At 42.6% G+C, this 144,179-nt stretch overlaps 1 long non-coding RNA gene across 1 annotated transcript; it reads right to left on the bottom strand.

Moving 5' to 3' along the window:
* Window positions 1-48,910: 48,910 nt before the first annotated feature.
* Gm31870 lies at window positions 48,911-142,703 on the bottom strand. The gene is made up of 4 exons (XR_001779912.1): window positions 142,432-142,703; window positions 110,107-110,159; window positions 95,217-95,262; window positions 48,911-48,965 (listed from the first exon to the last, which is right to left on the bottom strand). It is a non-coding gene; the product is annotated as a predicted gene, 31870 (long non-coding RNA).
* Between the last annotated feature and the right edge of the window lie 1,476 nt (window positions 142,704-144,179).

The following is a 144,179-nucleotide window of genomic DNA, read 5'->3' as shown; positions in this document are numbered from 1 at the left end:
TGAAGCACCCGGAGAGCGCTGTGATACAGCCTTGCCAAAAATAGAAGAAATGTGAAGGAGAGAGAAAGCAAGTCCTACTTACCTGTGTAAGGCCAGCACTGGTGAGCTCTGGGATATGCACTGGGAGGGGGCAGAGTAAAGGAAGGTAGACAGTGGTGCAAGAAGAAAAGCCCTGTCATTAACCCCTTGCTTTTGCACTTAATGATCTGATCACCAGGTTGACCAGCTGCAGTCAGCTGCTGTCTTCACCCAGCTTCCTCCATAGGAAGGAAGACTCTCAGAAGATCCCCCAGCTTCTCCTAGACTTGAGGTTTTATCTGTTCATCTTCAAAATCTATGAGGTCAAGAATAGACTTAGAAAAGTCCTACAACAGCTGAGAAAAGTCATAATTAACTTTGAAGTTGACAAGAGTCAAGATATCCAATGATCTTGACATTCTGATGTCTAAATAGACATGTGGGTTTAAAAGATATGGCCTTGTAAGTGTCTGCTTATTTCACACAAGGAGGTGATTATACCACCTGTACTCAGTTTTGAAATCCTTGAGTCATGAGACAGAGACATATTCAGCCTGGAAAACCAGTTGGAAGCTGGAGCAGGTAGAGGGCTTGGGATAGTTCATAGAGAGCTGTCAAAAGTTTCATGAGCTAAAACCATTCCTGTTCATTGGGTTCGCAGAACACTGAAAAGTCATGACAGGTCTCACAGAAATCAACTTTAATTTGATGACTATATGGTTCTGCAAATGACACTACCCTCATCACCATGGATGTTGTAGAGAGGGAAAGTACCAGGCTGAGACCATGAAGCTCTGCCATCCATCTGAGCAAGCCATGCCTCTTCCCACTCTATCACTCACCTAGAGCTACATTAGAAAATACTGAGGTACACCTCAGGAACTAAAAAGAAATGGGAGAAATGGGGGTAACTGTAGGTAATCCTAAATTCTACCCATATTGTATCAGAGTAGAAACTTTAGAGAAGGTGGTAATGGAATCTGACCTCAAGAAGAAGTCAGAATAACAGATGAACAAGGAGAATAGTAGATACAGAAAAACAGAACTTCTTGCCTTGGTACCTTCTGGGGAATTGAGCTCTGCAATTGTAATAACTTAATTACCTACTAGGCAATCTCTGTTGTGGATATACACAGTGGCACCATGTGGGTTAAAAGGTGTGGTCCCACATCTGCTCTGGGCTTGGACTGCTGAACAAGGCAGGACTTAGGAAGTTTGTGCCTTAGGCTGTGAGAAGCTGTGAGACCCAGCTCCTGGGTCTGGGGAACTGCAGGAGTCAGGTTTGGGGCAGGGGTGGGGAGTGGGCATGTCCAGAGGTCAGAGACAGCAGGTTGAAAGACTTTTGGGCACCACAGACACTGCTGGATGCCTCAGAATAGTACTTATCTAGCCCGGGCTAAAGGGAAATGGAGAGGAGAGCTCCAGCTGGGCCTACAGTAAGGAAAGAGTCCTTAGCTTGCTCTGTGGATGGGCTTGTCTTAGTGAAGACCCTGGCTGGGAAAGCTGAGAGGCCTTCTGCAAGAAACTAGGTGGCTGGCTCTTTAGACTTGCTCCGCACTGTGGACCACAATGAAAAGAGACATTTATTGTCATGGTGGGAAGTTGATGAGTAAAAACCATACCCCACTTTCTCAGGGCAGGTCTGAGGTTAAATACCCTTTGCAGGGAGGAGTGTCTGGGAAGGAGAGCTTAACTGGCTAAGCCTTCAGGTACCTCATTAAAATGGAGATCTGTCTTGAGACTACATGATCTGTGGTCATGTCCTCTACCTGTGGAGGGGCTTGGGATGTTCCTTACATGACTGATGACCACAGAATTATGAATAACTGAGGCCTCATGTCAGGAGCCTGGTGTCTAGGAGTGTGACAAAATGCCTACCATCCCTTGCAGGCACCTGCTGGGTCACTGGGGTTTTAAACCTAGCTCAACCAGAAACCAGGCAGCCTCTCACAGTCCCACAGCACCACAAAATGCAAAAGCTTCCAGCCCTAGAAACACTTCATTCTGAGATCACAAATTACTTTTGATTACAAAGTGGCTTCTGTGTGACTAGTGAGAATACTTGTCACCATAAAATCTAGCTGTGGTGTCTGCCTTCTTGGATGATCTAGCACACTTGGCTCTGAGAGTAAAGGTCATTGTTGGCAAGGCTGACAACCCGAGTTTCCTTGCCTTGGACCTACATGATGGAATAAGAGAAGTGACAACAAATTGCCTCTTGACCTCTATACACGTGCTTTAGTGCTCACATGTCCACACAGAAACACACACTCTGAAAATTAATAAGTAAGTAAATAAATAAAATCCTAAATTAAAAGTTCTACCCTTGTACCTTGAGTCCAGCTAAATAATTCTAATATTTGATACTTGTTGGATACTTGATTGACCAGTGTCCTTGGGCAACTTACCTTCTTTTAAATCTATTTCTTTGTAATGTTTGGAGGCACAACCTTTCCATTCTCTTGGTTTCTTTTGAAGGGTTACCAACTAAAATATGTAAAAACAAATATGTAAAAAAAAAAAAAAAACCCAAACACCTCATCAGTTGGATACACGGTGCTAATCAATAGACATCAGGGAATATGGATGCTATAACCCTGTCCATGACTCCTTGTCCCTTCTGATGCTTCTTGCTGCCTCCATACATCCACACTACCCTCCACTCCAGCCAGTTGGTCAGCCACAAAGTCAGCATTTATTTACCATCAGCAAGCTGTGCTGTCAGGAAGTAGTCATGGCCCTGGACCATGTCAATCTGACCAGTCCCTGGGTTCCTCAAGGCCCCAGAAATTCAGTGCTAGGAAGGACAGAAACAGACATACTTAAATTAAGCACTGTGGTGTTAGTAGTGATGGGTTCCTTCTGTGAACTTGAGGACACTGGTAACATTGAGTTTCTGAATCTGTAGAGCTAAGGGCCCCAAACCCTACTGAGTCTGTTATGCCTGATCAAAAAACTCAGTGCCTCCTGCAGGCCAAGTGTCCCTTTGAATCTGATTTCTCTATAAAAGCATCACCATCACCGTGCAATTGGATTCAAGGTATTTGTATATGATGGACACATGTTATTATAATAATGCTGGTGCCCCACAGGCCAGGCTGGTCAAGTCCTGCATGTTACATAATACATACCCATCATTCCCCCTATGTAGATTTAGCCTGAGCTACTGCTCCCCACCAGGGCTGGATACCACTCACAGCATCCATCATGGAAAGACAGTGCAGGGATGGATGCAGCGTTGCCTCCTTTTGTATATTAGCATATTCAAAAGTCCTTGAAGAAATCTCTCCCTATTTCACCACATGTGCTTTGATTCCTAGAATCTCTGAAAGATGGGGTGGGAAAGGCCTCCATGACTGTAAATGGATTTTTAAAAACTCAAAGAAGGAAACATCTGTCTCTCTGGAGAGCAAGGTGACATGACAGATAATTAGAGCAGCTGCCTCTCTGAGATGGAAGCTTAGCTACATCACACACTTGGAGCCCTGGTCCTTCCTTATCCCCTAGTGAATTCTGTCTGCAAACAGCCCGCTCTGCCAGCTGACAGCAGCTTTCACCTTGAATCCTTCAGTCACCTTTTTCTAAAAATCCCTTTGCAGCAACGCTAATAGCAATAGCTTGGCCATCTTGCCTGTAGTTGGAGTATGTGCAAGTAGAGGTGACTTGAACTACAGAATAAATGACCTATCCATAGGACCACACTTTAAAAACAGATGTAGTTTTCCATTTCCCACTTCACAGTATAGATTTGGGATATGGGCTGATTTCTAGGATGAGTGTTTGACAGGAAGGGGAGAAAAAAGTCCAGGAGGAGATGATAACAATGCTTCTTTCCTGTGTGTCAGGTTGAAGAATTTCTGTACTGATAGGTACTGACGCTCTGTGTAAGGGAAAACAGAGAACGAGCTGCCGAACAAACCATGAGGAATGGTCTAGCAAAGAGGCCAGTTACTGAGGCTGCTTCCAGAGGCTCGTGATGATCGCTACTGAAGTTTGAGCATGTTGTATTTCTTATGCTCCTGTTTTAGAATCTGTCTTCAAAGCATATTTCCCTGAGCTGGGAACTCCCCTTCGTTTAACAGTATTTTAAACAACTTTCCTACAATAGTTGTCTTAGTTAGGGTTTTACTGCTGTGAACAGACACCATGACCAAGTCAGTCTTGTAAATGACAACATTTAATTGGGGCTGGCTTACAGGTTCAGAGGTTCAGTCCATTTTCATCTAGGTGTGAGTATGGCAGCATCCAGGCAGGCACAGTGCAGGCAGAGCTGAGAGTTCTACATCTTCATATTAAGAGTGCTAGTGAAAGACTGACTTCTAGGAAGATAGGAGGAGGGTCTCAAAGCCTATGCCCACAATGACATACCTACTCTAGAAAGGCCACAACTCCAAACAGTGGCACTCCCTGGGCCAAGCATATTCAAACCTCGACAGAGGTTTCCTCCGAGAAGTTGAAGGGATATGAGTATGAAATGTTTCCTAGAAATTTTCCAGAAAGAGCCCAAACTACCTTTTGAAAGGTGGAGCAGGAGAACCAAAAGGACTGCACAATGAGAGAGCCCCATGTGTGCATCTGAGATGTCTGTTCCTAACAGGGATGGAAGTCCCTGATTTGCTTCCTCCTATAAACAGCAAAGAGATCACCAGTGAGTCACTTCCTATCTTGGAATATGTGAGACTATCTCTACTGAGCCAGCAAGGGAGTCCTGTCACTTCAGTGACAAAAATCCACATCCATCAAATTAAGCAAATATCAGCTACTGCCTGAGCTTCATGGTGAGCACAGAGGCCTGGATCCAGTCAGGCTCTGGTTCATGCTACACAAATAGGGCAGCCATTCGCTTCTTCCATTCTCTTCTACCTACTTCTCACCATGTTCCCCCATTCCTATTCCAATACAAAATAAAAATAGTAGCCAGTATTTACTGAACACACTTTGGGATTTGAACTCATGTCACCAATGAAAAACGTACACTATGGAAACATTACTGAGCCCTTCTACTCATTTGTATCTTCTCTATGTGTCTTCGATGTGCTTGATTATAAACAAACCTGGGCATTTGAAAGGCTGTAGAAGATACAGGGTAATCAAAAATGCCAGGCCTCACTGCACAAACTGTAAGCTGAGCTGAAGCCTGAACAGTGTGAGCTGATGATAAAGAAGGGCATCCTAAGACACAACTTGTTCTAAATCACTGTTCCGATTCACCACTTCAGATCAGAATAAATTATGAGAACAGAACATGTATACCAATGGTTTCAGAGTTATTTGGGCCATCATTTCCAAAGCAGAAAATGAATTACTGGAGCTTTCCAGATGCAGTTAACTAATAGTGAATGGATTCATGGCACTATCTTCCAGGACACACTCGGAGAAGGTCTGCCCTAACACATTAGTCCCTGTTTTCTTTACTCATCTTCCTGGGTTTTGTTGACTGGGAGTTCTTGAGGGAAAGAATGGCTTCCCCTGAGTTGCTCCGAGACCAGTAAGTAAGAGCCACATCTCAAGACCTGTTTTTATTGCTAAAGTAATCCTTTCCCTGGGTTTTAGCCAGGATCAGAGATCAACATCTCTTTGCGTTTGTAATCTTCCCCTCTGCCGAAGCAAAGCTCGACTACCCACATGCTTGACAGTAGTTTTTCCTTTTTTGTATTACTAAATTTTAATCTAGAATATTTTTCTCGCCACACAAAAACCCTACCTACCATCATGTGCACCCCAAGACGTGAACCAAAATGTCCCTCAGATTTTAAGCCCTCCTCTCACACTTTTAAACTTTTTTGAAAAATTATCTTTAGTCTTTTTTTTTTACAGTCCAGTCATTATCCCCCTCCTGCTCTGCCCTCCGACAGTTCCTCATCCCATTCCTCCTCTCCTGTCTCCAAGAGGATGCCCCTACCTCCCACCCCACCCGACCCCACCAGGCCTCCTCACTCCCTGGGGCCTCAAGTCTCTCAAGGGTTAGGTGCCTCTTCTCTCACTAAGGCCAGACCAGGCAATTCTCTGCTGTAAAAGTGTCAGAAGCCTCGTATCAGCTGGTATATGCTGCCTGGTTGGTGGCTCAGTGTTTGAGAGCTATCAGGAGTCCAGGTTAGTTGAGACTGCTGGTCTTCCTATGGGAATGTTTTCCAAACTTCCACAACCTTAACTTCAGCCACACATCTCTAATCTTAAGCATCAAACATTTTCAGCTGCTTACATTCCCAGAAGTCACCATTTTGCTATATGTGGTAGTTTTTGGAACTTGTCTTCTCTGGCTAAAATGCCATCCACTGGGAAAGTCCCACACCTTCCACCATCTCTGGCTTTCCTGATCTCACTTGCTCTCTGTAGTTTTTCCTCTTTATGGAAGGAGTTCACAATCCTCTGTAGCCTGCCCATATTTGAGTGCCCCATTCTTGCACGGTTCTTGGCATGTATCAAGGCTTTAAAACATTGCAGTCTTGAAGTAAACACCACATTATCTGAAATGCTATTTTGCATGGGACCATATTATCTTAGTCTGTTATTCCTCTCTGTCTAGGCTTCTTGCGCGCGCTCGACTGGCCAGGAAGAACGACGCTGCAACAGGATCCTTCTGCACACGTTTATTGGGAGAGCTTGATTGTAGAGGCGAAAAGACCCCGAGCCCAGAACTGGTGCTGCTTATATAGGCCTAGGAGAGGCGTGTCTCACATCTGATTGGTTAACTTGTCTCTCTTCTTGGCAAAAGAACCTTCACTGCCTATGTATGTGTGATGGCCAGCAGTAGCCAACTGCCACTCTGCAACGGCTTCCCACATAGGCTTCTCAACAAATTGCCCATACTTTGGAGACAGAAGGGACCTGGGTTTCCTTTTGTGTCTCTTCTAGCACTGCATCTTTGCTGGATAGTTAGGTATCTGCTGTAGTTTTCGATGTACAAGAAGGTAGAGACAGGTTTGCTTCCAGAAGAGAGTAGATCCCTAGTTTCCTGTCCTGAAAGAGGACAGTGGCCCTTCTAAACTCGGGAGAATTATACAAGGGTGACCATATCCCCGTCCTTGCCAGAGGACCTGAAAAACATTGGAATCCATGCGCATCAGGAAGAAAGACCAAGTTCTACATTCAGTTCAGTAGCTGTGCGGTTTTCCTAGCTGCTTCATCGAGGCCATTGTGCTGGCCCCTGTGGAAAGGTCATCAGCTTTCAGCAATTGCATATATTTTGCAAGTGCTAATAGTGGTGGAAAAAAGAAAGCAAAAATGGGAAAAGAAAAACAAAGAAAAGTGTGGGGGTGCTGGTTTGAGGGGATTTTATCTAATTTCATTTTAATTAGATCCTTTTTCTAACTGAGTTTCTAATTTTTCAATTAGCAATTAGCAGCTGCAGCTCATTCTGAGAGGCACGAGGTGCCAGAGACACTAATTACACCACAGGAGGAGGAGGAGGCTGGAAATGAGAAATAAAATTATCCATGAATGTTATTAGAAGAAAGGAATGATTACTCTCTGTAATAATATACTGATGTGAGCCTAATTAGATTGAAGGGTTCAGAGGGAAAAGATGAGATTTAAAAGTGGATCACATTTAGATGCCTTGAGCTCATAAATTTGCGATGAATATTGCCTTTGGGTGTCTCACTTGAAAACAGGTTTGTGAGCCCGGTGATGTTTATGTCAGGTTGTTCAGCTTGACCCCTGTCCCTAGCAGCTGATAGCAAAAACATCAGTGACTTCTGAAATACCAATACACTTTCTGTAAGGCATGTGTCTGATATTTAAAAACAAACATTCACATGCACAGACATAAACAAACAGTAAAAATAATACTTAGGCACCCAGAGGTACAGAGCAAAAAATGGCACCATTGATATTGGAAGCCAGGGTGGAATTTTAGCAATGAAACCAAATGTTGCATAGCTTTGCAATCCGTCTGTTCCATTCGTCCCCTCCCTTCTGTGAGTCTTGAGCCTGTGGTCAGGTTTTCTAGGAAGAGAGGACCTGTGCTGATGACTCTTCCACACTGGAGGCTACTCCAGTGAAGAGTGTAGCTATTAATACAGCTGCCCTGGAGACAATATGTGTTCTCAAAGAAGGGGGACTCAGGACATCCAAATATGGAATCCATCCTCAAGAGCCATTCTTTATCAGTTGGTAGACTGGTCTCTTAGATTTCTAGAGACTAGGATTGTGGTTGACTAGGATTATAGTGGCCCCTGGCAATGTTAAGGCCTCTAGGATATTCTCAGGACCTTGGTAGGACAGTAATAATGGTCCTCACTCCTTCCTGGCACTGGAATAATTAGAAGCCTTTGAAGAGAGGCAGAAAATGCCTCTCAAGATCCCCTCCAAGAAGCCTTACTCTCTGGACTCCAGAATGCCCTGATCTGTCAGCTCTGCCTTTTTCCTTCTTTTAGCCATTTTAAGTGATGCATTATGTATCAGACTCTGATCTGTGATGAGTCTCTAATTCTACCTGACCCCCTCCCCACTGCCCCTACTCTCATTCTCATCCTATGTGCTTCTGGGCACTCAAATTCAATCAGAACCTCTGCCTAAGACTCCTCTCAGCACTTCCCCGCTCGGACCGTTCCCTGTGCATATACTCCTTCTTGTTTGCCTTGGCTTCCTATCTAGTCCTCCCCCAAACCCCAACAAAGGTCTTTGCACAGGTACTTCAACCTCTGTCTTTCTGCAGAGTTAACTGGACTATCATTCCTGCTAGAACTAGTTCTCACTTGTGCTTGATTTGGAAGAAAGGCCAAGCTTCTTTGCTCCCAAGTTCTGCCCCGGTACGTATTTTAGATATAATGTTTCCAGCTTCTGGTTAAATATCACATGCTACAGCCAAGTTAATGATTTAGCTCTATGCCTGGCTTATACCTTTCCCTTGTATTGATAACCTCTCATACCCATTTCCAGAAAGTCAACTCCTACCTGTTCTCAAAGACTCAGATTGACTGCAGTAATATCTTAAATCTCCCTGTGAATGATGAAAAGGCTGCTAATTTTCAAAGCAAGTCCACCTCCAGATGTTTGCCATAGCCTTAGCATTGCTTCTCAGTAGGCAGGAGGGATCACTGTGATAGGCACTCTTGCTACTCCTACTTCTTGTCACTATGGCAAAGTACCTGACACAAATGATATAGGAGGAAGGGTTTATTTTGGCCTATGGTTTCAAAGGTCTTAGTCATGTTCTTTGGCTCCTAGTTAGGCAAATCATAGTGGCAGTAGCATGTGGAAGAAGCTATACACCTAGTGATGGACCAGCTAAGATGTGGAGAGAGAGAGACAGAGACAGAGACAACCAGGACCCTGAAAACAGTTTAACCTAACCTCTAATGAAATTCCCCAGAGATCTGCTACCTCCTAAAAATTTCAAAACCTTCAAATTTCCCAAAATAGTACCACAAGTGGAAACTTCCAGTGGGATACTGGTGGGATACACTTTCCGTCTAAAACACATTGGCCCTCTTGTATGGAGAAGGAAATGACCTGGTGAACAGCCTGGTTATGGAAGTAGACCAGATGGTTGCTGGCTTGCTGGTTCCCTGTAGGAGTTCTTTTCTCTCAGCACAGGCAGCATTCGGAGACAGCTTGCTTCTATCTATTCTCAGGCACTTAGATGGAGTCTTGGGGCTTACATCTTCCTTCCTGGTGGAACATGGAGAAATGGACAGAGGCTCCTACTCCTTGGGTCTATTTATCTTTAAATACCTGGGCACACTTGCTATTAATTCTATCCCTTTTTATAATCTAAGCCCTTGAGTTAAGTCATGCAACTGATCACTCTTGAAAAAGATCACTGATTCCAACATGGTACAGAAGTGTTTTATTATGCTATTTCCTTTCCATTTCTCCACTCCAATGTTGGGATTATCAAGATGTTACATGCATCAGAGGAGGGAAATACAGAAGGCCTAGAAATGCAGGGGCTGTATCAGAGTAGAGGAGTTAAGAACAAAATTGAGCATGTTATTCTATTTTTAGGACAGGAAGGCAAAAGAATAATTTGAGGTATAAAATAACAAAAAGAAACAGAAATCATTCTCGGTCTCACAGCCTTGCAAAACACCTGCAAAGAGAATGTGAAATGCAGTGTTCCTCTTAAAGCTAGGTATTGTCTCTGTGGTCTCTGTCTTTGCTGAAAGATTGTTGACAGCACCACTATGACAAAGAGCCACATGATATCCAGGCTATGGTGAAAAGAGGGTGAATAGAGCCGATACAATGTACATATACATTTAAGTCTATATAGTACTAACTGACTTAAACCATAGGAGCTACATAGGATAGCAGTATGGCTCATAAGAGAATTCAAGCTGGCTCTGGAAGCCTGATATCTGTAGAGTTATGTGGAACCCACACTGAAAGACCAAGAAGCTAGTTTAGCATCAGTGGATATGGAGGCATATAGGAAAAAGCAGAGAGACCCCTTTATTTTGGGTTCTCTGTTCTTATGACAGGCCTTTCCTTCTTAGCAAATTCTCAACAGAAAAGGCCAGAGGCTGTTTCCTAGTTGATTCAAAACCCAGTCAAATTTGCAGTCAGGATCAACCACCACAGGATGCCGGGAGGATTTCTTCCAGTCCAGTAGCTACAGCAGCAGCAACTCTTTCCTTTTGTTCCATTGGAGAAGGAAAAGCCAAAGAAAATCCCCTACTCAAGCTGACAGAATGGGGCAAGTGGGGGAGACATGACTCACACTCTCCTGAGAGCAGGACAGGAAGCAGCATAAGAGGCTATATGCCCTGGTCTTCTGTGCAGCAATAACATGGCAAAAGTCAGGTATGGTTTAGACAGAAGAATCAAGAATGAGAATTGTAGAAACTGTTTGCCCTCGGGGAATCTCACTTATCCCTTTGGGTATTAGTTTTTTCCTCGAAATTGCTCTTTTGGGTGTCAACTGTTTTTACAGACAGTAACTTGATCTAAATGGGCCATTAGGTCTAAGTGAAACTTGGCAAATCATACCCACCTTAGCAATGTAAAGAGAGGACAGCCAAAATGTAAACAGAAAAATCTATAGATTTTCTGCAGATGTTACTTAGTGACCACTGTGTCTGAATCTGTGCTGGAGACCCACCTTTAACCCTTCCTTCACCTTTACAAACATAAACAAGATGGTTCTTGTTGGGTCACTGTGACAGCTGAGAAACTGAGGTTCCTGGGACCTTGTGCCAGTTAGCAGAGCTGACACTAGATCTAGAGTTCAAAGCCAGGTCTCCTTGTTGGCAAAGCATATGAATTCCCAGGGACTCCTCTCCCAGAGTCATGAACAGATTATATCCAGGAAGTCCTGAAGATCTTGGTTAAAATCCTGGTTCTACAATGTAAACACTGAGGACGTATAATCTCTAATTAGAGTGACTGATCTAAGAAACAAGCCAGATAAAGTAGCCTATAATGCATTATAGGAAAGAAGAGAGAAGCTTTAATTAGCAGCCTACCTGCTCCCATTTTTCCATCTTGTTTAACTTAGAGTCAGAACCAAATAATAGAAAGAATATGAAATATTGTATTAGATGAGAAAACTAGATGTTGATCTTACTTGTGTCATTCAAGATTTGTGTGAACTTACACAAGTCACAATTTCATGTTTCTTAACCTCTATGAAACTAGGATGCCAGTATTAATAACTTACGATATTATATATCATAAGCCACAACAATGTAATAACATGCCTGAAAAATATACAAATATCTGAAATTCTGTAGAATTATTTCACATGTACACACATGTGTGTGCAGATATATGTGTGAGTGCATACACAAGTATATTACACAATATTCTTCAGACATAGGTTAATTCTTCCTTTACTGGAAAGAGATCTTTGTTCAAGCTCTACACACCTTTATCCAGGTTTGAAAATGTCCTGAAAGGCTCGAGTCAGATAGATGATAATCAGTTAGTACAAAGCAATAGCCAAATGGCAGGTCAAACTTTTCTGGTTTCTAGGGGGCTAAGGTTAGAGGGTTCTTCCTATGCCGAGCAGTGATGTAGCAGACCTGAAAGTGCTCCTAACTGCAGACATGTCCTTCAATCTGCAGGATTAGCAGTCCTCTCTGAGTGTGTCCATAATGAATTGCTCAAGAATGGACCTAGAGAATGGCATATGCCCAACAGGGTCAGGCTGGGACTTCTCAAGCTACTGTTCTATTTGTATCCTCTGGATTGAAATTTGCAAAGCCCTTTGCAAAGACTGTCTCAGCTGCTATCACAGGGATGATGGTGGATAAGGAGCCACTGTATTCTGAAACTTATGTGGTTTCTATACCTCAAGACTGGCACTCCCTCCTCTTTTATCTCTGTGTCATTCTTCCCTCTCCCCTCCCCTCCCCTTCCTTCTCTTCCTCACCTCTTACCCCTCTTCCTTCTCCACATATTTTTCTCCTATATCCTTCTTCTCAGAAGACTATAGATCCTTCTTATCTCCATCATTCCCTTTCCCTCTTCTTCCTTCTTTTCTCTCATCCTTAGAAGCCTGTCTCTCCTTCATCTTCTCTCCATCTCATCTTCTTCCTCCCCACTTATATATTTTCCCCTTCAAGACCTACTTCTTTCTTCATCTCCTCCTTCACCTGTTTCCTTTCCTCATCAGCAGCTCAACCCTTCCTCTCCTCACATTCTTCTCATCTCTTTCCCCTTTCTTCCCCTACTGCTGCTCTCAGCTGCCTAGTGGACAAGAAGTTGGACCTTGACCCTACTGACTAAGTAACCTGGGGAGACAGAGAAGGCTGAGATTGGAAGGCAGGAGAGAGCCTCAAGCTATCCTTTCTCATCAGCCTTTCTTCATCTCAGATATGGTAGACAACACAGTTTTCTGGGCTTGTGACAACATTCCAGGCCCAAAGCTTGGATGGCAGCTGTCCGAGGCAGGTCAGACTTTTGAGCATGTCATCAGAGCCTTTCTGGTCTCGAAGCCTCCACTAGAAGCTAACACTCCTTTGTCTCCAGCTGGTTCTTGGCCTCCTGCTATTCTCATTTGTGATTTTATTTTCCCCAAATCAGGAGAGTTGTTCCAGGCTGGGCTCCTGTCCAGAAAGCCCTGCACATGCTCCCTCTTCTTGGGCCTTTGCTTCTCCTCCTGGGTACCCTCACTGGGTCTGCCTTCCCTCTCTCCATCTGGTGCTGCAAGCCTGCATCCTGGGCCCTGCAGGGCTGGAGCTAGCCAGGCAGGGCTGCCAGCAAGCCAGCAAAGCCTCCTGCAAAAGCAAACTGGGAATCCACACTGACTAAGTTTCTCTGCCAGTCCATGTCCAAGAGACAAAATGCCTAGAGAGGTTCACAGATATTCAGAAAAGAAAAGGCAGCATGCACAGCAGGAGTGAGCTTTGTCCAGCCAGCACTTTTACTAGCAATACATATGCTTTAAAAATGTATAAGGAAATAAAGAAAAAAGCTGGGCAAATTGCTCTGATGGAATCCCATTCCTCCTATGTTCAGCCTTTCCCTGTGTCAGTTGTGCATTGCCCCATCCCCCAGTCACCAGTCCTGTAAGAAAATTTGCCCCATCCCAGCCCCAGCCTCCTGCATGGCAGGCTGCGGATGGGTATGGCCAGGAGAAACCATGGGGTGTCCAGCTTTGAGTTGACCCTCCAGGGTGCTTCGGCTGGAAAAGCCACACACTTCCTCCATCTCCATGTTGATGCCCAAAGGGGAAATGGTAGCATATAAGCTCCAGAGACTTTCTATCCTCATTCCAATGCAGAACAGGATTCTTAAGGGGTCTAAAAAAAAAAGAAAAGAAGAAAAAAAAAAGACAGTTAACTCTCCTAGAGAACCTGGAATCTTCTTTCTCGGCAGGATGTAGAAAGCTCAGTCTGATATATATATATATATATATATATATATATATATATATATATATATATATCCACTGTATACACCTATGCTTGCTGCTAGCTGTGCAGTGGGAAAGCTCACTAACCCTCAGAACCATAATATTAATTACCCTGGACAAGGTCCTTACTCTTCTATGTAGACAGACATTTCCTCATACACTTCACCTATGGGCCTACCAATTCCAGGATAGCCACCAGGGCAGAATAAGAAACTCAGCCCTCTTGTCATCATTGTTATTGTTGTTGTTGTAGTGGTCATCAGTTCTTCTCATCTTCCTTTTTCTCCTTCTCCTTTTCCTTCTCCTCCTCCTCCTCTTCCTCCTCTTCCTCTTCCTCTTCCTCTTCCTCCCCCTCTTCTTTCTTCTCCTTCTCCTCCTTCTCCTCTATTCTCCTTATCTTCCTCTTCTAGCCCTGAGGTAGCCGAGTCTTTTGCCATCTGGGAAATCCTCACTGAGTGGGGATTTAGGTTTCATCCTCTCTGTCTCTCCCCCAAGGTCAGAAGCACATAGTAAATTCCAGTAGACACTGAGTCCAAAGAGAGCAATTATTTCCTGGCAAATAAACAACAGGGAACAATTAGCAACCCCATTCTTGGAGATCACACCTCACCTCAGGACAGTCTTGCTTCCTTACCTTGTCAATATATTGACAGGTTATAGATCAGTTGTTTTACTAGGGGTGAGATGCAAGTAATTTTGAAGCTAACTAAGCATGACTAGAATATCTTACCTCCCCACACCCCTTCCTAGGAAGTCATTTGCGTTCAGTTGTAAAATAAAATTTGAGTTCCCAGCTTTTCCAGTGTCTCAGCAGTAATAGCAACCACTAACCACTGAGACAGTAGAAAATGTATAGTTGGTCTCCTGGAACCTTCCATTTCCTGGCCCAAAGCTAGAGCCATTGAACACTCCAGAGTGAAGTTCACATCTTATAAATACCAGCCATTTGCTTATGAGATGGACAGCAGTCATAGGAGCTTAGGATGGGGCTGGTCACCAGAAAGGTCTAAGGTTGATTATAGGGACTTGATATTGAGCTTCATCTCCCTTCCTGGAGAGAGCACAGATGGGTTGAAGGTTAGATGGTTCACCACGTTCATTCTCCAGCTCCACAGATACCCAGAAGGATTGGGTTTAGCAAGTTTCTGGATAGTCATATGTACCTGGATGGAGGCTCACCTGGGGAGAGCTCAGAAGTATGCTAGAGTCTATCTGCCTAGGCTTTTCATCTCTTCCCTTTGGCTGGTCACTTTTAGCCTTTGCTTTTGATGTTTTATTTTTATATTTGTCAGATTATGCCTCATGTAGCTCAGGGACTTGCTGTGTATCAGAGAATGATCTTCTATTCCTCTTGCCTCTCCTTCCTGGTGCTAAATCAGAGGTATATACTACTATGCTAAGTTTACATGGTACTAGAGATGGAATCCAGGGTTTTATGCATACTAGGCAAGCATTCTACCAACCAAAGTATATCCAAAGAGTCTTGTTTATATCCTTGGCAACAAACTAGTAAACAGAGATAGCATGCTTTCCTGAACTCTAAGAAACACTGGAACAAAGTAGTGTAACCATGGAGAAAGTCCTGAGAACCCAATCTGTAGTTAGAAGTCCAGGATGTCTAGAGGAAGGTAAGTGTGGATATCTCCTGTACGCCTTGCTTCTCAGAGTGGGCTCTCTGCATGGTCTAGGAATTAGTACAATGAGAACCTAGAATAGAAAAGCACAGAAGTAAACAGAGCTCCTCACAAAAGAGTAGACTTTAAAGAAATGGCTGATTGTAAGGTGTCTCTGCTTTGTACATTGGCAAAGGTCACGTGAAGCTTTAGAGAAGGACGTTCTATGGACTTTGCTAGGAGAGCTAGAGAAAGCTAAGGGTCACATCAGAGTGTGTTTATTCAGTTCATCATGCCACAGAGACCAGTCTCAGGTGACTGAGAGCTCCCAGCCTTCATACATGAAGAACATCTCTCAAAGAATCTTTATGGTTTGTTGCACATAGGGAAAGGGCAAAGATACTGCCTGAGGTTTCATTCATCATGGTTTCAGTAAGCCAGTTCATCTTTTCTTGAGATGACTTATCTTTCAGTTCTCTCTCAACCTGTGGGATCTGATGTGACCCTGGGAAGTATCAGAACTGAGCTGAACCACAGCACAGCAGCTGGTGCCTGCTACAGAATTGCTTAGCTCATATATGAGGGAAACCACATATTTTTGATAAGCAGAGGTTAAGTAATCCATGTTATATAAATATGAGCAAGAGAAAATAAATAATTTTCTTATTCTTCATAGACCCACTGTATCCCAAGTAATGTTCTTATTGGTAACTCCAAACAAGGAAAAGTAACAAAAAGATGGAGAAGACAACTGGAGAAGAAAGAAGTGAACGTTATCTAGAAACTTGTGACTTTTCTGGGGCTAGCTGGGAAGGAAAAGGGAAAAAAGGTAAAAGTTGGAAACCAGAAACTTTGTCAGAATGGGTGAACCCCTCCATAGTGCATTTTGACCATGAGTCATATCAAGCAAATAGATTAGGTTTCAAGTACAGGTGAGACTTCCTAGAAACCTTCAGTTGTAAGACAGAGATAAACAAAATACATGGTTTATATCACTTAGCAGTAATCAGTTCAGTTAAAGCTAACTTACAACCAATGGACCGAGTAGGGGTGATTGTCATAATTTCAGAGATGCACACTAGAGTTTTTGCAGGATGGAAAAGCTTCATGGAGGAACTATGCTTTGAGCATCATCTGGGCTGAGTGCCCTCCTATGTAACAGGAAGGTATGTTTCTTCTCTGAGGTCCATGGGATAACGAGTTTCTTGATCTCAGAAGACATCAGAATACAAAATGACACATGACTTAACACTAAAATATAAAATATATCCAGAAACTTCTAAGTTCATATCTACCCCAGAAATAAGCACCAGCCCTGTTACAGAACAAATGAATAGATCATCTCCCAAGCTAACAGGATCTGAACTTCAAGATTGAAGCATCAATGTCTGTGTGTACAATGGGACCTCAGAATGAATCCTGCAGAGGACATCTGAAAGTCATAACTCCAGCATCCAAATGTTAAAGTCAATGTTGACATTGTGGTTAGATGTGAAAAGTTCCCCACAGAACCATATGTTTGAACACTTGATCCCCATCTGGTAGTGCTGTTTTGGGAAACTTTAAAACTTTCGATGTTATAATTGCTGGAGGAAGTAGGTCACTAGGGTGGGATTTGCGGGTCATAGGCTGATCCTGCTTGAGACACAGGTCTTTGCTCCCTAGTTTGTGAGATGTGACTAAGCCACCATGCAAGGTCCTTTTCCTTTTCTGCTATGATGGACTGTGATCCTCAAGCCATGAACCAAATTAAATACCCCCCCCCGCCCTTTGTTCTTTTTGGTATTTTATCATAGCAATAAGAAAACTAAACTATCTGAGAACACTAAAATTCCCTGTTGGTAACATGGGAATGTGGTGGCATCACACACAGAAATGACAGGTAAGATATCTTCCTTCTTTTCTTTTTTCTTTTTATTTACTTATCACCTTCTTGGGGAAAGAGTTTGCAGATGGGACAGGACCAGTGCAGCTGCCAAAGTATCTAAGACCTGGATTGAATATCATTGTAGTAGGCCTCCAATTAGTCTGCACAGATCCTGGAAACTGCCAGCAAGAAAAGGTGATAGGTTCTCAAGAATAAGAGAGAACAAAAACCTTGTTTGCCCTGCGAGGAATTCTCCCTCCCCAGGCTTCCATCCTTCCCAAGAAACAAATTAACCAGCTGCCCCTAATGACCTTCAGACCAACACCAGCCCATTTTCCCTTGAAATTAACCTTCTATTCTGAATCTAAACAGCATCTAATTAGCCCTGAACACTGGTGAGCTAACACAAGAGAAGTCTGTAGGAAATGAAAACGAGAGAGTTTTATCAAAGGAGGAAAAAAGAAGAAACAGCAAAAAGCCATCCTCCAATTATCGTCCTTCTAACCTCCACTTCCCATTCTTCATCCCAAATCTTCATCTGTCTTCCTTTCTAGAAACCTTGTAAAGGAGATCACTTTCAGACAAATATTTACCCCATCTCATTTGACACTGAGAAGGCAGGAAAAATATTGCCCATCACGATAAATATCAGTATAATATTCCAATTTTCCAGCATTTGACAGCAATCAGGGGAAGAGTAATGTGTTTCCCTCTGTGACTAAATCATTTAGAGACCAAGGTATTCTGTCTCATACTCATTAGAGAAAAAAAATATTCTAATAATCTCATTATCCCAGTGCGAATAACAGTAAAAGGCACCAAGACTAATGACTTCTTCTACCCATGCCTCCATGGATACCAGGCAGGCTGGGCATTTACAGGAGCTGCTTAGTGAAAAGGTCCCTTCGGCAGCCACCCCAAAGCATTTGCTGCTCTGAACACACCGATGAGCAAGTCTGGAGCCATTTGCAGCAAGGTTCACTCACACCCTTGGACTCTGAAGACGGTAGACGGTTTTTTAACAAACCTCAGTGGGAAAAGAATGTGTCATGGCATGTTAAACTTTATGAAAGTTCTTCCAGGGAATAACATAATTTCACGGTGCATTGCTCTGAAATGACCGAATAGTTGAACAATTAATTTTTAAGGTGTAGCATTGACTTCATCTTCCTGTATTTAACCCATGTCTGATATTGTCAACAATGCCAATGAGTTCGTAGAAGAGCTGAAGCCTGAAAATTATTCCCCTACTCTTGTGCTTCCTTTTTAGACATTAGTATTCCCTTCTTTGGGTCAAAATGAAAAGACAAAGACTCTATTATTCCTCTTAAAGACAGGACACATCATAGGCTGTACCATCAGGCAGGAAGCCAGCACACTCTGCCTCTGACCTTTGCCAGCCATGGCTGGGTCGCCTTGACCAAGTTTATATTCCTCTATGGGATGAAGGTGTAGAGATGGAATTTGGACTTTATGAACTGAAAAGGTATTTCTGCAATGATAAATAAATAGATTCGTAATACACCCTCTGACCTCTGTTTTTACCACACTTTATTTTCTTGCTGGCTACTTACTTTCCCTCCCCTGGTGTACTCTGGTAAGGGAAGAATTGGTATGCAAGTACCTCTTCTCAAAGCTCATATGAGACACTTTAAATTCACAGGAAACTGCAGTAGAAAGGTGGAGTTGGAAGGATACTTATAAAGCATCATATGAATTCCTTACGTTTGGGGAAAAATAAACGACTAAAAGAGGAAAGATTTTTCCCAATGTCACACACATGTTTATTGGCAGATCTACCAATTCCCAGACCAGCACTCTGTCCTCCACACCCTGTATCACCCCCGTCATTATTTTCTCCTTTCAAGCCAAGCTCATGAAAGCAGCACTGCCTTGCATTTATGAGCATCAGACTAAAGGGATTTGAGGACTGGATGGGCTTTACAAATCACTGGGGCAGGTCTGCTGGAAGAATGACCAACTCTCCAGCTTTGTCTGGGATGAAGGAGGCATTGAGGACATGGTACTTAAGCCAGGAATGTCCTGAGCAAACTGATGAGTTGGTTGCCCTAACCCTGGACCAAGTGACAAATGAATTTATTCTTCAGTCCTCAGATCTCAACGTGAATCTCTTCAGCACAAAGGTGTCTGTGACATTCTCATTTAGCAAATTGCATTGCTGGAGCCATCAGATCTGCGTATGGGTTTCTGTGCTTGTCATCGCACTGACAGTGTAGATAATAGGTATGCAGAGAACCCACCCGAGCACAGCAGCATAATGTGAGTCTCTTCCCTGGATCAGAGATGTTGATGGGGCTAAAAGACACACAGACAGATTGAAGCCTCCTACTATTATTTGCTCTCCATTCTTGCCTTTCTTAGGAAAAGCCTCCTCTTCTCTTCCTGGGCTTCAGGGTCATGACTCAGTGACTACAGAGCCTCATGTTGCTTTGTTTTGTTTTCCTGACTTTCTGATAACTCAATATTCCAGCTCCCATTCTATGACAGCTACTGTTTCAGACCCGGCCTTGGGATGATAGACAGATCAGTGAATCATGTTTCTGAAGCAACAGAGCAGCCAGCTTTACTATCTTTTACACAAGCTTTCTGGAACTCCATTCATCTCTAGGGCTTCAGCTCCACCCAGATGATTATGGTTTTAGTTAGCACTCTGGTGGAATGGATGACTGCACAAATTCCACCATTATTCCCTTGAAACCCTCCTGACTGCCCATTAGTTCTATTCTAGGGGTTGACAATTACCTTCCTCCCACAGGACAGTGGCCACTTGGGTGTATTTTCAGGATGTGAAGGCAAATAGCTGAGATAATGAGGCAGTGGGGAAAGGGGGCAGAAAAATTTTAGTTGAGTTTCTTTCCTTCAATCTTCAACTTCCACGCTGTTGCTTTCTTCTACAGGGATCCTTGACGATCAGGCGCCCTTGACCTTCCTTTGTGAATGGATCTGCCTTAGTGCTACATGCTCCATGTTCCCACCTGGTTTGGTTTCATTTATGTTGCTGTGCTGTGATAAAATACTCAACAAAAAATAATTTCTGGGAAGGGGATTTATTCAGCATATAACTCCCTTTTACAGTCCATAATTGGGAAGAGGTTGAGGCAGGAACACAAAGCATCTAATCACATCATATCCACAGTCAAGAGCAGAGAGAAATGAAGGCATTCTACTTTCCTGCTAGATGTATTCGTTAGGCATTCTATTGCTGTGGTAAAACATCATGACCAAAAGCAACTTGGAAATAAAAGTATTTATTTATCATATATATATATATATATATATATATATATATATATATATATATATATATATATATATATATCACATGACTATAACTCAAGGCAGGAAATGAAGCAGAGGTCATGGAAGAATGTTGCTTACTGGCTTGTTCCTCATGGTTTGCCCAACCTGCTTTCTTATAGGACCTAAGACTGCCAGTTCAGGACTAGTAATATCCACAGTGAGCTAGTACCTCCTATACTAATCACTAACAAGAAATTGTGCCACAGGGTTGCCCACAGGCCAATAAGACAGTGTGTCATATTCTCTATTGATGTTCCCACTTAACCAAATGACTCTAGCTTATGTTAAGTTGATATAAAACTAGAGCATGCTAGCTTTCTCCACTTATATGTTCTTTAGGGATCTCTTTCTAGAGAATGGTGCTGCCCACAGAAGGTTGGTTCTTTCTACATCAATTGACAACCAAGAAAACCCTCCACTTAAATGACCACAGACCAATGTGATCTAGATAATTCTACATTAATACTCTTCGCAGCTGATTCTAGGTTGTATCACATTGACAATTAAAACTAATTAGCACAACACTAATACTCAAAGATAATTTAATTAACAGGGCAAAAGAAAAAATCCAACTCATTCAAATTAAGATTCTGATGGTATTTAAAAGAAAACAGTTTATATAGCTACAAATGTTTGTACTAAGGTGATAATATGGGTTTTGACTTTTCTAAGTGTCTTTTGTCCTAAACGAGTTCAGTAGTCATTTAAAAAAAAAAAAGTCCTTAATTGGTGTTTAAAATGCCTGATGAACAAGGAGGACTTTTCAAAATCTCGCTTGCTCTGGACCCTAGCACCCTATTGCCCTGATCCTCCACAGCTTCCCATTACTGTATAGCACTAAACATATAAACATAAGGCCAAAAAATCCACTACTGTCACTGTAGCCAGTCACAAGGGGAGACCTTGAGAGGCGGATGAATATTCCCTCTCTCACTTGCATCCTGGTTGTATGTTTTCTGCAGTAATATTTTACAGTGATTCTACATTCTTCTCCATGAAACATGTCAGGACATGCGGGAAAACTGCTCAATCTCACACCGGCGTTATTAACTTTGGCCTTTTGATTAAAGTGAACTTTAGTAGGTATCTTGACTACAAGCTTACTTAGTATGCATTTGTACTTATTAATTAACAAGGTGTGGGAGATGTGTTCTTAATATATAAATACATTGCTCTTACTCTAATGGTAATCTGCTAATCTTAAAATTCATTGGTGATTCTTGCCTGTGTCAAAAGGCAAAATAGTGGGGGAGACATGGTAAGTTTTAAAAATGCCTACGTAACTACTTAAGTACTTAAATATTTGTTAGTTTTGTTTATTCCATCATTTGTACTAGTATGGAATTATAGATTCTTTATGGAATGACTCAGTAACTATTACTTATTTTGATGTCCAAATTATCTCTAATTTACTCAGTAGATATCCAAAATAGAAGTCTCTTACATAGTCTCTTATATCTCTGTGATGTGCTGGTCAATCTATGACCACTATCTTATGTTCCATCACATAATGATGTTATGGACCTGTGACCCAATTTCAAATATTTTTTTAAGAAGCTCTGATTTCCCTAAATTGAGAGTGACACTTAAAAAGCAAAACCTAGCTGTGTCCATTGTTCCTGAAGTGTCATTGATTTTTATGTCTTCTTGATGGGCAAAGCTATGAAGTGTGTACATATGCACATTTGTTTCTATTCCTGTATCATCCTAGATATGTTTAGATAAACACAGCCATGAGTTTACAACAGGCCCTCCACCTCCAACCAATACTGTAGAATTTTCTGTTGCCTCTCCTCTTCTATATTTGTAACTCCTAATTAGTAGTAAGAAATAAGAAAATGCCAACAAGCTAAAAATACTTATTTTCCCTATCTCTTTCTTTAACCACACTTCGTCTCTGTTGGTTGTGGATGTACTGGTCTGATTTTACAAACTGTATCTTGGCATCATCCCTGTTACAATCTGCATCCTAATGAAATTTTTGGCCCTGATCCTTCCTGCAGGACACACAAGACAGCAGTTAATTCTTCACACTAGCCTAAGTTGCTATCATTTTGTGTGTGTTAATAGTCAAAATCCTTTCAGGAGAATTTAAATATAAAAGGATTTTTGTGCTCACAGGTTAATTCTTTGTTGCCTTGTTCTTTCTTTTCTTGGGAAACAATGTTTCAACTTGGTAACAAATACAAGTGTTTTTAGAGAGGAATTATCTATTTGTAACTGACTGTAAAAAATAACGAAGATAATTTTATTAGATACAAACTAAAGGATAATATTTTGCTTTGTTTTCTTTGTCACTCTTTTGTGTGGTTTGCATTGTTGTTGTTGGTGGTGGTGGTGGTGGTGGTGGTGGTGTTAGTGTTGTTGTTATTTCCAAGACAGGTACTCTTCATTATTTCTGATAGGATGTGGGAAGGGACTCTAGATAGCCAGAGCATGGCAAATATGTCGTTGGAGGGCTGTCCTCCCCTATTCCCCCTACCTTGATAAAAACCATTAGAGTATATTCCTAAAGCTAGCCCCAAGGTCTACTCCCTTCTTTGGCCACATCCTCCTCCTGAGGCTGGCTACCAAGGTCCAGCTATCAACATATTTAAGTCCAGCAACCAAAAGCACGCTTTGACTCATCTAATTAAAATGCCCAATTAAAATTAAACACCTCATCATAACACAGGGATCCCCCCTTTACAATTATAAACAGCCACTTTCCTATGGGCCATGTCTGTCTCCTCTCTATCTAGAGGCAGTCTTTTGTTCCTCGAGGACAAATACTCCTACACTCTCTCCCTTATTCCCTCATCCTCTATCTCCTGCCTTCATCTCTTATTCCCTGCCCTTTGTACCTCTTGGGTAAATAAAACTCTTCCTTGCTTACAACTTGATCTTGGGGGGTCCTGAACCAATACTGATCTTTTTAATGCCAGCCATCATTCTTATGATCTCACCATGGTGTATAACACATCACTTTGATTTAACTGATTTAAGATTTTTTTTAAGTATTATTGTTTGGTGTGTGTACATGTATGCACCCATATGATGTGCCATGTGGGCACTGTACGTCACAGTTTGAGTGTGGAAATTAGAAGACAATTTTGCAGGCTCTTGCCTTCCATCTTCATGTGGGTGGGTTGCAGGGATCGAACTCGGATCATCAGCTTTACCAGGCAAGCCCTTTATCTGTCCAGCCATTTTGCTGGCCCAATTCTGTTTTATACACTGTGCTGTCAGTTTGATAATTACACATTTGTTTCATTTACTTTGTGTTTATTCTATTTTGGGAATTTGATGAATTTTTGGGTTCTTTGAGTTGATGTCTTTTGTTGATTTTGAAAAATTATAAAAATTAACGTTTTACTAGTGAGCACATCACTGAATAGATTATTTCTGATACTATATTTCTCATTTCTAATATTTCCACATGGTTTTCCTTTATACTTTAATTTATGCTGAATCTTTTATCTTTATAATGGTTCATTTAAAATCTTCATCTTCTAATTCCTATATCTTGGTCATTTATGGGTCTCCCACAGTTATCTCTTATAGTTCACATTATCAAGCTTCTTCCTATTTTTGCAAGTTCATATCATATTCAAGATTTCATGTGTAAAAAGACAGTAGAAACTAAAGTAAATTATATTTGTCCTCAGAAAATATCTCTTCCTATGTCAGGCTATTAAGATTTGAAACACAGACTGAATCTAGAATGCATGTCAGCTGATTCTGGTATTTGGGGCAACTTGAATTGCATCAAATTTCCCAACAATGTCAATTACTATGAGGATGAAGTAAGGTTTTTTCCTTGAGCAACAATCAGAGTCTGTGCATGCAACAATCTGTAGATTTCCTTGATGCTAACTTGTCACAGTGAAGAGCATCTCTCTCTTTCGAAGGCTGTTTGACAACTTTTAGGGTCACTTGAGAGTTTTTAGGCTCCTGGACTGGATTTGATCTCCATTCCTCATGCCTTGGAATATTTATTCAGTCTGCAGACCTGTCTCTACACTTTCACTATATTGCATTTGGCAAATGCCCAGTGCAATGATCATCCCTCTGTCCTATGCCCCATGAATCCTACTTTCCTTGTAGAACACTCCCCTCATACGAAAGTGGAAATCCCTCTCAAGAAAATTGCTCCAGTGCATTCATCAAAGACTGGGGAACTTTCCAGTGCTGCATGTGTAAAAACTCCATAAATTAAATTCTCAAGACTCTGACCCATCATGCCAGTCCATATGCAGCAGTTAAAGTTCATTAAGGGTCAAACAAACTTCACGTTACCTGCATTTTCACTCCTCTTTCCATAGTGCCCAATGCACTTACAGCAGCTTTGAGATTCTCTCCCAGTAGGGGCTCATTTTTCACACATTTTAGTATATTCCAAAGCCTCCAGTCTGATGGGTTGGGATTGGGAGATACTATGACTTCATAGGTAATTTAGCCTGGATTCACTGTTAGAGGGAATACCTGTCTCTTTTCCAGTTCTGTTTTTAAGCTCTTCTCTACTTCCCTTCTACAGCCTAATTGACCCTTGCCCCTCTGCGGCTTCTTAGCTTCTCCTTTAAAATAATTTTGAATCTTCCTATGTCAAACCTTGGAATTTTGAAACTTGTGCAATATAAGTCTACTTTTGGTATCTCTTTGTCTATTTATATTTTGACTTTGGAAAATGTCTTTTGCATATTCCTGGGTAAGACTCTGGACAGTTATTCCTGGGAACTAGGTAGAACCAACAAATTCTCTCAGCCAAAGAAAATTATGTGGAAATTAGAAATTCTTAAATATCAATTGGTCTTTCACTCTCAAGAGGAGTGATAACTCTTTAAAGGCACAGACCCCCTGATTTTGTCTGTGCACCCCAACAGAACATGAAGAAAAGAAGATGCCAGCAAAACAGAAGTGAAGTTGACTTCTGCTCTTTCCCTTACTGTTCCTAACTGCCATTTTGAATCCTGACATGCTTGAGTTATGGGAGGTAGAAGAAGAAAAGAGGGCAATACTTGCTTCCTGCCTGTTCCTGTCTTAAAGTAGTTTTGTTATCTCAAGACCTGGCAGAAATTTAAAGCTAATTCTTCTTTCATGAATAAACTTGCAGGCTTGGGGGAGGAGGCTAGATCTCTGACTGAAGCTACATAGGACATTCTCTAACATAAGGCTTTGCTATAACGTTTATCTATTCATAAAGGCTTGGTCCCCTATCTGGTAGCATTAGAAGTGGTAGGGTAAGGTGGGACCTCATTGTTGGAGGTCTTTAGGTTATTAGTGGTGCTGTGCAGTCAAGGGGGACTATGGAGTTCTGAGCCCTTTATTTCTCTTCTGCGATCCTGAGCAGCTTTGCTCTGGTCAGGGTGGATCCTACAGGTTCATAGCAATGGGGCCAACTGATCATGGACTAAAATCTCCAGACCATAGAGACAGTTTGACTCCTTGCAAAATGTTACTTTAGGGGTTTGTTTCAGGAATAGGAAACTGGTAAGTCAGATTTCTTGGTCAAGACAACTTTTCAGATAACACAATGTTCTCACATTGACCTCTATGTCCTGCAAGGATTTGTACACACCTGGAGGAAATGCAGTGGCACCTGGAGTGGCCATCTCAGCCAACCAATCGCTCAGTAATTCTGTAGGCACAAATTAGATGGAGTTGGAGTTCTCTTGAGGATGGAGTTTGTACATCAAGCTCTCCAGCAAATCCCCTTTGAACTCAAATGAGAGATAATGTAAATCATGGATCAAATTTTTCCCAAGAAGTTCTCATAAATACCTGCACATCTTTCCACATCTCTCATTGACATGGACCTCACCGTTCTCATACCCTTACTTTTAAATATATGCCTGGTTATCTATCCATAACTGACTTGTAATTTATTATACTTTTGTGTCTTGATTTCTCAATTCTAAGGTATAAATTTGCATGCAAGGTCATCTTCCTTTCCCTGGCCACTTACACATTGCTATTCTACAGGTTTTTGTCCTTGAGCCAATTATGTCTACCCTCAACACACCTGCCTCCTGAGTACTGTTTCCGCTCTCTTAGCAACAATTGCAGGCATGCAAATTAGTCCAAATCCTGTCTAGTTACATTCTCTCACCCAAGTCTCTGACTTCTAATTGCAGCCACTTATAGGATAATAACACACTGGTCTCATGGAACTCTGAGTCTAACAAGTCCCAAACAAGCCTCTGGCTTTCTTAGTTCTGTCTCTCACTTTTACACTGCATGCCTTCAGTTGTGTTCCCACATTCTCATGAAATGTCTCTTCTGCACCTTTCATTTTTACTTCTTCCTGTGCCTGAAGAACAGTACTAATCCTCTAAATTAAACTGCAGCCTGTCATTTCCCAAACAGGATTATTGATTTGTTCCTCCCTGAGTTCCTCAGATTATACTACTTGTGACTTTCCTTCTACATATTCACATACAAATGTGTGTTTTCATTACCCTGAATTCTTCAGTGTCAAGGGCATATAGCACTGCCTCTAATTGTCCAGAAAAGTCCTGTTCTCAGTGTATGTCTGTTAACTGGGGTGTATGTGCATCTTGTCATTTGATTCCTCTAACACCAAGAACAAAATGTTTACTATACCCAATGTCAGATAAGACAACTGCAGTTCAAGGGTGTTAAGGCTCCAGCTGAATGGTCCTTAGAATGGAAGCTGGGCTGTGTTTATACCAACCTTAGGTTGCCTGGCCTTTGTGGTACTCCTAAAGACCTCTCTTTCTCCAGACACTATCATACATTTTCCAATGTTTTGTGCATGCTAAGCAACTGTTATGCTTTATCTCCAGCCAAACTATATATTTTAGATGAGAGATATTGCTCTGCCTGCTTATTCCTAACTAAAAATAAAAGGGGAAGAGGAGATACAAAATACTACAATTAATTCATTTGAGTAATTGATACAATCACGAACTTTCTGCTTAGTTTCCTCGTGATGCCCATATAAGCTGTTTATTACACTAATATGATGCCAGTGTTATGCTTTTGTTAGTCTATAGTCTGGACCACCATTGTGGTGGTGTTATAGAGCCCTGTGGCTCTCCAGGAGCCAGGTGTCATGTTGAAAGATGCCTTAGGCTTTCTCCCAGGCCTGACTTCTAATTCGTGTCTGAGGTCAGTCTTTTTCTTATTAAAAACTTTTTGATCTTGACTCAGAATTTCTCCAGCTTCACCTGCTAAGATAAGAATGTGCCTCAGAAACCATTGAACCAGGGCTATATGCAAGTCATTTCCTCTAGAAAACAATTTCATGAAATGGGAATCAAGTAATGAGGATGGAGGGTTAAAACTGGAGAGGGAAAAGCCTGCACAAGAGAATATTGTCAAACTGACATTCCTTTACCAGAGTTCTCAACATGTGGATCACAACCTGTTTGGAATTGAATATCAGATATCCTATATATGAGATATTTACACAATGATTCATAACAGTAGCAAAATTACAGTTATGAAGTAGCAAAAAATAATTTAATGATTGGGGATCATCACAGCATGAGGATTGTTTTAAAGGGCCGAGGCATTAGGAAGGCTGAGAAGCCCTGCTTTAGATAGTTGAACTTCAGTCTCCTGTGTTCCTCTGAAGAGCTGGTATACAGCTGGAGTGAAAGTAGGCTGAGCAAGCGTGAGATGACAATCTTGGGGTCCATTATACTATACAGATCTAATTGCCAGGGACCAGCCTCCGCTTGAAGAGGGGTTCTGAGAGAAAGGGTATTTGAGAGTGGCAAAACAAGTGACTCAAAGTCATCATGTTCTGCAGCTGCCTCTCTGGAGGTAGAGATCCATACACTCTTCAGATAAGCTGAATGTTCCAGGTATCAATCCCACTCCCTGTTGTCAACACAGCCTAGCTACATGTAGGAGGATAGTGCTGTCTTCCATCCCTACTGCCTCCATCTGTCTTCTTTGGTTTAATCCTATCTCCTACCGACTCATGGGACCCACACATGCTGTACTCTGGATCGCATTCTGAGTGGTTTCCTCCTGCAGTTTTGTTGTGGGCAACGTTCCAGGACCTCTTCTACCCTTTCATCTCTTCCCTTTTCCTCTTCTGCTATTTGAGCTTATGAGAAATCAAATAATAGCCTTAAATTCTGGAGCCCATGAATAGTACTATATTATATCACAATGCAAAGGGGACTAAGCGGATTTAATTAATGCTACAGACATTAAAACAGGTACATTATTCTGGATTATCCTGCTGTATCCAACCTAATCACTTGATCCCTTAAATATGAGCAATATCTGTAGCTGGGGTCTGTGAAAAAGATATGACATAGGGAAGCAAGCAATTAAGATGGAAGATGAGGTTGGAGAGTGCAGACTGGACTGCTAGTGCCAGTTTTGATGATATAGGACAGAAGCCAAGGCATGCAGGGTGACTCTAAAGCTAAGAATTATCCTCTAATGACAAATTGAAAGAAAGTGTAGATACAAGAGGGAACTGCCAACAAACTACAAGAATCAGAAACAGATTCTTCTGAAGGAAGGAATACAAACACCTGAGATTTAGTTACAGGACAGCAGCTAAGATCATTATAGTGTGTTGAAACAGCAGCAGAAACCTACTACAGAGACCAAGGCTTCAAAAATACCTAGTCAGTGTTTCTTTTACAAAGGAATGTTGACTGGCTATATGATGCTTCTTAAGAGAAGTGACATTTTCACACATAAGATTATGAAGGGACAACGGGAGGTTCTGAGATAAGGTATCAGTCCTGAAGGTGCTCTGCTCTCCCACTGTCAAACATGTGGTGTTCACACTGTCAGCACAAAGGTACTGACAGAACTAAGCAACTGAGGGCCTCCCAGCAGTTGTTACCTGCTTTTGGATGGATGACTCTTCATTGTCACACAGAGTAAGCTGCAAGGAGCATTTAGCCAAGTCCCTACCCTTCTTTCTAAGCTCTCTGAAAGATGCCAGCTATAAAAATATGTTCCTCCTTGCTTAATGCATCACTCCCTCTTTTTCATCTTGTCCCTCCTCTATTATCCATCTCAGAGGAGGAAAAGAAAAATAGGGAATCTGTGAGAACACTGACTACCCTTTCACTTCTCACCGAAGGATTCCTGGCTAGGAGAAGGTGAAAGGGAGAATAACTCTGCCTTGTTCTTTTGAGTTATTCTGTACCTGCCCCTTATCAAAATCACCCTCTCAGAGTAGAAGGAACAAACAGTTGTCTTTGCTGGTGCTTGGCTTTGCTGTGTGTGTCTACACACCAAGAAAGAGGCAGAAGTTTTACCCTTGAATTTGTGACCATATAACAGGGGGGCTTGTGATCAATGGTCTCTATATCCCTCCATGACTGGATGCTTCAGAGACACATTCTATACCAGCTCTTCAGTGGACACACTCAGCAAAGCAAAGCACCAGCAAAGATAGCTGGGTCCAGATGGGAACCCCCACGGTGGATACAACCCAATGATTCACCTTAGATGATTATAGCATGTACATGAACTGACTGTTTATAATGTGAATTCTTACATGGATTGGCTAGAAGGAACTCTGAAAAGCCCCTGTATGACACTCTTCTTCCCAGCACTGTTAGCTCTAAGCATCTACACAGCCCTGACCAATGTTCCTGGCATTTCACTTTCTATGAGTTGAAGACAACAAGCTGTTTTATGAATTTATCTGCCTTTAGGCCATATATCTTGTCCAAGTTTCCTTTTTATTTGCTAATGAGCTGTTCTGGTCTTAACTAGCTGTGGCCACATCTGGGTTTCATTTATACCAATGATCCATAATTCCAGGTTGTACTCTACCTTGAGACAGAACTTTTCCACACCAGTTAACACCCATATATCAAATCTCTCTTCTGATTTCAACCTAAACCCCTTTAAATCATCACATGGATCCTTGGGGAGGAATTAAAATCAGACATGACTTTGTCTCCAGAGAGTCCACCTCATAAAAGGGAAACAACGCAGAAAGCAATTAATGAGTAGTGAGTACGTGGGCAAAAAGTTTGAAGGAAATAGTGTTCATGTCTACTGAAAACCAAGGGTTGATCAGGCCAGTTTATGCTTAAGCAATATGTCACTGATAAGAATCTCTAACATGGGCAAAATTGGCTACTGCTGGACATCTAGGAGGCTATGAGTCAGTATAAAATGGATGGCATAGAATTTCAGGGACCCCCAAAGTAAATAGTGATGGAATTTCTTATATAACAAGTTTTGGCAGAAAGCCACTTTTGTGTGGATTTATAGAAATATGTTCTTGAGGTTAGATGTATAAACTTTTGCTTTAGTCTTCACTAGCTTGTCCAGGTCTGTCTGTTTGTAGGCCTATGTGTTTACCTCTGTACAGCCTGTATGCCATTTTATTTGTGAGATTAGGCCGACATATGTATGGCCTGAGTGTACCAGCTTATATCTGGGTGACTAGTGGTAGCTTCCTGCGTAGTAACTGTATGTATGGTAGCATTCCCCCAAAGTGAGTAAAGTATGTCTTATGGCTCCTCTCCACCTCTTCTACCTTCTTAACCTCCTGAAACTCTCCTTGCTTCCTGGTATTAGAAGTTGGACCTCAAGTTTCATCTCTAGAAATCTTTGACCAAGTGTGTGTTAATTGTAAAGAAATTGACTCCGTTGCAGCACAGGAAGCTGATAGGTCTCCATCAACCAAGTTAACATCACCAGGTGCAAGTCACATCAGTATCATGAATGCTAACATGACCTACAGAGAGGGGTATATTGTGTCTGTGGTGCTTTGGTCCTAATATGAAGAGCCTCAACCTAATCATGAGAAAACATATGGCAAAAAAAAAAGAAGAGACATTATTTTATTTTTCTTTCTTCTTGAGACAGAGTCTCATTTAGCCTACATTAACTTTGAATTCATGACCCTCCTTTTTCCCCATATTGAAAACTAAGAGCAGAGGGGGGGTGCTACAACACTCCATCCAAAGAGTAAAAGGCAGTCTATAATGAAACTTGAGAGTTCTCCAGAGTGCCTCAGGGATGAATGACAAGAGAAAACTAAAGAGTTGTCCCTGGAAGAGACTAAGGATAGAGAAGTGAAACAGCTCAATGCAATGTAGAGCCTTGACTAGGTTCTGAAAGACAGGAAAGTGAAGAAAAAACTCAGGAAATCTGTAAAAAATTGAGAGATATCAGCATGACATAATTTTGATTTATTAGTTTTTAATCATTGTAGTGTGGACTTATGGTATGTTAACATTAAAGGAATCTGAGTTACAGAAACTCAAACGTAAAAATAGCTCTTTCAAAGTTAAGTACTCAACCTCAAAATTGTTTGTCTTTGGGTTTTAATTTTTTATCTGTGAAAATTTCTCACCCAAATTGCCCCCAAAGAGTCTAATTGGCTTAAAGACAGAAGTTGCAATTAGAGGGGAAATGATGACTTAGATGTACAGAATTTGTTAGCTAGAGATCTGCTGATTGAGATGATAACACAGTTGCACCCCACTCTACTACCAAGACCAGAACCAAAGCAAATGCAACAGAATTGACAGCTGAGAAGACCTAAGCTGTCTAAGACTTGGCTCTAGTTCTGTAAGTATGTGCTAGCTTTGAGGTGATCACAGATCTTTGAATGAAAATCTGAAAGGAAGCAGGGAACACTTTGAATACATGCAGGGGACATCTGCTTCTCACAGTGGTGGGTAAGGATATGTAGTCTGAGCAAGTAAGATGTTAGATAGAATATGTTTAAAGTATGAAGGAGTTAAAAAGATGTGCTGTTGCCAGGCTTAAAATAGAAAAAAAATTTAGGACTTAGGGGAACAAGCTACCATTTGGTCCCACTTTTACCCTTAAAGTACCAAGGTAAGATGGCTATAAAGCCATCTAGAGTTATGATAAGTTCTACAGATATAAAAAGACAAACTCAAAACTCAAGTACTAGTCAACTAGAATCCCATAAAGCAATCTTCTTTCATACAAACTATATAAACATGTGCACATACATACTGACACACATGTACACATATATACATATAACAAATACATGCATGCATATAAAACATAAGCATATACATGTATATGCATACATGTACATACATTAGGCAGAAAAGAGCTACCCCCACCACTTTTGGTGTTCAGGCTCTTTAGAAGTTAATATAACCCCCAACAGGGCAAGTAGGGAGGATGATGGGATATGTGGAGAGAGGGAAAAGTCTGCTTGGATGTGTAAAGAGAGAGACTCTGCTGTAAAAGCAGGTTCCACATTGAGTGGAAATTGCTCACATTTGTATGCAAAAATGTCAAGTCTGATTGCATCCTCCTGGGTACCTTAAAAGACAAAGTCTGGTTAGCTCTAAAGGATGATCTTCAGAGCCTTCGAAAATCGTGCCTTTGGGCACAGGTGGCCAAGTGTCTCAGCCAAGTGTCTCACTCACATAAAGAAACTGGCATAAAGGATGAGACCAACTTAAACTTCAAGAAGCAGAGACAGGGTCTAGATGACTTCAGAAATCAAAGTCCTTAGAAGTGAAACCTCATATGTTTATTTCTATTACTTAAAGGAATTAAATGCTTGAGGAGAGGGGTCTCAAGATTAGTATGAAGGAGACTGGAGTCACTAATTTTATCCTCAGAAGAAAACAGGTGGACAAAATGAAAATTAACACCTTATCTTAGATCCACAAGAGAATTAAAGGCACAGAGAAGATGGATGCTGCAGTGAAAGAAACATGGTGTGGATGTGAAGAACCAGACCTTCCTGGAGCAGAAGTCTGGGGGCTATTTACCTTCACAGAACCAGTGTTCCTGTAGCAAGATTCAACTGCAATGAACTGAGCACTGGAAGTTAAGGATGCATGAGGCTGAAGTAAAAACTCCAGCTTTAGAGATTCAGATAAACATGCCTGAGGCTTATGCTCAGGACTACCAGGATCTCACAGTGGAAATCAGAGACCAACCCCATGTGTCTTTATGGGACAGAGTGGCAGCAATTTTTTAATACCACCGAAGCATGCTGTTCTTCTATTCCTTTTATGTGCATAAATGTTTACCTACATGTATATATGTGTACCCAGTGTGTGTATGGTATCCTTGGAGGCTAGAAGAAAGCATTGGATCTCCCAGAACTGGAATTTCCAGCAGTTGTGAGCTGCTATGTAAGCGCTGGGAATGAAACCTGGTTCTCTGCAAGAGCAGGGGTGCTCTTAACTGCTGGGCCACCTCCTCAGACCCCCAACCCCTGCTGTTTTTCTTAACAGTTCCTGCCCTCAACAGCCTTCCATCTCAATTAACTCCATCAACATAGCCCTTCACATCCAAGCCCAGAAGCTGAGTAATTTCTCAGAGGTATTCCTGGAGGCTTATCTCCTAAGTGATTCTAGATCCTGCCAAGTTTGTGATTAACACTGTTACAATGCCAGAACAAATTCTTGCCTCTGACACCTACCAAAGATTATAAATATAATCTAACCTAGAGATGAAGAGGCACAAAAGCTCATATTAAAGGACTGTCTTATTTTCTTCTTTCCAGCATATCACACCTGGCCTTCATAAAAATATTACAACATGAATTAAAAGACAAAAGGTATAATTTGAAGAAACAAAAGAAAGCATAAAGAGAAGAGTTAGAGCAGAGATACCAGAACTATTAGGAAGGAATTTAAAACAACTAATATTCATATGCTGCTGAGAAATTGAAAGAGTAAACAGTGTGCAGAACAGGTGGTAGAGTGAGCAAGATGAAAATATAATCACAAGAAAGAAGAAAATGATAGAAATGAAAGAAGTTTAAGAAGAAATTGTTAGAAAGCCTTAAAGCTGAAATATGGGTGAAAAACAGAATGTTAAGTCCAGATGGGGCTCTAAGAACTGTTCATCAAAAGGAGCCCAGCTGAAGCACAGCAGATGAGGGAGAAACCCAGAGGAGAGTTTAATAGAACAATGGCTGAGAATTTCCTAAAACTACCTCAGATCCAAGACATCCAAGCATTACCACATTTAAACACCAGAAAATACAGGACAGAAAAGCTTGAAAAGTCAGTGGTGTAAAGAGAAAAGAAAACTTATGTATAAAGGTATCAGGGTAAGAATGACACCAGACATCCGGAATCTCATTGTCACTTTCCAGCAAGAAGAGAGTTGGAGAAGGTTTAAAATTATATGTTGAGGGGCTGAAAGAATTGCTCAGCAGCTGAGAGTGTAGGCTGCTTTTGCAGAGGACTGGAGTTGAGTTCCCAGGACCAGCATAGACTCTGGTTCCAGTGGATCTATGCCCTGCTTTGGCCTCTGAGCGCACTTCCTGTACACATAGAGGCATACATGCAAGCAAACACTCATATACATATAATAAAAATAAATCTTTACAAAGAAGGAAAACAGTACAGGTCAGAACTCTCCTTGGTATGAAGAAGAGTGTTGTTAGATAGTAGAGACAGGGGCCCTGCACTACCTGTCTTCCTAGGACAGAAACTGGAGCTGGAAGAGTAGCAGCACAGCCTGGGCAGAAGGATTGTTGCAAATTCAAGGTCAGCCTAGGCTATACCATGAGTTTCAGCATAGCCTGGGCTACGAGGAATCTCTTTCTCAAAAAACTAAAATGATGGTGATGATGGTGATGATGATGATGATAATAATAAATTTAAATTTTTTAAAGTTTCAATTTTTGAAAATGTATACACCAAACTAAAGGCTAGTAACTAAAACATCGTTTGAAAAATTCAGAAAGTTGAGAGTCAACTACTGTGGACAGAAGATACTAATTTCTTACACTTTAGATGACCTACAAATTTCAAACATGATAAACATTTTTTTAAAACTGGCATTATATATCATTGTGAAGTTGCACAAAACAAGAAGCAAGGAAGAAATATTTTTTAAAAACTCAGACCAATATTTAAGCAGTACAGGCATGCAGAACAGGCATGCAGAAATATATGAAATGCACATACAATAAGCCACAGAAGAATATGAAATGCTCAGAATGTTGGAAAGATTATAGGAAAAACAGTTTCTTCAATAACTATCTGTGAAGTAAGGAAGCAAAGGCCATTGTGGGTGGGCCAGGTGCAGAGCTGGGACTGGGATGCATGGAAATGGTCACAGCTGGAGGCTGGGACATGGTACAAATCACAGCATATTTTACTATGCATCCTTTCTACTTCCATATACATGGAATTTTCTACAATAACTTTCTTGTGTGTTCCTGTCTAGGTAATGCCCATGTATGTGCACATGTGTACATATGCATGTAGGCATGTATATACACATGTGCCCATTGTTGCTGCAAGAATTTCACTTTGCAGTCTGATCTTGCCGTATTTGAGATTAACTCGTCACTCCCTCTCTCCTTCCTTCTTTTCTTCCTTCCTTCCTTCCTTTGTTCTTGTTCTTCCTTTCTTTCTGAGTGTACTTATGCATATAGGTATGTATAGGGGTGGGCGTGAGGAAGGGAAAGAGAGAGAGAGAGAGACTGAAGGAAGGGTAGTGGCTAACATTGGTTGTCTTCTTTAAACACTCTCCACTGTATTTTTTGAGGCGAGGTCTCTCACTAAACCTGGAGCTCATCAGTTCAGGTAGACTGGCTGGCTAACAAATCTCAAGCATCCTCCTCTTCCCCTGTTCTGAGACAGTCACCCATATCTACAATCAGGTTTTTATCTGGGTCCCAGGGATCTAAACTCAGGTCCTCATTCTTATGCAGTAGTTACTTTACCAGCTGAGATATCTCCTCTGACAGAAAGTGACAAAAAATGGAAATAAACATGGCACACTTTTACAACATACCTTCAGGAAAGTGGCAGTAAGACTTGACTTCATCAGGACCTTGGGTTATGTAGTAACGCCAAGATCATCCTAGTCTACAGAGTAAATCTCTGTCTCAGGAATCATGAGGAAAAAAAAGAAACGAAGGTGAAATGGGAAAAGGAAGAACAAACACACAGAAAGAAAACACAGAGGAAGGGAGGGAAGAAAGGAGGGAAAGGGAGGGAGAAAGAAGAGTTAAACTTAAATACAGCAAAGTCAGACTGGGAAGTGAAATTCTTGTAGTAACAGTGGGCAACAAAACACAGGTACAGAGGAATTCTTCATTGGACCAATCTATGCAACTCCGAAAAAAAAAAAAAGCCTTTAAGAAAGGAAACAAAATCCATATATTTTTTAGGAATGTATAATGCATGATAAACACCAGATTTAAAAAAAAAAGAGTGCCCCTACATGGTATATAGGCTAGGATGAGAGGTTGCCATGAAGAAATCTGTGCTGTGTGCAGGAACTTCAACATAATTATGTAAGCAAACATACCAGCCAAAACCAGCTCAGAGCAGCAGTTCACTACTCAATGTGATACGCAGTATCAATATACTGTACAGCAACATGCAGCAAAGGCCATTGTAACCTGAAATGACTAAGTGGTATTATGGGCCCTAGGATTCTGATTAACTGCTCCTTTATTATGCATGCTGTAAACTTGAGGTCTATAATAAAAATAAAAACTTTGCTTTTGTCATGAAAATCTATAGAAGAGAATATATATAATAATAAAATGTATTGGTTAAGCCAGGCACAGTAGATGGTACAGATGTATAATGGGCCCTGGAGGCTGAGGCAGGAGGGTGTTAAGATAGCACAGAGTGAGTTCAAGTCTGGAACATTGAGATTAACTCTATCTCAAAAGATGAAACTGGATGGGAGAGTGGGTTAAGTCATTAAGAGAGTTCACTGTTTTTACATAAACCTGAGTTTAATTCCCAGAAGCCATATCAGGTGGCTCACAACCACTTATAACTTGAGCTCCAAGGGATCTAATGCCTCTGGCCTCCACTGAAACCTGCACTCACATGTACAAACGTACACACACCTCTACCCGTGTGCACAATTTAAAATTTAATAAAAATAAATAAATCTGGAGGAAGAGCAGAGGCAGGAGAAATAAAATTTTCTTTTGGACTGGGAAGAACATGGAGACACAATCTGAGCTCTGGGAGAGCTGAAATTGCAGGGGTATGTTACTGCTCAAGCCAGATGTGGCAACTTCAATGTAAGCCATGACAAACCTATCTGTATGGCACCTCAGGACCATCATGGTCCACAGGGGAGCCAATAATCTCTAGTGCAGAGATGAGTTTTTTTACTATTACAAATGAGGCTGCACCTGGTACAGGACCTTTCCAGTTTCCATCTGTGCCGGGAGCTGACCCTGTGCCACAGCGCTCCATACCAAAGTTCTATCAGGAGAGAGCTGGTCTCCCAGGAGTGCTGACATGCTTGGGAGTACAGGTAAGACCACCACCTCTGCTCAAATACCTGGCCCAAGAGGGACCCACCCAGAGCCTTCAGGACACAGGAACCAAGGAGCAGCCTTGGAGTTGAGCAGAACCATTCAGGATGTAAAAATGGAAATAGAAATAATAAATTACAAAGGGAAACAACCCTAGAGATAGAGAATCTAGGAAAGAGATCAGGAGTCATAGATTCAAGCATCACCAACAGAATACAAGAGATAGAAGAGAGAATCTCAGGTGTAGAAGATACCATAGAAAACATTGACACAATAGTCAAAGAAAATGCAAAATGCAAAAAACTCCTAATCCAAAACATCCAGGATATCCAGGACACAATGAGAAGACCAAACCAAAGGATAATAGGTATAGAAGAGAGTGAAGCTTCCCAACTTAAAGGGCCAGTAAATATCTTCAACAAAATTATAGAAGAAAACTTCCCTAACTTAAAGAAAGAGATGCTCATAAACATAGAAGAAGCCTACAGAACTTCAAATAGATTGGACCAGAAAGAAATTCCTCCAGTCATATAATAGTCAAAACACCCAAGAATATTAACAGCAGTAAGGGAAAAGGGTCAAATAACAAGTAAAGGCAGACCTATCAGAATTATACCAGACCTCTCACCAGAGACTAAGAAAGCTAAGATCCTGGGAAGATGTCATACAGACCATAAGAAAACACAATACTATACCCAGCAAAACTATCAATTACCATAGATGGAGAAACCAAGAAATTCCATGACAAAACTAATTTTACACAATATCTTTCCACAAATCCAGCACAACAAAGGATAAAATATGGAAAACTCCAACACAAGGAGGGAAACTATACCCTAGAAAAAGCAAGAAAGTAGTCTTTCTTCAAAAAACCCAAAAGAAGATAGCCACACAAACATAATTCCTCCCTCTAACAACAACAAAAAAATAATAATAGGAAGCAACAATCACTATTCCTTAACATCTCTTAACATCAATGGACTGACTCAATTACCCAATAAATAGACATAGACTAACAGACTTGATATGTAAACAGGACCCAGCATTTTGATGAAATGCACCTCAGTGACAAAGACAGACACTACCTCAGAGGAAAAAGTCTGGAAAAGAATTTTTCCAAGCAAATGGTCCCAAGAAACAAGCTGGAGTAGCCATTATAATATTGATTAAGATCAACTTTCAACCAAAAGTTATCAAAAAAAAATAATAAGGAAGGATACTTCATGCTCATCAAAGGAAATATCTACCAAGATGAACTCTCAATTCTGAACATCTATGCTCCAATGCAAGGGCACCCAAATTCATAACAGAAATTTTACTAAAACTCAAAGCACACATTGCACCTCACACCATACTAGTGATAGACTTTAACATACTATTCTCACCAATGGACATATCATGTAAACTGAAACTAGACAGAGACACAGTGAAACTAACAGAACTTATGAAACAAATGGATTTAACAGATATCTATAGGACATTTCATCCTAAAGCAAAAGAATATATCATTTTCTCAGCACCTCATAGTACCTTTTCCAAAATTGACCATATAATCAGTCACAATACAGACATCAACAGATACAAGAAGATTGAAATAATCCCATGCATCCTATCAGATCACTAAGATGGACTAAGGCTGGTCTTTAATAAAAGCAAAAACAACAGAAAGCCCACATACACATGGAAGCTAAACAATGCTCTACTCAAAGATAATATGGTCAAAGAAGAAATAAAGAAAGAAATTAAAGACTTTTTAGAGAGTTTAATGAAAATTAAGGCACAACATACCCAATCGGATGGGACACAATGAAAGCAGTGCTAAGAGGAAAACTCATAGCTCTGAGTGCCTCCAAAAAGAAACTGTAGAGAGCATACATTACCAGCTTACCAGCACACCTAAAAGCTCTAAAACAATAAGAAGCAAATACACCCAAGAGAAGTAGAACAGCAGGAAATAATCAAACTCAGGGCTGAAATCAACCAAATAGAAACAAAGAGAACTACACAAAGAATTAACAAAACCATAAGTTAGTTCTTTGAGAAAATCAACAAGGTGCATAAACCCTTAGTCAGACTAACCAGAGGGCACAGAGACAGTATCCAAATTAACAAAATCAGAAATCAAAAGGGAGATATAACAACAGAAACTGAGGAAATTCAAAAAATCATCAGATCCTACTACAAAAGCCTATACTCAACAAAACTGGAAAATCTGGATGAAATGGACAATTTTCTAGACAGATACCAGGTACCAAAGTTAAATCAGGATCAGATAAACCATCTAAACAGTCCCATAACCACTAAAAAAAAAATAGAAGCAGCCATTAAAAGTCTCCTAAGCAAAAAAAGCCCAGGACCACATAGGTTTAGTGCAGAATTCTATCAGACCTTCAAAGAAGACCTAATACCAATACTCTTCAAACTATTCCACAAAATAGTAACAGAAGGAACACTACCCAGTTCGTTCTATGAAGCCACAATTACACTGATACCAAAACCACACAAAGACCCAACAAAGAAAAACGAACTTTAGGCCAATTTCCCTTATGAATATCAATGCAAAAATATTAAATAAAATTCTCGCAAACAAAATCCAAGTATACATCAAAACGATCATTCACTACAATCAAGTAGGCTTCATTCCTGGGAGGCAGGGGTGGTTCAATATATAGAAATCCATCAACATAATACACTACATAAATAATAAATGACAAAATTCGACATCCCTTCATGTTAAAACTCTTGGGAAGATCAGGAATTCAAGGCCTATACATAAACATAGTAAAAAGCAATAGCCAACATCAAACTAAATGGAGAGAAACTAAATCTCACTAAAATCAGGGACTAGACAAGGCTGCTATCTATCTATCTATCTATCTATCTATCTATCTATCTATCTATCTATCTATTCAATATAGTACGTGAAGTTCTAGATAGAATAATTAGACAACAAAAGGAGATCAAAGGAATACAAATTGGAAAGGAAGAAGTCAAAATATCACTATTTGCAGGTGATATGATAATATAATGAAGTAACCCCAAAAATCCCACCAGAGAACTCCTAAATCTGATAAACAACTTCAGCAAAGTGGCTGGATATAAAAATTACCTTAAACAAATCAGTAGCCTTCCTATACTCAAAGAATAAAGGACCCGAGAAAGAAATTAGGGAATCAACACCCTTCACAATCGTCACAAACAATATAAGATATCTTGGTATGATTCTAGTCAAAGAAGTGAAAGATCTGTACAAGAACTTCAAGTCTCTGAAGAAAGAAATCAAAGAAGACCTCAGAAGAAAGAAAGATCTCCCATGCTCATGGATTGGCAGGATTAATATAGTAAAAATGGCCATCTTGTCGAAAGCAATCTACAGATTCAATGCAATCACCATCAAAATTCCAACTCAATTCTTCATAGAGTTAAAGCAATTTGCAAATCTATTTGGAATAAGAAAAAACAAACAAACCCAGGATAGCAAAAACTATTCTCAACAATAAAAGAACCTCTGGGGAATCAGCATCCCTGACTCAAGCTGTACTACAGAGCAATTGTGTTAAAAACTGCATGGTATTGGTAAAGTGACAGGCAGGTAGATCAATGGAATAGATAGAATTGAAGACCCAGAAATAAGCCCACACACCTACAGTCACTTGGTCTTTGACAACAGAGCTAAAACCATCCAGTGGGAAAAGAGAATTTTCAACAAATGGTGCTTGTTCAACTGGCGGTCAACATGTAGAAGAATGCAAATTGATCCATTCTAATCTCCTTGTACAAACCTCAAGTCCAAGTGGATCAAGGACCTCCACATAAAACCAGATACACTAAATCTAATAGAAAAGAAAGTGGGGAAAAGGCTCAAACACATGGGCACAGGGGGAAATTTCCTGAACAGAACACTTGCTCTAAGATCAAGAATCGACAAATGGGACCTCATAAAATTGCAAATCTTCTGTAAGGCAGAGGATACTGTCAATTAAACAAAATGGCAACCAACATATTGGGAAAGATCTTTACCAACCCTATATCCAATAGAGGGCTAATGTCCAATATATACAAAGAACTCAAAAAGTTAGACTCCAGAGAACCAGATAACACTATTAAAAAATGGGGAACAGCTAAACAGAGAATTCTCAACTGAGGAAACAGATGGACCATAACAAAAAACTCTGTGTACTGCATAACTCCTGTACCTAGGCTAAGAATCATCAGGGAAGAGAGAGTAAACTGATCCTCCGAGCCAGAAGTATATGTTTGCTATGAGAGTGCTTCTATATAGAAACAAAAAGGAAGCTATACACCCATGAAGTCTCATCAACATGGCTGCCTAAACAATGCACACCCATGAAGGCTCATCAACATGGCTGCCTAAACAATACACATCCAGGAAGTCTTATCAACATGGCTGCCTAAACAAGACCTGAATGACACCAATAGACATGTTAATGTGAGGGGGGGGGGTGGAGGGGGAATCTCACAGGGCCTTAACCTGAGATAAAGAACTAAAGGCAATTAAGGATGCTGAGAGTGGGAAAGAAAGCCTTCCTCAGACAAGAGTTCCCCTCCCTCATTGGTTATCTAATACCAAGTGATTGTCTCTGAGAACACATACATACAATTAATATCATATAGACTGACAACGTTGTATGTATATATTGAATAGTGTGTGCATGTTCGTGTGTGTATGGTATGTGTGCTGTATGTTGTGTGTAGTGTATGTGTGTACGTGTGTGTGTACGTGTGTGTGTGTGTGTGTGTGTGTGTGTGTATGTAAGTGTGTTCAACAATTTAAAAGGCTATAAATTTAAGGGAGTCAAGGAGGTCTGCGTAGCAGGGATTGGAGGGAGGAAAGAAAAATGGGGAAAGATATATCAGAAATTTAATTTTGAAAATTCTAAAAAGCAAAAAGAAATGTCTAAATGAGAATAGTTTTCTAAAATAGATTGAAGACTTTTTAAAACAAAGAGGGCTCCTATAGAGATACTAAATATTTTTGAAAATGGATGTTTAAATAGAAAGCAAAATTGAAAACAAGGAAGGTACACTATAATGATTTAAAAACCAGAATTTAAGCAGGAAAATGAAACAAATTGTATTTTGCTGCACCAAGTAACACAAGTTACAAATATATAAAAGCAAAAACCTATAACTATAAAGAGTTGATAGAATAAGAAATAGTCATTATCAAAATAAAGTAATTCACAAAAATTCTAGCAAAATCAATTTTACAAATACATAAAGAACTCTTTAACAAAATGGGCATGAGAGAGGTGAAAGATTATTTACTGAGATACAAAGTAAATACAGAGACATTTTTAAGAAATAAACTTCAGAGAACATGTTCTCTAACCCAGTGCAATTAAGCCAAAAATCAATACTGAAAAGACAACACAAAAACACCCTATTTTAGAAAATTAAGTAATAGACTTCCAAGTAAGTCAAAGAAAAAAGGAGAATAACATTTTCCAAGTATTTTAAGTGAAATATAAAAAAAATACATATTATTGTGGACTGGCATAAAAATAATATCATACATATGTCTATACACACACACACACATATATATATAAATATATGTATATGTACATATATATGTGTGTATGTGTATAAATGTATATAATTGCTTATATACAAGAAGTGGAAAAACTGAAAATCAATGATTGTTAAAGTACACATCCTTCAGAAGGTAGAATAAAAATGCCTAAACAACCTCAAATAACAGAGTGAGTCGATCAATATAAGTAAAGGCCAAAATTTAATTTGAAAACTATAATTGAAGGCTGTAGAATCTCCTTGTATACTCCTTTACAATGAGGTATAAGAGATGGTGTTAAGAAAGAATTAGAAATAATGCATGCTGTGTGGTCCCATTTGTATAAAAAGAGAATTTATACAGTGCCAGAGAGAGAGAAAAACTCTACTTGCTTAGACCTCACAGGTATAGCCCATCTGGAAGCAAGCTCACACATTCCACCCCCACTGATCAAGGAGCAGGAAAGAGCACGGAGTTGCTGTTGTTGCTGTTGTTGTTGTTGTTGTTGTTGTTGTTGTTGTTGTTTATAGTAGAGATGGTGGTGATGATGATGGTGATGGTGGTGATGGTAGTGATAATGATGGTGATGTTAATGATGGTGGAGGTATGATAATGGTGATGGTGGTAGTGATTTCATGACAATCATAGTGCTGCTGCTGATGGTGGTGATGATGGTAGTAATAACGGTGATTGGGATGGTAGTGAAGGGGGTAATAACAGTGATAGTGGTAAAGGCAAAGATAAAGATAGTAGTGACACTGGCAATTTAGGTTTGGTGATGATTTTGTTAGTAAAGCAATTGAAACTTGAGTTTCTAATGACCTTAATTCCTAGACAACAAACAAGTGCTAACACCAATCCATAGCCAATTAACAGCAACACACCTATGTTGTTTCAGCCAAGGTCATCATGTTTCCCGTCTTCCTGAGCTTTTAATTTTTATGCATTGTAGGTTTTCTTTTTTATAGATTTATTTATTTTATATATATGAGTACACAGTTGCAGTCTTCAGACACACCAGAATAAGGCATCAGATTACATTACAAATGGTTGTAAGCCACAATGTAGTTGCTAGAAACTGAACTTAGGACCTCTGGAAAAGCAGTCAGTGTTATTAACCACTGAGCCATCTCCCCAGACCCCTGCATTGTGTTTTAAAACTGTGAAATCTACGCTCTGAAAATTTTGAAAGGCTAGTTCAAAATTGTCTATCCCAAGCACACTGTCACAGAATTGATCTAGTAGTATGTCACCTTGCATACCTGAGTCTATGTGTACTGAGCAGAGAAGTTCTATGTCCCTTCACCCTAGGCCCTGTAAGCCAACCATCTAATTTCTGATTTTATGTGTCTAATGAGGTTGGATGTCTTACATAAGTAGAATTATTCAGTATACTCTTGTGACATGTGATCATCCATGTAGCTTCACATGACAAGATTTCCTGAATATGCCTATGCATATGTGTACATTTACATATGCATATTTATGTATGAATATGTATGTGTGTGATATAGATCATATATTATGTATCATAGATATCACATATATGTCATATTACATCATACATATACGGCATTTAAGTTGCTCCCATGGCGCATTACTTACTTTTCATGCTATGAGCAGAATGCCCAACAGAAATAGCATAAGAAAGGAGATGCTTGCTCTGACTTACCATGGCAGAGGCGCAGTCTGTCTAAGTCAATTCTATTGCTATGAAGAGATTCCATGACCACAGTGACTCTTACAAAAGAAAGCATTTAATCCGGCCTGGCTTACACTCAGAGGTTTAGTCCATTATTGTCATGATGAGAAGCATGGCAGTACACAGGCAAACCTGGTGCTGGAGAAACAGCAGAGATTTCTGCATCTCAGAAGGCAGTGTGGGGAGGGAGAGGCCCTGGGCTTGGCTTGAGTATTTGAAACCTCAAAGCCCAGGCCCCAGTAACACACTTCCTCCAAAAAGCCACACCTACTCCAGCAAGGCCATGCCTCCTCCAACAAGGCCACACCCATATCCGTGCCACTCCCTGGTGACCAAGAATTCAAATCTATGAGTCTATCGGGGTCATTCTTATACAAACCACCACACAGCCCATCATGGTGGAAAGACATGGGAGTTCATGTGGAGCTCATGGTTGAGGAGCAGCTCTGTGCAGCAGAGGTTTATTCACTTGACACCAAGCAGGAAAGAGAGACAGAAAGACAGAACCAGAGGTAGACAAAACCTCAAAGGCCTACCCCTAGTAACCTGTCTCCACAAGTTTCAAAGGTTCCTAATTCTTTAGAATAGTGCCACAAGTTGGGGACCAAGTACTCATACAATTAGCATGTGGGGAACATTTCACAATCAAACTATAATATTCTACCTAACTCCCAAAGGCGCATGGCCATCCTATAATACAAAACAAATTTAGTCTAAAACCAAAAGTCCTAAGTGTCTCAGCAGTGTTCAAAAACAGTGTCTCCACTGGGACTAAAAGCAATCTTTTCACTGTGAGCCTCTAGGAAGTCAGAAAGTTACATACTTCCAATATATAATGGCACAGAGTCGAGTCGTGTCGCAATTACCATCCCAAGAGGAAGGAGTAGGAGGGATAGCAAGGAAAGACTGAACTTATCAAGGCAAACAATTCTATAGCCCAGCCCCCGTGGACTTGCCATTTGCAGCACATGTGGCTTCTCCCTGGGTGCCTGCAGGATACCACAGAAGGTATCACATGCTGCTGGCATCTCCAACATCCAAGGGTACAATCATAACTTGGATTTCATCCCAGGCACTTCCTGCAGGGAATTCAACCCTACTGCACTTTCTTTAGAACCTTCCTGAGTCCTGCATTATGTATGCATGCCCTCACCAGCAGCACCGTGTGGACAAACCCCCCTTTCTGCTGTCAGCTTGAGCTGTCGCTAGGTTCCCTTGGACTACAGCTGCAGCTGAATCCAGAAAAATACTTCCTTATATGGCTCCGTGCCTCTCTGCCATCAAACAGCCCAGCTTCTCTCTCAGTATGCTCCTTGGTTGATTCATGTGGTCTGGGTTAGGGGTCGTGAGACTGAATATAAAGGGAAAATGAAGAGGACGTGGGCTAAGGAAAGAGTCCTACACCGTAGAGTCTGGCTGAAGTCTCTCAACAGCTGAAAGTTATGAATTCCAACACAATTGCTAAAATTTGCTTTGAGGCTGTCTGCATAGAGAAATGTCTTGAGAATGAGTGATAAACTAGCATGGAATTGAGTATGCTGAGGATATATATATATATTTATGTATATATATATATATATATATATATATATATATATATATATATATATATATGCCTTTCAAGCATGGCCTATCTTCTTTTCCAGCTCTAAACATGCAGTTTTCTGAGAATCTCACAAATAAGACTATGCTCTTCACTTACAGTTTTAAAGAAGCCTTAGCTTACTTGTGAGTCCTTGTATTCTATGGTTTTACCAAATAAAAATGGGGGTATAAGGAGATTCTTTAGAAACCCTTTGAGCAAAGTAACTTCAGAAGCCACAAAATCCAAACATGGTGTCCTGGTTTGCTTTCTGTTGCTGTGATAGAACCCTGATCAAAACCAACTGGGGCAGGCAAGCATGGGTTCATTTTCCACTTTGCAGACTACAGTCTGTAGTAAAGAGACGTCAGAGCAGGAAGCTGGAGGCAGGAACTGAAGCAGAAACCATAGAGAAATGCTACTTTCTGGCCTGCTTCCCAGGACATACTCAGCCTTTCTTACACAACTCATTGCTACCTCAGGAATGGCACCACCCACAGTGGGTTGGACTCTCTCCATATAGATCATTAGGAGGCCCCACTTTCAGGTGATTCTAGCTTCTGTCGAGTTAACAGAAGGATTAATCAGCACAGATGGCAATGGCTACGACTTTTCAGCGTGTCTCTCTTTTGAGAAGCCCACACCCACACTTGGGTAGGTACTGTCTTTTGCTAGGTACCTCCTGCTATTAATGCCGATGGATAAATCCATGTAAAAGTCTCTTCATCACAACCTTAAAACCTATTTTATACTGTCTCATCCTGGAATTGTCTTCTGCAGTGATTCAAGAATCCAGCTTTGCCTGAGAGAGCTAGAACTTCTCACACATTAGATATAGCAGCCAGCATGGAGCTAAGCCTCCATGACCACTCCTACTGCCACTGACAGCAGCTTAGAAGCTTCAAAAAAATGACAGATGAGGAACTGTGTCCTAAGAATGACATTTGATCCACAGTCAAATTGTCCCTCACCCCTTGCTACTCACTCCACCAGCTGCAAAGAGGCAGCAATAATAGGCTCTGTGATTATTCTAAATGGGCTCTATAGTGTGATCAAAAGTTTTTAAAATCAATAGGCCCTAACTCACTTTACTTAAAAAGGAATGCTGGGATTACATGACAGTTATGGTGCCCATGGGAGATTATAATCATCACTTGGAATAAACAACTGGAAGAAAAATAGGGGAAAAAGAAGGGACAGGTCAGAAATGGGGAGAGGGTTATGACAGGATATAGAAAGTTAATGTTCTGAAGGTCTGGGACTCACAGTCTCTGGAAGTCAGGGAAGACTATTCTGCCCATCACTCACTTGATGGCAAAAAGCAAAATCAACGCTGCAGAGGTGTCGTCTGCATAGGACTCAGTTCTCGCAAAAGAAAAGATAAATGCTCCTGGAGGTCTTTTTTATTTCTATTCTTAATAACATTAGTACTATTCCAGCTCATTCAATGTCTCTTCTTTAATATCACAAAACCTCTAAGAAGACTGACTTCTGTCTCCTTGGATCTTTTCTGTGCCCTTCCATTCCCTTTGCATTTTAATATGAAGGTTAACAATACTGTAATTTGCCCCATTGAAACGCACCATCTCCCCTCTCCAAAAAATAGGCTATTGTGATTATTGAGTAGGTCTGAGCACTTGGCATTCGTCTCCCTGACTGTAAGTAGACGGCCCTTTCTTCTTATGATAACTGAAACATCCATCACAACACTCACTGTCCTGCAGGAGCTGATCTAGGAGCAATCCTGCTTTGTGCCACTCCAGCCCCTTTGGGAGAAAGATCATTTTTAAAATAATGACTTGCCCAGCAGTTTATTACCAGCCTGGAGTCATTTTCACACCTCAGAAGTGAAGGCTTAATGAGCAGAAAAATTAAAGAGTAAAGCTCTGCTAGGGTCTTCTTAAATGGCAGCATTTTGTCAGCTGGGTGGAAGATGCACTTCCAAAGAGAAGCTGCCTCACACTCATCTTCTCCAGATGCCCTTTCAAGAATGAACTCCAACCTCCTCACCTCCAGGGCCAACCACTGCTTTCCACCCTGGAGGGAAGATGGGTGAAAGAGCCCATGGTAAATAATAGTTCTGTTGTTATGATGCACTGTCTACTCATGCTGAAAACAGCAACTGGTCAGCAGTGTCTTCCTAGACCTCTCCTGCTACCTCTATAGCAGCTCTCTACCCAACTCTGCAAATTCCCCCTACTTCAGGGGCTTACTCAAGTGTCACTTGCTCTTACAACTCTTTTCTTGTCTCTCAAGTAGCTTGCCTTTTCCTTGGTGCTCTTGGGTTTCTTGGTTCTGGATCTCCAGGTCTTGTGATCTCTGTGGAGAGAATGCAGATGAGATGCTCAGAGTACCACACAGAGGCCAGATTGTTTACTACAGGATAAAGTAGGTATCTTCAAGGGAAAGACAGGACAGTGGCCAGAGAGACCATTGCAGGGAAAAGCACCCATGGAAAATGGGAAGTTCCAAAGAGACTACTACGGAGGAAAACACATTCAAATGGCAAGAGAGTATTGGTAATGGTCTGAGAGAACAGTGCAGAGAGGAGTCATTGCCAGAGAGACTGCTGTGTAGTTCACTGCCAATTGGTGAGAGCAGGCCAAAGGGACTATTGTGTGGACATCCGTGTTTAGGTTGGATTTATATTGTATACTAAAGTATCTAGGAAAGATGGTTTTCTTCCTTCAAATGTCTTGCCTGGGTGCTTGGCAAACCCATTTGAACTAATTCTAAGGGAGGGGACACTGGTATGTATATCTTTGTTTTTTACCAGAGAGACTCTATAGCCTATGATTTAGGGGATAGTTCAAATTGTCATGTCTCCACCCAGAGCAGGAGATTCAACTCAGATCCCACTCTTTGAGCAGTAATCTTGTTGTTTGAATCCTTGAGCTTACAAGCTGCTGGTTGTAAAGCAGGGGTTCATCCCCGGTGACCTCCAAGCCTGCTTATATCTAACTAGCTATTATCACACCTATTATTCACACATATCATAGTGATCACTGCAATCCAGGTCTATGTGCATGCTTGTCTCTCCCACTAGGCTGTGAGTTCTTTGAGGACAGTGGCTAGGCTCTTTTTACGATTTCATCCCTGATGATTATCATGATGTTTAGTAAAAGTGAAAGCACAGTAATTGTTTCTTGAGTAAATAAATGATCAGGCGATTATAATAACTCATTTGAAATGAGTGACAATGTCAAAACTTGTATTCTTTGATTCAAAACACAGCAATGAAAACCAGTGGGAACATGTGAGGGCTGACTACAGTCTGAAAATGGCAAAGAAAAAAAAAAGATTTGCAGTGCATACCCACACATGGAGAGAGGCTCCCTGTGTGGCTGCTCCAATGGTGATGCCCCAGGAAGTATTTGCTCAAATCTATTCATTTTCCTATGTGCTCTGGAGTCATCAAACATCTGTTAGGATGTTCTTTTCTTCATACCTGCAATCTCTGGCTTTGTTTCTGGCTAGGACATGTGCTGTGAAGCATGGCAGCTTCCCCAGAGGACGAGACTCCATGGTGCATGCCTAGAATGCCAGCTCTGAGGAGCTTGTGGCAAGAGCAGGGGGCATTTCAGAGCAGTCTGGGCTATGTAAAGAGTTCAAGGCCCGCCTGAGCAATTAATGTATCCCTGTATTTAGAAGAAGATAGTGATGTAGCTTAACAGCAGAGCCTTTGCCTGGCTTGCATGAGGCCGGTGTTTCAATCCTGAGTATTTCAAAATAAACAAGCAAATGCCATATGCACAGAGAACTTGTCCATAGCTAATGAATCAGCTGAGTAAGGCAGCAAAAATCAGTCTCTCGGATGCTGCTGAGCTGGCGTCTGCTGACCTAATTGCATGTTCTGCTTGGATGCTCGGAGCCTCTTTACTGAAGTCTGCAGTGTTTTTCTCTTCCTATTAATATTGGTCATTAGTAGGCTGGTTTTGATTTCCAACTCATTCATCCTTTACTTCTCTGTAATAGGAAAACCATGGCAGAAGCATAGAAAGAGCAAATGGCTGTTACGAGAAAGAGAACTAGAGGACTGTGGGAGTCCTTCCAATGAGGCCACTTGAAAGGCCAGGACACCTCAAGGTGACCAGCTCCCCATGCCACTGACAGACATGAGAGATGACTTTAACCAAGTCTCTGTTTCCACAGCTTGCTAAGCAGGGCTGACTGCTATCAGAGGTGGAGAACTCACTCTTTTCCGGTAGTACATATGAGAGATGAGGCAATTTGCTCCAGAAAAACCAACGGAATTAAGCTGGTGTTTACTGCTTCATAAAAGCATAGTGGACAAATTACCTAGCTAGAGCATACTGGGTGGAATTGTTAGTCAAGAGTGACAACAGGCCCACAATTTACTGTGCACTTTGCCGATCTAAGCTGGGAGCTCAGCTCGCTAAGGAAGGAGTTGGAAGGCTTCTTTTGTACTTCTGGCTCATTTTGTGCTGGGAATCATTTAGCCATTGACTTTAACTGCTAATACAGTTCCATCAAATACCAAGTATAAATCAAAATTACTGGATCATTCAAAATCTGTCCACAGACTTGTTTATATGTATTTTTTCCACCATTACTTCAGTATAGTTACAACAGAGCCTGCTAAATTATGATATATTGTGTGTGCCTGGCTGCCATCTTACCAGAGCCTCTTGCAAATAAGATGTAATCTATGACAAATTATTTTTCTAGTTATACAAAACATAAATAATGATAATAAAAAGGGAATCAAACTGATGAAGGGTGGAGAAAAGAAAGACAGAGAAGAGATGTTTCAAATAAATAGCTAGGCTCTTGTTTCTGGCTGTCTGAAGCCACTCAGAAGATAAAGGAGGGAATTTAAAGCTATTTTTACTACACAGGAGCCTAAGTGCCTCCAAACCTCGTCTAGGACTCCTACAGAATAGAGGACACCTATTGGCCATGGCCTCTTATTTGGAGCTCAGTGTCTCACCAACAGCCTGTCCCTAGCTAGCATCTACATCATTATTAGTAAATATCACTCTACCCAAAGAAATAGTTGCTGTGTATGAGTCTCCTAGATCACAGATATCAGGTAGGAACATCCCAGCATTCTGGGTGCAGGTTTCCTGATATCCACACAGTGTCAATGGGTCTCAGGAGGTCACTGGAACCTTCGATTGGAGTGCATCTGTCATACATCTGAATCTTTGTCTTATGGCTTCTAAAATTATAGTTTGAAGGCTGGGAGGTAGCTTACTCAGTAAAGTGCTTACATAGAAGCATGAGGCCCTAAATTCAAGCCCCAGAACACATGTGAAAAGATGAATGTAGTATATAAATGTAATCCCAGTGCTTGGAAGATAGAATTAGTAGGAAAGAATCTGTTTCAAAACACAAGTTGAGCCTGGAGAGATGGCTCAATGGTTAAAAGCACTGACTACTCTTCTAGAAGTCTTGAGTTCAGTTCCCAGCAACTACATGGTGGCTCACAATCACCTGTAATGAGATCTGATGCCTTCCTCTGATATGTCTACTGAAGAGAGAAACAGTGTACTCACATACATTAAATAAATAAATAAGTAAGTAAATCTGTTTTAAAAAAGCAAGGTGAATGGCTCCTGATTGAAACCCAAGGTTACTCTCTGGCACACACATGCAGACAAATATATGCGCATGTGCACTACACACACACACACACACACACACACACACACACACACACATTAGTATTAGATATATTTACAGTATGTTTAAAAAATTGAGACAGAATGGGTTAATTTCCATGAATTATCTCTTGTCTATCCTCACTGTGGCTTCTAATAAGCCTGAAAAGGGAATCAGAAACTCCTTCTATAAATGTTAATGTCTGTTCACTGAGAGATCTGTCTTGACCCCTCTCTTAAGCCATTCTGTTCCCATACTGTGGCATTTTCCAAATCTGTGTGGTAGTGAGACATAAAAAAACCCAACTATCCCAAAATATCCCATCTTACACCCTCACACTCATTAAACGTATGCTAGCTCACCACTGGGATTTGAATGTGACATGTGTCCCATAGATTTATGTTTCTGAACACTTGACCTCCAGCTGGCAGCACTGCTTTAAAAGAGGAACTTTTAGGATACAGTGTCTTGATGGAGGAGGTAGGTCACTAGGGGTAGAGCATGAGGTATTATAGCCTGGCACCACTTCCTGCTTATTCTCTGCTTCTTGACTGTAGATGCAATGTGACCAGCTGCTTCATGCTTCTGTAGCCATCTCTGCTATGATAGACAGTTTCCCTTCGAATCATAAGTCAAAATCATTCCTTCCTCCTCATGCTGGTAAGCTTTTCTTGTCAACTTCACCTTAACCAGATATTTCTGGGAAGAGAGAACCTCAACTGAAGAATTGCCTCCTCCATCTGATTGTCCTGTGGTCATGTGTCTTTGTTGGGGTTTCATTGCTGTGAAGAGACACCATGACCACCATAACTCTTATAAAAGAAAACATTTAATTGGTGCTAACTTAAAAGTTTCAGAGGTTCAGTGCATTATATTCATGGTGGGAAGCATGGCACCATGCAGACAGACATGGTGCTGGAGGAGGAGCTGAGAGTTCTACAACTTGATCTAAAGGCAGCCAGAAGGAGTCTGTCTTCAGCAGGTAGCCAAGAGGAGGCTCAGGATCACACTGGCCAGACTTGAGCAAATATGAGACCTCAAAGCCCCAGCTCTACAATGACACACTTCTGCTAACAAGACTGTACCTCCTCCAGTAAGGCCCCATCTCCCAATAGAACCACTTCCCATGGGCTAAGTATGTTCAAACCAGCACATCGTGTCTGTCTATGAGAAATTGTATTTGTTGATGATTGGTATGGCAGACAGAGCTCATCCCACTGTGAGTAGCAGAATCCCTGGGCTGCATAAGAAAAATGAATGATGGAAGATAAAGAAAAATCTCAGTGTTTAAGAGCATTGGATCCTCTCCCAAAAGATCTGGATTCAATTCAGTACTCACTCCAGTCCCAAGGGATCTGATACCCTCTTTTGACTTCTGTGGGCACCAGACATGCATGTGTGTACAGAAATACACAGAGTAACAAAAGAGCCATAGCCATAAAATAAATATTAAAAACATTTTTAAAGAAAACTTGCTAGGTGTGAGGGAGATCAAGCCAGTAAGCAGCCTTCCTCCATGGTTCCTGACTTTAGCACCTCTCTTGAGTTTCCTCAATGGTGGATATTGACCTGCAAGTGTAAAAAAAAAAAAGAAGATATTTTCTCCTCGTGTTGTTTTTGGCCATGGTGTTTATCACAGTAACAGAAAAACAAACTATGACACTGTTGTAAGTTGCTTCCTGTCAGGCTTTTTTTTTTTTTTTTTAAATCACAGCAACAAGAAACGTAACGGATTAGAATAGGGGTTTATCATATCTTCCTGTGTGCCTACTGTGCTGTCACACAAATGTGAGGCTGGGTGGGCACAGCTCTAACTGGGCCGTCTGAGAATGGCATCGCCACAAGAACTGTATCATAAAGTGATACAGGCGTTTTTTCAGATACAAGAATTTAGGAATACTGGTTTCTGAAAGACAGTTCAGAGCACTTTGAGTGCTATAAATCTAGATGGTCACTGATATATCTGATCAGACACCAAAAATCAGCCACTACTGCAGATATTGACTCTCTAGGGCCCCATATTAAATCAGAAAAGCAGCTTAGAAATCCAGAGGAGGTGGAGAGAGAGAGAGAGAGAGAGAGAGAGAGAGAGAGAGAGAGAGAGAGAGAGAGAGAAGCCATGGCAATTAAGAGTCTTCTGCCCATTTATAGAATCAAATTTTCCAGAAACACAGCTCAGTATAAACCACATCTCGTGAACATTTCAACATAATATAATGAACACAAGTGTTTCAATGAAGCAGAGAGCAGAGCAATTTGTACCAGCAGATGGTTCACCCTGGGATTAGAGCAATTATCTTCTTACTCCAAACTCAGGGGTAGCCAAAGACTCAACAGTTGACTATTTAAAACAACTGAGCAACACAGTGAATTTCTGTAATATTGAAACTGGCAGGGTTTGCAAGGTTTCTGGATCATGTGGGTTTGTGGCCACCAAGCACTTATCTATAGAACTGCCCTTGAACATATGAGAACTCAGCAGATTTCTGACCAGTACACTACCTTGAGGTACCACCATCATCTTTCTCACTGTTGCCTGGGAACACATCCTCCCTCCTTTACCTCACCTCCAGGTCATCCTGATCCACAGACAGAAAAATTAACTGCAAAACATAAACACCAAGTCCAAATGTGTACTGAGTGTGGTAGAGGAATATGAACTTTCTGATTTATGACTATAGAAAATGAAGCCAGAATATGTAAACCATGAATAATGTTGAAAATATGTTTACTGGGGAAAAGATGATTTCATGCAAAACACCTGATGTGTAACTTTTTCTAAGTAAAACTACTAGTGTGCGTTACCTGAGTTATGGATACCTCCATCAGTTCCACTGAGATGTGGTAGAAACGTACAAAATTTTGGTCATCTGTACTAAGGGAAAAGTAACTATAATATTAATATGGAATTAAACACATTACTTGGAGCTGGAAAGCTGGCTCAGTGGTTAGGAGCACATATTGCTCTTTGAGAAGAACAAATTTGATTTCCAGCACCCACATAGCTTACCACCAACTGTAAAGTCCAGCTCCAAGGGATCTGACACCCTCTTCTGGCCTCCATAGGTACTACACTCACACATGCCCACACGCATACACATAATTAAACATAATAATAAAATCTTTTTAAAATAGTGTCAAGCATGTGAATAGATTGTATACCTATGCAAGCGAAAGCTTAAGTGAAATAAAACAAGTCATCAAGAGATAACTGATGCTAGAAGACCATCCACAGAGGGAAATTAGAAGGCTACATATTTGAGACTTGTAGGGAGACACACACCTAGAGAAGACATGAACAGAGCTGTTTGTAGGATTGTGACCTGCAAGGAGCAAACAAAGTCATCAAACAAACAAGGAAGATGGCTTGCAATCAACCACCAAAGAGAAGAGGAGTACAGGATATTGAAAATGATACCTTGATCACACAGAAGGGTCACAAAATCTAGCCATGAACTAGATATGCTAGCCTGCTCCATTATACAGAAAGCACATGAGAAAGAGCGAGAACAAGAGCAAGGGTGAGCACAGAAGTCCAGCCATGCCTTAGGGACAAAAGATAGACAGAGGCTACCCTGACCTTTCCTCCCCTTCCTCCTCCCCTTCCTCCTCCCCTTCCTCCTCCCCTTCCTCCTCCCCTTCCTCTTACCCTTCTTCCTCCTCTTACTCTTCCTCCTCCCCTTCCTCTACTTCCTTCTCTTCCCTTTCTACTTCCTGCTGCTACTCTTTCATTTTTGTAGGGATGAAGCCCATGAGCTTGTGCATGTTAAACATTCACTTTTCTGTTGAGCTTCAGACACATATGGTCTTTTGAATTCAGTATCTCGTGAAGTCTACAATCACTTCTGAGTAAGAACTTCTTCCATTCAAAGAAAGTAGCAGCTACTCAAGGCCTGGGGCTGACTAAGCACAAGTACATAGTAGCCACACCCAACAGGGCTTACTGAATGTATTAGGTGTACCTACTGGAGATGACTGAGCATGCATTAAAGGTACTCACCTAGGCTGACTGAGTAGCAAAAAGCCACTGTCTTAGTTTAAGGTTTCAGTTTCTGTGATAATACACCATAACAAAAGCAATTCGAGGAAGAAAGAGTTTATTTGATTTACATATTCTGTGTCATAGTCCATTAAGAGAAGCTAAGGCAGGAACTCAAGCAGGAACAGGAGGCAGAGATTTAAAAAGGACTGATTACTGGTTTGTTCTTTATGGCTTGCTCAGCTTGATTTATTATACAGCCCAGGACCACCTGCCTAGGAATGGCTTAGCCCTTCAACATCAATCACTAATTAATAAAAAAAATACCCTACAGATCTGCCTACATGCCAATTTTATGCAAGCATTTTCCCAATTAATATTTCCTCTTCCCAGATATATCTAGGTTTGAGTCAAGTTGACAGAAAACAACCCACAATTACTACTTAAGAGGAAATGCACACAGGAATTTCATGATGAGGTGACCTGGAGCCTGTGAATAAGCCCCTGGGTCTGGAAGATAGAAGAAACTTTACTACCTCAAGTGGGAGACTGTCAAGCAGTGTTTTCTCTCTTATGTCTATTCAAAGACCTATTTGAGACTCTCCAAGTTCTCCAGGTGAACAAGAATGAAAGCCTTGCATTGTTACTCCATAGAACACATATTTAACCTGAGCTAGGCATTAGGTCCCAGTGCCCATCTCCCATACCCTAAAAGCACAAGAACAGAAATTTGAAGTAAAGCAGCTTGCTGTTGAAGGAGAGAGAATTCTTTGAGTGTGGCTAGTGACAAGTTACCCATGCTACAGTGGATGGGCTGCCCCACACCCATGAGTAAAAGGCCAGCACTTAGTGTATTATTTCAAAAAAAAAAATGGCAGAGAGGAAAGAAGGAAATTAAAATGGGAGGAGAATGTGTGCTGGAGAAGATCTGTTGGGAGTTGGAGAAGGAAAATGGGGACTAGATATGATCATATTTCGTTGTATGTTTGTATGAAATTCTCAAAGAATACGTTTTAAAAAGTAAAAAAAAAAAAAATAGCCAAGTGGTAGTGGTGCATGCCTTTTTTTCCAGTACTTGGGAGGCAGAGGTAGATGAATCTCTGAGTTCAAGGCCAGAGTGGTCGACAGAGGGAGTTCCAGGACAGCCAGAGCTAAACAGAGAATCCCTATGTCAATAAACAAAACCAAGCAAACAAACAAAGATAAAGTTGTAATGTTTTAAAATTATACTTATGGTGGGTAATTTACCTACATGTATACCTGTTAACTACATGTATGTCTGGTCATAAGAGGGCATCAGATCCCCTGGAACTGGAGTTACAGATGGTTGTGAGCCTCTGTGGGTGTTAATGAATCAAACCCTAGTCATCTGAAAATGAAGCCAGTGCTCTTAACTCCTGAGCTACCTCCTCATCCCTAAAGGTTGTTTTTAGAGCACATGACAAAAGCCAACCATTGTGCTGATCATTGTGAAAACTGTGCAGTTTCCCCTTATTACAGCCTCTTATGAACTTAATTATTCTCATCTCCACATGAGGAATCCCAGATTGATGTCTGTCCCTGACATTACAGAAAATATTGACTATCTTTCTAGAACTCTCTAACACAAGAGGTAAAGATGCAATGGTGGAACATTACACAGTGGCCTTCTGCCTTCTCATATTTAACTTTCACACAAGACAGGGACCAAGAAACAATGTGAAGTAATGGGCTGGAAGGAGGAGTAAGAAGAGGGAGAAGCATCGCCCAGGCAACTCTGGTGGTTATAATCAACTGATAAGCACCTTATCTAGTGTAACGACAACAGTAAATAAGGAAAATGGTGTCATCAACAATGGCAATGCCTTTGCAGGAGAGAGCTGTGTAATGCCCGGTATGCATCACTTAGGATTAACGCAGGAGAACAGAGAAGCATTCTCAGAGGACTGACACTTCTATATTCTTTTATCTGGGTAGACAGGGCTATGAGAGAAAGTCAAAAAGGTGGCCAAATGCCAGTCATTTATCTTTTAGAATAAACATTTTAATCTTTATAGACATCGGAAGTTTAAAATATTCTTCACACTAAAAATTCTAGACATCTTTTACTATGCCAGGAAAAATAAATTCATTATGCTTTTTCTTTATATTTCTGCAGAGCTAGAGATATATGAACCACTTTGTAGCACAAAACCAGAAATCTTACGTTTTGACCTTTCTTTTCTTCTAGTGTTAATCCCATTATGTGTAGAAACGTGTGTGCCTGCTCTCTGAAAGCTCAAGTGGCTGTGTGCATTCCAAAGCACCTCTCCTAATTCTTTCAGAAGTGTCGGGTGCTCTTGCCAGCTGAAACCCCTAGGTATGGCAGCTGGCTCATGAGCTCCAACACCTCCACCATCTCTCGGCAACATTGCCAATGCTTTCCTCAAAACCTCATTGGCTAGTGCTGAGCAGTGCCAGGATTTGCAGTCTTTAAGTCTGTATTTGGTTATCAATTTTCAAGCAAAATATCACTCAGTGAGTGGTGATCACTTAGTATCCTAACACTCAGCGTTCACTTTCTTTTCCATGAGCAAAACTTGTAGGTTATAGGTTTCCCCTAATTAGTTAGAGCATTGTTATTTTTCAAAGTGTTACCCAACAGTATAACTTTTATGGTTAAATTATAAAATTATAAAAATAAGGTTTTAAAACAGAAAATGGCAAATTGTAGCTACAATTCAATCCTCTGTGTTTAATAAGTGCAATTTTCCTCCCCTTAAAACCACTGATACTTTCTAGCAATGACCCATAATCAATCGAGAGAGAAAATAATTAAAAAGCAGCTATTAGTAAGTCACACTGTGGAAAATAGTTATAAGGGAAGCACACTGTCCCTGGGAAGTGGTGTTAATTCAGAATTCTGTGCTTAAAACAGTCCTTTCTGATTCTCCCCTATCTGAGGGGCAAGATGTGGCTTTCAGGACCATGGACAGGGCACGCGTGGGGTTGTTTTGTGTGTGTGTGTGTATGTGTGTGTGTGTGTGTGTGTGTGAACGCACGCGCATTCTCTCTCTGTCTCTCTCTCTGTCTCTCTCTGTGTCTCTGTCTCTCTCTTTCTCTCTCCTCTTTCCTCCCTCCCCATCTCTCTCTCCCTTTCTCCTCTTTTCTCTCTCTTTCTCTCCCTCTCTTTCTCTCCCCATCCTTTCCTCCCTCCTTTCCTTCCCCCTTTCCTTCCCCCTCCCTCCTTCTCTTCCACTTCAGAGAACTCCCCATAAGGCAACACAAAAATGCTAAATTCTATGTGACATTCACATATATTCATCTTTATTTTGGGGTTAGGCATCTGGCTTGTTCCCACTGTCGGGATTTCAGAACCCTCTGAAAATTGATATCACCCCAGGAACTTGAAGGCATTAAGTAAACCAAAGACAAATGTGTTTGTCCACTAAACAAATACTTTTAAAAATCATGGTGTCACCAGATTTTCTAATAATTGCATTGTATTTAAATCAGTAATTTTGTGTTTTAAGAGCAGAGTGATAAAGCTATCAACATTCTATTCTACCTTGTTTTCTTGAAGATACCAAAGAGCTCAGGCCAGCATCCTGTGTTCTTTTTTATAGCTGAGTTCATTTCCTTTACATAAACCATCTTGAATACTGTGAAGCTATTGCCCAGAAAGGGCATCCTAAATACTAAACATGAAAATAGAGGGGCAGGAGCTTCAATGTGCAAAGCAGGCCAACAAGGAGATAAAGTATAGGCTGTAGGATATGAAAGAACTAAGTACAGAATCACTAAGTAAATAAACAAAATAAATCCTAAGGAAATTTACATTGACAGAGAGAAAGCTGTTGGTGCAGATATGGATAAAGAGAAAATTAGTGTTTTGATATAAAATTGGAAAGCTTAAAGAATATGAAGGACAGTTGGAAAACAGTAATGTACATACTTCCCACTTAAGATTTTTGTCTCCTGATATCTGCCAATAAAATGTGGACCTTAGCCATCTTCTGTCTGGGAAGTTGATCACCATGGTTGTTGAAGGAAGGAAGGTGATCACTGTGATCTGAAGGGAAGTCAATCACTCAGCAGTCAGTAATTCTTGTTGTCATAAAAGCCTAGAACAATATCCATTCAAAGTGCTGGCTCCACCATGTAAACCTAAGCACCTGCTGCATCTCCTGCTTAATTAGGCATTGCCAGACAGTCAATGCACATTTGTTAAATAAATGAACACTTATGCCCTAAGCAAAGGAAGTTGGGAAGGTTTATTTATTTCCATTTCTTGAATGCAGTCTACAGCATAACATTGAACGCACACACTGCAATGTTTTTAACTATTAGATTATTTTTTCAATGAAATTTAAAATTTAGCCTTAGTTCTCCATAACTGTCACAGAAGGAATGCCTGATCCACAATCCCTCTTCCTGCCTTAAAATAGCTCACTTCTAGGATGGCCCAAGCAGCTATCACCTGCTTCTCTAGGTAATATTAAACCCAACATTTATTATTGAGCACCAATCTTGCTGCTTTAGCCGTTATGAAGGTTCATTTATGTACTAGAGGCTATTATGATTCCCATTTTACTGGCAAACTAAGCCACAAAGAAGACAGATTAGATCTTCCCAGATCATGTAGCTTGTAAGCTAAAAAGTGTGGTGTAAGAACCTTTCTGATTTGGTAGAGTGCAAGCCAAGATAGATGATAGATAGATAGATAGATGGATAGATAGATAGATAGATAGATAGATAGATAGATAGATTTTAAAAGTCAGAAATCAGCATCTAATCCATGAAAATGAAACCCTTGGTGAGCATTCAGGAGCCCTGTGGCCACAGCTCTGATGCAAGTGTCTTCAGGTTGATCCTCTAACTCAGGTTCTCTGGATACTTAGCACAGTACAGGATTTCTTCCAAATAGCTTTGCTTGTATGGGAGTTTCCTTACAGCAAAGGCACAGAGCTAGCTGCCTGGTGCCCTTTCTCAATTAAGCAACTTTGATTTCTTCTTTGTATAATTTGTGGCCCCACTGCACCCCACATGACCCACGTCATCAGTCTGCTGCTCTTCCTCCTTGTGTGGAGTCCCGGGTTCTGATGGAGAGAGATCCACTGAGCTACAGCCTCCTGAGAGGAGAGCTTCTGCACAAGGTCACAGATCGGTGCTCTGTGTATCTGGATGTCTTGTACACTTCCGACTCCTGCCATCATTCCTCTCCTAAGGTGCATTCACTCATTCTCTGCTTACTTTAAGGCTTCAGTTCTGCTCCAGAGATACGTCCTGATAGGCTGAGTCACTGAGCCTTTTCTCAATAAAGCACAGAAGATGGATAGTCACAATGCCTTCCTTCAGCTCTCATAAATCTAATAAATGGTTTCATCCCTATCGCCTCTCCCGGAATCCTTCACAGGGCCTTGGTTGGCTCCTGTTATAGATAAGAAGGGGGTGTTTGCAACCTAGATATTGATGAGACTAAAAGAACTGCACTAATAATTCTACATCCCTATGACTTCATTCTTATTGCTCAGCAAGCTGTGAGTGGCATCCCCTAAGTGAAAAACAATGTGGCCAGAACAATACAGAAGTGGGTGCTGTCAGATCACTTGGTGTCTAAGTTATGCTGGCAGGCTGGTTCTCTGGGCTCCTGAGAGTCAGAGTGTGCTCATGGCAACCATTGAAGGATGCCATGAGCTGCTTCTTTCTCCAATCAGAGGGGATTAGAAAACCTGAACTTTTCCAATTTCCTGGTGGAAAAATACAGGAACAGTTTCATCAAAATGAACTTCCTACAAATAACCACATTTCTAAAATTAGGAGACACAATATGTTTCAGCAAAAGAAAGAAACCGTGAGATTCAGACCCTGAGCAAGAAATACTTTCTTTGCTTAACCCAGAATCTCACTTATTTTATATTTTGTTCAGCATATGTTTTGTAAAACCAATTTCCTTTACCACTCTCCCCCATTGGGACTCTTCACAAATGAAAAAAAAAAAAAATAGGGAAAGGTTTTTTTTTCACCTCATAAGACTAAGATTATTTTAGATATGAAAGCTTTTCTTTTTCTTTCTTTTTTTTTTAACTAAAGGCAATTGTGAGAAAAGCAAGCATGTAAGTGAGAAAGCAAGAAAGTCATCTGTAATCTACCACAATTTACTAAGCAAATCATACCAGAAGATGGACCCTCACTCCAAATCTAACAGCATTCTCCCTGGTGACCTGGGAAACTTTGCTGGTATTGGTTTTGGTCACGATCTCTGAGATTTCCAAATCATCTGAGAAAATCATTCCTCTGTGTTTAATAATCATAAAGTAATCTTTGCCAGTAGCCTCTCCATGACATACCACAACTTGGGTCAATATAGCTGATACAGGAATATTGGGGCCTCTTTGAGGGTGATGGAGCCTTCCTATGCTTGTGGTGTTAGTGTCCCTGATGGCTCAAAGGCCACCAAAGCTGCCCCCAAACCAGTGGCTTTTGTTGAAAACTCACAGAAACGAAGAGGGTGAGATTTAAAGAGAAACTTGTAAATCCACAGGTGGGAGATTATGAGGAAGAAAGAGCCATGTTGTTTGAGTTAGACACGGAGGTCAGTTATATTTTTGATCAAAAGCCACATGGTAAAGAGGGGAACTTCGAAAGAGAATGATAAATCCCAAAGTACCAGAGAAACCATAGTTAGATCAGCATTAAAAAATAAAATAAAAGACAAAGGAGAAGAAAAGGGGAAATGTATGTTTCTCTGGGTTAGGACTCAGAAAGGTGAGCAGACCTAGCAAACCCTCACAGTGGCACACAGGGACTGTACCAGGTGGGGAGAGTCTGGAAGCAAAAATACATCATCTCACTAAAGGGAAAATTATTCTACCCATCTCTATAACGTGGCATAAGGGAAACTCACCTCCTGAGGTTAGTTTACCTTAGTTCCTTGGCTAGGTGATTGGCTAACTCAGCTGTATTAATTTTGAATGTCAGGTCTCCTGTCAGAGATGGATTCCATTCTTTTGACAATAAGACAACAGCTTTCCTGTTATGGGTCTTCAATGCCACTGCAAAAATTCTAAAGTAGAGATCATGGAAGTACATCTCAATCACTTTTTACCTGGCTCCTTAGTGACAACAGTAGGGCCCCAGTATCCCAAAGGACAGTCACCAGATCTGAGACTAGAGGCCGATTTCAACACCAAAACCTAGAGAAGCTAGGAAGCCAATTGCATCCTGCCTCTGTCTCTGCCTCTCTTAGAGGAAAAACCAACCAACCAAGCAAACAATAAAACCATTGTAAGACTGTTCATTCTCAGCCTGCCCTCCTGAGGGCTTCACCTTTATAATGAGCTGGACTAGAGGAGGAGATTGCATTCTGCTCCATATGAATTATCATTATAACAAGCATCCAGGCTGCCCATCAAAGATCCCAGAACTGGGGCAGTAGTGAGTGGAGGGGGGATGGAGAGCGGGTAGAAATTTCCATACAGACATAAATGTGGACCCTCATTAGAGAACAAGCCTTCACTTCAAAAAGACATGAACTCCGCACAGGTCTCCTGCCTGTTAAATATGTACAGAGTATGCTTGTTTGATGATGAGAGTCGCAGTTTGGCTATTTGAATGGAAATGAATTTTAATAAGCATTTGAAGCAGGGAAAGCTACAACCCTCATCTGCTCCTGGATCACCAGGCATCTTCCTCACCATCATCACCTCTGAGGGGAGACTACAGCCCTCATGATGAGTGCAGAATGTCTTCTCTCCTCGGTCTTTGTCAATGTTCATTAACCTTGCAAGTTTCTTTGCTAGCCAGGAAACACAGCTGTCCCTGGGAAATTTCCATATTCCTTAAGAAAAGCAGGGTGTGGAATTACCACTGGGTAGGGGAGTGGGGGGTCCTGCCAACAAAAAGCACAGTGAAAGAGCTGTCTGGGAAAGAAATACAAAGACCATCTTGATTAGCACTTTCATTACCCACTTAAATATCTACACACTTTTGCACTCACTTTGCACTGTTATAAAATTAAGTATAATGTGGTTATTTATCCCATGCGTGTTCATCCCAACAGAAAAATAAATCAATTATTATTGTAAATCTCAGTCTCACTTCCAGTCCAAAATAAGGGCACAAATACCCTTGGATTATTTCTCTCTTCTTGGCATTTTAGCAGACCTAGAGCTCAGAAACATTCCAGCAACCTTAACAGATTATGAATCTATCATCTTAACAGGAACAAAACAACTTAAACCTGTGCAGGGATGGTGACAAGATAATTCTGAAATGCTTTCAAAGAAGTGTGGCTCGGAATTGGCAGGGTGCCTCACGGTGAGCTGGGAGCTGTCTTTCCCAGCCTCTGAACTAACTCACATGGTTCCTGTTGTTTTCTGGGGTTTTTTCCGATGTATTGTTTATCCATGCAGACTCTAAGTCAGTAAGGTCACTGACCCTAAGTTAGTCCAACCTCATTAAGCCCGATCCTGCCAATGTTTTCACCCCACCGTGTGACAGCCCTTTACCCAATGCCATCTTACTGACATCTCTAATTAAAGACAATAAGGCCCCTCCATGTACTTACAGAAAAGTACATAATATTTATCTCATGTTTAGGATAGAAAAACAAATACTGCCTAAGGATAGGGATTCTGAAATCATTACGATCTAAGAATAAATATTGTTGCCAGTACAACCTCTCTGCACCCTGCATGTTAGGGATTAAGGTGAGCATCACTAACTCAGCTCTCAACAAAGACTACAGAGGAAAGAAATCAAGCATATTCTAGAAGCTTCTCTTTGTCCAAATTCTCAAACAATACATTATTTTTCTTCCTTTCTTTTAAGCTTGTGTATGTGTGCGTGTGAGTGGGTGTACACAGGTGTTTTCAGGCATAGGCATGTCACAGGGCTTTTTATAAAGGTCAGAGGGCAACTCTGAGTATCTGCACTCCCCTTTCACAGTTTTTTTGCAGCTGGATCTCTTACTGTGCATTGCTGGGTAACCCAGGCCAGCTGGCCCAGAAGCTTCTGTGGGTTCTCCTGTCTCCTTTTCCCATCTTGCTTCTGGAGGATTAGGGTTACAGATGTTGGCTTTCTGTGGGTTCTGAGGATCCCAACTAAAATCCTCACACCTGTGCAGAAAGTGCCTTACCCCCCAAGCTGTCACCCAGCCCAGCAAGAGTACATTTTTAGAGTCATTTCCAAGTTTGTTTCATGAGGGTGAAGATTCTCTCATGCAGTCCTCCATATGCTTTATGCTTTTACTAATTTCAAATAACTATATCCCGAAGCAGGAGATGCAAGCACATGGGTGTGCTCCCCAAATCCATTGCCAGACCCTGCATAATTTAAAGTCGGCACTGCTTTAGTCAGAAGGCTGTGCTGGGAACTCTCTTCTTTCCCTAATTTCAGAAGTTTAATTCGGTTGCTCCTCCCACCTTCCTTTTCTTTTGAGCGACTCTTACTCTTCTCCCATGGGCCCTAGAAGTAGATAGGGAGGAATAAATGCCTCTAAACTGGGGCTGGAAAAGGGTCCCAGCCACTTTCTCCCCATTACAGCCCCACCAGGCCACTCCAGCTGACAACCTAACAAGGTGATAATGGGCCCGGTTCACAGCAGGTTGTTTGAAATAGGTTGAAGAGGTTCATTTGCATTCAAATCTTCCCTCTCTGGCTGGCTTTTGTTTGGCCCCTTGATTTCTACTCCCAAGACACCCTTTGGTTGACTTGGAGTGGAACAAAATCACATTGCTTCAGAATTTGAATTGCAGGCTTGGGTTTTAAATGTGTCCCATTATTTCATCAAGTTGTGGTGGGGGAGGAGTGAAAGGAGAGAAAGAAGAGCAAAGAGATTCTGAAATGAAAGGAGAGATGACAGATGGGTGCAAATGTCCCTTTTAAGTGCAGAGGAGCAGCTGATGCCAGGCCATGAAATTAAATTAATGCATCTGTGGCTGGATATGTTCTCCAGCTTCTTACTCCTGCTGGGAAACTTTGGGTTCCTTTTACAAGACCAAAGATAGACCCCCTGCACCAGAGGAAAGCCCTGTGCTCACAGTAGGTGCTGGAGAGAAACAGTCAGCCCTTTCTGTGTCCTCTCATCCTGGAAGGACATGGCCTCAGTGCAAACATATGACCCTAAACTCAAACAGATGAGTGAACTGAACATAGCTCATCCGTGGTCAGAGGTCTAAGCCAGTTGTCTCCCAGCACTTAGGATGTTCTAAGTCATAGATAAGACACAATGACTGGAAAGCATCAGTACTCAGAGCCAACTGGTAGAAGTTTTAAAATAAATGTTTAAAGCATAAGTTAGTGCCTTGAAATTTTAATAGATCCAGGAATTGCCACTTCCCACTGGCAGTAAAGGGTGGTCTCCAAACTGTCTCAAATAATCTGAATGGGACTATTGCTGTAGCTTCAAGGTCTGTGTCTCTTCCAGATCCTGATATTGAAATGACCCCTAATATAATGGCAGTGGAGATTAGGTCACAAGAATGGGCCTCTTGAATAGGATTATCATTCCTCAGGGAAGAGCCACCATAGCATACACCCTCCTTCTGCCACAGGAAGATTCCAGGAGAGAGAGAGAGAGAGAGAGAGAGAGAGAGAGAGAGAGAGAGAGAGAGAGAGAGAGGCAGATGAGGAGTCTAAAACAATCAACCTGGTCTTAAGTCTCCTGAACCCTAGAATGCCTGCTGCAATGCTTATGGCACACGGGGTGCCGCTTTGTTAGAACAGGAAGCCAAATAAGACAGAGAAGGACGGGAGGAGTACAAAGGAGCCATGCTTAAGATATCACTCACTGTCAGCTTGAATCTACTGAAGAAGAGGAAAGAAAAACCACTTAAACACATTATCATCTTCACGATTCCTTATCTAGGTAAAAGCTACTGAAATCTCTTTCACTCTTTCACTGCAGGCTGCTCAGTACACATAAGTCAAATGAGAAAGTCAGGACCCTTGCCCACAGACCCCATTGATATATGAGGGGGAAAAAATAAATCCCTCTGCAGCTAGTGTCTGCCTGGGAGGAGGCTGCGCAATGCCTTCCCATTCCATTCTGCCCTCTGCTTTGATTTGCACAAACAATGTGGTCTTTCTTCAGGCAATTTTCAAGTTGTCTTTTTGGATTCCTTACACTGGAAATGTGCATGTAACAAAGATGAAGAATGCTTAATGTGTAGGGAAGGAAAATAAGAGGAAAAGAAAGAGTGCCAGCATGCTGGTCTCTTGCAAGCCTCCTGGTGTCACCATCTTGTGAGTCCCAACCTCCCCCTCCCCTCCCCAGTTTGTATTTCCTTCATCTTGCCCCAGCTAAGCCCCACTGCCTTTTGCAGTTTTTTGTCCACAAGATCATCAGCACACTGCCTGATTTCTCCCTCTGGAGCCACTTAGACGGCTGCTCCGTTTGCTATTCCCCTTCTCAACCAACTGCTTCATTCCTTCACACTTCTGAAGTGGCCTTGTAACTGTCTCCAATGTGCTAGGTCCAATGAAGTCACCCAGACCAAGGCACACTGCCCATCTGGGGCCGGAATATGCTCCCATTGTTTTCTGTCAATCTCTCTCTCTGCAAAGGAATTGGACAGGAAAGCTTGTCTTATTCCATTGTTGCCACTGTCCTGTAACAAGGGTCCCCGGGGTGTTTCTCATGGAAGAAAATCAAGCTCAAGCTAGTTAAGTAAAATTGCCTTTCTCAGTGCTAGGCAACTGTAATACCAGGCTGTAGGTAAGTGTGTCTTCTGCTTTCTCCACGTTCTGCACAGCCCATTCTCGCTCTGGCAACCCCAGTGTGGTGGTTAATTTTGACCCCCAACCTGGTGAGTTAAAGGGTACCTAGAAAGCCTAGGGAGTAATATTTTTGGAGGAATTTGAGATTGTCAGTGGACCGAGTAAGAAATATCCAGTGTGGACAGCATTATCCAGTCAGCCTGTACAGAGTGAGGCAGAGGGAAGATGAGTTCCAACTTTCTTCTGGAACTGAAACGCTCTTCTCTTGCCATTGAACATTGCAACTTCGGGACCTGCCAGCAGTACCCACTTTCCAACTTCTCGGGCCTTTGGTCTTGGGCTGAGGTTCTCCAGACTTCACACAGGCTCCACAGACTTCAGATTGTAGGCTTTGGAGCCTTGTATTTATATGATCCATGTCACATAATCAGACCTCTCTCATGTATCTGCTTCTCTTTCATTCCCCAACACCATACCCCTACCATAGACCTCTATCTCTGTGGAATTCTTCCAAATACACCCAGTTCCTGTCAGAATGGAGACTGAAATTCTGTTCTGAGTATTTTTGTTTCATGTTGTCATAATGGAATACCTGAAGCTGTGACTCTCACAAAGAAAGAAGTTCGTTTGGTCCACAGTTCTGAGGCTGAGAGCTTGTAGGCATAGGCATCATGAGGCAGGAGTATGAGAAGGACAGAGGCTGCAATGAGAGAGGAGAGCAAGCAAGAGTGGCTGCATGGTGTGGGAAGAAATAAGGATGTGAGCTGGGATTAGCTCATTATCTACACCAGTGAGACTCAAGCGTCCCATGAGACCAGCACTCATCTCCTGACAAGGGAAAACAATCCAATTACTTCCTAAGTAGAGACACTGCCTCTTAAAAGTTCCTGCCACCTTTTACCCCTTTTACAGTAGGGCCAAGCTTGTGGTACATGAACCACATTTGAACTACAACACCTGGGCCTTAACATCCAATCTACCTTGGGAAGGGGATGGGTGGAGGGTAGTTGTACCTGTATGTGTGTATGTGCACATGCTACTAGTGTGGATGCATGAGTATTTGTGTGTGTGCATTTAGAGGCCAAAGATTAACCCTCCCTACTCATGGGGGGGGGTTGTTTTGTTTTGTCTTTACTTTAAATAACGAATACTTTACTTCACTGATTTTTTCCTTAATTTTGTAAATCCTACATTTCTAGAAGCACAATTTTTGGTATTTTGGTAATACAAAGTATTAGGGTATCTTCCTTTAACAGCATTGTCACTAGTACCTTGCTGAAGCTGGGTCAGGTCCTCACATCTCCTTCACTGATAAACCCTGAAGTCTGGTTCTTCCCCCAATGATACACAGCACTGAGGCCCACTTACTGTAAATAAAGCCCTGGAGACTTTCTACAATGCACCCTGCTCAGATTTTCACTGACAGCTACTCACTCACTGAGCTCAGGTTCATCAATTTGTTTGCAGAGCAAGAAACTGAGGCACAGATAGCTCAATGGAGGATTCAGTTCTCACTTCAGGTGCTGTGGAAGAAAGTTGAAAGAGTCATCCTTGCACTTCACACAGTACCTGCTGTCATACTGGCTCCTCTGTCCTTAGCAGCCAGGGACTCACTTGCTTTATTTCTTCTGTACACACAAAGAAGCTTGGCGGTCAGTGGCCCAGGAGCCAATACACAGGCCTGTCTACATCCAGAGCCTGCTGATGCTCCAGACTCATCTTGTTGAGAAGTCATGAGTATTTGTGTGTGTGTGTGCATTTGGAGGCCAAAGATTAACCCTCCCTACCTTACGTTTTAAGTCAAGATCTCTCACTGAACCTGGAGCTCACTGATTTGGCTAGACTAGCTGGTCAGGGAGTATGCTGTCTTGCCCATCTTATGGCATGAGTGCCAGGCATCCAAACTCAGCTCCTCATGCTTGAGTGGCAAGCACTTTGCCAACAGCCATTTCCTTAGCCCCACTTGATCTGTGTGAAATACAAAGTTTCTATAGTGAAAGGAAGGAACTTGTAACAAGCAAAAGAAGGGGTGGGGTAATTTCTGAGTAATTCTGGTAAAGAAATTAGAGAGGAGACAGCATTGATTCAAGACATAATATGTTAGGTTATTCAGATCCTTAGAGAAAGGTTTGCTTCATGGTTCCCTTCTAAATTATTTGTCTTTCATTCAATTTCCTTCTCTAAAGCCAGGTGCAATGGCACATTTCTATAGCCTCACCACTCAGGAGACAGAAGCAGGTAGATTGCCAACCATTTAAAGCTAGCCTGGGCTACATAGTGAGTTCTAAGCCAACCTGGAGTACACAATAAAAATCTCAAAAAAAATATTGCAAGTTGATTTATTTATTCGACACATTAATTAGATCTTTGCCATGGTCTGTGGGCAGCACAAGTCATTGAGGAATAATACAGTCAGGGTTGACATCATTCTTACAAATGCAGAGCTGAGAAAATCCATTAAAAGCCGCATAATGGAATAATAATGATTGCTTTCGATCTAGCATTTCAGATACATACGGAGAGGCACCAGATTAAGTATCCTTAAAGAAAACTGCTGCTTACTGAATTCAGTTGCTGTTTTTCACTCCAAATCAATCTGAAGAGCCATGAGGAAGAATTTCATCACCTGTGTTCAGTGAAGCCCAGTGTTTGTGTGGCACAGCTTCTCTTTGGTGCCTAACCTCACAATCTTCCAGAACCCAGAGCTCAGAGAGGCACCATTTATCTTACAAACTGCTGCCTGTATATGAATCGAATCATCTTAAAGCACGGGATGCAGATCTACTGTGTACCACATAATGCTCAGTCCTGGGAATATGGACAAGGTCACTGTATCCATACATCCAGTGTCTCGGATGGAGGCACAGTAAGCCAAACAGACCCTTTGAGAGAAGTGGTGATGTTTACACCTGAAACAGGAAGACAGCCTGGGGCTACTGATGATGGCTCTTCAGGAAAGTGCTTGCTGCACAAGGCTGGGGACTGAGTTCAAGTCCTCAGCAGACAGATAAACCCAGGTGTGGCATCATGCACCTATAATCCCAGGGATAGCTGTGCAAGCAAGGGTATCCTAGCCAGTCTGGCCAAAGCAGCAAGGTCCAGGACCAGCGACAAACACAGTTTCAAGAAATAAGACATAGACAGCAATAGAGAAACACACCTGAATATGACATCTGACCCACACCTGCACACACAGGTGAATAACTGTGTACACAAATGAGTAGTTGCACACACAGGTGAATACAGGTCCATGTATGTGTGTATACACACACACACACATACACACAAAATAAAGCTGACACCTTCAGCATTCCAAACTCTTAAGAATATCCCTATGATTTCATACCATTACCACAGTGTATCATTCTCAGTTGTAAAGGTAGCTCATCATATGAAAACCAATTTAACACAGTGTATTAATGGAACACAAGAAGTATACTACATGATCATCATAATTACAAACATAATGTGACAAAATTCAATAAACTTTCACAATGAGAAAACGAAACCACTTGGCAAACACTACAAGTTTTCTCAACCCAACAAGATCCTCTAAATAAAACTCACCACATTATTATACTTAATGGCGAAAGATTGGATCCTTTAACCCTGACATTAGGAGTAAGGCGAGGGAACCCACTCTTGCCACTTCTATTCAACAGCATACTAGAGTTCTTAGCCAGAGCTATTACACAAGAAAAGGTAATAAAAGTTATACCCATAAAGGAAGAAGTCAAATGATCTTTTCTAGAAAATGCTTAGGAATATATACTGCAACTGTAAACAGTTTCTGCAATTTTTTTCAGGATCCCACTGAAATTCCGCGCACCCCCCACCTCCTCAGACTCTGTAAGAGCAAAGAAGACCCACCCAGGGATGACACAGGTCGTGACTATGCCATGCTATGTATCAGCCATTGACTTCCTAAACTCCACTTTCTTCTCTCATTAAAGCTGCCTATGAGATGATTAAACCCCCAGAGAGTAATGTATCTTCTCTGTCTCCTTCAGTGCTGGCTCTGAATAAACCTGTTCCTTTTTTACCTCTTCTGATTCAGGTAATCACATTGCTAGATACAGTATAATTAATGTAATTAATGTAAGATCTACACATGCATAGTGAAAAATTCAAATATGAAATCAAGAAAACAATCCCATTGACAATAACATCAAAAGAATAAGAGACTAAGGAATAAATTAACAAAAGGCATAAAAGACTTGGGGGTTGGAAACAGAAACACATTATTGAAGGAAATTAAGGTGGACTTAAATAAAGGGGAAAACAGCCCATATTCATGGACTAGGGACTTGCTCTTGCCAACAGACAGTAGTACATTTTAATCAATTTACAGATTCAATGCAATCTCTACCCAAGCCTCTCACTTGACTATTTTCTAAAAATTAACATATAGATTATTAAAAATTGCAAGAAATTCAGAACAGGAAAAAATACTGAAAAAGAAAAAAATGGAAGTTTCATACTGCTTATTTTCACCACTGCTTAAATTCACAAAATAAAGTGAAACTACAAAAGTTAACATAGTATGACATTAACATAACAAAAAATGTGTAGGTTGATGGAATGAAATTTATTGTCCGGAACTATAACATTGAATTATGATTAACGAGGAAGCTAAGAAACAGTTCAACAAAAAGAAAACCATCGTTTCAACACATATTCAAGACAATAACTGCACAGCCACATGCACAAGCATGAGTTCAGACCTCCCAATTCATACCACACCCAAAATGCATCTGAACTGGATTAAAACCTCAGTCAGTGTCAAAGCTAAAATTATTGGGGAACAATATAGGTATAAACCTTCCCAACCTTGGGTTTCTTAAATACCAGGCTAAAGCAAACTGGAGAAGGTATACAAGAACAATTAAATTGAAATGCTAAAATTGTGTGTTTTGACAAATGCTATCAAGAAAATGGAAAGAAAGACAGTTCACAGAATGTGAGATGTTGACATATTCTGACAAGAAGCTCACAGTCAAAATACATGAAAAATTCTCACAACTCAAAACAAAGGTAAATAACTCTACTTTAAAATGGACGCTGAATTGAAAAGACAGCTCTACAAAAAGATACACAAATAGACAATAAGCATGAAACACTCTTTAATATAATTTATGATTAGGGAAATAAAACTGTAGTGAGATTCCCCAACATTCCATAAGGACAATTATAAATAATAATGATGATAATAATGTGCTTTAAATCACACAAAAATTTTAGAAAATAGCCCAGTAGTTATTGCACTAAACAGTTACTATATGATCCAGAACATATCTAAGAAAGTTGAGGCCACAAACTCATACATGAATATGCATAGTAATATAAGTCAGCCCCTCTACAACTTTAAATTCAAACTGAACAAAGATTAAAACAAAGCTGATCAAAAATATTGGAAAAAAATCTAGAACTGCTCAGAAGCTAAAACTTGAATTTTTCTTGTACCAACTACTACACTGAACTCATGTGTGTATAGTCACACCCTGCCCTAGCCTCCTGCCCTAGCTTCCTGTCACAGGTCCTCGTTCTCCTTAGTCATGCTGTGTGACTGTGATTAGCCTTAAGTCTCATTCCTGCCTACTGACAAAGGCCCCATGTGCATTGAATATGTACAGACATCCTTCTTCTATGAACAATGCTGTCTACTGATAGGACATTTACATTATACTAAAAAATGTATATAATATAGAGATAGTTTAAGGTACATAGGAAGATATGTGCAATTATATTCTGTCATTTTATTTATGGAACTGAAAGACTCACAACGTGAGGACTCCCCCACGTTCTCACTCAGAAGAGGCGACACCCCAGATCACTCACGAAAAACAGTCTTGATGCAAACTGCAAGAGGTATATTAGGGAAAGGCCAGTGCACTGGGGATGACTCGTATCCCACACAGGGGTAGAGGAGTCGACCACGAGCTTAAGGGGTGAGGGGTTTATAAAGGCAAAAACTGCAAACACCTGGCATTGGGCTATTTAAAAAAGCAAAAACCGCAAACACCTGGCAAAAACTGCAAACACCTGGTGTTGGGCTATAGCATTTGCCAAGCTAGCAAGTTTGCATAACAGGTTTAAGGAACGGTTAGAGTATTTTGTACTAACATTTCCTGGAACAATGGGGCAAGTTCTACTCCCTGCCATTAGTGAGGTCTCTTTTGGACACAGGCCTAGGGGCTTAAATAATGTTTCACTCTCTCTCTCTCAGGATCTTTCAGGACTTAAGCATCTTGGGGAGTTGAGACTCATGGGTAGAGAATCATCCCCTTTGGATCTGGGGGGATGACTGTAGTAACAATATCTGAGGAGTAGAGACAACCCAAGGTCTACCAAAGTAGGAACAACACATGGTAAAACACTACAATGAATCTAAATTAACTAACAAGGAAATGAATACTGATACTGGTTACCTTGGCAAGTGCTGAATAGAGCATCCCTTAACCATGCTGACATGAAGAAAGAAGGCACTGAACGCCATTGGTAAATGAGTTACCACCAAAGCATTCTAGATCATTACACCCAATCAGGGAAACACACTCATCCCTACTCTGTGTGAGAACCTGCTACCAATTAAGGCAGAGAGTAGAAGTAGCAATAGAGTAGAGGCCTGCAGCCCTGGGCTCTACTCCTTCTTACCTACATACTGAAGACAGGCAAGAAAACTATCAACTTCTCCATAAAATATCTGCACTCACAAACACATAGATGCACACATTCACATACACATAGACACAGACACACACACACACATACACAGATACACACAGAGAGATGCACACACATATACGCAGACATGCACACACAGGTACATATACACATAGACACACAGGCATACACACAAACATAAATACACACACAGACACACAGATACACACAGAGAGACACAGACACACACATGCACACAGATAGATAGATACACACACAGACACAGAGACATACACACACATAGACACATACACACACATGCACACATGCACACAGATACACACACAGACACATACACACACGCATACACACAGATAGACATGCACACACATACAGACACACAGACAGACATATATACATACATACACACATGCACACAGATAAATAAACAGACACACCAACACACACACACACACACACACACACACACACACACATTTTTTCTGCCTACTTCTCATTAAAATGCAACTTCTGAGTCATTTAGAAAGGATCAGGTCAGATGTTGGTTCTGAAACCTTTGACAGGTACTGTAATTGCCTAGAAGAAGGGTGAGTGATGGCGGGTGTAGTTTAATCTTAAGAGTTTTCACTTAGCCTTTAACATGGCACCAAGAACATCATAAATCCATTTAGGCCACCTCTGGATGATCACCTCTTCCCTGGGCTATGATATCCCAGCCTAAAATCTAGGATCTGCTCCCATTCTGCCACTTACAAGTTATGGTTCTCTGTTTTGTCCAGCCTCCCAGCAGGCGAAGCAAGAAGACACTAGGCTGCATTTACCCTACACCTGATATAGGATGCTGTGCTTAAGCCAAGCACTGATACACCGCTCATGGAATAGGAAAATGCAACTCAAAATGTGAGAGACCAGAGCTGTGGTTCCCTGACTCTCGGGCACCCAGCCACCACTGGAAACTGAAAAGAGGAGTCAGGAATGAAGGGTCCGGGGTACATGGGCCTGTGATGGGGAACCTGGGCACTGGTAGGGTGGGGTGGGGGGTTCCCAAACTCCTGGACATCCAGATGCTATTGGAAGCCCCAGGGATTAGGAATTGAGTTGGGCCTGAGGGCTAAGGAGCCCCCCCCCCCCGGCTGCAGGGGTGGGTTGGGAGGAGAGTAGAGAGAGGAACTCCAGCTTAGCTCATCTGCAATTGTCCTCAGCTAAGTGGTAGCTGTCTGGGGCACAGATGGGTCATCTGCTGGAGACTTAGTTGGCACTGCTCTGTAGATGAAGGTTTTCTCCATGCTCCCCATGGCAGTTCTTGGTGAGACAGACAATCCTTGCTTATCCATATCATTTATTGACTGTTCATCGTGGAAAATGGGTTCATACCACCTCCTCAGGGTGGACCAGAGATTAAATATCTTTTGCAGGGACAGAATGTCCAGGAAGACATTGTCTAAACCCTCAAGGCCTCTAGATACCTCATTAGCATGGAGAACTCTGCTCTGATCAATATGACCTACTTAGGGAGTGTAGTCACATGACAGAGGACTGGTCAGAAGCCGGTGAAGCTCCTACTGGCCTCTCTGTGTTCCAGGGCTTCCAGCCTGATCAGCCTTAACAAATTTCCTGGCACGGTCCACTGCCCCACAATGAGTCACAGGGTCTCCTGAGTTACTAAACATTTTTACATTTACTGTCACCTCCTAGCTCTGCCATGAACCATCTTGACAAGACTCATCTGTGAATAATTATCATAGAGTGAGGTCAGGAAGAGCAGAGGGTGTGCAGGCACACCTGCAAAGGCAGTCACTGAGTTTAGGGTTAAGTCAAGAAGTTGTCTTGCACCTAAGTAGAGGTGGATTTAAACAAGATGTCCTGTTACAGGGTGATATCACAGTTCTAAGAAAGCTCATTAATGAAGTAGCTCCAGAGAACACAAGTAACCCAGAGTGGTGGTACGTATCTGTCATCACACCACTCCAGGGGACTGGGTAAAATCCAAAAGGGTTATAATAAAAGGCACAATAGAAAGGACTGCAAGAGAGCCTTCCAGGGACAGAAAAGATCTGTCCATGGTCTAACGAAGACCTCATGCAGGAAGAGAACTCACAGGACTTCAGATGGATAGGATTTCAAAGAATAAAGAGGTGGAGTGAGGGATGGGGGTGGTGTTAAAAGAATGCTCCTGATGAATGTAGCAGCATCAACCAAGGTAGGAGGAAAAGAAAGATGTTGATAGTTGAATGTCGAGCTTTGTTTCATGCACACAGATTCAGGGGAAGTATACATTAGAGGCACCACTCAGGGGAGAGGTGCATGTGAGAGAGAGCCTGAGGCTGACCTGGAGGAAGGCAGAGGCTAACTGCTTCTAAATAAGAACTGTCAGGGAAGCATTTTGATACTGCCAATGTCTTTAGAGTCTTGATCAGGTTCCAACATTCAAGTGGGAAATAACAGCCTACCCTGGGAGGTGATGAATCCGAATCAGTGCAGCATTGAGCTCAGCTGAGTAGATGCAAAATTCATTATGTCTTCTCCTTTCTATCCCACTCACAAATTGCATTGTTCTGAATTTGAGGGTCAGTTACCTGCCCAATGGCCTGGAGTTATATCAGGACTCTACTGGTAGTGGATCTGTAGATCTCTTGGTCTTCCCCAGGATCCAGTGAAAGGCACAGTATAATGTATCCAGTAAAGGTACTGTGAGCTGGGTCTAGAAACTGGCTCAGTTGGAGGCCAGAGGCTCTGTACCACTAGCTATTTATCTAAGTGTGAGAAACTTACTGCTCCACAGCTTAATCCCAGCTGGCCTAGCCCTGCATACCAGAGGTTGCCTGGCAGAGCTGCCCCCACCCCACCTCCCTTAATCTCTCTCTCCAGAGACTCATTTGGGCTGACCAGTCCTGTACTTGACATTCAGGAAGCGTGCTCCCCCTTCTGCCTCCACTTTGTGGAGCCTGAAGGGTGATTTGGAGGTGTGCAGCCCTTTATGTCCTTCCTCCCCCTTCGGCTGCCTGGGCTGGGAGTCTTTTCTTGCTCATAAGAAGTCTCTAGCAGCTTCATCAGAGCCATTGTTGAAAAAGAGGAGTCTTCACATGCACAATGGACACCTGACGACTTGCCCTCTCCGTGGACGAATCGGTGCTTAGAGAAGTCTCATTATAGCCCTCACACACTCAGCCCCACGGAAGAGCGAAGTCAGAGGAAAAGAACAATTCTGGCTTGCAGTTCGCTTTTGAAAAACCGTGGCTGAAAAAAAAATGCCTTCATTCTTCACTAATGGGATTAGAGGGAGCCATCCACCCCTCAGTGCTTCCTACCCTCCTGTCTTTTAGCAGAGTCCTTTGCAGACATGTAGGTCATCAGTCCTCTCTTCTCTCATCTAACTAGGGTTGTCTCACCTCCTCAATAATCAGAAAGCACCCAGCTCCAACCCCAGCACCTTAGCATCTTCAATGAGAGAGCACTCCTGCTCCCACTCCTCCTCCTCCTCCTCCTCCTCCTCCTCCTCCTCCTCCTTCTCCCTGCATTGTCCTCCCTTTCTCTCTGTTTGCACACCTTCTGACCTACTCCTATTAGCTCCTGGGCACCATGCTGGACTCAGTGTGTGTGTGTGTGTGTGTGTGTGTGTGTGTGTGTGTGTGTGTATGTGTGGTGTGTGTGTGTTGGGTGGGAAGGGGTGATGCCCCAATCAGTACCTGGACCCTGTGCAAGGCTCAGTGAACGGACGAAGGCATGCCCCTTTCTACTGTAGTCTATTCTTCCTTACTATTCCTATGTATCAGGGATTCAACTAGACCTCTTCACTGTAAACAACTAAATCTTACTGAAGTTTATACCCTACATCATGTAGCTGGTATCCAACCCATCAGATATGCTGTGACATGTCCAGACAATAAGGGTAGACATTCCCTTATGGCTGCTAATTGGGAAATATTTAATTCTAGATGTTCTTAACCCAACCCGTTGCAAATGGCAGCACTACAAACCCTCATGAATTTGTTTATTTCTTAGTGTTCATTTGCTTCTTGGAACAGACAAAATAAGACCTGTTTGAGATTAGAATGGGCATAGTGTCACCTGTAAAGAAAAGAAAACACTGGACAGAGAAACATGGTTTCATGCAGGTACAGGGGTTACTTAGTGTCAGCCATCTTACTGCTGGAGGAGGACTAAGCTCCGCTGGCCTCTCTGGCCTCTAAAACAAAACATCTGAAAGACAAGTCTACCCATTGCCAGCTCCACATTCTTCCCAGAAGAGCCAACCAGCCAGCCACATTGAACCACCTAAAACAGAGTCAAAGATGCTGGTCCCTATCCACGAACTAGCAAAGCTAATATGCCCTTCTTTGGTACCCCTTTCATCCTAGATTAGGAAGTATCATGGACTCTTAAGTGCTTGAAGCAAGGAGAGGATGCCACGTACCCTGAGGCCTGTGGTCTTCCCTGGGGTAGCCCATTCTCAGTTGGTGTCTTCCTTCTTAGTAATGAACTTGTTGGTGGTCTCTCTGTTGGATGAAGGTCTCCTCTATTTTCTTTCCCACTACATTTCAGAGTAGGGGGATGTTGAGTGATAATTTCTTTGGTCCTGTTAAAGACTAGTAGGCAAATGGGAGTGGACCATTAAGAGAAGGGATCTCTCAGCCAAATGGATCATTTCCCAGAAGGCTCACTAGCAAGCCCACTGTGGCTCACAGGAAGTTGTGTTTCTCTCTGCCCTCACTGACACAATAACTGAGAAAACTTCTCCCAGGGGCAGGAATTTATTTTGGCTCATGCAAGGTGTCAGTCCACCAGGAAGGGTATGAAAGCACATATCACATGGCCCCAGCCAGGAGGCAGCTTGCACTGTGGGCTCTCTCCTTTTAATCCTTTTGGTCCAGTTGGGCTCCCAGCCTATGGGATGGTACTGTGTTTATTCAAGGACAATCTGGTCCTCCTCTTAGTTAGTCTGGAAACCCAGAAGCCTGCTTCACCATCTCAGAGATGCTCCTCAAACAAGTTGCCATTATAGAAGCAACTCTCAGTACTATCCCTGCCCTGCTACAGAGCAGAGGGTCCTGTGCCCAAAGTCACAGCTCACACCATCTGAAGCAGAAAGCAGACACTGCTAGAATAGAGAGAGGTGGGAAATACACTGGGAACCTAAGAGTTGTGAAGAAATGATGATATATCTTTCATCCAGGAAAGTCCATCAGCTCTGTGGGCCCCTTCCTGGGCAGGTATGCTGGGATTTACCAGAGAGAAGTGGCTGCTTAGAAGCCAGCATGGCCTTAATGGGTGGCTTGTTGCCCTAGTAGTGGGAACCTGTTATGGTTTTAATGTGATGAGTTACCCACTAGACTCATTTGAACTATCAGTCTCCAGCTGATGGCACTGTTTTGGAAAGCTGTGAAACATTTATGAATTAGAGCCTTGCTGATAGAAGTAGGTAACTAGGGGTGGGACTTAAGGTCCAACAGCCTGACCACCTCACTTCCTGTCAGCTGATTCCTAACTGCAGGTGCAATGTGACCAGCAATCTTATGTTCCTACAGCTGCATCTTCTCCACCATTGCAAGCCTAAATAAAGCCTTAGCCCCACATTTTAGGAATCCCAATGGTAGAATGCATATGGATGGAAGCTGTCATACCTCTGCCATACTGAGTGTGTGAGAGTAAACTATGCCCACGAGTGTTCACAGTGATGTGAACTTCTTCTGTTTATTACAATGAAAAATAAAAACCACTTGTCTTTAAACTGTGGAGATAAGATGTCACAAAATCACATTTATAGGAAAAAAGGAAGCCACTCTGAGTCATGTCAGACTCATTCACCCTACTCCACACCCCTGTGCTTTCTCAGACAGACCCACTCACATTCTACCCCACTCCACCCCAGCACTCTCTCCGACAGTCTCACAAGCTGGTCTGTATCTTACTATGTGGTTTACACTGTCCCAGAACTCATGGCAACCCCACTGCCTCAGCCTCATATACGTTTCTATCACAGACTGAGCCTCCATGACTGGCTTCCAAAGACCATAAACTGCTATTCAGGTTTCATGTATGTAAACCTTTATATTTGTTGAAAATGAAAATGTAGCAGCCAGGAATGAAGATGCCTCCACAGTTTTCCAAGGTCACTGAGCAGATAAAAATGGACTGAAATGTCAGCCATCTTGCCCAGTGACAACTCTTCATTCCACCACATTTGAGGTTGAATGGAGATTCTGGCCTGTGACGAATTTGGGGGGCTTTGTTTTATTGTTATTATTTTTTAAATAATATTGTTTGTTATATACAAAATAATACTTATTCTTACTGGTTTTAAAATGCCATTCATCATTCACAGGGAAACTAGTTTCAGAAACAGAGAGCCCTATGAGACCTCTAGGGTATCTTTGGCACCCCTCAGTCTGTCATTGGCCCACCTAGGGGCAGAACCCTGAACAGTACCGGTTGTACCCTTTAGTGATGGCAAGATCTGGTGCTGTTCTGAAAGGTACAGGAAACAGGCCTAGATCTGAACGTGATTTTCCTAATTTCACATCCTGATAGAAACATGAGTCTACCACATTGCAGAGTCCTTTGTACCTGTGTACATCAATGTTTATACCCTGAGGTCCTGGACTCTTAACAACACCTTAATATCTCTTATTTATTATCCAGCAAATTTCAAACACACATTGAATAGAAATTGCAGAAGCCAATTTGTGTCACTGCTCCCTGTTACAGGGCAAAAGAAACATAAACAGGCCTGTATTGGGAACTGCTTGGGGCTCAAGGCCATGGTCTTCTTCTTGAATTGATGGTGGCCTGCATTTTCCAATAGTTTTGCTATTAGATAGGTGTGAGCTGTGACTGAGTTCTGACCTTGGTGAAGGGCCTGAGCATTGTCATTTACACCCACAGGATTCCTTCAATTTTTTTACAGTCCTTTTTGCCCACCACCCATCAATGCTTTAAGACCCTCAAAACCATGAAACTATAATAAAGGGAAAGAAACTATTTTATTGTATTAAGCTCCTGCAACTGCAGAGCTATTTATTACCCTTGCTAGTACAATGCCTTTGGTGTGGCTTCAACACAGCATATAAATAAAAGAACCAGCGATACATATGACAAACAAAGAAAATAAGAAGAAAGTATCATCATTGTATCCATAAGATCTATTCCTTACTTAATGATACAAAGAACTTCCAGTAAGCTGATCACACAACAAATGATTTTAAAGCCAATCCAACTTCTATAAGGATAGCCATTGTAAAACTAGCTTTACCTAGAGTCATCAATTTAATGAGGAGTTGGCTACAAGAGGGTGTCTTGTCTTAGGACACTATCTTGACTGTAAATTGATATAGGAAGACCTAGCCCATTGTAGGCACCACCATTCCCTATGCACAGGGATCTGAATTATAGAACAGGAGAATGCTAAATGAGAACAAGCACTCAACAAGGGTACATTAAGTTGCCTCTACTCTTAGCTGTGTATGATGAGACTAGCTGTCTGAGTCCCTACTTTGAATTCCCCTCAATGATAGACTGTGACCTGAAATTGTAAGCCAAGTAAGCCCTTTATCCTATAAGTTGTTTATTGGTCAAGTTGTTTATTGGTCAAGTTGTTTTATCATATCATGAATGAAACAAGAACATAATACATCTTTGTAAGTAAACTTCATTATTTATTGCATTTACTTTGACAAGGTCTCATGTGTCTCAAGCTGATCTTGAACTCACTCTGAGCTAAGGGTGACCTTAAACTTCTTATCCTCATGTTTCTATCTCCCAAGTGCTAAAAAATGACAGATGTTACCACCTTCTCTGGTTTATGCAGTGCAGGTGATGGCACCCAGAGCTTCTTTTACTACAGGCAAGAACTCTTCCAATGGAGCTAGATCCTCAGCCCATGAATCAAATTTATTAAGCAAAAGTGAATAACTTCTCACAGTGGTAAGCTGCCATAAGCCATATAGAAAGTATCAGAGTCATGATACCTCATTTCAGATTGCCTGAGAAGTAACTGAACAATGCCAGCCGGTCAACATGAATCAGTTACTAAAACAGGAAGTGCATCTTCCGGTCAGGGAGATTAAGCTTCTTTGCCTGATGTGGTGCCGAGGCAGATCTAGTGGTCACTTGGTAGGAGGCTTTCATGGCTTGCCTCCCAGGCATGCATGAGCAGAAGACAAATGAGACCTAAGAGCTGGTATGCTAAGGAGCTGTGATTTCACACATTTTTCCAAATTCCTTCCAAACCTTACTACAACAATGTGTAGGGTATTCGGAATAATTTCATGATTTGGTGAAAATTCCCAATTCTAAATTTTATAGGAAGAAAGTGGAAAAGGATTACATTCACATTTGATGAGTCTGTGCAGTTTTCCTAATGTTCTTTCAGCATATATTGTTCTACCAAATGTGTAGCACCTGGATTCTGAGAGATTCAGGGATGAAGGGCTTAGGAAAGAGTGCAGATCCTTTCATGCTCAACAGCAATCAGCATTTCAAACACAGGAAGGTCATTCTACAACTTCCCTGTGTATCTGGGAGAGAAAACGAATTAAAAATAAAGCAAATGAATAAGAACCAGTGGTAATTGAAGATCAATCAGAAGTTAACCTACATTGCATCTGAAATTATAGTGCTAATTGACAGAAAGCCAGGATGAAATTTAAAAGCAGATGGCTCACTGCAGATTTTCACAACTCAAATGATGTAAGAGTCAATATCCTGCCATATTTGTTTACCCCTTCAGTAGCCAGTGATCACTGTCTTCAAAGACACACATGTGCAGAAGGAAGCACCTTCCGTGTATTTACTGCTTGATTTCAGTGGGGCCAATGCTTGGGGAGGGGAGTGGTGGGCGCACACATATTACCAAATATAAATTGCCAGGAAGCTTTGTGTTAAGCTGCTCTTACACAGGAAATCTCTGTTCCCAGCAAAGAGAAATTTGCAGGCTGGTTGCATTCATCACTAGGAAAGGCCCTGGATTTTCTGCTGCTGTTGTGTTTGGTGGCTTGTTTTAATTAGGGCCTGGGAAATTGATCAGTTTTAGCCTACCAAGCACGCATTCAGGATTAGGGTCTTATCCCTTTCACTACCACTTAAAAAATTAATTTCTACAATTCTTCAGCTGCATCAGCACTTTGACACTGAGTTCAGTGAATCCAAAACAGCAGGTTGAGTTGTTTGCAGGTCAATGCAAACAGAGACAAGCCCACACAAAGTCAAGAGAAATACCGCATCAGTAGAAGAGTTGACCCTATGAAATAAGAGCCTGAAGTTCACGTCTATAACCAGGGAGAAAGGAATGTGTAGAACTTAATGCTTTGAATATACCTCTCTCTTAAACAACCTAAAAGCCTATGGCACAATTTCCATGTGTACTAAGTAAATGAATTCAGCATTCTGTAGTTGTTCACCTGAGTTTCTGCTCTCTACCCCAAGACTTCAACAAAACAAAGAAGATTGGTTGTATCCAATGCAGAGTTTGGCTTCTTTCCTTGCTTAATGGAACCTATTATTTTGGAAGCAAACCCTTCAGTTCTTCAGAGGGCATCAAGTGGAACACTGACCCACATTCAGATAACAGGCATGACTAGAATAGAAAATAGAATATAGGAGAGAAGAAGGTTTTAAAAGCAAAGGCTCTTGCCAGATATTGTGGTTTGGATGTGAAACATTCCCATAGGCTCATGCATTTGAGCACTCAGTCTCCAGCTGGCCTGCTATTTTTGGAATGTTGTAGATCCTTTCAAGGGTTGATCCTTACGGAAGGAAGTAAAACCTGAACGTTAGGCCTTGAGGTTTTATAGCCAGGTCCTACTTACTGTCCCTTCTCTGATTCCCAACTGACTGTGTAATATGACCAGTTGCCCTCCTACTATCAATCCCCTATCTGCAAAACCACCTCTTCTTCACTTTGATGGCCTCAAACTATGAGCAAGTATATCCCTTTCTATATTTTTATTTTGTCGTGATTATTTAATCACAGCAATGAGAAAAGAAACTAAAATACCACATGAGGAAAGAATTCCTTCAATGATTGAACTGTAATAAAACAAAGACCACCTAAGCAGAGATAAACACTACTAGGTTCTCTCTGACAGCTGAAATGTGTGACTAGGTGTGGGGCAAGCTAGCCCCTAGGTTACTTTGGCACATAAGAAGCTACAGTGGAGGAGACTAAGGGGCATGAGAGCTGATCTTGGCACCCACCAGCAGCCTAAGTGACATGAACCATGACCTCTCTCATATCACTACTGGATGATAGCTCATACATCTAAATGGCTTTCATTTCAAGGAAACAAGAGATAGTTTGCTTGGCAGCCAAATAGGAGTAGCTATGGCCCAGAAACATGGACTCAGGTTACCCCAAATACCATGTTCCAAAATGAAAACAGTTTCATGAGGTTTTATAGTAACAGAATAAAGCCAATAATCAAGTCATTTTTCAGATATATTGATGGAAACATCATATGGTCAGGTTATATGAACTCTTTTACAGACTACTGATACTTTGTTGATGATAATCTCTGCCTTTGGATTTGTGGACACTTTGGAGCTTGCTTGCATGCTCCAAATCATCTATCAGTCACAAGGATGTCAGGCCAAACACAGAGATAGACAAAGAATAGCTATTAGAAGAGTTAAAGTTAGCCCAAAGTAATTTGGCTCTGGACCTGTAACATTCCAACTCTCCAGTGATAGAAGCCCTAATCATTCAATCAGCCTTGGAGAATCATTACTTCAAGCTCAGCTTTTCTCCGTGGAACTGCAGTTCAAAAATGAAACTCAGAGAAGATGCTTTGGCTATAAAAAACACTGAACCCTCACTTAGCCACAAGACAACTCAAAGCAGGATAAGGCCCGGCATTCCTCCCTTCTTCACTGTGTGTGCCTGTGTGCCTGTCTTACTTTGGTTGAAGGCACAGTGATAGACACACCATTGCCCTTAATTTTCACTCTCAAATAATCTTGGATTCCAGCAACATCAGAACAGCACGGGCTGTTGACCATCATAGAAAAGGAAAGTTATTCATAAGGAAGAGGCTACACCCTAGAATAGAGGGAATCATCTCTTGAGAACTACCATGTCCCCTCAAGCAATAAGGGCTTCTTGGGACCACCCTGAAGAACTTTGAGAATTGATGGGGCAGACCACATCCCTAGGACTGCTTAATTATTTAGCCCTCTTATCTACTATCCTTTTCTTTCTCCATTTAAACCAAAACTCATGTCAAGGCCCAAGGATGAACACCATATCTGTTCCTCTTCCCATATAGATTTGATCTCTCATCTCTTTAATTAGTATATTGGGACCAGTGGCTGAACTGAGCTTGTTAGGGCTGCCAGAGCCCACACTTTGGCCATTAAATTTCTGTTCATGTAAGGAATTCATTCAGTTCCATTTCCACAGTAAGTGTCTTGGGCTTTAGCCTGCAGGATGGCAATGGAAAATGTTGAATTAGGTTTAAAGATTCCACAGTCAAATATCTTAGGAAAACCCTGAATACAGGCATCTTTGCTTTAGAAGCTCTCTGGAATTCTGGCCTCTTTGTTGGGTCACACTGGTATTTTCTGCCTGTTACTCACAGTCATCCTATTTATTTACACAATACCTGACATCTTCTCTAGCTCCATGAGAATCAGCTCCATGAGAATTGAGGTTTTGTTTTTCTTTTTCCTTTTTCTTTATTTTTAAAGATTTATTTATTTAATGTATGTGAGTACACTGTCACTCTTCAGGCACACCAGAAGAGGGCATCAGACTCTACTACAAATGGCTGTAAGCCACCATGTGGTTTCTGGGAATTAAACTCAGGACCTCTAGAAGAGCAGTCAGTGCTCTTAACCACTGAGCCATCTCTCCCGCCTGGGGTTTTGTTTTTCTATTGTTGGAATTCAGACAGTGAGAACCTCAAGTACAGCACTCATAGGACTAAGGTAGACTACAAAAAAAGCATTAATACCAAATATGCCTCTTGTCTCCATGGGAATAAGAGAGTTTATTCTAATACAAATATAAGTGACCCTGATGTGAGAACTGGATTTGGGTTGTCCTACCAAAATGACATGTTCTATTGTATAAGAGGTTACATGAACTTTTCATAGGCACAGAACAAAAGAAAACCATAAATCAAGGCATTTACAAATGAAATGGTGGGAACATCAGGTAGGTAGGTTACAACACAGTGGGATCCTATCTAATGACATCCTTAGCATCTTTGATAGCAGAAGAAAGTATTCTGCTGAGTTAATAGGATTTAAATGCTTTACCTGATAACCTCAAGGATATTAGGTCAGACACAGAGGTGGGAATGAATGGCTAATGAGAGAAGTAAAGATAGCTCACCATCTTCAGCCTCCCAGCTTTTCACACTCATGAAATTCTACCTGGCTAATCAGCCTTGGAGAATCCTTAACCATAAATATGGGATTCCCCTGATCCCCTGGGAACTTCAGTTCTCAAAGATAGGGAATAAGTAGGCAAACTTCACAGTGGCTAGAGTGAACTATAGAGCCATATTATTGCAGGACATCAAGTACCCACTCATACAGGAAAGAAACCTCATAACCAAACCTAGCTAGGACCAGCATGTCTGGCAGCAATGAACACTAACTGTCTTTGCCTCTCTGTGATAGTATCTGTCTACCACTTTGTCAGTTGGCTACCCATCATACATCAGAAGCCAAGACATATCTAAAATTCCATTTAAGGAAAGCAGAGGAGGCAAACCTGTTCTAGACAGAGACTGGAGTGTAGACTACAGTGGTTAATATACTCACTTAGGGTCTCATAGTCAGAGGGGCCCCACACATGGTCTAATGTTATGCTTTGATGCTGATATTCTTAGTAATTTTTAAAACAAGGGACTGGAGACTTCATTACAAGCCAAACAGACTATGTAACTGCACTAGGAACACAGGCACGAGAGGCAGCACCTGGCTCATAGGCCAGGTCAGCTACTTAGGTGGCTCCATTTCCTATTGTTTGGTGTGGATGATGATAATCATCCTTGTTTTGAGGGTTTCTACAAAGTTTAAAAATAGTGTAAGCAAAGCACTTGAAGAGGGCCAGCAATGAGGTGCTACATACAGAGTAGATTGTCTGTCATTAAGCACTAGATGGTATCTGGAAGGAGCAGCATTTCATAGTTCCTTCTCAGGTTTAGTGAGGACCTAATACAGAGTACATGAACATCTTTCCAAAAGGAAATAATGGTATATATTTGAAGTTGAGTCATTTGACTTCAGAAACTTTGATTTACAACGTCCTACAGGTGTGTGTACAGTTGATGAGAACATCGGCAAACTGGCCAGAGAGGGGAAGGACTCCAGAATAGCAGTTCTAAGAAAGAACTTGCTGGAGGCAGGAATACAGAAGAGAGTGCTGGTTCCCTTTTCTTTGTTACCTCTTAAGTGAACATCTCCTGCTAAAGGCTGCATGAGCATGTGACTGAAACTGAGAGGTGCCACCTAGACACTTGGGTGGGTGAAGTGGACCAGCTCATTCCTCTGTACCCCTCACCCCAGGGTCTGCTATAAGTCCTTTAAAAAGCCCTAGATGTTATCCTATTTTCTGGAAACATGCTCCCTCACATTTAGCCCCCCTCCTTTCTTCCTGACTTCTCCCTGTTGAGTTTCCACCTATAATCTGCAATAAACTTCTCTCTTAAATTCAAACTAGCCCCCTGTGATCAGACCCTGTCTCTGAACAGCTTTAGTGGCCATTGAGTTTCTGAGACCTTAACTCCCCAAGAAAGTCCCCATCAGTCTCAAAGACTATACACGTATCCCACATGTCACAATGAAGTGTCTTTCCCCAGCCCTGCCTGCTAATCCATCTCTCTCCTTAGAGACAAACAATGTTACCAGGTTCCAACGTGTATTTCAGACATTCTATGTAAAGAAAATCAAGAAATTTATTTTCCCATGTTTACACAAAATCTGGCATATATAGCAAAACATATGCAGTTGCCCATGAAATCTGCATGTGCACAGGCTCCTTTCATGAGGTAACCTGGTATTTGCACAGAGCTCCTGAATATGCCATGTAAACTCTGCACACGCAAGTCAACTTTAACTCATCTCAAGATGACACAATACTACAGCCAATGAAACATCTCCACCCTCTTATATCATAGAGTCCAGGAAGTCATGACAGAAGAATTGCCCTGTAAATGCCCAGCACAGATACAGCCATTGCAGGCCTAGCTATATGGTAAGCAAATGAGACGTGAGGCCAACAGCACCCATGATGAGTGACGGAAGGGACACAGGACTTGAAATAATTGAGCTACATCTGACCTGTAAGCTCCCTCCCTGAGAAGTGGCTTCACAGTACCTGGTTAGCTGAATGGCAGATGTGAAATCTGTGGAAAGTGAGAATCAACTGTACGTACTATATACAGGTATACACTTCATATGCACCTGTAAGCATGTGTACATATATAGCCTGTGATGTTTTGACTTAGCATGTGATGGTGAGAGTTCTGAGATCCTTGGTGACCTGGGTACAGGGATTCTTCTCATTTGCTTAAGAAGATTATACTCATGAGAACCCAGGTGATCCCCAGACTCATGCGGATAGTCTGCACCTGTGAATACAACTTTAGAATAAGTCTTTATAGCTGTGGAGTTGGGCCTCACCATCTATGCCTGTGGCTTTTGTAGCCTTCTGCCAACTTGCTTAGCATGGCTGTAAAATGTTCCCAACATCCTACTAGCCCAGCAGACCCCCAAAACTATACATAAACAAATGCCAGTTTAGTGTTAATTTGTGTTTATCTTGTTGGTTGCCTTTTCCTGTGTGCAAGGGAGACATTTACATTTCTTTCTTTTTGGATGTGAAGTCCAAATTCATATCCTCAGCAGTTTTATATGGAGTTGAGCTACTCAGATAAACTATGACTCTGTTATTAAATGGTAGGGATTCTGTAGCCACATGGGGAACAGGGTATTTTTTTTGTTAGTTTATCCTATGCACCGTGTTTGTTCCTCTGAAGCATCCATATGCATAATCATTTAGCTGCTTTGGGTTTGTTGTGGAGGTTATTCTAGAAAGTGCCTGCAACTTCACCTTACTTTGTTGAGGAAGAAATGTATTCTTACCCCAGTTCTTAAAAACAAAATTTGGGGCCCAGAATGTAGAACTTACTTCAATTATGGGGGGCAGGGAGGTGAAGAGTTGACACTTCACCATGTGCTCTGATCATCATCCAAGCTTTCAGCCTCTTTGCTGTCTTCCATACTGAAACACGTACAAGGGACATAGTGGTTGGATGGCCTTTACTTTTCTGTCTTGCTGTAACACCTAACACGTGGCTAGGCACACAGATGTTCACTGAAATGGATGGCTTCTCCTTTCCCTCCCTCTCTCTCCCTTTTCCATGTAGCTTTTATAGGTAGCGCTTGCTAACTTCCTTTTAGCCTCTTATATTGATTTTTTTAGAAAATCCACAAAGTCCCCAGATAAGAGAGAATACACAGGAAGACAAACATCAGACAAGAATAGCTAAAGGACATTTGCTTTTTGAATAGTATAGAGTGGCTTCATTTGGCCAGATAAATGTTTTCGCTCTAATGGGAAGCAAAAAAGCAAGCTGCCCACAGGCACCACAAGTTCACCTCCTGAAGGGCAGAGACCCAGCAGAGAAACAGTGTTGCTTAAAGCCACAGGGAGGTGTGCTGGGACCTCGTTCTGCGGATGGGGTAGCCTCAGCTCCGAGGCCCCCATCCCTGCCAGTGAATTCTGGAAAGAACAAACACCATGAGAAAGTGGCTCACACAGGAACATTCCCACAGCCCTGGGCATTTCTCAAATGCTCCAGGATTCCAGAAGCAGCTGCAGGCCAGCAGCCTGCAGGATTGGCAAGAACTGGGCTCCACGGCCATCTATGGCCACAGCCCGCACCACTCTTCTCTTGCTCCTCATCAATTTAAAATGGAGCTTAAAACCACTGGGGTTTTACTGATCTTTGGCCCAACAAGTAAACTGGTTTTCTCAGGCCACATGCAAGAGAAAAACAAGACCTGTCCAGGAGCATCTTGGCTTGATGTTCTACAAAACATGGCTATCTGTGTTCTGTACTCCTCAGGAGATGGACGGGTGGCCTGTGAACAACAGTCTGGCCCATAACCCCGTGCTGGTGTTCCTTTCTTACCCACGGCTCCAGGCAATGCCAGCCATATTCCCTTGTCTCTCACCTATGTCCTTGATTACTCTTCCTTCCTCCTGGGTACCACTGAGATGCTGCTAGGCAGCATGGAAGCAGAAGCAGAGTGTTCCATAGTGTGTGTGTGTGTTTGTGTGTGTGTGTGTGTGTGTGTGTGTGTGTGTGTGTGTGTAGGTGTGAGTTTTGGTTTCAGTTTTGATTTTGCTTTGCCTTTTCTTTCATGATTTTAATACAGCCAATGAAAGGGGGCCAGTAAAGCCCTCTCTCTTACAATTGAGCAATTGAGTGAAGTGGTTTTAAAGTTCTCTAAAGTGCTGATCGTCAGTGATTGGTGAGAGGCAAAGTCCGTGAGTAGAGTGAGAAGAGACAGCTGGGATTGGGGTGGGAGCACAGAGGAAAAGAGAATGGGCCATGAAGGATAGAAGGAGGAGGACAGAGGGGAGACTACAAAAGGGGAGGACAGAGCAGGGGAGCAGAGGGAACAAGGAGTTGACAGAGGGAGAGGACAAAGAGGGAGGCAGAGAAGGACAGAGAGGTTAGGCTGGGAAAAGACAGATAGGGGAGGACAGAGAGGGAGGACAGAAGGGGAGGACAGAGAAGTTAGACTGGGAGAAGACAGATGGGGAGGACAGAAGGGGGAGGATGGGGGAGCAGGGGAGAGGACAGAAGTAAGGACAAAGAGGGATGCAGAGAGGTTAGGCTGGGAAAAGAGAAATAGGGGATGACAGAGGGGGAGGACAGAGGGAGAGTACAGGGGAGTACATAGGGGGAGAACAGAGGGGGAGGGACAGAGAAAGAGGATAGATGAGGGAAAAAAGACATGTAGAGGAGGCTGTATTGTTTACATCACTATTTTCTCACCCTGCCACCCCCAGATACTCCATTTTCCCAAGGATCAAAAGATCACAATAATCTCTGTGATCTGACAGAGTCATATGAGAATTTGAACTCTACCTGGAGGTAGTAAATGCTAGTTCTTACCAGGGTCTTTGGATTTGCTAATACACAGCTGGAATGTCTGAGTTTATGAGCTGAAGTTCTTTAAAGCTGCCGCATCTGCAGACATGCTGTCTACTGTCAAAGCTGTGTGACACTGGAGAGATGGAGTCGCCTTGGGCTGTCCTCAGTCTCCTTCACAGCCACTACGAGCCTCTGTATCTGCCCATCTCTTTGATGACTAGGTAGACACTTGGAATGTAGGACTTAGCAGACCTCTATCTTTCACCAAGCCTAGAGACAACAAGAAGCCTAGAGAAGAGACTGCCCAGCTGTCACCGGCCTGCCTGGCACCCTCACCATGAGCTTGTAAACCTTGTAACTTCAGGCTTCTTCTGGTTCTGTGATTATATAAAGTTTGTGCAATCTCTCCCACCACAAAGCAAGCCATTTGGAAATCAGGACCCCGTGTTCTTGGTCCATCATCACAATCAATGTGTTTGGTTCAGAATAAACTGTCTCTTACTCCCATTGGAGCAAGAGCTATGCTTTGTCAGGACAGCTTAGGAGGATTTTAAATATTTAAACAAATCCATACTTGCATCAGGCTGTTTTGGTTGTTTCCAATGGTATGTTCCTTTTGCTCATAATATGTATGATATAAATCAACAGGGTGTTTTGGTTTGGTTTGGTTTGGTTTGGTTTGGTTTCCCAAGCCAATCAGCTTTTTAATTATCTGGACACTAGCTACTAACCCATTGCAACCTAGAGATCAATTCCAAAGAGTTAGTGTACATGCCATTGTATAGGGAATGAGCGCCACTTCAGATCTGCCCTGTGGCTTTGTATCCTTCCCACTTGGGATACCACAAGCAGCTCCGTGGAGTGCCCATACCTCTAACTAATCAGATATGAAGGGGGAGATGCTTACAACCACTCTGTGATTTCTCCGAGTTATAGCATAGCTATAAAGTTTGTAATTACAAAGCACTCTATAACAAAGGGCAGTGTAAATGGTGCAATGAAGAGCACCCTACAGTGAATTCCAGACAAGCACCAAGAGCCCAGCTGAGTCATCCACCTATCAAATGGACAACAGTTCAGTAGCCTAGTCAGGCTGACCGTGTCTGAGGTTTCCATGGAGATCTGGTTAAATGCCCAGAGACCAGCCCTGGCCTTTAAGTACAGGTACTGAGGTGAGACACAGTGTCAGATGAAGGCCAAAGGCTGGTGATCTCTGGCCTTGTACCTCTCTCTTACTGTTCTGGGGGTCAGAAGCTGATGGCCTCTGGAGATTTAACTCTTTCTTGCTATTCTGTGGCTAAAAGCTGCTTACTTCTGGTAATTTGACTCAAGCTGATAGCAGCAGGGGGATTAGAAAAAAGGCTTAGTTTCTCTGTAGCTCAAGGGCCCCAGGGCCAGAAGAGAGGCTTGAAGTTCATTAACTCATTGTGAGCCAGAGAGAAAAGAAGAGGAAGAAAGGGAGGATTCAGCACACACATAGACACACACACACACACACACACACACACACATACACACGGGTCAGGCCCAACACCTGTCTCAACAATTCCACAAATGTTCATGCATACTTACATACATACACATATAACTACACAGATATGTATGTAAATACAGACATATACATTTGGTGGATAGGGCTGAGTTCCGAATGCCACACTTTATTTATTTTCAGCCTTCGTATACCTTTTTAGACAAAAGTTCCTTATAAACTTACCTTATAGATGAAATGTTACACAAAAGGGGAGTTACAGAAAGATGTGGATAGTAAGCTCAAAGCAGTGTTTCATTCTATAAGCTCATTATAAGTTCAAAGCAACAGTTTCACATGACCTTGCTTTTTCATAGTGCACACCTGTAGCCTCATCCTTGGACCTGACCTAGAATGAATGATTTTTCCTTGATCACAAATCTGTCCCAAGACTATTATTTCCCCTTTTAGTGTAATTGTGAAAGCTCATTATATTCCTTATTATGCAGCCTTTACTTTCTATTCTGTGAGGAGGGGGCACATTCTAATCTTGATTCTAACTTTTTATTTTTCTGAGACAGGGTTTCTCTGTATAGCCCTGGCTGTCCTGGAACTCACTTTGTAGACCAGACTGGCCTTGACCTCAGAAATCCGCCTGCCTCTGCCTCCCGAATGCTGGGATTTAAAGGCATGTGCCACCAGGCCTGGCTTGATTCTAACTTTTATTAAGTCTCTTTGGCAAAACAACTAAAATCATCTCCTTAAACTCTTTTCTTAAAATTATTTGAATCAAATCAGGAATGTTATAAAGTCATTAGTTAATCTAAAATGCACTAATTCGTGAAAGTTCATCTTCATGTTGATCTGAAGGAAATTTGCCTAATATGGTGGGCTGATGCCCAGGAATCATTAGGCTATGTAATAGTGACAGGAAAGGCACATCAGCAGCAAGAAGCAATCCTGGGACAAAGTCTCTAAGAATCCTGCGTTCTCAGAGCTCACCCATTGTAGCCATGCAAAACAGTGAGCTATCTCCAGAAAATGTACTTGCTTACCATAGCCTTTCTAAGATGTCACCTGACAGGTACGCACAGCCCACTGGATCATGGGAGGATGAGGCTGGAGGTTCCATACCTGCACCATCATAAGCTGTCCAGGTAGCCCCCAGTAGCCAAGTTTTTCAAAGGTTCCTCTGTGCCTGAACCAGGCACAAGCACCAAACACTCCTTCCTAGGTCACAAGTAATCATTAAAACATTTCTCAGAAGCCAACATTGAGTATCAAGCAGAGAAGAGAGGGAGAGTAATAGGCCACAGCTAAGTTTATGGGGGACTGAGGCCTGGGAGAGACCAGCAGGGTGGCCCTCTCCAAGGAGCTCCAGTCTGGGGAGACAAGAACAGCAAAGAGTCAGGATGTTTGTAGCCTAGGCATCTTTCTCTCTCCTCCACTCTCTGGTGTTTAGTAATCAGGGCCAGAAAGGAAGCAGGGAGAACAATCTAGCATTCTGATTACAACTATCAAATCACTACCCAGGTTGTCTCTGTTATTCTTAAAGTCAGTGTGGCCCACTGAGCCCATGATTTTCACGGGAGCACTGCCAGTGTGGGTTGAGATAGGGCCTGAGATCAGGTCAATGGCCTGGCAAGGGTGTATTAACCAACTCTTGCCCACTTGTTACCTGGGACTCAAGGCCAATCACCCTAATCTCCATTTACTGACACTTAAGGGACTTGCATATTTGCTCTCCTGCCACTAGGTGGCGCACACTGCGACCGGGAATTCAAAATAAGATATTAACCATGGTAGTAAACAGTCCCCTGTCTCTGTGCGTTCATTCTGATAATAAAATCAGTAAATCTCCAGTTCATTCCCTATTTCAATCCCAGCTTGCGCCGTGTGCAAGCACACGGCTGAAATGCCTGCCTTTCGGAGGATTCATAATGGCTTTGCTAATCATGCAAGCCCAGTGTCTCCAGCATGTTGGGAGGGGGCTTTTTTGCATGCATGATCGGACTTGAACTCACCGAGCCATGCACGCAGAGTCTTGTCCTAACGGCCCCCTTGCATCCCCTGTAAATGAAAACAGCGCACATGAGCCTCTGAGACAGGGCAGTATTTTAAGGTACTCAACAAGCGACAGGCATGCCCCCAGTTCAGGCTCCTTGGGACCTGACGCTGTGACAGCTGAAAGGCCAAGGCTGTTGGGCTTGAATCACAGGCACAGCTTTGCTGTGATTGGCACACCCTGTGGGAGTCTAGACTGTTCATACTAAAAAGAATCAGACTATCTGGCTCTTTGTGCAAAACCAGCACATCCCAAGTCACCCTCCAGGAAGAGGAGTGTGTGAGGATGTGAGTGAGGACTGGGCTAGTAATTTGGTGGGTTGAGGCTGGCGAGATGAACTGAAAACCCACTTGTCTGAGATTATTTTCATTTGCCTCCTGGTGTTAGAACTCAGGCTGAAAAGAGCTGGTTCCTTTTAATAGTAAAGGATTTTCACCCAGCATGGATGGAGTTCAGTGCCTGTCTTCCGTAGGCAGGTAATGATATACTGCAGAATTCATTGTTTTCTGATGAGAACTCCAAAATACACACATTTCTATTTCGTGAAATCAGCGTTAAGGCCCACCATGCGTTAGCTCAGAGAGGAAGTGTCCATCAGCACACTGATGTTGGGACTACTTCTCAGCTAACAAGTGGGGCTGGGGTGATCCATTGTGTGACAGTAATTAAACAGATCAGGTGAAAGTTATGACTCTTACATTCAAAACCCTGCTATTTGTGTTACTTACACTTAACTGTAGAGCTGGGAAGGAAATTAATTTTGTATAATTTTCGAAGACAATTCTAAGTGTCAGTGGAGATTTTCTGAAACTGTGAATGCCCCCCCCCCCAAAAACCCCTGAAATGAACTTTAGTCCAGTTCCCTGTGTCTGGCACTAAGGTGAGCCTGTTCTGTCTGTCTCCCTGGAACCATATGTCCTGAACCTCCCAGTGCTAGCCTCAGGTGCTTCCGGCAGCATGACCTACTACCTCAGAACACAAGGTGCCTAGTGAGTGCAAATTCTGCAAGGAAGCTCGCAGAGCAGACAGCAAAATCTCCACAGCCTCATTTCATCTGTGCCCCAAGCAGACTTCAGAAAGCAATAAAGACTGAATGTCTAAGGACTTAAAAGAAATACGCTGTTATCATCATCAATTTATGAAACTCCCACAAGGAAGCAGACATGTACAGAACACACAAACTGTACCCGTGGCCTGGAACAAAATGCTGAAACTGGATATTGCTTTTCTCAAGCCTTTTCTCTCCTCTCCCTCTTTAATTCTTTTTCCTCTTTCTCTTTTGCCATGGAGTTAAAGGGTCTTCCTGGCCATAAGCACTGGGAGGGGACTCTGAATGTAACAGTTCATGAGATGCTGAAGTGTGAGCCAGTGCCAAAAACCAGGAAAGGGTATGGGCTGCAGGAGAAAGGAAGAAAGGGGAGTAGGGGCTGATGTGGGGGGTGCACATGTTGGAATGCAGGGCAAGGTTAAAGGGGAAAGACACTATCCTTGTCCTATTCAACCCTGTGGTCAACACATCCTTTTGTCTGTCACCTTATCACCGACCTGTCCTCTGGGAGCCAGTGGCCACAAGGACAATTTCAGGATATACTTCCCTGTTCTGGGTAGGGCAGAGTCCTGAGTCTACAACTTTGCACAGACCTCAGATCTGTCCTTGACGTGTGTCTGGAGTTGAGGACACAAAGGTGACGGCAGGTGCATGTTCTAAGAGGACTGAGCACAGGCTACGGGTACAAACGCATACGCCCTGACCACGGATGACAGTTTCACAGATGGAGATCTCACACGAGTCTGAAGAAGGCAAAGTAGCTTTGCAGAATACAGGGCAGACAGAACATGTTCAGATGCAGTGTGCATCAGAAACTGAGCTGCTGATGGTGCTGACCAGTTGTGATGCATAGTGGAAGGGGGGGCTGGGGAGGCTAGGCAGGGGTGTCCTGCTGTTCACTGTTTCCTATCTTAACCAGCCTTGCCTCTGGATCTCATGTCATTGTGACCTGTGGGACCTTGGGCTGAAGGGGTAAGGGCTTCAGGGCACTAATTCTAAAAGCAGGAAAGCCTCTCGGGAAACTGAAGGTGAGAGTTACAGCAAGGGTGAAAACAGCCAGAAGCCAGGACCTGTCCAGTGTCAGTGACTCGGGAGCCACGGCACTGACTCTTCCACTTTAGACGCAGTTTTCATCTTCTTTCCCTCTCTCTGTCCCTCCCTCCCTCCCCTCTCCCTCTTCCTTATTTCCCCATCATACCCCAGCATGTATGTTAAAGACTTTCTCCTCTGGTTTTCTCATCTATAATCTGAGAAACATGGTTGTCAAAACAATATGACTATGCAGGAACCCAATTTCAGAGACAAAATGCCTGCTGGGAATTCTTGGATGAACAGAGGTTTCATGCTGTGTCCACTCTGGAACATTCTACTGAGGCCATGGGGTTGGACAATACTGGAATCTTCTCGGATCAGATTTGTTAGAGGGATGTTTTTAACATGGCTACTTCCCTGCAGCCTGCACATAAATGGCCAGCACCCATCAGGCACCATATGGTAGAGAGTAGGCAGTCCTGTGCATGGCTCCTCCTCCCTGGCCCCAATTCATGATGGTAGGGAGATGTTTACAGCTCTGAGGACACAAGAACATGTTGTAATGCCATGTGGTCCTTAGAGAAAGGCAAGCGTCTGCATGGTATTCATCAGAGCATCTAATAACTTCAATGTCAGAAAGTGTTTTCTGGTGTCTGACCCGCTATAGTCTAAACTCCCTTTAGAGAACATGAAGTATTCTTGTGATCACAGATCCAAAGACAGCTACTAACTGTTCCTAAAATGCATCCCCTTTAATCAAGCTCTGAAGAAAAGACAGCTTTGTAGCAACTACTCTGGTGGTTCTAAAGAGTCTGAAACCAAGTTTATGTGAATAGGAGTTTGATACTCAGAATCCAGGAAGATAAGTAAGAAGAGAGCAAACCCATATTGGCATCAGAGCTCAGGGACAGTGAGCTGACTGCTTCTGAACTCTCAGCCCTGGGCACAGCAGCAGCAGATCACACATCCTCCCTGCTCTAGTCCCACTGTGCTAGATAGAGGGCTTGGGCTGGCCTGAGCCTCCAGCTGCCCTTATTTCTTTAGGTTGAAAATAGAATCCACAGTAGAACTGCTATCCACAGACCTGCCTGCCTTCCATTAGGGCTGTGAGGGGCTGTGGGAGAATAGCCATATTACAACACCCTGCTCCTCCCACTCAGTTACTTTACACTGGTTGGTGAATTAGTGTCTGACCCATGATGGTTCCAGAACTATAGCGCCTAGAAATGGGACCCTAGAGCTCACTCAGTGCCTTGGATGAAATCCAGGGCTGTGCTTGGCTCTGAGGAAACTTGGGCCCCAAAGCACATTGCCCTCCAGAAAGGATGGACAACATGAATATGTGGCATATACCAGAGCACCTTAAGTGCTAAATACAGAAAGGGAAAAACAAACACCCCAGGAATTCGATAGCAGGCCTAGAACCGGCAATGGCAGCTCAAACAGGGGTGTCAGCTACAAGTGTTAAAGACCCATGTGGAAAAAGAATGGTCCTAGATGCCTGTGAGGGGCTAGAATGGCACAAGGATAGCATGTTGTTGGGACTATGGTTTTGCTGTGGACCCATACAGGTCAAGGAAGCACAAGCCTCAACACACACCACCACCACCACCACCACCACCACCACCACCACCACCACCACCACACACAAATACATACAGACACACAGACACACACACAGTCACATGCACATGCACACATCGCCTGCAAACTCTACCTCCCAGACAAGTTACAAGCAAAACACAGCCTTAGCTGGGTTCTGCTGTCTTTAAGTTTGAAGCCCAGCTGGTGAGCTCTGTGCGACCTCTTGCGATTGCTCCTGGAAGTGCAGTCCTTGGGAGCAGCTGGCCACCACATCCAAATGGACTGTGCGTAGTTAAGCTGTCAGGTCTAATGTATTTATTTGACTCTCTGCTGTTAAAATGATTCCTCTACAGCACTGCGGTTATTTACGACTATTGTCAGTACAAGACGATGAGAAGGCAGCAGAACAAAACAACAGGAGTGAAGAGAGGGTCTGCCTGCAAGACTGAGGGCCATCCTTGGGCCTCTGCTGGGTTTATTTACTCAGTCTCCAGTGTAGCTCATCCACAACAAAGAGCCACAGTCTTCATCCATCCCATAGGCAAATCATGAGCTACTGGCCCTGTGAGGACACTCCTGGCCACTGCATGTATCTACAGAGGACTCCTGGGTAGACCTTTAAGTGTGTCTCTTATTCAGTGCAGGTGAATTTGAAATAAGAGAGCCAGAGACACAGGTGGTGCATCTTTCTTTCTTTGTATGCTCCTGGTTCTCAAAAATGTTGTCTGGGGTGCAAGATCACATCAATTGAAAACGTGTTTAAAATATAAATTTCCTCCAGCACTAGACCTAACACATGCGAATTTCTGGAAGGAGAGAGCCCAGTGCTCGGTCTTCCAAGAGAGTCTGATGCTGCTCCTCTAGAGATTCAGGCTCCAGAGTATACCGTGAAGGAAAGGGTTTCCAGAGGGAATTCTGGTAGCCCCTGCCTTGGTGTTTGCTCCTTTTGGTTTTGACAGTCTCCTAGAAACCAACTATGTCCTAACCAACCCTGGCTGTCTTGGGAAAATGTCCTTTCTAATCTTCATGATCCTAGATCATGTGCACGCATATAGATGTGACCTGTGCATGACAGGGGGGGTGATAGGGAGGGGGCATCCTTGCACTGAGTGGCCATTGAGAAACAACGCAATGTCTGCCAGGGTGACAATGGTGGGCTTGGGGATTATCAAGAAAGGGCCAGATGGATTCAGACAGGGCGGGTTCTTAACCACCATGACCAGTATCAACAGACTCTGTTAATGTATCTTGTAACAACATCCTTTTCACATCTGCCTGCCCTGATAGAGTCTCAGCATCATATTGTATCTATGCATAGGATGGATCACTATCACTAGCTGTCAGAAGTCTTGCTTAGACAGAGCCTCTGTGGTTGATAACCCATAGTACAAGAAACTGAGCAGCATCTCAATGCCTCAGGCTTCTCATCTAAAAGGCAATCGCTTCCTCAATTTTCATATAAATTATCCTACTCACCCCTTAGTAGGAAGAACAGATCTGCCTAGATGATACCTAACAGATGAAGTGAAAGAACAGGGAGAAGTGAATGTGAACAGAGAGGCCAAGTCATAAACCAAAGGTCACACAGAGAGCAGGTGGTGGAATAGAGACAGGAGTCCTGATCACTTGAGGCCAGTGCTGACAGATCTTTATGAGACAAATTCATGTAAAACTGAGATGCAAAAGATGGCTGTTATCATTTTCATTTTTGGAAAGGTAACCAGAGGAAATCCCAGGATCCCATCTTCTGAATACAAATTCAGGAAACAAAAATAACAAACCGTAAAGTCCTTCTGGAAAAAAAAAATCAATAATATCAAAAAGAAATTAAAATAAAAGCAGATAAACATTCTGTTATCAAGATTGAGAGAAATTGTAAAAAGACTAGAGACAGTATAGGACCAGTATCATCCTCTTGGGAGACACATCTGTGTTCATAAAAGGTACAGTTCTGACAGCAGGAACTGACGGTCTATTTATCCTGGAGACAGGCACAGCATCTCGTCTATTTAGCATTTATATAGTGCTTGTCTCCTCATTGCCAAGTTGCCTGCTAGGAACCGGAGTCAGAGCAGGACCTGGGGCCTCAGAGGTGGATCCCCAAGGAAGGAAGGAAGCTGGGGCTACTGCCCATCCTTCCCTGGCAATGCTCTGCTCTGCTCACTAAGGACTTGAGGAAGGAGCTAGGAGAAAGCTCACTAAATGTTCCACAGAGAAGCCTCTATTAGGTACAGTCCCTGGGTGAGATAGACAGAAACCCGCTGCAACTGAGCCCAGGGGAGAAGGCTATCAGGCTTCTGTCCTGAGCCTTTCGTTTCCCACAGACCTCCCCCATTTTGTCTCTCTTCAGCTCTCCAGTACTCTAAGTCCAAGATCAGCTCCTAAGCTCCCAACGGTTGGTTAGTGCATTGTGATAGAGTTGGAGAGGAGTAGATAGAGAAGAAGATCTAGAAGGTCCAAGCCTGAGTGGACAGAAAATGTGGCATTGGGCAAGTTTCAAGTTTTCCACAACCTTTTGTCTTCATCATCGGCAGTAGCACTGGGCTCTGACAGAAGTTTGTGATTTCCCTGCTGTGTATTTCAGTGAGGCATTTTCATTGCTTTTCAGTTTATGATAAAGAGAAGGGAGTGTTCAGAAATACATCAAGAATACTCCTAGGACTTCTGATTCACACTTTGTGGGATAAATCTTAGTCCTCTCTCTCTCTCTCTCTCTAGCTCTCTAGCTCTCTCACTCTGTGTGTGTTTGTCCATGTGTGCATATGTTCATGCATGTGGAGGTCAGAGGTCAGCCATAATTATGGGGGGACGGGTACCATATAACTTGTTTTTTGAGAGAGGGGCTCTCGCTGACTTTGAACTTGCTAATTCAGCTCAGCTGTCTTTCCAACAAGCTCCAGGAATTTCCCCTTTCCTTGCAACACTGGGACTGCAAGTATATGCCATCATGCCAGGCTTCTCCCCCACCCAGCCCCCCACCCCCGCTAACATAGATTCTGAAATTCAAACACAGATTCTCACACTTGCACAGGAGACATATTACTAATGGAGTCACCATCCAGCTCCTCTTTCTTTTTTCGTTATATCTGTAGTCTCCAGGGAGGACTAGAAAGTCTCTCTCAGAAGCATCCCTCATGGTGCTTCAGCATGCAGTTCAAAAAAGAATTCTTAACCGGGCGTGGTGGCACACGCCTTTAATCCCAGCACTTGGGAGGCAGAGGCAGGTGAATTTCTGAGTTCAAGGCCAGAGGACAGCCAGGACTATACAGAGAAACCCTGTCTCGAAAAAAAAAAAAAAATTCTTCCAGTTTACCCCAAGATATACTCTCCCTTCCCATTCGCTGACATTCCAACTCACTTCTATCCCAGAGGACAGGTAAGGGCTTGTTCCTCTGCAAGCCTGTATTATTTACCAATCAGTCTTAACCTTACCTACTATGTTAGGTACAAGCTGCTCCACCAAGGGCTTCAAGCAATGTCTCACCCTAACTTCCAATCTCTGCTCACACCTCTAGCTTAGGGCCCTTTCCACAGGGCCAATGTGATTCTGATCTTAGGAAGGATTCCTCACCTTGATGCCCACACATTTGCCTCATGCCTCCTTCTTCAACCATCTTTATTTGATCCATACATTCAATGATTCAAGAGGCCCTTTATGAAACAGTAAGATGCCCTTTTTGTAAGAAGACTGTGCTGGTTAATTTTAATTGTCAACATGGTACTGGGTCCCTCCTTCCCATTACCCACAGCCCTCCATCTCTGTACAGTTCTCTCATTATGTCACATACTTCTCAAATCATATTTACCTTTTCTGCTTACAAGAGTTTCCTGCTTCCATGGACCTTGGCTTCTCTCTCAACCCTCTTTTGTTAAGTTGCTAACTCTGTTTCGTCACCATTATGCAGTAGAAGAAAGCCTCACTTACACCAATACCTGGCATCTAACATAGCACCAGGCACTTGGCCAATGCTCAAGAAGTTCTTTCTGTCTGGTTGATAACTCCTTTTTCTGAATAATACCATGTCTATTTCCTAGGGAATTTTCCAAGTACCTCACACTTTCATGCACTTGTAGGGCTGAACTGCATGAGAGGAAACGGGCATTTAGCAGACAGTATCACCCTGAAAAGCAGCCTGCAATCAAGGTGAACTCTGTGCAGCATGCCTGATGTACCCAGATGACCACCTGTGTGGCCAAAAGTGCTGGGTATAAGAGAAAACACACTCCACCCTAGAACTCCACTGATACACAAAGGAAAGAATGGCCCATAGTAGATCACCCTAAGAACATTCTAGAATAATGCAGAACCTCAACTCTGTTCATACAGTTGGCAATTGAATTTTTTCACAATTCCAGAGAGATAAGGTGGAACTGAAATTCCTGTTCTAAATCGAAGAGAAGGAAGGTGGTATGCAGAGCATGGATACTCACTTTTCTTGTGACCTTCAATTAACCAAGATTCTGATAGTTTCTTATTCTATTCCCTAGCCTCACTCTCATCAGTAAGCATCCTTCTAAGACACACACAGAGCCAAATACCTGTTACCACAGCATCCCTCTGGGAAATCTTTCCTCTACCAGAGATGGTGCTACTTGTAAGAAGGAATGTTTCCTTAGTCCTAGGAGTTCAGGCATCTGCAGGGAGAGGAATCTTTCAGGGTATGGAGTCCTTCTAAAGACTCTAAACTTTAACCCCTGGGGTTACCTCTTCCCTGACTAGTAGCGGGATTGCATCTAGTCCTTTTTTGTTATTTCTTAATTTTAAAGATTTGTTTTATGACTTTATGTGTATGAATATTTTGCCTGCATATATGTTTGTGTATCATGCCTTTGCTTTTCTGATGCCCAAGAAGAGGCATTGGATCCCCTGGAACTAGAGTTACAGATGGTTGTGAACCACCATGTAGGTGCTGGGATTTGACCCTGGTCTTTCATAACAGCAACAAGTGCTTGGCTTAATGACTAAACCAAGTCTCCAGCCCTGTATCTTGTCCTTGACATCTCTTAAGGGTCATATTTGGGACACATTGGGTATTTTTACTCCCATACATATCAATACAGAAAACCCTGGCCCCAGCAAAGCTGGGTAACTGGTATAGAATGTTCAACCAAGAGGGCACCGAAGGAAGGGAGTTCAGGAATTGACAGGCATGGTGAGAATGACTGCAAAAGCTTCTCTGACCCTGTAAATAGTCTTAAGCATTAAGCATATGTTTTAACCTATTCTCAAAGGCCCATTAGATGGGTGCTGTTATTCTCACCTCATAAATAAAAGAAACTGAGGCTCGGAAGGGTTAAGTAACTTGCTCAGGGCCTCTTCGAGCAGTGAGTGGTGGCACTAGAATTGTTACCTGCCTGATGCCTAGAACTCCTGAGGTCTGTGTTGCAGACTATGTCAGTGAGAATCCTCAGATAGAAGTTCTGCCAGACAGTGGCATTCCAAACAGAGGGCTCCATTCTACCAAGAACGCACCACCATAGCTAGAATACACTATTCCACATAGAATCTACCACGGTACCCATATGGTATCATTCTATCCAAACTGCACCACTATCTCCAGAGGGTGCCACTCCTCTCAGCATATATGAGAGCAAAACTAAGATGCACGAAGCCACCCAGACCTGTAACCTGCAGCTTCATCTCCCTGCCGGGTTCCTCTCCTCCAAGAAAAAAGATAGACCTCTTCCTGCAAGAGAATGGTGTCTCCCATGGCTTTTTTTTTTAAGCTGATGTATATTTTTGGAAACATTTTGGAGCATGAGTGCATAAAAGTCTGGGTCAGACAGAGCCTGGGGCGGTGGGTAAGTAGGAGAGACTCTCTGGTCTCCAAAGAAAGCTGAGAAGCTTCAGCTTCAAAAAGAGATTGGATTTTTTTTTTTTCTCTCCCAGATTTTGATCTTTAAAATGTCTGGAGTCCCAGACAGCCACGGGCAGCTTTGGCCAGCAGGAGTAGCCACCAGGACCTCATGGCACTATAAAAGCTTCTGGTTAACAGGGCTCTTGGATAATGGAAAGCCAGGCAAAGTGCAAGAGCCAGCAGTACTGGGGTTGGCAGGGACACTGCTTGCTGTGGCCAGACTCTGGACGGATAAGCAGGAAAACAGCAGAGACAGCGAGAAACAGTGAAGAGCTCCATGCCACACAGGAAGCCTATTCTTCAGGCTGGTCCTGACATATAAGGACAGAAAGAGCTCACCACACAGCCACCTCCTGATGGTGACAAGCACTGATGAGCTCCCAGGGGAGTCCCACCCCCTTGAGTGACATGTTTTTGTTTTTGTTTCATGCTGCTTCTCCTCCTCCTCCTCCTCCCCCCTCCTCCTCTTCCTCTTCCTCCACTTCTTCCTCCTCCCCCTTCTAAGCCAGACACAATAGAAATAGACATTGTGATTTTTCTGACCAGAGTTTGATTACCCAGTCCCATATGAGTGACATTCATAGAAAATGGGTTGTTGGTAATACGTGGGGCTGCCAGGCATTTTCTCTCCAGGAGAATGCAGAGCCCAAGTCTCAGAGACATAGTGACTGTCCTCTGCATGGGTTTTACTTATATGTGAATGCCAGCTGGCTGCTACACTCCCATACCAATCACTCCTTCTTTCACACACATGTGTGTACACACATGCACTATATGTATGTTTACACCTATAATGCACCTGTGTGCATGCCCACAGGTCCATCAGGCCTATAATTCAATTCCTAATCCCCCAACCCTGCACTCATACTGCTGTAACATGGAAAGACAAAACAGACTGGAAAATCTTACTTATATACTGTGAATGGATATTGTATGGATAGAACAATGGAAAATTATTTCTCTATCAATTTTATGTTTGCTGTAATGCTTTATAATAAGAATACAGTACTTTTTCATAGGGAATACTTGTAGGGGTTGTTTGGTTGCTTGGGGTTCGGGGTTCCGTGCAGAGAATGGAATCTGGGGTTTTGCACATGTTAAGCAAGGGTCCAGTCATTCAGCTTCAACCCTGGCCAGCTTTTCCCCCTCCCACTCTTTTTAACATATACATTATAATAGAGATATCCTGTTAAGTCCTTGGCAACTGTCTAGGATTTGAGAACTAACTGAAGGAAAGGCACCATAAAAAGTGCTGAGCCTCTCATGCTCCTGCTGGAATGGAAACATCCTGACAGCCTGGGTGTGGGGAGAGACTGCAGAAGAACCACAGAGCAAGCTAGAGACTGGTTATGCAGCCCAGGGGTACTCATGTGGAATCAGCTCTGAGTTCAATCTGGGGTAGCAATAAATAGCAAACAGTTCAGGACTGGTTCTCTTGGACTTTAAACTCATCTGTAAAATGAAAGTTCTGTAATGACGACGACGAGGGATAGTTTAGGTAGTTAGTGGTGAGGTTTAATGATGATGGGAAATAGTTCAGGTACTTATGCACCTTAACAAGGCTGCCTCAGCCTCCTGTAGCCAGGTGTTACATTCCTTTAACACCTCTCCCTGTTCTCACCTCTGTTGCTTGTCTGCTTGGGGTCTGCAGGCAATGCTAAGGCCTTCGAGTTAAAAATGGTTGCTCCTCTGGCTCCACCCCTCACCAGCTATAACACTTGGGAGAGTGGCTCTGGTGGTGTGGGCACAGGTAAGCAAGTCTTAAGGACACGAGGTTGGAAGATGCCTCTCCACCACCTCACCCTCATCCCCACCCCTCAACCTGCCTGCTGCAGATGGAAGAGCTGGCTCAGCCCCCTTCTCTGGGCAATGTGGGAGAGCTGAGCTGGCATTGCCTCTCACCAACTGCAGCACTTAGGAGAGCAGGCCACACCTGGTGGTGAGGGCATGGGAGAGCCAGTCCAGGCTCTTGCTGGCTGCCACTGGCAGAAGTGCTGACCCCACCCCTCTCCTAAGCAAAGATGGAGAGCTGACCCTGGAGGCTTATGCATAGAAGGTCTGGCAAGATAAAGACACAGCCAACACCTAGGCCCTGATCCAGGGCTTTGAGTTGGCCCACTCCAACATCACCCATCTATGAACTGCTGGAGTGCATTGTGGAGCCAACACTGCAGGATCTTCCTGACACAGGTCAACAACAGGATATCAGAGAAGAATTCCAGTGAGGATCTAGTATTGATGGTGTAGCAGAATCCAGAGGCTTGAAATGACACCAATGACTTATTAATGCTGTTTGGGCCAAAGGACATGTACTGTGTGACTCCCTGTTATACAATGCAGCTTCAATGGAGTTTTTTTTTTCTTTTTTCTTTTTTCTTTTTTGTTTTCTTTGGGGGGTTTCAAAGGTCGGGAGCAAATATGGAGGGATGGAGGGATAAGTAGGATTGGGGTGCATGATGTAAAGTTCACAAAGAATGAATAAAAAGTTAAAGAAAGTTGCAGCTCTCCCAGATCAGTGGGCATCAGGAGTGAATTAGAGGCCTCCTACATGGATGTCACAGGTATGAAGGAGGTACTAGGGCTTCTCCAGGCCTTGCCTGGCCTCACCAACTATGTGTCCATATCATGTCAACATCTGTATGTATGACCACCATTCAAGAATCTACATAAAATGATATTTCAGTGGATTTTTACAATCTCTTTCCAGATCTTGGTACCTGTGAAGGAGAGATAACATCAGGGGTTTGGGGCTTATTTAAATGTGGCTCTGAACCCCCATTCTGTTTGTGGGATATTCAGAATGCCCTACAGTCTCCCTAACCCTCCATGCCTCTGACTGAAGATCCAGTTACTCCCAGATTTGCTGGGGGTGTGTTTCCTGTCAATGCTTGGAAGAAATAGGTGTTAAACATCTCCCCATTCCTAATACAATTCCCTCTCACTTCCACAAAACCCTGCTTCTGTTGACTCTGACACCAGGAAAGATTGACTAGCATGACACAGTCTCCCAGACAAAGTTTTATTCTTCCCAAGTCTGTGTCCACAGATCAATATAAATGACCAGAATTGACATTCCACCACTGTAACCCCAGGAAATGTCTGCTTTGGGGCTCTGGGACCAGCAGCGTTTCTCCTGTCTTTTTTCTAAACTTCATATACCCACATGTACACAACACACAAGTAGGCACACCCACCCACACGCATGTAAACACACACCCCCACACACACATGTAGGCACACACATGTAGACACACACACATACACCACACATATAGACACACACACATGTAGACACACACACATATAGACACACACACATACACCACACATATAGACACACACACACCCCTCAATCATATCCACTCTTCCTTAGCACAAAGTTGACTAAATATCTAAGAACTTCCCTGACCTTTCACCACCACTAAATGTCTTCAGATGTTGCTACTTTGATTCTAATCTCTGCCTTCTCCTCCTATTATCTCAGCTGCCAACCCCAGGAGACACATTAAATACATAATGCATTTTGACTCGCATCTGGGCTATGCTGTCTGGTGTGGGGAGGTTACAGCAGAAGCATATGCCTGCTTCTTAAAATTCAATTATTCAAATTCAATTTCTTCTCTCACTCCCAGTCCTCACCAGCATGTAGCCTGAGACTTTTCATCAGATCATTCAACCTGCCAGCACTGGAGCCAGAAGTTCCTGGCTTCTGTTCAACTCGGCCCTGTGGTAGCCTGCCACCATTATTGTTGTTGCCACATGCAGTTCTGGGTACCAGGATACCAAGGATATAGAAGACAGAGACACAATCCTTAAGACGTTCGTGTCTGGTAGACATTGATGCACAATACTGGATATTAATGGTGTGTGACAAGAACTAAAGATACAGCAATGTAAGAAAGCAGAGGAGAGAGTGATTCGCTCTCTGCTATGGAAGTGAGGTGCCTTCTCTACCATGCAGGTGGCAAAGCACAACAGCTCAGAGCCAGCTGCAGCAGAAGGCTGCAGCACCTCACTGAGCTCAGATGAATTCCCCAGCTTAGTGAAAGCAGAAGAGCCCACTGGTGGCTTCCCCAGCCCCTCCTGGGCTGCAGCTGACCCTTTTGCCTCTAAACATTGGCCTCATGATTCTGTGCTGCCCCAAAGATCTCACCCTGTTTCCCAAAGGACTTAAGGTGTTTCTGTGGTCATTTAGGGATTTAGTTTAGCTGTTTGTTCCAGTACAGCAGGTTTGGAGCTCAGCCCTAATGCTCTTTACTGATGCTTGCCTTCTTTTTGTATCCCCTTAAAGAAAGTCACATGCTTAGCACATCACAGGCACTGGAGAGACCCTGTTTTATTAAAACATCAACAACAAATGCAAACCCAAGTGTACAGTGTGATGCAAAGCATGCTTTGACCAAATTACGATAGGGGAGAATTACCAGTCCTCTGAGCTGAGAGTCCTTTATCAAAGCTGCTAACTCGGTAATGAACTATTACTATCCATCAAGGAGCTAGTGGGAAAGACCCACCAGCTCTACACATAAACCTAAGGTGATATGGGGTACCACCTTCCCTTACCCACCACTTTCCACCCTCTTCAATTCTCAATGGTCTGTGTCTCATCTCCCACACCAGCTTTCACCAGGAAACACCACAACAGTCTTCCCTGGTTGCTTGCACCATTCTGAGCCTCCTAAAGCCCATCCCAAATGATGCTTCCTTGCTGAGCCCACTCCTTTCAACCCCAATCACTCCCATCACTCTGGAGGTGAAGGCTTCACAGTTGGGTGCTTGCCACCTAGCAGGCAGCACTGTTTTGTGTGTTTTAGGTTACAGGAACTCTTTCAAAGTCTCTTGCAACCACTCAGCTCTGCTACTGGAATCCAAAGTCAGCCACGGACAATATAAAACAAACAAGCACACCAGACTTCCAAGAAAGCTTTGTTGATAACAACAGAGAACAGGATACACCTGGCCTGATGGCTCTCCCACTTCACCCTCATGCGCACTCCTGGTTGTCACTGTGCTTTGTCACACTGCCCTTGGAGTTCCAAGACCCTGCTTTGACCCTCATGGCCCAGGCCATATCAGGCTGGCACTTTCAGCTTATGACTTCCTGACCTGTTTCTTTGTCCATTCCCTCAAATCATACATAGATATGATTTCTTTAAGGGAATCTTTCTTGATGCTGAAAGTAAGTCAAACCCTCGGCTCTCAATGCTCTATGGCTTTCCTTCCTTTTCCTTCACAAGAATCATCACACTTTGTAAATGCACAGGACCTTGCGGGATTAGTTGACACTTGACTGGAAATCCCATCAAGTTGAGTTTTATTTTGCTTACCATTTTGTCCCAGTGCCTCCCTGATACACTGCATAGTCCACAGAAGGTGTTGTCTGCAAAATAAATAAAGCATTGAAGTTAGCAGAGACAGAAAGAGAGAGTGTGGGCAAGAACTAGAAGGATGGATGATAGATTAAGAAGAAAAGTACAAGCTGACAAATCTTGCCTGGAACCCTCTGTGGCTACATCTCCACACCCTTCAAAATCCACTGACTCAGAGACCCTGCCTGCATGTTCCTCTAGGGAATAACCATGTTTGCATATACAAATTTAATTTTGTATGATTTTTCATCTTTGTTCATCATAATAAACAATTAATTTTAAATACATTATAAACTATCTAAATGTCCCCAAAGCTATAGGAGATAAATTAAATACACTCATCCATTGAAATCACTGCTGTGCAGATGTTAGTGATGGTCTTTAAAGTCACACTTATAGCTCACAGAGGATTGTGTGTAAAGCACTGATTTTGTAAGATCCTGTAGGAGTGAATGTGAAGCTATTATCAATTCATTCAAACCTATAGGATCAAAACACTGGTTCAGTCAGTAAAGTGCTTACCTTGTAAGCATTAGGTCCCAAGTTCAATCCCCAGGACTCATGTAAAAAGATCTGACCATTGTGGCATGTCTATAATCTCAGTACTGGGGAGGCATAGACAAAAAGAGCTCTGGAGCTCACTGGCCTAGACACTAGCCTATTTGGCAAGTTCCCAGCAAGTTAAAAACTGTCTCAAAAAAAGGGATGGTACCTGAGAAATGACACTCAAAGTTGATCTTTGGCCTCCAAAAACATGTACACATGAATGAACGCACACAGATATAGAAACACACAGGCACACACACATACATGAACATTCACACAGACACACAAACACAGACAGATACTCAGACACACACATACCCATACACACACACACACACACGAACACAGATATACACACAAAGACACACACACACAGAGACACACACAGAGACACACACAGAGAAACATACAGAGATACAAACACAGACACACAAATACAAGCACAGACACACACACACCATTTACAATCCACACACAGAGACAAAAACGAATGCAATGTGTACTGGACTTTGGATGGCAATGAGGTCTCAGCGTAGGTTTGAATGCATGTCGCTGTGAGGACACTGACAATCTGGGAACCCTGTGACATGCATGGGAAGTCACAGATGATCTTTCTGTTCTTTTTAAAGGCCTTTTGAAAATTATAAATAAATAATACACTATAGTAAGTGACTTGTAAAAATGATCCCAATGTATTATCCAGCCAAGAGCCGCATGATTTGTGGGGTTTGATGGAAAATGCATACGTGGAGTTCCTGAGCAAGACAGAAAGAGCCACTACCCAATTTTCAGTAGTCACTCCTGTGATTTAATGTGGCATATTTTAAATTTGTTATTTAATGTTCTAAGTAAAGAAAAATGTAATGTTTAAATAGTTAGCCTGGAGTGTACCCATCATCATGCTACAACACAGTGCTAGTTTTAAATACAAATAAAAGCATTTAACTCATCTGCACCCCACTTCCTAAGCACCCCACTTCCTAAGCTTCTTGTTCTGATGTGCTTACACACATGTGTTTCTTTTTGCCAGACTGGGGAAATGCTTCACAAATTAAACTCAACTTCACCTCTTGATACAGAGAGGCCTCCTACCAACCCCCTCTACCGACTCACTAACAAGAGGAAGGACTGAAGGGAGTCCCTCTCCACTTTTCTGTGGCATGTATGCTGGTAACTGGCAGGGGTCATAGCATGAGTTAGAAAGAACAAGATGGGGTATTCTGGTCTCCATGTCCCATAAAGCTTTCTTGTTCTCTTCCTGCATTAGGAACATGTTCTGCTTCACAGGGAACGGTGGCCTCTGCCCCTCTGCATCTTACAGCTTCATTTACAAAGCATAGACCTAAAGAGAAAATTAGGAACTCCATGATGGTGGGCTAGGGAGACAGCTCAGTCAGTGAAATGTTTGCCACATATGTATAAGGACATTCACGTGCCCATCACCCACATAAAATGCTAGGCATCACAGTACACATCTGCAATCCTGGAGTTGAGGAGGTTAAGATAGGAGGATCTCTGAGGCTTACTGAACAGCCAGTCTAGCCAAATGAGTGAGCTGTGAGTTCAATCTCTCTCTCTCTCTCTCTCTCTCTCTTTCTCTCACACACACACACACACTCTCACACACACACAAATAAATGTGTTTTTGTTTTGTTTTGAGAATTGCATGTAATAAGAGCAGAACATTAAGCCCAGAATCCATGTTCACAACTCCAGGTCTATATTAGGTAAAAAATAAAAAATAATTAGTTGATCTCAACTTTGCTTTAAACACACACCTACACATACACATGGACACACACATACATGCACACGTGTATTCACACATACATTTTAGAAAACCAGATAGTTGCACACTGCAATACTGGTCATCCCCAGGTTTTGTAAATGCCTTTTATTCTTTGTTTTGTGCTCTGCTGTGATTTCTGTGGGAAACCTGCCAGTGTAGTAGTGACAGATAATACACTTGCACTACTCTTGCTTGGGAAGTCGTCTTCATACAGGCTCACTTAGAAGGTCAGATTGTGAACAGGTCTCCCTGCACAACAGCAAGGCAGGAGCCAAGCTTACTCTGCCACTTGGAAGGACTCTTCTCCACTGTCCCCACCAGGATGGTGACAGAGTACCAGATGCTAAGTGGCTTTGTGGTCCCTTTAAGATGACTTCAACTATTGTTGAGACACTTAAAGCACCAAAAGGTGTTGCCTTCTAGTGATTGCCAGACATGTCGTTTAATATGAAAAAGACACATGCTATTAAAATGGAAATTGATTCCTAAATATACTGAGCAGCTTGCTCTGACTGAAGCATTTTTTCCTTGCTTTTCCAATCCTCTAATTGAGTCACAGTCAGGGAGTTGCATGGATTACATTCAAGTGTGCATTACATTATATCCCCCCCCCTTTCTTGTTCCCTCTGTTTTGATGTATGGGATAGGGTTGGAAAGTATTCCTGGTCTAGTGTAAGTCAGGATGTGAGCTCTGCTCATCACTTTTCACTACCTGCCATATTGCCCTATTTATCATCTATATACTGGGCATCTCTTGTAACCTGCAATCCAAGAGGTAGGTGTTCAATTAATGCCTCCTGTATGAATGAACAATGTTTGTGGGGTTTTATAAATGAATGAAGTTGCTAATATACTCCAGACACATGTATTCACAATTCCTTTCTCACTGACACAGAGCCAAGACTTATTTTTCTTAGAGACAGGGGGAAAAAGACACACACACACACACACACACACACACACACACTGTGCCACACAGGTAAGGCATTCTTGGGAGACTCTGAGCCTCAGTTGGAGATCTTGAGCCATGCTTTACCGGGTATCTGACTTCCTCCTAGATCCCCTAGCCCCACTTCCACAATCCCCAAACTACTGCATGACTTACCAAGGGATCCACAAGTATCCAGAAGAGAGCCTTCTCTGGACTCCCGAAACAAGACTTGATTCCATGCCTCTTCAAGCTCAAAACGACTGCAAAAGTAGCTGGACCTGCCCCTTGGCTCAAAATCAGCTTACAAGGAACATACTCAGGACAGTTGAAAGCTGTCTATAAAACCAGAACATTGCTCACTAACCTTCAAATTATAGGCAAGTATGTGCCCTGACTGAGTAATCAGGTGGAGGTCTTTGCACTGGACCTGGACACTTCAGGCAGCAATTCTAACTTTCTACACAATGCTGGGACTCTGCAAGAGTTGCTTTATTAAACATTACTACTAACAAAAATAAAATCCATGGATTCCTTCCTATGACCAAGCACTTTTCATCAGGATGAAACATCCCTCAGTACCCTTCCTCTGTGTGAGAGAAGTTGACTGAGAGGATTAGAAGTTGGTGCCAGAATGTCACTAAGCAGACATACAAAAGTAGCATGGGCTGTGGAGGTAATCAGTCAGATCTCAGAGCTCAACAAAAGGAAGAAGAGTAGAAGGAAACTCTAGAAATAAACTTGAGGTGACTACAAAGGCTTTGTCTATGTGACCTGTGAAGAATGATGTCTTAATCAACATAAACATGCCAGCCTCTCACTGCAAGAAGGACTGATGTCCCCTCTGAGGTGACGGGCTGAAGCAACCTGAGGCTGACTCGGGCCATTCAGTGGCTGAGGTCATTCCAATTCCAATGATATTCGAGGAAGCACATGTCATCTCCAAACTGTCCAACCCTCATAGTCAGTGCTTTCACAGACCTACTGAGAACAGAAAATGGGATGGAATAGACACCAAGTCAAGAAGATCTCAAAGATAAGGAGAGACCATCTTGCATAATGATGGGTAATCCAGGAATGGATGAACTTAGGAATCTATGGCAGGGATAGGGGTACAACCTAATGCCAGTAAAGGGCCCCACTATGGCCTCAAACTAAGTACTGAATTCGATAAGCCTTCTTAAGACCAGAAGGACTGGACATTAAGAATCTTAGGAACCATCTCCAGCACATAGCTATAACCTCAAGCAAGCAAGCAGTGGGTTTTCTGAGCAATGAGGAACATTTTTATTCCACTGTGGATGATAATCACTTTAACTCCACAGGTGGAGAGTAACTGGAGTGCCTCTGGATTCCTGAGATAGTTCCAGCTGGACCTGTTTTCATCCTCTGTTGTCTCCAGCTGTGCGGGTTTAGATGGTGACTTCTAAGGAGGACATTTCAAATAGAAAGTCTCAATTGATGTCCTCTTGAAACTTACTGCTGTTCTGTTTTGTTATTTTGAGGTTCAAAAGGAGATAGGCAGTTGGAGAGGAGTAAACCTGGCAGAGATTTCTTAGCAGAAGTTCCAAATAAGCTAGTTAGAACCCCAGGATGGCCTGGATTGAAAAGAGGGATGCTACCAAGGGGGAGGAGGGGCTCCTTAGTGCTTGGAAGCATCTGGTCTTGAAAAGCATCCTGTGGAGATGGTGAACAACACCAGAGCCTGTGGGCAAAAAGCCAGCTAAGGACCACCCACTTTTGCTTCCCACGCCAGGTCTGTAGCTTTGCTTTCAAAACTACTCTTTCCTTCCCTTCTTGTCTCACCTGTGGCTGAAAGTGGTTTTATGTGAGCACAGGTTTCTAAAGTGATAGCCTTTCAGGGCAGAATACAGGAAGAAATGTCGCTGCAATTTTTGTAAAATAAATGTACCTGTGTGTTTAATAAAACAGTTCTACTGGGGGCAATTGGAAGCACTTTGATTTCTCAAGGCAGAAAGAAAATGGAGCAAGGATCTCAGTACAGTATGTGCTGTAAAGTCTACCTTGGCATTAGTTAGATAGGTGAATGTTTTGGTAATGTTCTTTACACAAGGAAGCAGTTTTAATATAGCTCGTTAACCCTTGAAAAAGACTTCTAATCATTCAAGTGTTTCTCAATTCAGGGTCCAGTGCTCTGTGAGATAATCTCTTCTTTATGGATAAAAAGTGATCTGTTCGTAAGTGCTGAGCAAGAATAACATGTGTAACTCAGATGCAGTGACTTGGGGAAGTTGCTATCAGGGTGTGGCATGCATCTACGCTTCAAGACACAAAGAACTAATGTTTCCTTATGCATATCAGCTGACCTTGCTCTGGCCTCAGACCATGCAGAAAGCTCTGGAGCTCTCCTCTGGGTGAGGCTGGTGTAGGAGCAGGGAACATTCACCCTTTGTAGATGGATCCCCTTTTTTGTCCTAACATGAACTGGACAGAACTGGTGGGGCAGGGGTCACAGATTATCCTGGATCTAAGAAACAGAACACAGTCTCTGACCCAATAGAAACCACCAGAAAATATTACTAAACTAAAAATACATCCATATTCAGAGACTGACTTGCCTCTCCATATTTCAGCTGTTTAGGAAAATAATCATCTCTATACAATCTCTACCACACCACAATTCTAACATTCAGAAGATAGATACATTAAGGGGGCACATGAACAGTGAACCTGACACATAGACAGTGGTCAACACCACATGCAACTGAAGTATGGACATTTAGAGAAATCTGAATAATAAGCTATACTTTTCCTCCTGCCACCCAATCTCCCTAAAATGAAAGTACCTTTTAAATCTAATGGTAAATCATCCTACGCATATGAAGTATAGTCATCGGTAAGATCTTTGCTCTTAAATATTGATGTAACACTTCTAGAAATACCCAGGATAAGAAGAATTATCCTGAATGTAAATCACCAGTGTTCTATGTCCCCCAACCCCCTTCCATCCTGAAAGGTACAGAGACAACTTAGGAAACAAGAAAGAGTAGCAACGGATGATATCCCAGCATCTATGTAAAATGAGAATTGCTGAGATGGGGCAGAAGAAAGCAGATGGGAAAGAAACACACCCAGCGAGAATTATTTCTGTTTAAATAAGTTCATAATATGTAAAGTGCGGAATGGGAGCCGACAGCAGGAGTAGAGGATAGCTGTTCAAACAGCATCCATATAAACACAGATGCAAAAGAAATCAGCTTGGGAGATGGGACAGCCAAGCCTGAGTAATGCTGCTACACCAATAAGAGCCATAAAATGAGGAGAATATATGGAGTACGTGATTGTTCCTGTGAGCTTGAAGATGCACATACCAAGCAATGTCGAAGGGGGATGGAGGGGGAAAGTACGCCTTAGCTATTCCTTAGTTGGCTATTTCTGCTACAGTTCATAATTCTTCCAGGTTTCAACAACTCACAAAGTGTCTCTCTACCTGGTTATGTGCTAGCAAACTTCTGTCTCAGTATGAAGATTTTGCACATGGGTCAGTCTTGGGAAATATAAAATATGAAGATGTGGTTTGGGTATGTCTTCAGCCCAGTTCTCAGCTTTTGCACTCATTATTGATAACCACAGAATGTGAAGGCAGCCAGAGGACAGGGCACTCTCCACACATGCTAGCTACTAACTACACTAACTACACCCTCAGAACCTCTCCTTCTCAACACTTGCCTGACTGTGCCACCTTAGGGGAAAAGAGGGGTATTTGGTAACTACATAGTAATATTTATTAGATATGTCAGTAGGAAGAGTAACTGCTCCTGTTGACACATTTTAATAATCATGGGTGATAATTGCTGAGTGAATTAAGGCAGTAAACTGGAGGCATCTTTTATGTACATTGTCTAGGCAGTGCCATTGTGGAATCCTCATAGCAGGCTATGAAGCACAACAATTGGTCCCAATTCACAGGCAGGGAAGATAAGGCTCAGGAATATTTGATGTAGCAAAGTGTCACAGTTCTTAATGACCTCCTGCACCTCTCCTACCAGCTGTCCCAACTCCCTAGAAAGATAGTCTCTCTTACTCACATGGTGTGATTTGTGGACTGTCTACAAAGTTTACCCTGACCTCAATCTCCATTTCAGAATTTCTTGATATGTTATCAATAACTAAACATTTTACGTTCTGTGACAGTCTCCTCGTGGAGGGTTATTTTGCAAGGGACCAACATCTTTAGGGGGAAAAGCAGATCTGAGTAGTGGCAGATAATCCCCAGAAAGCCCTGAGGATGGGAAGAGCAGAAGACACATCAAGGAGGAAAGACAAGAAGGCACTCACAAACTTTTACTTACATGGATAAGGTCAAGGACTGGTCAAACTGTAGAGCATGGTGAAGACAAGAAGGCCCTCCCAGGGGTGCCCAGCCACTGTCCAGTATGCCAGTGCTGAAGCAACGGGTAGATCATTGGGAGCTTAGACAGGACTCAGAGTTCATTTCACTTCTCCTCTGGAAGGAGCAGCAGTTCTTCCCTATGAGAAGCCTTGATGTAGGATCCCCCTTCTGAGAGGTAACAAATCTGGGTGCTCTTCTGTATGACTGTCCTGCCCATGTCATGTGACAATGGCACACAGGCTTAGATAATGCAGTTTCTTCTCCAAATCAAAACATTATTTTCTTCTCCCAGTTGCAACTGGTAGTTCAATGAACCGTGGCAGGCCTTTGTGGAAAATCATTTTTCCTGCCATTTGGAAGCCATTAGGACACTCAGGTATCAGCTCTAAGCATATAAACTTACATTTTAAGTGAAGCCCAAGAGTTGGGATGAAAAAAAAAAATATATATATATAGAAGCATCTTTTCTCCACTAGACAGAAGACTTGCCAGGAACTGTAGCCCCATTCATTCACCCTCCCTTTGTGGATCTCGCAGATAGCTGAATCTCACCTCCCTGAACCCTCAGAGCATGTGGCTCCCTGCCTCTGTGGTGCATATTAGGATTGGGACATCACATGACTCTGTGTGATGCAGCCTTGGTTCTGACATGGTAATGGTGTGGCTGAGTAGCACTTTGAGATAATATCTGGCTTACTGTTTTGTTCACTCCTTGTGACCTCCCTTGTTCCATGTTCACAAGGCTACTTCTCACCCCACAGCAAGAGACAAAAAGTAGATACTATCAGTTCTAAGACACAATGCAGGGGTTTCTGGGCAGAGTAGGAATGTATAACAGGGGACTTCTCTGTGTGGAACCACTTTTGCCTTATGACCCCTTTAAACGGGAAGGAGAGAGGGGGGGGAGTTGGAAGGAATCTGAAAGGTGGATATTTAGGTCCCTCTTGGTTCCATGTCTCCCCTACTCTCAGGCAATCTTACAGCGAAAGTAAACAGAGACCTGTGCCTCACTGGGCTCTCATGCAAGTGCAGACTTCACATGCTCTTCACAACCCTTTGCCTCTGGGTACATGAGGAAATAGGAAGGCGGTTGCCCAGGTGTGCTGGGGCACTGTGAAGACCCCTGACAGCCCCTTGGTCTTTCTAGGATCATATAAAGCTCATCCAAGCTCATGAGAAGAAAGAAGAATGGCAGGGAAGGACTGAAGGGCTCTGATACATGAACGTGAAACTGGGGCAAATGAAGGGTGATTTAGGAACCAAAGCAAAACCATGAGCTTCAAAAACCAAGGTTGGCACCAAGGGGATCATAATTAAATGTGGCTGAACACCCTGTGGTGAAGCTATGCAAAAGTGACCCTGTGCAGGATCAGATTTTTACTACACTGCTAAGATGGTAGCCCAGGATCAAGACAGAGGGTCCCTGTGCCATGGCCCTGGACAGGGCCTCCCCAGAACCCTGTGGTGGGAGCCTTTGTCATACCCTGCCCCTCCTAAGATCCATTTACAGCATAACCGAATTCCGACCTCATTTGCCTAAGAGGATACCACATTGTCTGAAAGTGACTAGATTAAGTTTCTATACCAAGCACGATGAGGATTCAGACTTAGAAAATTAAATCACCATTTAAAAAAATGAACTAACTTATTTTTGTTCACTGGAGCCTATGTCGGTGAAAATTCATATCCAATAAATAGGTTCTGCTCCACAGAGACACATATATTGCATATTGTTAAGCAACTGCATAAATAAGGACTTCCCATAGAACAGTGCACTACTGCTCTATGCCCTGGAGAGATCTGAAAGGCTTAGATAAACTCTCCACTTGGGCCAGGACTGCAGCAAGAGATAGCAGTTCCAGCCCAAGAGAAGCTAGCCGCAAGCACCATCCCACTAGGATTCTTTCCCCAATTAATTATGCAAATGAATTATTGATTATTAATTAGAACATTTAGTGATGTTATTAAGAACTGGGAAAATAAATCTTTTTGACTTATATTTAACTGGGAGATCGTACAAGCAGTAAAGGTACATGAGCAATATCTGCATAATTACATTTTAGGAATGGCAGAAACCTATAAGGGATGTGGAGAGAGTTAATTGACATTTAACAAGATAACTACAGCAAATTAATTAGGAATTATCTGCTAAAATATGAATTAACTTCTAATAATATTTTAACCAGCTAATCTAGGATGCCAGCATCTTCTTATTATTGCTGAACTACCTAAATAAAATATTCCGCTAGTTAAGACGATAGCCTTAATTTGTCTTCCAAATAATCAATCAAGCTTTATTAAGATTTATTGTTTAACTAGGACATACTGGAGGGTGGAAAGAAATATGACCTGCAGCTTCCTCAACCACGGGATTCATGGCACTGTGAGTGGAGAAAGCATGGATTAGGAGCTGGGCTGAGAAAGCGTGTTAATCTCCTTTAACAACCCTTCACTCACGAGCTGGTGGTAGAGCTCGATGGTGGAACACTTGCCTAGCATGTGTGAGGCCCTGGGTTCTACCTCCAGTCTTATAAAATGCAAGCATCCAAAGCAGCAAATGGAAAGCCATGACTAGACTCGCTTTAGCTCTGCAGCCTCACTTTGCTCTTCTGTACATTGGAAGCAACACCTGCCTCGCTTCCGCACTCTGGCACTGATGATGCCCTTGTGTGCGCTGCCTAGCAACTGCTCTGCACCTCTCAGCAAGGCAACAATGAATGGGCGATTCTGAGAAGTCAGATCAGTGAATACAACTCACACAAAAGGAAAAGTTCTCCCCTGGGTTTAGTGAAGCCAAGTAGCTAAACCTGAGCACTGAGCAATGTAATGATCACAGGAGAGGCAATCCCAGAGGGCTTTGCACCGTGGGCTCTTAAACCATGGGTTGGGTTGTGGCCTTGCATGCCACTTATGGAGTAGAGAAACTGAATGTGAATGCTGTATTCACAGCAACCCAAAATTAATTCAAAGTCCAATTCGTTTGAATCTGAGGAGTTTCTGGAGGTGTTCGCCTGTGTTGCACCACGCAACCACATTTGTACACACAGTTCTGAACATACAACATGAACCCTTCACTCTTTGCGAGCCATACACCATGCAGCACCAGTCAGCGTTGTCTAAAGCTCCTTAGCTCCATCCCACTAGCGACTCCTGCAGTTATGAATTGCAGGGAAGTTACTGAACGTGCAAAGGTTTCTGCTCTCACGGAAACAGAATGGTTCAATTACAGACAACAAAGACTTCAACATTTTTCTACATCATTCCTCAGCACATAAGTATCAAATTAATTTATCTTTCGATTGTACTGTGTTGGACTATTTGATTTAAAACTGTGCTATTTGAATCGCTGACTTGAGTTTTATAAATAAAAAAAAATCAGTAATTAAATTTTGTCTTTGGATTAAAACAGAATTTCCAACCTTCTGAAACAGCCCTAAACACACTTCTGGTACTTTTTGCTATGTTTTTATGAAAATTAAAGGTCTTAGCATTGAATAGTATAAAATCACATTATCAATCATCTCTGAAAACACTGGGAATGTGATATGCCTACAGTGTCAGATATTTAGACATGATTTAACCCTTTATATAAAAATAAAAAGTATATCCATCTTTAGTGTGCAAATTTAATGTTTGATAAATGATAAAATTATATGTATACCAAAGAATTATTTTAATGTAAAGTTAATTAATTTTTAAAATCAGTCAGTGTTTGATTTGTAAGCCTTTTTCATACATCTGGGATAGCATAGAAATGTCTTGGGTGAAGGAGGCTACAAGTGCAAAAGGTCTAGACCAGCTTCAGCAGGTCAGCTGGAACACTTCATCAGTGGCCCATATGGAGCGATGGCCAGTGACTTTTACAAAGCACACATGTGTGATGGTTGGAATGAGAATGCCCCCCACTCTGTAGGCTCCAGTATTGAACACTTAGTCCCCATGGGCTGGTGCTGACTGGGGAGGTATAAGGTGTGAGGCCTCGCTGGAGGAAGCATGTCACCAGAAGTAGGCTTTGGAAATATAACTGCTTGCTCTGCTTCCCGTTCACTCTTTCTGCTTTGTGCTTACAGTTCAGGATGTGAGCTCTCAGCATCCAGCTCTAGTTACTGTGGGATAGATAAGAGATGAGCAGCAGCAGCAAAGGGGAGAGGCACCAAACTCAATCACTGCAGCCTGATGAATGCAGGAGCAAAAGATTGGAGCAAGCATAAAAAGCAGGACAGAGGGGTGGCATAACTTCAGACAGACAGGCAGGCAGGCAGGCAAGCAGGCAATCAAGCAGGCAGGCAGACAGGGACACAGAATTCGAGAAGTAGCACTGTATCTGGCATGCTGAGGACAGTGAGAAGTGTATTCTTTATGGGGGTCAAAGGCACAAGCAAAAAATCCTGGGAGGATTTTAACAGAGCTATTTTATGAGAGAGGGAGGAGGGGGAAGGGGAGAGGGGGAGGAGAGAGAGAGAGAGAGAGAGAGAGAGAGAGAGAGAGAGAGAGAGAGAATGGAGAACGGAGACCCTGGAAGAGGGCAGTGGTCATGTGTTATTACATGGCCTGCCCTGAGTACACTGATGGAGAAAGGTGAGCCTTACATACCTAGGAGGGTAAGTTAAATATGGATTCAGCTTGTGTCATCAGGACCTTAGAGTCTCCGGAGCCAGGCCTCAGACAGAAGCATGGATTCTGGAACTGTCTTACTATTGAGTTGTATACATGAATAGGATTCTGTTGTGTTTTGAGAGGAGTCAGCAACATAAGACCACAGAGATGTCACAAACTCTCTCTAAACATGAGACAAATGAGAAGGATCAACACTTGGGCAGGGAGGACACTTGGCAGGCTGCACATTCAACCTTGATGTTTGAGTCTCTACCAGCATACTGTAACAAGAGCAGACACTTCCCTGAGAATGTCTGTGTCCATCAGAGACACTGTTCTCCTTCTAAGGAAGAACTTTAACACTGAGAGAGGTTACAAAGCCAACCATGGAGTCAAGATACTGCTATGTTGCCTCCTATGTGTAAAACCTTTTCCTGGCAATCTGCACGCCACCTCTCTGCATCTGTTTGAGGAAGCTGAGAACTGTCACCTCAGAAATGGCCACTGTCCCCATGGGCTGAGCTCCCCTGAGGCCTTGCATCAGAAGCTACCCAGACATTTTATTCACAGCTCCCACCTCTCAACCCAGCTCAATAGACATGACCTATAGTGCTTACTGTGTACCCAAGCCTTGGTAATGTACCCACAGGTAGTGTCACCCTTATTCCTTTCTGACCCCACACTTCCCTTCCAAGAAGGGAGAGAGAGGAGAGAGAGAGAGAGAGAGAGAGAGAGAGAGAGAGAGAGAGAGAGAGAGAGAGAGAGAGAGATTCCTCTTTTCTAGTCTAGAGTTTTTCCACTTGTGAAAAAGACGGAATAACTTATTTCACTGACATTGTTGATAACAGATTGACAGAAATCAAAGGCTGCCTAACAAAGCTAACAGACACTTAACTGATTGCTAAACACTGTGCTAAGAAACATGTCTGCATCATATGGAGCTCATAATTATCCTCATTGTGATTATTTATAATTATTACCATTAAAAATAAGGGAACTCTGAGACTTACAAAGAAGACAAAACAGGAAAGATGGAGTAGAGCCAACACAAAAGTCCACTGATCTGATGTCTGCACCTCAGTCCAGCCACAGAACCAGATACAAAGATGCAGAGCTGAGAACTCTACTATCACCCATATCTATCTATCTATCTATCTATCTATCTATCTATCTATCTATCTATCTATCTGCCTCTATCTATCTATCTATCTATCTATCTATCTATCTGCCTCTATCTATCTATCTCCCTCCCCTCCCTCTCCCTCTCTTTAGGTATATATGCACACATGTGTATGCATGTGTGTGAATATGACTGCATCTACATGTAATCAACAGGATGGTAAAGACATCGACACAAGGAGATCTGTTATAAGGAGATGACTTGTGTAACCATAGAGGCTGATGCCTGCTAGAGAGCCTAAGAGTTGATGGTCTCAATTCTAGTACGAACACCAGCAGTTTGATAACCAGTAGTTCATGTTGAATGTGAAGATAATATCCCAGATTCTGAGGTGTCAGGCAAGGAGTTCCTCTTAAACACAGGAAGGAGCTGTTTCTTAATGCTTTGTGCATACCTTCAATTGATAGCTTGAGCCCCAGATGTATGTCATCTGGCTCAGTCAGTCAAATATCAATCTCATGCTGAAGCACCCAGAACATTTTACCCAATGTGCAGGCCCCACAGCCCAGTCATGTGGCATCTCATAGAGTGTTCTAGAATTCTTCTCAAAGATGGGAGCTGTGAATGTTTATAACCTCTCCCTCTTTTGGGGTCTTGTATTACTCTACTGTTTTCTTGTTGATATGTTAAAGGCTAAACACAGCCTTGTGCATGCTAGACAAGAGCCCACCACTAAGCCACATACCCAGCCTGCTCCCTCTGAATTCATTTGTGGAACAGAAGGTAACTGCGGGAAAACAGGCAAGAGATGGCCCAGCAGAGACCATATAACGACTTTCAAAGCTGTGCCTGAGAGAGGGTTGGACAGATGCCTAGACTAGATAGTCATAAATTCTCCAACTTGAAGGCTCTATTTACCTTAGTAAAATTGTCCCCCCTCTCCCCTGCCCCCATGTCCTTTTTCTTCATCTTGCAATGAAGAAAGCTTCAGATCTCAGGGAAGGATAAGCATAGGTTTTAAACGTTTGACTTTCCAAACTAGAAGTGTAGAGACTTCACCATATGGTGCACTGCTGTGTCTAAGAACTCAGCACCCTCATCTGTCACAACTGTGGTTGTGCTACATCTCAGCTCCATCAGCTTTTGCCTCTGGGAAATCAACTCCTTAGATTCTGTGAGACTCACAAGGTGGTTGCAAACATGGGTAAAATTGTAAGCATGTGAACAGCATTTATAAAGGTGTTTCCAGGCTTCCCATAGTCCTTGTGACACCAAAAGGCGGGCACATTTCCCTTGTCAGTCACTTCCAGTTGACAGTCCAAGAGGACCTTTGTTGCCACCCAGTGGCCATTGATCACAGTACACACCTATGTCTACTTACCCAAAAGCAATTTAGTGCTGGTGAGCATAGGTTAGAGGAGACAAAGAAACTACAACCTCTCGACCTTTACTCTTGGGTGTCAGTAGCTACTCCTTAAGCTAACACTAATGGTGGCACAATGAGCAGAAGAAGTCATTTTGTTCTAAAATGGAAAATCTGTTATGTTTTTGTCTTAGGTTGCCATTGCATGTGGTACTGTGTTAGTTACATACAGTCATTTTCAGAGAAGCACATGTTGACATTGAGTATATTTTCTCTCTTTGCAGTGTCTTAAGACACTATTTTCCAGGTTAGAATGCATGCATGGCAGATGAGTAGAGTTAAGCACATGCTCTGACCAAATGTAGAGCCAGACAATGCAGCTGGGAGAAACTTCTGTGCCTCTGACTGCCTGGAGCCACACAGGCATCCACCAAACCAGGTCAGAGCGCCTTAGGCACATCGTGTTCAATGCTCGCTCTGTACACCTCAGCAGAGAGCAGGCTTCAAACTCACCTGGCCTCCTTTCCTCCCTGGCTTCAAAACTCCACAGAGACACCATTTAGGTTTTTGGGAGGGGGATGGTTAGGCAGTCTCCTTCTATTTCTCTAAATGTCAAATGAAGTCCAAGAGAAAGCAATTAACAGATGTCTGCCCAGCAGACAATGTGGGAGTTCCAGCAGAAATGAGTGAGGCATCTCTTAGCATATCACAGGGTGGCCCCGTTTACTCCCCATTACCCAGCTAAAAATAGCTATGCTGCTTCCTTAGCCCTCTATCTTCATTAGCATCTGTCCCAACAGGTTAGGTCTCCCCCTTGAAAGCCTTCTTAAACAAGTAGCAAGGGAGGAAAACTAAATTCAGACGCCGCTCCAGTGAGAGTTTCCCCAGAGAAAATGTCTCCTTGCTCCTTGAGATGAACTACCACCAAACAGTCCCAAAGTTTAACCCCAGTCGGCACCCATCGCTGAAAGGAAAACAACCAAATTCTCCTGGGGAAGAGACAGGGATTCTTTAAGTGAAAGATGGTGTGTGATTAGAAACCACAATGTTATTTGCACCATTAAATGAGCAAATCACGAAGCATCTCAAATGATTAATTTCTCACAGGGGCTGTCAGTGGGCTGTCACCAGCTGACAGTCCTGTCACAGTGTCATTTATAATGTCCAAGTCTATTCCCCATCAATGCCATTAAACAATTATACTTGGTTTAGAAAAAGAAGGGGGGAGGATGGGGAGGAGAACACACATGGACAGCCATGTGAGGTGCTGGGGCAATTAGATACTTTGCTGCTGCTGGGTGGCAATTCCAGCCAACAGTTAAATCTTACTTGATTTGTTCATTTAGGCAAATTATCAATTATTTGGAAGCAGCATCAACCTGGGTAATTTCTTTCTCTCCGCTGGCAGCAGTCATCATGGCCTGCCAGGACTGTTATCCTGGGGATGGAGAGACTTTGATAATTAGCCCGCAGCTCTGCTCTGGCTCTCAGACTCCATCTGGTGTTGTCTTCATCAGCGCTGGGCATATGGGTGATGTCATAGCTCTGTGAGCTCTTTTAATAAAGGTTGCTCTTGTAATGAATGAGTGTTCTTTTTCCTCCTTCCTTTTAAATATTTTGGTTCTTCCCTTCTACTTGAAATGTCCTTCTTACTACACTGGGCACCCACTCATGCCACAGGGTCTCCTGTCTCCTTTTATAAAATGAGGCTGTTTTGATGGACATGTTCACCAGATACCAATGTTTAAGTGGTCTTCTCTGATTACCATGTAGCACAGACAGGGATATATGGGAGTGCCAGGATCCAGGTAGCATGGGTGAGAATGCCACCCAAGCTTGTGAGGGCAGAAAAGATAGTTCAGAGATTGTCATTGCTATAGAACTGTCTTCTAGAACAGAGTGCCTGTGGCAAAGACTGGAAAGGATCAGTTTCCTTCGGTGCTGCAGCAAAGCCAGCAAGGCCCTGAGCCATTTATCAGAAAAGATTCTCCTGGAGAATGTGGTCTGAACTGTTGCCATGTAAGTAGTGTCTCCTTGGGTAGATGTGACCCTCTCCTGGCACAATCCAGAAACTAGTGCATAGCTATGCTTGGTTCATTTGTATGATTTTGACTCTTGTTGGCATCTGGGGTAGACATCTGTTGTTTTTGCCTGCCAGTATCTTTCCTAGTCTGAAAATAAGATTCCCATTTTTCTAAGGAGACTTGTTCCTTGCTCAGTCTCAGACTATATTCTTTGAGTAGGCCTGACTCCACTCCCCATACCAAGAGTGTGCATCTAGCTGAGACCCAAGCAGAAACACATCTTGTACCCTGCCATGAAAGTAAATCCAGAAAACTGTTATAATAGAACCCCTTATCCCAAGCCTTTTCTTGACATCAAAAGTTCTGAGTCGGGGAATGTTGGGGACTCTCTTGCAATCTCAAGAGACAAGACTTTGAATGAGGTCCAGACAGATAGGCACTGGGAGTTACCTACATACATTCTCTGGGGTATGTGATAGTTCATTTTGATTGACAACTTGATGGGCTGAGGCACTCCTAGGAAACCCATAGAGCACATTGCTGGGTGTCTTTGTGAAGGTGTTTCTAGAGAGAATTAACTGAGAGAAAACATCTATTCCACGTGGGTGGCACCATCCCACAGTCCGAAGGTGCAAATGGAATCAAAGAGGAAAATAAAATAAAAAGAAAGTGTTCCCCCACTCCCACCTAGCCACCATGATATTAACTACTCTGATCTAACACCCCCGCCCTGCCATATAATAAACTGAAACTCTAAGACAAAACAGATCTTCCTCCCTAAAGTTATTGTACTTGGTGTGAGTTCTCACTGAGAAACTGGGTCATTGTGTTATGCCCAGATTACAGAAACCCCAAAGACCACCGAGGAGCCGATTTGATGCACACAGGGGTCTTTTATCACAAGTTCGAGTAAGGACTCTCCCTGTCTCCAAAGCAATGGAAGCAAAATGAGAGCCTTGAGCTCTGAGGAGGTAAGGTTTTTATATGGGACACAATTTTCCACATTCTGATTGGTTAGTATTTCAAACTTATTTTTCTGGCAGGAACAGAAGGAGACTGTTACAAAGTGGTCACAAAGGTCACCCTTCATGACTGCTGAGTCACTTATAAGTAAGACCACCTGACCCCTTTAAGCAAAAAAAAAAAAAAAAAAAAAAAACAGGTTTCTCCTTATTGGCTGTTGCTATGGGAGACAGCTGTGATCTCCTGCTCAGGCCTGCTCAGGTTTGTGGTTTTTTTCCTGGGTCTAGGGACCTGTGGAGGGGACAGGAGGGGATTGGTATGTGCAGGGGGCCTACATTCCAGAACTAGGTAAACAGTTGAAATGTATGGGGGGGTAGAAATCTGTGTTCAAAATGTAGTAGTCACCTAGGTGACTCTCCCTGATGACATGGTCTAGGTGTCTGTGGAATCAGCTTATAAGAGGAATTTGGAAAGGTATGGAAATGTGTACTAGACAAGCCCTACAAGGCTGTAGTCAGACTTCACAGGCCAGTCTAGTGGGAGTTTGGATCAAAACCTGATAGAGATGCAAATACTACTGTCAAGTGTAGATGAGGACACAATGGGAACTCAGCCTGGCAGCATTCATGTATATTCTGGCAGTGCATTTATTTATATTTGCCTGTGTCCAGAGACATTGTCATAGGTGGAGTTTAAAATCAATGGGATGATTGGCCTGAGGGAGCTCATCACTCAGACTGCAGCATGGTTGTTGCTAGCTGTGTTTAGCAAGGCTGACAGCAAGAACTGGGAACAAAAGCAGAGCAGAGGCTCTAGACAACTTGTAGAAAGGGAGAGATTAAGTTGAGGCCAATGAAATTACAGCTGAGAAAGATATCAAGGATGTTCAAAAGCACTTGAGTAGCTTAGGAAAGACAACTTGAGGGCATCTCAGGAATTGCCCAGACTCCACTCATCATTGGCTCAAGGGTACAAAAACTTTACTTTTAAAAGAGAGCTCTGGGTACCTCTAGGGCATCAAAGAAATTTTCCCTGTGATGAGACACCTAGGCCCAAGGTACCCTGGCTGCAATTGAATCTGGAAACAGATCATAACAGCACTCAGAAAGCACATGTTTTGCAGACACACATAATAAAGACTACTGGGTCCTGGTCATACAAAGCTTTGGAGGGCAGGCAATGAATATTAGGGTCAGGACCCCATAGACAGCCCTGGAGAGAGCAATGTCTGAAGTATAACAGAGACACTGGAGATATAATAGTAACTCAAGAACTAAGTCAGGAACTGGGCTGTCTGCCAAGGAAAGCTGCAGGCAATTTGCAGATCTGGCTGAATAGATAGAGGTCATGTGGGTTATAACTGGCAAGGACTGTGAGGGTAGGGCTGCTTGTCCCCTGAGAAGCTCACATGACAGCACCCAGTACCCCAGGTGCATGGCATGGAAGTGAATGGTTCACTGTGAGTTTTGCTGGGTTTCAGTCTTGGTTTGGTCTCCCAGACTTGCTAGGTTTTTTTTATCCCTGTTTCCCTTTTAGAATGGGAAGGTTGACTCTAGATTAACTTGTTTCCCATTTACAGTGGCTCACAGTTAAGAAATTGCCTTGAGTCTCAAAGGAGACTTAGGATGAACATTTGGACAACATTTGATCTTTTAAGACCCTTGAGATGGACTGAATTTATTCTGTCCCAGGATGCACAGGGACTTTTGAGTGTCACTGGGGAGTGGTATGATTTATGTGTTTGAGTGTCAAGCTGACAAGGGGTGAAGTTATGATGGTCAGTCTTGATCATCCATGGATTGAGTGCATCTGGGAGGGTATTTCTGATAGGATTACCTAAGGGGGTGAGACCCATCTTGAGTGTACATGGCACTACTCTACCATAGGCTGAAGGGAAAAAGAGAAAGGCAGCTAGCAAGGCATTCATTCTCAGTTTTATGGCACTGTGATATTGAGATGAACTGATCTCCATCCAAAAAACAAGGCAGGGGGCAGATATAGACACCAAAAACTGGACTTAGAGACGTTGAAACAAAATGTAGTCTGCTTTCCCATATCACTTCACATCCCTGAGCAATATGGTGTTAGCTGCTAACCTGTTATCTATTAAAACTAACATATAATCCTTCCTACAACTCTCCTACACAATCTTTCCTGGTTCAAGTCTAAGTGTAACCAATAGAGCTGGGGATGTCTCTTCCTCAGTGTCACTAAAGTTAAACTAAAAAGAAAATAAGACCGTATTAAGGATACCACAGTAAGTAAACTGAGCCCTTTAAAGTGTTTCTTGTTCAAAAAGTGTGCATTTGCCACCATCCTCTCAGGAATTTTGTCAGTGACAGCAAAGACCCATCCTTGCTACAAACCCAGGGATTTGAACAGAATAGGAAGCCAGCGGATAAAATCCAGCTGCCCCTGGTATTAGCTGACAGCCCATTCCTCAAGGCTAGTGGTTTTTATCATTTTCCATGTTTGTCCTTGTAATAGGATATGCACACGTGCCATGTTCCAAACCTAAAGCCCCCACTCCCAACTCTGGCTCGCTCACTCTCATGTGTAAGAAGGTTGCAGAGCCTTCAGTCTGCTGGTCTACCTGATATCTGTCAGCCACTCCCTCTTTTCCTTCTTATCCTTACCCAATTAAACTCTGCTTTAATGTCCTACCCTCTCTGGTCACTTTACATTCGTGGGCAGCAAACAGAAAGATGGCGTGTGCATTAAGGATGTGAGCTGCTCAGTACCCCCCCCCCCCACAACACACACACACATGCACACACACCCTCACTTCCAGCACCTGCCAGAGCCTGAAAGTGTGAGCCAAATAAACCCCACCTCTTTTAAGATGCTTGGCCTCAGGATTTTGTGGCAGTGACAGGAGGCACACACAGTGCTGGCAAGGCATGACACTACATGTTCCACTGACACTTAGGTTAATAGTTTTGTGGTATATACATCCCGGGTAGTTCTACTTCAGGTCTTCGCTCCATACCAGTCAATTCCTTGTGCTTGTACCTGCTTGGTCTGGGCCTGTTTGTCTACTGATTCCTCTACAGCAGGCTGGTTTCTGTTTTGTTTCTTTACTGTGGCTTAGTGAGCTAGCTAAACCCCTCCTCTCTGTCACATATTGAGCTCATAAGGTGAAAGACAAAGGACAGAACATCTTATAAGGCTTTCTCACTAGCTGGCCACCTTAACACCATGTCTCTGGATTCACCTCTGAGCATGGCTGAAGCACATGCAAAAACCATTCAAATGTCCATTAAATCTCATCAGTGTAAATGAAGAAAGGAAGAAAATGAAGGAAAGAGGGAGGAAGAGGACAGGAGTCCATTTCCCCATAAACACAAAACCATGATGTCACTTTCCTGTTTTAGGGCCACAAATGCATTTGAGTTTTTAAGCAGGTGTTTTGAGTACACTATAAGAATCTGGCCTGAGAGTTGGCTCAGCAGTTAAGAGCACTGACTGCTCTGCCAGAGGTTCTGAGTTCCAATCCCAGGAACCACACGGTGGCTCACAACCATCTGTAATGAGATCTGATGCCCTCTTCTGGTGTGTCTGAAAATAGCTACAGTGTACTTACATATAATAAATAAATAAATCTTTTTTAAAAATTCTTAAAAAAAGAATCTGGCCTAAGCTTCATAGTGTGCCCTTTTAACTTTCCCAAGTATATTCTCTAACTCGCTCTTCTCTCTGGGCATCAACTCTCTATGCTCTTTTCTCATTGCTGTGGCAAAAGGACTGGCTGAAGTGACTTCAGAAGAAGGAGTTATTTTGGTTCACAAGTTCAGGGGATTCCAGCCCATCATGGCAGGGAAGTGTGGTGACAACTACTCAGTGAGTACTGTCAGGAGCATGAGATGGCTGCTTGCTCACATGAAAGAAGGTAGGGGAATCAGAAATGGGAGAAGGAAAGGCCAGGCTATAACCTTCAAAGACCTGCCACAGCAGCCTACTTTACAAAGCCTTCACAATCTCCAAAGCAGCATCACCAGGTGGGAACAAGATGTTCAGACACAAGAGCCTGGGAGCCTGATGTGACATTGTGGACTTGAAGTGTAACACCCTGCTTCTCCCCAGTACTCTGTCTGGCTGTGCCTATACCTTATCACCTGCTCCCCACTATTGTCCTTCCTGGTCTGCTTCAGGCTCCAGAGAGTGTTCAGCCCTGCCAAGGTGCAATTTATAAAGCCGCCAGCTGATACTCAGCACAGACAGCATTGCTAGTGTGCTGTGTGGGGCAGTGAAAAGAGCCACACGGGGCCAGCTTGGGTCATTCATCACACCAGTGCGGTGATTGGGCAGTATCTATGTGCTGCCTAAGAGAAGCTGGCCGGAATGAGGCTGAGTCCATTAAGAGCCTGCTTGGCCTACAGCACCCCTCTAGCCAGTGCTGATGTGACAGGTTCCTGGCTCAACCGATTGGCTCTCCTGGCCATGTGGTAACTTGGGGCAGTTCTCCCTTGAGCTCTTTACTTTACAGAAGATAAATATACTCTGACCTGAAAGAACAACAGAGCAGAATAAACAAGTGTGTGGTCTAGCTTCAGGCTCACAAAGAACTGTGGGGGAGAGAAGAAAAGAGAGTGAGAGGACCCCCATGGCAGATGTTTCTAGACCACCCTGCAGAGCTGTGCTACAAGCCAGCTTTGCCAGTGGCCGAAGCTTTGGTAGGGCCCAGGTGTCTCTTCAATAGCAAAGAGATTCTGCAGTTGATGTCGGAACTAATGCCAGCGGGAAAATCTAAATTACATTTAAAAGGAATTTACCTTTTTATCTTTTAACCTAAGGCCTTTCCTAGCCATGCAGAAAAATCAATCTTGGCTAATCCACTGACCACGAAAAAAAGGAAAAGAGAGAGCAGTCAGAGCACTGCATGAAGCATCTCTGTTGTGCTCTAAGAGGAATCAGAGGGCAGGAGATCCCCTGGCCCACCCAGCAGGAACTCGAGCTCAAAAGGTTGAATTGAGGGACTAGCCTTGTCCTCTGGCTTCCATGAGTCCTCATACAAGTCACTGTGCTTTAGCCTGGGATCTGAACCAAACAGCACTAAAAGGATCCACCAGGGCTTTTCTCCCTCATCTTTTCACTGACAGCTGGGAAAATTGCTATCCATCATTGATAGACTATAGCCAACAATAGAACCAGTGTGCAGGCATCATCTGGAAAAGAAAGATAGTGTCAGTGCCTCCTGTGAGGGAACAAAGAGTATGTGTTCCTGTTTTCCCAAGGTAGAGCACAGAGCTCAAAATAAAACAAAAACACCCGAAATTCCCTGAGTGCTACAAGAAGCTTCTCTGGACCACACTCAGCCTCAAAGGAGGGCTTAGGAACCAGGAACAAGCATGCCAAGATAGCAAGGAACTCAACCCAGAACAAAAGTATAAACTTACTTATAACATTTGTGGGGAGCAGAGGAAGCCATGTGAAGGACCAATAATACCTCAGACCTAGAAGATATCAGCAAAGCCTGTCCCCCAAGGCAAAGCCATCCTCTGCTCTGAGAGCAAATGTTGATAATGTGTGCAAGTATATGTGCTTACAAATGGTTGACCAGTTTGTGGGAAAACTAGCAACGTGCAGCCTTCTCCTTTGAGATGTTGATAATCTACAGACACCTCCTGCCAAGACTTCTGTGCACAGTATCTGTCCTGTCCTCCCCTAGTCAGGCCCTATCCAGTACCTCAGCTGCATAAGCGCTGATAACATTTTGAAGTATTTTTTTTTTTTACAAATTTTATTTTTGTAACTTACTTAGTTCTTAAGCATGAGCATTATAGATGGTGATGTCATACTGAGATGTCAAAAGGCTAGAGTCATTACTTCAGAGCAACTGAGAACATAATTTAGACTTGGAAATTAATGGGTCCATTCTCAATGCCAGGCAGAGAGAAGGGTATTCAGTGGGATAGGCCCAATCATAGCTGCTCAGTGAGACCTCACACAAAACCCGAGAACACCACCATGACGGTGGAGTGTGAGACGAAAGGGAAACCGGTGATGCCTTGGAACCTCCTTTGTCTTGCTCCACACATCTCTTCATCTGACAGTCACCTCTATCCTTTATAACATGACATTAATCATAAACATAGTGTTTTCTAAGATCCGTGTCATTCTGAAAAATAACGGAAACCTTGGGCTGTAATCAATCATGCAGAAAGGTGGCTAGCTCTGCAAGAGCTAGCAAGTGAGGAAAGGATATTCTGCTGGGAACTCATCCCCTCACAGACCCTTCCTGCTGGTTATTCTGGGCAGTTAGTATCAGGGATGAATTGAATTGTAGATGAGTTCAGCAGAGAAGTAGTGTTGAGCACACTGTCCGTGGAGCATCCCCAAGTAGAGAAGCCCCAGAAAGGACCATGAACAGAGTAAAAGTGGTACCCCTTAGTTCTGAAAATGGCTCTAAGCTTACATTCCAGAGCAATAGACAGTGCATGAGCAAGCACTGGAGTCAAAGGACAGACTTCATAGGATGTGAAAGGGGAAACACCAAAGAACATTGTTCACAAAGCCATTCTGCAGCTGGGCAACTCTTCTGACAGCTCAACGCTCCATTTCTTTGTAGCTATCTTCTCAGAGTGTTTGCAGCACCTCTGTCATGCGAGCCGTTACTGCTCTACCCCAACTTTACCCTTAGCTGATATGCTTACCACCTCCTGGCATACTGTGGCCCCAGAAAGAGAGGAGGACAAGATTACAGGGGCTGCCTGGAACAAACAATGAGAAGAACCTCAAGTGTTTTATACCTTCATATGTTGGCTTTAATAGTGATAAATATAAAATGTATCATTCTGAATGTAACGGTTATGTGTCACTAAGAACATATTGTTCTGTGAGCATCACCACCATCTGTACTACACATATAAAAAACACTTAATTCCGTGTTCTTCTCCCCTCTCTCTCTTTCATAGTAACCACTGTCAGTTTTCTGTACCTAAGAATCTGTCTAGCTGTTACATATAAGAAGAATATCAATATTGTCCTGCATATGGCTTCTTTCACTTTACACATACATGGAAATGTTATGTCAAAAGTCCCTTGCCTTCAAAGGCTGTGCAGTACTCCATTGTCAGCATAGGCCTGTCTCCACTCAGCTGGTAAATTGCTTCTAATTCGGGCTCTTGTGATTAATGCTCTTAGGAGTGTGACCGAGGTGGAAAACAGGTAGATGGGTCTCAGGTAGACACTTGGAAGTGAGATGACTGGATTGCATGGCAAATGGTACCTGTGTAAGTCTTTGCAGAGTAACCACACGCTTTCCCTGGAAGCTACATTTCCCCCTTTGATTATGTATCTTTCTATGTCTTATGAGGTTAGTGAATATTTGGCTTTTACCCTTCTCTTTGTGCCAGGCTGACTCCTCTCTCAGAGGCTACCGCTGCTCTCCAGCAGTATCCCAAACATCCCTATATCCAAGCAATGCAACCCAGACTGAGTCTGGCATTTCTAACAGGAAGATTTTGGAGCAGTCTGCTGTCTGCTCTGAGAAGGGGTTAAGGAAAAGCACAGCTCTCCAAAGCCCCATATGTAATGAATAACAAATGCCCCTTTATGATGAGCATTAGCAAAGCACCAGCATGCTATTATCCAAAATGCATGAGGTGCCTTTTTGTGGCCCTTAATACAGCATTCAAAGCATCACCCAGTGCCCACTCTAGAAGATTAGATCCCTTTGAAAGGAAGGAGTCAACATGCACAGCACACCATAGCTCTGTCTGCACCTTTTCCATTTGGGGTCGCTTTAAGAGAAAGAGCATTTGCAAAATGGCTCTCAGGGCTTAATTGGTATTTCTTTCTTTTGCTGCCAGTATAATCCAGGAGAAGAGACTACAAAGCAATTTAAGACCATTAGTATTGTTCCTAATACCCATGTCCAAGGTTAGTGAGCACAACTGGAAAAGCCCAGAGTGCACCTGGGGAGATTAAGGGAGGTTTTGAAGCAGAACACATGCTTCTAATGAACTTGGGCTCTGCCTCACAGAAGACGAATCTATCTAAATATATTAGAGCCAATAGAGCAGAGAGCAGATGCCATGGAGAGATGCTGTTTTCACAAAGTTGTGAAACACTGCAAATAGACATGGGTGGGTCTGAAGCCCGAAGTCACTACAGGGTGCTACTTATAGTTTCTATATCTCTATCAAGAAAGGCATTCTCCCAGCAGGGTACTGAGTCCCAGCATCCACACTGCAGCTGTCCTCAGGGTGTCCCTAGTATCCCCACCCCCTCCCACTACCCCAGACCCTGCCTGGTTTCCTTCTCAGAGTGGGTGATGAATTAATTTGTCTGCAAATTGGGGAGGGATTTTGTGAGGAAAAGATCAAATAGAACTGTGTATGAATGATCCCACAGTGTTATAAAGTCAATGTGATTGATACTTAAAAGACCATGAGGTCACCATGAGCCCTTTGCGTACCTACTTCCAAAGCAGCCAACAAATGTCACACTCACAAGCCCCGCCTGTAACTCTGGGGGTGACTGTGTTGTCACTGGTGAGGGTCTGTGGTCAAGGACTGCAGTAGATTCTGACACCATGTGCCAGAGATAGTCCACATTTTATAGATTAAGTGTAAAATACTTTCTGAATGACCCTCACTTTAGAATTTCCCTGAAGATTCTGGAGTTCTCGGGTCTTCCCCATTTCAGAACAGAACCACAATTTCCAGGGTTCTGTAGTTTGTGAGAAAAGATAGCAGAACTCAGAAAAGTGCAGTGTTTATCATCACAGTTGTTTCAAGCCAAAGAACACACACCACCAGAAATAGCCTGGGGAGAGATATGCACAGCCATAACGGAGAGGAATCTCCAGTGCAGAGCTTGCTCTGTCCTCTCCCTAGAGAATGTGTGCACTGTGTGTGATACATTAATGATGATGTGCAAACCACAACCGATAAGGAGGTTGTCTGATCTGCTCTGTCCTAAAGGCTGTTTAGGGCTTCATTACACTGGCTGTGACCTAAGAACCCACTGGGTGTCTGATGTCTCTCGCATTTCCCAGAGGTTGGTCTCATACTGACTCCAGATTCAGCCCTCTGCTCTCTTGCCTGGCCTGCCCTACTCCTGAGCCATCCCTTAATATAAACTACATGGGTTACATCAGAAGTCACCTTCTAAAAGAACCTTCCAGGACCACCATGGGTAGCAAAGACACTCCTATTTCTCAGGAACATTGAGGTTTAGAGATGACCTCTCAGGAACTGTGGACAAAGCCCAGACAGCTCCCTCATTTCTAGGGTCTAAGGTGGGTAGAGAGAAGTACCCAGCGGGAAATGGGATAATATGGGGGCAGTGAGGTCATACAGGAAACAAACATCTCCCATCTTAGTTTTCTTAAGCAAATTCTTCTAATAATCATCTTGGGTCCAGTGTTGTCTTCTCATCACTTAGCATGGTAAGTGCATACTACACGCCAGCCCCTGTGCTGAGAAATCCGCCTCCTTCATTTTCTTCCTGATGGATTTGCACATTTGGTCACATCATTACTTCTATTTTGTAAAGAGCACGGAGAGCTTAAGCAGCTTGCTCAAACGAGTGCTGGAGCTGGCACTCAAACACAACCTCGAGTCCAAAGTTCCCCTCATAGGTTTCCATTCTTAATGTTACGCCGACAACCTTCCGCTTGGCTTGCAGGCATGTTGGGAAAATAAATGAGACTGATCCAAATCATTATAATCTGAATGGGAAGGACCTTGCACCTCAAGGTTATAAGATCGCCATAATTATTATATCACTGCTTATTATCATTAACACTATTATTTTATCTCGATATGAACGTGTCTAGTTATTACAAGAATTGCTTCCACTTACCATAGGATTCCTAGTATAAGGAACATGTTCAGAGGGAGCGCATGTCTTTAAACTAAATTAAGCAAAATGTCCTGTACTTCCCCCCAAACACTGTCACATGTGCCTACTCTGAGCAATAAGGAAGAGACAGAAAGTGAGCAGTATGTCCTTGACAGTAAGACAAGCCCACTGAGGGCCACACAGCATTAAGACAGAACACGTACACGTACCAGTGTCTGAACAGGCCGGCTCAGTGGGAAGAAGAGAGGCACAGAACCTCAAGAGTCAAGAAGACATGTATGTTCATCAATTGAAGAATGAATAGCATTTGGAAGATCTTGTATAGAAAGGAAGAAGGTGTCTCCTGAAGATGCAATTCTGGTAGCAAAATCAAGAGTCTGATCTAGAAGTGCCAAGATGAAGAACAACAAAGCCTAGTGCCAACATCCCCAGTCTACAGGACGAACACAGAAAATCAAAACTCAGCTTCACCATGAGAGAGCACCCCCAACACTACTTTACCCATTTAAAGCAATAAAGGTGAGGCTATGGAGATGACTCAGGATGTAGAGCACTTGCCATACAAGCACGGCAGGCCTGTGTTCTGTCCCCAGAACCCATATGAAAAGCTACGCAGATGTTTGTCACCCCAGTGCTGGGAAGGAGGAGGCAGGAGGACACTGAGGCTCAGTTTTTCTAACCTAATTGTGAGCTCAGGCTAGTGAGAATGTGAAAAGCAAGGTGGATGGGTCTTGAGGAATGGCAACAGAGCTTGATCTCTGGCTGAGCATGCACACACACAACTGTACACATTAGAGCATACACATACAATAACAAAAACCAAACACATGATAACAATAAGAGCAAAATAGTAATCTTATGACTTTCTTTGGAGTTAAATAAGGAATATAAACATAAACCAGGCAACATTAAATGATCCTCTTTGTACTGTAAGGGTCCGTGATTCGCTGAAGAATAATACCCAGGACTCAAATAGTATGTAAAAGCAAAAGGTGTTTTATTCTGCAGAAGTCCAGCACACTTGAAGATGGAGACAACCAAGTGAGCTCAAAGACCCAATTTAAAGCTCATCAGGGGAACTCCAGGGTAGGTGACCTTTATCTTGCTCCATCTCTAGAGACATTCCAGAACCATTATCGGGTTGTGGGAGCTGGAAACTGTTGCTGTGGAGGTTTGGAAACTGTTGCTGGCCCATTGCCCTTGCTTCAGGCCAGGTGGTGGTGCAGGTTCTGATGGCAGGGCAGTTTCTGACTAGCTGCCTAAAGCCTGGGTTGTTCTTTTCTTTTCTTTTCTTTTCTTTTCTTTTCTTTTCTTTTCTTTTCTTTTTTTCTAGTAACTGATTTGTCTGGGCTTGCCTGGACTTGCCCAGTTCTTAGGCATAGACTCTTGAACTGACAATTGGAAGCCTGTTATAGAGTCAGCTTAGTATATATCTATATCTATATCTATATCATCTATATCTATTTATCAGATCAGCAGCAGGGCTATGTTGCTGCCATGGTTTGAATGTGAAATGTTGAGACCAGCTCATTGAAACAGACTCAAGTTAGTGACTTGGGAGGCTGCAGATACTTTAAAAGGTATGGCTTCTCTGGAGGAAGCAGATCACTGTGGGGCTGGCCTTAAGGGTAATGACAGACCAAAATCTAGCCTGTGAGTAGTCAACAACTGCTCCTGCCATCATTCCTCGCCCACCATTATAGACTACCCTCCAACATGAGCCTTGTGTTTTAAATTCCTTTTATGCTATTACCTCACAACAATGAGAAGATGAGCTCATCACGAAGGGTGTGCTGGCACCACACTAGAGGGTGAGAAGACACAGCTCAAGGCTGGGTGAGAGGTCAGCTTTGTTCCGAAGCAGATAATATCCTCAGCTCATATTAAATGCATTAGCTCCAAGAAGGAGTAAATTGTCTGGAATTTTCAGTGAGTCAAGCATGGAGTGTAGAGTGAATTTGTCTTTGAAGATTATGTCAGCAGGCTTACCTTTTTCCCCCTGGGTAGAGTCTAAGACAGACAGAAGCCTGAAGACATGGGTTCCTAGGGTAACAGTCTGAACAGACCACTGGCCCAGGAACCCGAAGCCACACTCAGCCCCCTTCCCACCCACTGAGCTTACTCTGCCTGGTTCTCAGAAGTTGAGAGGAGATGGAAGCCCTCCTCTGTCATCACAGCCTGAGTGGGATGGAGAAAACAGCTGTCCCTTCTAGGACCCAAGATATTCGTGTGGAATTAATTTTCTAATAACTGGGGATTTCAAAGAGATTTATCTTAACTAAGTCTGGTTGAAAATTTTAATCAAATCATTTTAATTAACTCGTGTAATGATCTAGGTAGGCTTTAACATCATGGAGCTAGACCTCAAATACCTTTATTTTTAATATAAGGATTAACCATTTTAGATTAGTTTATTATAAAAATTTCCAAAATACAGAGCACAATAATTGTTATGCATACATCACCTGGGTCCCACAATTCTGTGGGTTGGAACACTTAAAACAGCCACCTGGTTTTCTTATCATTTTTGAGAGAATGGCTACTTATACTTATGTTTTGTAGCTTTCTGGATATGCTTTGCACCTTTTCTGAAGTTTATTACTAGATATCTTTTGTTGGCATTGTAAATAGATTCTTCTCCTTTGTTAAAACTTCCAGCTGGGGTGGGCACAGTGGCAAGTGGTCCTAGCACCTGACAGGCTAAAGTGGCAGATGAGGGATCTGAAGTTAGCCTGGGCTTTATACTGAGAGCTTGTCTCAAAGACAAAGTGAGCCAAGACCTTTCAACTCACTGGGGCTCGTATTCCAAAAGACTGTGCATCTCTTTCAGTTGCTTTTAGTACTGCTGAGTTATTAACACTGTCATTGCTCAGCCGTGTGTTTTCCAAATATGTATTAGCTTCAGACAGACACAGTTCTACAAGCTCCACAGTTTTATTTCGTGTTTTTCTTTGACGGAAGAGAATCCAGGAACTGCATTATTGTTATTATCATTAATTATTGTTGTTGTTATTAATCATTACTAAAAGAGGTTCGTTTATTGTTTCTATTTTTTAAATTTTCTAAAATTGGCTTTTCTTTGTATTTTAGTCTATGGTAAAGATCTGCAACTGACCCAAATGCACTTGAAAAGAGAATACACTATTACTGGTGTTTAGAGATCAGTATAGAGCTATAAAACCACCTTATTGAGTTTTTAGCCCTTCTAATATATTGCTATTTTCAATTCCCTTATCAGATGGGTTACTCCTTCAATACCCTCTGCTTTCTCTTTCTGAGAGCTGACGTCCAACCCTCTGCTCAGGCATCTATCATGTGTAGTGGTTTGAATGAGATGTGTAGCTCCAGCTCCGTATATTTGGATACTTGGTCCCTAGCTGGTAGCACTGTTTAGGAAGGTTTCAGATCCTTTAGTAGGTAGAGCCTTACTAAGAGGAAGTGTATCACCAGGGGGCTGTTTCCATTCTTTGATATTCTTCTTTTTTTCTTTCCCAGCAGAGCCTTGTCATGCTAAACCAGCACTCTGTCACTGAGCCGTATCTCCAGGCCTCTTTCCACTTCTTTCAGACAGTCTCACTAAGTTGCCCAGCCTGCCCTTTAACTGTAGCGAAGGCAAGCCTTGCCATGCTCCTGCCTGTGCCTCCTGAGTATCTAGGAATGGCAGACACACATCACTAGGCCCTACCTAGTCTTAACTATTTTCTAAAGTATATTTTATGCAACAATGTGTATTTGGATACTATCTCAGTAAGGCAGCATTCTTAAAGCTTCGTAAAACCACTTACCTCTACTAACATGTTTTCCTCATCCTGTCCTATTGTTGAAGTTAATTTTTGCTCAATCATGAAAAAAAGCTGATTCCCTAAAACATGTAATATGCCAATCTCGTGATTTAAAAATATGAATACATTTGCAAATATCTGTCACTTTTTAAGTCTGTAAACACACACAGTACATATGCCCCACAACCCTGCCCTGCTCACATGCAACCAAAACACCAATAGTTCTTGCAGATAGATGCCTTTGCTGTGTGTGGTTTGGCCCCCTACCACCTCCCCAAGGTTTAGAGGAATTGTTACTAGAAACTTAAATGCATAATACATACTATTTTCTGTCATTATTATAATTTTGTTTGACCTAACCAGGACCACAAATTCTGCACCAATTATATCTGTTTTTCTTTTTTGAAATTGTGGCAGTGCTGGGGATTTGAACCCAGGGCCTTGTGAATGGTAAGCGAGCACTCTACCGCTGAACCACATTCTAGGTGCACCTGCATGTGGAAAACCAAACTTAGCTTCCACCAAGCCTTCATAAAACCTCATCATTGTAAAACATGATCTCTCCAGAACTCTTGAAACAGAGTCCAATCATCTTAGATAGCGGAAAAGACATTTGCAGTGCAGAAGGAATAAAAAAATATTTCTTCAATGTCGTCTTAGAAAGTGACAAAGTAGAGTATTAATGCAGCTTTTCAGGGCACTGGTATAGAAAGTCTTCCAGGTCACAGAGTCAGTATAGAACTCTCCCAGAGAGGCCACCAGTATCCCCCTGACAACCCTAGAAGTCTGGATGCCTAAGGAAGGAGGTTCTGCATGCGGTGAACAGGACTTGTTTTACATTTATTATATTTATCTCTCTTTTTTTTCTGGTTTTTCGAGACAGGGTTTCTCTGTATAGCCCTGGCTGTCCTGGAACTCACTTTGTAGACCAGGCTGGCCTCGAATTCAGAAATCTGCCTGCCTCTGCTGGGATTAAAGGCGTGTGCCGCCACGCCCGGCTATGTTTACCTTTTTACACCTTTGTCCTTGACAGTGCAGCATGGGACAGAACAGGGTAGACACGCTTTTGCTTTCCTGTCTTCCTCTTCTCTGCTGAGGAGCTGCTTCGAAGAGCCTCAGCTGGGAAAGGTCTTCAGCACCATCTATCTAGCCCAGAGTGATTCAGCAGTCTCTGCTTAGCGTGTCTGGCACCTCACTGGACCATCGATTATGCTGAACTCTTCCCAAAGTCCGATGACGCACCTGAGAGCAAATGTGACTCACCGTGTAAATCTCAGCTACGGTAGGATTTTTTACACTGAATGAAATTTGATTCCTTATAACTTTTCGACCTTGGTCTTGGCTGTACCCTCTAAAGCTGCACAGAATAGGTCTTGGCGCTTTTGAGCTTTACAGTCCTTGAAATGCTGGAAGCAGCTACGGGGCCCTTCGTTGTGGCTTGGCCCATCTTTTCAGTGATTGCAGCTGGCAGCTATTCATCTTGTGCCATTGTCCCCAGTGTTCCAACCATCTATTTAATCTTCTCTGAGTACACTCAAGCTTATCAGTGCTTCCTTAAAATGCCAGAAATAAACTAATCTCTCTTTGTCTGGGCAGCCCATGTCTGTCAATGCGGCACCAGCCTACAGCGGTCACCCTGGGTCTGTTATTTGCCTGATTGATATTCAGCTTGCCGGCGGCTCACATTTAACTTTTCTTGTGAACTTCAGTAGCACAGTCCTTATGCTTCTCAAGCACGAGAAGGCTTTGGTCCCAGATGTAGGAAAGCATCGTACACACCAGCAGGAGTCCCTTCAAATTCCCGGGCTTGTTGATCCTTGATCTTTTAGGCATCAAGGTTCTTTCTGATATGTCCCCATCTTTTTCTTGGGATTTAATTCTTCCTTTGCTATGTCCTATATCTTTTTTGTTTGAGGATCACATGCCTATTCATAGATGTACAAAGAAGGCTGGGGTCAAAGAGTCCCCTCTTCTTTCTTTCTACAGTTTTTAATCTTTTCCCGGGAATCTGAATAGTATTATTATCACCACACAGAGTCTGGGAGGACACAGATAGCAAGAGAGGGAAAGAACAAGAGTAAGAGAAACAGAGAGGGAAGATGGAAGAAAGGAAGAGTAGAAGACAATAATGAGAACTATGAAGACATGAACTTGTCAATCTCCAACCCTCCTTAAAGAAGGTGAAGAATCAGCTGTCAACAGAGTTTGGCTTCACTGACCTCTCAGCGTTACCCAGGACATCTCATTCACACGCATCACATATTGTTTCCTTGCCCATGCACTAGAGACATTCAGTGGTGACCGGCACGTTTTCACCTTAAAAAACACCTAATACTATAAATTGTTTTACACATACTCCCTACTTATTGTGCAGTTCTTCACTTCTGAGGCCGTCTGCACACTAAGGAAGACCTTGATAATGCCAAGGGGGAATCCTCGGAGCTAAGGGGTTGAAAGCTTCAGTTCCAATGTGAGTTTCACCATTCTGACTGGCAGCTCCTGAGAAGAGCCAATACCTGTAGTAGGAAGAGCCCTAGAAAGAGAAGCTCCAGGAAGAAACAGGTAAGATGGTCTGATCTCTTCTCTCACATGTCCTATGATGACCAAGCACCTTGTCACGGGGTGAAGAAATGGAGCATGGAGGTTAAGGATAGGCAAGGCACAATATGCGCCTCTGTTTCTCTGTTCCCTGAGCTCAATCCTGGCATCCCATTTTCCTCTTAAAGAATAGTGATAAACTGTACAAGGCCAACAGA

Source organism: Mus musculus, chromosome 1 (genome assembly GCF_000001635.26).
Source record: "Mus musculus strain C57BL/6J chromosome 1, GRCm38.p6 C57BL/6J".
Classification (NCBI taxonomy): Eukaryota; Metazoa; Chordata; class Mammalia; order Rodentia; family Muridae; genus Mus; species Mus musculus.
The sequence above is the reverse complement of the archived record's forward strand: the minus strand, read 5'-3'. Positions and strand labels throughout refer to the sequence as shown.